Source organism: Eubalaena glacialis, chromosome 15 (genome assembly GCF_028564815.1).
Source record: "Eubalaena glacialis isolate mEubGla1 chromosome 15, mEubGla1.1.hap2.+ XY, whole genome shotgun sequence".
NCBI classification, from domain to species: Eukaryota; Metazoa; Chordata; class Mammalia; order Artiodactyla; family Balaenidae; genus Eubalaena; species Eubalaena glacialis.
The window spans coordinates 46,282,558-46,406,094 of NC_083730.1; the positions used below are offsets into that span (position 1 = coordinate 46,282,558).

The 123,537-nt window shown below is 36.3% G+C and overlaps 1 protein-coding gene and 1 pseudogene across 4 annotated transcripts; one reads left to right on the forward strand and one right to left on the reverse strand.

Annotated features, from left to right (window-relative positions):
* The first annotated feature begins 16,608 nt into the window (after positions 1 to 16,608).
* TRAPPC8 (trafficking protein particle complex subunit 8) lies at positions 16,609 to 104,757 on the forward strand. 4 transcript variants are annotated; one of them, XM_061169866.1, is made up of 29 exons: positions 16,609 to 17,108; positions 23,480 to 23,674; positions 33,172 to 33,261; positions 34,082 to 34,256; positions 36,344 to 36,497; positions 39,214 to 39,307; positions 39,942 to 40,198; positions 40,554 to 40,669; positions 41,395 to 41,545; positions 47,116 to 47,216; positions 50,534 to 50,639; positions 56,975 to 57,106; positions 60,628 to 60,852; positions 62,081 to 62,189; positions 63,623 to 63,817; positions 64,988 to 65,118; positions 68,022 to 68,096; positions 68,623 to 68,749; positions 70,663 to 70,817; positions 76,713 to 77,155; positions 78,503 to 78,650; positions 79,840 to 79,936; positions 87,944 to 88,012; positions 88,103 to 88,161; positions 90,869 to 91,042; positions 94,070 to 94,171; positions 96,580 to 96,725; positions 102,674 to 102,763; positions 103,726 to 104,757. In XM_061169866.1, the coding sequence occupies exons 1-29, from the start codon at positions 16,952 to 16,954 to the stop codon at positions 103,958 to 103,960; spliced, it is 4,308 nt and encodes a 1,435-aa protein (XP_061025849.1). In that variant the 5' UTR covers positions 16,609 to 16,951; the 3' UTR covers positions 103,961 to 104,757. The 4 variants fall into 4 exon arrangements, with proteins under 4 accessions (XP_061025849.1, XP_061025850.1, XP_061025852.1 ...); XM_061169867.1 differs by lacking the exon at positions 68,022 to 68,096; XM_061169869.1 differs by lacking the exons at positions 16,609 to 17,108; positions 23,480 to 23,674; positions 33,172 to 33,261; positions 36,344 to 36,497; positions 39,214 to 39,307 and having other exon boundaries at positions 34,199 to 34,256.
* LOC133075865 (small ubiquitin-related modifier 2-like) lies at positions 43,711 to 44,302 on the reverse strand (annotated as a pseudogene).
* Positions 104,758 to 123,537: the final 18,780 nt, after the last annotated feature.

Genomic DNA, 123,537 nt, shown 5'->3' on the forward strand with positions numbered 1-123,537 from the left:
TCTGATATGAGTATTGCTACTCCAGCTTTCTTCTGATTTCCATTTGCATGGAATACTTTCTTCCATCCCCTCACTTTCAGTCTGTATGTGTTCCTAGGTCTAATGTGGGTTTCCTGTAGACAGCATATATATGGGTCTTGTTTTTTATCCATTCAGCCAGTCTATGTCTTTTCGTTGGAGCTTTTAATCTGCTTACATTTAAGGTAATTATCAATATGTATGTTCCTATTACCCTTTTCTTAATTGCTTTGGGTATGTTTTTGTAGGTCTTTTTTCTTCTCTTCCTGTTTGTTCTCTTCTCTTGTGGTTTGATGACCATCTTTAGTGTTGTGTTTGTTTGGGTTGCTTTTTCTTTTTTGTGTGTGTATCTATTGTAGTTTTTGGGTTTCTTTTTCCCATGAGGTTTTGATATAGCAGTCTATATATGTACAAGGTTGTTTTAAGTTGCTGGTCTCTTCCTCGTCTAGAGGAGTTCCTTTAGCATTTGTTGCAAAGCTGATCTGGTGGTGCTGAATTCTCTTAGCTTTCACTTGTCTGTAAAGCTTTTCATTTCTCTGTCATTCTGAATGACAGCCTTGTTGGGTAGAGTATTCTTGGTTGTAGGTTCTTCCCTTTTATCACTTTAAATATATCATGCCACTCCCTTCTGGCCTGCAGAGTTTCTGCTAAGAAATCAGCTGATAACCTTATGGGGGTTCCCTTGTATGTTATTTGTCATTTTTCCCTTGTTGCTTTTAATAATTTTTCTTTGTCTTCAATTTTTTTCAGATTGATTAGTATGTGTCTTGGCATGCTCCTCCTTGTGTTTACCCTACCTGGGACTCTCTGTGCTTCCTGGACTTGGGTGACTGTTTCCTTTCCCATGTTAGGGAAGTTTCAACTGTTATCTCTTCAAATATTTTCAGGTCCTTTCTCTATTTCTTCTCCTTCTGGGGCCCCTATAGAGTGAATGTTGGTTTATTTAATGTTGTCCCAGAGGTCTCTTAGACTGTCTTCATTTCTTTTCATTCTGTTTTCTTTATTCTTTTCCATGGCAGTGATTTCCACCATTCTGTCTTCCAGGTCACTTACCTGTTCTTCTGCCTCAATTATTCTTCTATTGATTCCTTCTAGTGTATTTTTCATTTTAGTTATTGTTTTGTTCATATCTATTTGTTTGTTCTTTAGTTCTTCTAGGTCTTTGTTGAACATTTCTTGCATCTTCCCGATCCTTGCCTCCATTCTTTCTCCAATACCCTGGATCATCTTCATTATTATTATTCTGAATTCTTTTTCTGGAAGGTTGCCTATCTCCACTTCACTTAGTTGTTTTTCTGGCGTTTTATCTTGTTCCTTCATCTGGGACATAGCCCTCTGCCATTTTATTTTGTCTAACTTTCTGTGATTGTGGTTTTCATTCCACAGGCTGCAGGGTAGTAGTTCTTGCTTCTGCTGTCTGTCCTCTGGTGGATGAGGCTATCTAAGAGGCTTGTGCAAGCTTCCTGATGGGAGAGACTGGTGGTGGGTAGAGCTGGTACTTGTCCCTCTGGTGGGCAGGGCCATGCTCAGCAAAACTTTAATCCACTTGTCTGCTGATGGCTGAGGCTCTGTTCCCTCTCTGTTGTTTGGTCACCTGAGGCAACCCAGTCCTGGAGCCTACAGGCTGTTTGGTGGGGTTAATGGCGGCCTCTGGGGGGGCTCGTGCCAATGAGTACTTCCCCGAAGTGCTGCTGCCAGTGTCTTTGTTCCTGTAGTGAGCCACAGCTGCCCCCACCTCTGCAGGAGATCCTCCAATTCTAGCAGGTAGGTCTGGCCCAGTCTCTTATGGTGCCACTGATATTTTCCCCTGGGTCCTTGTGTGCCCAAGGCTTTGCATGTGCCCTCCAAGAGTGGAGTCTCTGCTTCCCCCAGTCCTGTGGAAGTCCTGCAGTCAAATCCCACTGGTCTTCAAAGCCAGACTCTCTGGGTACTCCTCCTGGTGCCAGACCCCCAGGCTGGGAAGCATGATGTGGGGCTCAGAACCTTCAATCCAGAGGGAGAACTTCTGTGGTATAATTGTTGTCCAGTTTGTGGGTCACCCACCTGGTGGGTATGGGATTTGATTCTATCGTGATTGCACCCCTCTGACTGTCTCACTGTGGCCTCTCTTTTGTCTTTTTGTGTAGAGTATCCTTTTTGGTAGGTTCCAGCATTTTTCCGTTGGTGGCTGCTCAGCAGTTAGTTGTGATTCCTGTGCTCTCGCAAGAAGGGGTGAGTGCACGTCCTCTACTCTGCTATCTTGAGCTAATCTCCCCATCTAAATATACTTATTTTATATCCAGTGACCTTACTAAATTCACTTATTTATCCTAGTGGTTGATCAAGACTCTCTAAGTGGCTATGCCTTTGTAATGATCTCTCTTCCTCTGTCTTCTAGATTTTTCTCTTATTGTTCTCTCTTCCCCACTCTGCTTCACAACTCTGGTGTAAGATTACATAGGAGATATTAGTGAACTAGACTTGTGTCCTGAATGGCAAGTACTGTTCAGAACCATGGAGAGCAGCGTTCATGGTTCAAACTTCTAATGGTCATGATATGATTATGGCAGGTCTTTGTTGGCCTTGTTCTAAAGCCTAGAGTTTACAGCAGTGTGTAATCTATAAAAAGTAGTCAATAAGTATTTATTGAATGAAATGAAATGAATTCTCCATAGTGAAATCAAATTTGTGCAGGACTATAAACATTTTCATAGCTCTTGATACTTTTCAAATTGCTTTTCAAAAGTGGGATGTCAATTTACAAAGCCACCAAGTAAAACTTCTACGATTTCTCTCTTTATAACTTTCACTCATTTATCTTATGTGGGTGATGAAATGAGTGCCTAATGTGTACTTGCTTGCTAAAAGCTCAAAATTTAAATAAGAGAACAGATGAGGAAACAAATGATTATTTTATGAGATACAGTCTATATTAAGGTATGCTATGAGAAACATAGAGGGACAGCTTATGGTTAGATCTGAAGGTCAGAGAATTCTATGTCATGAGAAGGTGAAATTTGAGCTTAATGTTGAAATAGTAAGAATTAATCACATGAAAAGAGAATGATGAAGAAGTGGTAGTAGGATTAAAGGGAAGTTTTCATTGCCTGCCCTTCCCATAACACTTTTTATAATACGTGACTGCTTGTCACTGACCATGGCTAATTAAAGCAAGGATGGACACCTAAAAAACAACCAACCATTTAATCTGTTTTAATAAACTGAACAGGGAAGCAGAGGGAATACTTTATTACATCATATAGAATTGGGATTTGGACAACTATATTAAGTATCGTGTAAAATGAGTAAAGAGAAAAAGGTGTGTTTCTGTGTGTGTGTAAGAAATAAAGGAAGGAGGAAGAGGAAAAGGAGGAGGAGCAGGAGGAGGAGGAGGAATGAAAAGAAATGAAAAGGAGAGGAAGAGGAAGACGGTGGAGGAGGAGGACAAGGAGGAGGAAGAGGATGAGAAAGAGAAGGAGGGAAAGAAGAAAAGGAAGAAGAGAAAGAAGAGGAAAGAGAGGGGCTTAGAAAAAGCATAGACTCCATAACAGAAAAGAGGCTGAGATGAAAAGGACATTAAGAACCCTGACTGAGGAAGGAGCTTTGGCTCTAGCATTTCTATTTCTGTTTGCATCAAGCCCTGTTATATTTCAGTTCCTGCCCTTGGATTTGATGAAAAGTCTATATTGTAACAATTTCCTTTGCATTGTATGTGAGTTATTTTGAGTGGGTCTCAGTTTTTCTGTAATTAAAGGCTTAGGGAACTTCTATTAAAATTCTATTATAATTAAAGAGAGTTGATAGATTTAAGAAAATTTAAGTTTTTTTTGTTTTGTTTTCTTCTGGCCTCACAGCATGTGGGATCTTAGTTCCCTGACCAGGGATTGAACCCACGACCCCTGCAGTGGAAGTACAGAATCTTAAGCACTGGACCACCAGGAAAGTCCCATCAAGTGTTTCAAATATTGTTAAAATTTTGCATTTGAGGAGCAAAAGACTGGGGGGAGGACAAGGACAATGTCAAGGTATATCCTAATATGTGCCAGGGATTTGTGCTATGGGGAGTCACTGAAAATTTTTATGGAAGTGAGTAACATGTTTACATATGCATTTTTGGAGAGTTCACTTTGGTGAATACAATTGGAACTGGGCAAGACTGGAAATTGAAAGAGCAATTAATTGGCCATTGAAAAATTGAGGTGAGGTATAATGAAGCGCTAAAGTGAGACAATAACTGAGGATGGAAAGAAGAAATGGAACTGATTTGAGAGATGTATAAGAACAAAAACATAGAAGGAAAGATTTATCATAAATATAACAAAAAGAAAACATGTTTCTCATAAAAAGGCTTTATTAGAAACCCTTTATATGAAAAACATATTTGCTTTTTGTTACACGTATGATAAATTTTTCCTCCTGTCTTTTTGTTTTCCTGAATTTTATTACTTTTTTTGATCAAATAATAGTTTTAGGGACTTCCCTGGTGGTCCAGTGGTTAAGACGCCACGCTTCCACTGCAGGGGGTCACGGGTTCCATCCCTGGCTAGGGAATTAAGATCCCACATGCCGCGCAGCATGGCCAAAAAAAAAAAAAAAAGTTTTAAGTTTTGAAGTAGTAAAATTTACCCATTTCTTCTTTTGTGATTTTAATATTCTTAACCTTAGAATTGAAGTCACATATTAATTGGGGAAGATCTGCCATCTTTATAGTACTGAGCTCATGAACAAAGTATATCTCTCTATCTACTTAAACATTCTTTTAAATTCCTGAGTTTTTCAATAAAGTTTTGTAGTTTTCTTCACAAAATACCTCCAAGTTTTAAAAATAATTATATGTATTACTATATATAAATATTTTGTCAGTAGTCTCAAATATTTGTTATTGAAAAACGTCTCTCTTAAAACATCTATTTTCAAATTTCTAATTGTGCTGATATGTAATAGCACAATTGATTTTTTTGTATATTGATCTTTTATCTAGCAAACTTGTAGAATTCTTTTTCTGTTATAAATAATTTTTCTATGATACTAAAATAAATTTTCTATGTAGAAGGTATTATTCTGCCAAATAATGAGAGATTTATTTATTTTTCTTTCTGATCCATAAACCATATATTTCTTTTTTTTTGCCTTATTATGCTAGCTAGGGCCTCCAGTATGATGCTGAATAGAAGGAGTAATAGACATTCTTAAGTAAAGGAGTTAATTCATCAAGAGAAGTTAGCACTACTAAATGTTAATGTACCTAATAAAGAACCTCAAATTACATGAAGCAAAAACTGATAAGAACTGAAATGAGAAATAAGACAAATCCACAATTATAACCAGATATTTCTATATTTCTCTCTCCATAATTAATAGTAGTACACCAAAACTCTTACTCAAAATTTTAGTCTAAAGATATAGAAGGATATATCCTTCTATGAGGATAAATATAAGGATATAAGACTAGATACAAGAATAGTATTGTAGGGGAGTTCCCTGGTGGCTTAATGGTTAGGATTCTGGGCTTTCACTGCTGTGGCCCGGGTTCAATCCCTGGTCAGAGAACTGAGATCCTGCAAGCCACGAGACGCAGACAAAAAAAAAAAAAAAAAAAAAAAAGAATAGTATTGTAGGTTGAATTGCATCCCTCAAAAAGATATGTTGAATTCCTAATCCCTATGCCTATGAATGTGACCTTATTTGAAAATAGGGTCTTTGCAGATGTAATCAAGTTAAGATGAGGTCATACTGGATTATAGTGGGCCCTAAGTCCAAGGATTGGTCCTTATAAGGAGAGAGAGGTTTGAAGATACAGAGACATAGGGAAGCAGGCCAAGTGACAGCAAGCAGAGACTGGAGCTGCCACAAGCCATGGAATGCCAAGAATTGTCAGTATCCACCACAGGCTGGAAGAGGGAAGAGGATTCTTCCTTAGAGCCTTCTAAGGGAGCATGGCCCTGCTGACATTTTGATTTTGGGCTTCTAGAATCCAAAACTATGAGAAAAGAAATTTCTCTTGTTTTAGGTTTCTCAGTCTGTGGCAATTTGTTAGAGCAGCCCTAAGAAACTAATACAGATAAACATAAAAATACAAGACAAAGATATAGAGGACTTGAAGAACACGATATTACATAATTAACATTTAGAGAACATCCTTCTAACAATTATAGAATCCATCTTTTTTTTCAAATGTGCAAAGAACATTTACCAAGATAGACCATATTCTGAACCTTAAATGAACTCTCAATAAATTTAAAATAATTCAATCATACCAAGTACCTTCTGATCACAATGGAATTAAATTATAAATCAATAATGAAAACATTTGAAAAATCCCAAATATTTGAGAAATAAATAACATACTCTTAAATAATCCATGGGTACAAAAAGAAATAGCAAAGGGAATTTGGAAAGTATTTTGAACCAAACGAAAATGAAAAACAAACATATCAAATTTTGTGGAATGCATCTAAAGTAGCGCTTATTTGTAATTTAACTGACCATTAACTGCGATCTTATCTGCTACTGCAGCATTTTTACAAGAACATTTAAGTTTTGTTTGTTTTGTTTTGTTTTTGTCATATATGGTGTTGAAATTTTCATTGGTCGAGATAACATTCTAATTTAGGAGTATGGATTTGAATGTGGTATCTTTTAAAAAAATTTTTTTTCTAATTGAATTATTCTTATTCATTGCTATTGACTTTATGAATTTAGAATTCTTTATTGAGTACTTTTATTAATTTTCACCATATTTTTCAGTAAATTTATCTGAGCTTTCTGAGTATATAATAATTTGCTTTTCTTTTCCAATATTTATACTTATTTTTATTTCATTAACCCAAATTTTCAAAACAATATTAAATATTAATAGTAATTAATAGTGCCTTGTTTCTAATTTTCACCAGAATGCTTCTGATGTTTATCAACTTCTCAAAGAGATCTGTGATTCTAAACATTAAGAACCGTTGCTTAGAATCATGAGTTATTAGCAATCATACAGTCTTTAGTCTACAGGTGATGATTCTTGAGATCAGAAAGGTTAAGTGACTAGTTCCAAGGTCTTAAAAGTGGGCAGTAGAAGAACCATGACTAGAATTTCTTTTCATTTATGGTTTTGTTTTTACCAAAACTTACAACAAAAATTGTAATAGTTTTCCTCATCTCTGATTTTTTAAAAATTGCAAAATATTGCATTTGTACCTTTTTTGGTAACAGCTTTATTGAGATATAATTCACATACCATACAATTCACCCATTTAAATGATACAGTTCAATGGCTTTTAGCACATACACTGAGTTATGCATCATCATCACAATCATTACTAGAATATTTTCACTACTTCAAAAAGAAACCTGGCACCCCTTAGCCATAACCTCCCAACTCTCCTACTCTTCCCATCTCCATCTTTACCACCAGGCCTAGGCAAGCACTAATCTATTTTCTATCTCTATAAATGTACATATTCTAAATGTTTTGTATAAATGGATTCATATGTGGTCCTTTGTGACTGGCTTGTTTCACTTAGCATGTTTACAAGGTTCATCTATGTTGTAGCATGTATCAGTACTTCATTTCTTTTTTAAAAATATTTATTTATTTATTTGGCTATGCCGGGTCTTAGTTGCAGCATGTGGGATCTTCGTTGCCACGTGTGGGATCTTTGTTGCAGCATGTGGGATCCTTTAGCTGCGGCATGCGGAATCTTTAGTTGCAGCATGTGAACTTTTAGTTGTGGCATGTGGGATCTAGTTCCCTGACCAGGGATTGAACCTGGGTCCCCTGCATTGGGAGTGCAGAGTCTTAGCTGCTGGACCACGAGGGAAGTCTCAGTACTTCATTTCTTATTATTGCTAAATAACATTCTATTGCATGGCTATACCACATTTTACTTATTCATTTATCAGTTAATGAACATTTGGATTGTTTCTACTTTTTGACTGTTACTAATATACTGTTATGAACATTCAGGTACAAGTTTTTGTGTTGACATATGTTTTTATTTCTCTTAGGAGTCAAATTGCTGGATCATATGGTAACTCTATCTTTAATAGTTTGGAAAACAGCTTGTCTTCCAAACCAGCTGCACCACTTTACTTTCCCACCAGCATTGTATGAAGGTTCAAATTTCTCCACATTTTTGTCACACTTGTTATTGTCTTTTGGATTATAGCTATCTTGTGGGTGTGAAGTGGTATTTTATTATGGTTTTGATTTTCATTTCCATGATGGTTAATAATGGTGAACTCCTTTTCATGTGTTTATTGCCTATTTGTATATCTTTTCTTGGAGAACTGTCTATATCCTTTGCTCATTTTTTAAAACTTTGAGAATACTTAAATATATATTGGTCATTCAGATTTCCTCTTTTGTGACTTTCTGTCACTTGTATCATATTGTGTTGTGTTCTGGCACTTATACAGTATCAATTGTATAGCTTGCCTTTTTTCTTATTAATTATAGGAGTTCTTTATGGTAGATATATATCTTTGCACATTTGTAGCTTGAAAAAAAGATCTTAAATTTAATGTAGTTCGATTATCAATCTTTTCTGTTACGGTTTGCACTTTTTGAATCTTGTTTAAGAAATCTGTCCCTATTTCCTTCATGAAAGGGAGGCAGTGTTAGTGTAGTTGTTTAAAATGGGTACTCAAGAGGCAGATTACCTGAGTACAAATCACAGCTGTTTTACTTTGTGGTACTGTGGCCTGGGACAATTTAGTTAATCTCTTTTGCATCAGTTTCCTCATCTATAAAATGGGAATGATATTAATAGTACCTAGGGCTTCCCTGGTGGCGCAGTGGTTGAGAATCTGCCTGCCAATGCAGGGGACACGGGTTCGAGCCCTGGTCTGGGAGGATCCCACATGCCGCGGAGCAACTGGGTCCATGAGCCACAACTACTGAGCCTGCGCGCCTGGAGCCTGTGCTCTGCAACAAGAGAGGCCGCGATAGTGAGAGGCACGCGCACCGCGATGAAGAGTGGCCCCCGCTCGCCGCATCTAGAGAAAGCCCTCGCACAGAAACAAAGACCCAACACAGCCAAAAATAAATAAATTAATTAATTAAAAAAAAAATAGTACCTACTCACAGGGTTGTTATGAGGACTAAATGAATCGGGATATATAAAATGCTTAAAACAGTACTGGGCACAAAATAAGCATCAAGTAAGTGTTATTACTGTCTGCATCTTTATTTTACCCGACCTGATTTTTTTTGTATGCCGTGACATAGAAAACGAATCGGGTTTTTGTTCCATAGAGATAACCAATTACTGAAGCACTGTTTATTGAATAATCTGTCCGTTCTACATCGCTTTGTTCATGTTTCAAGTTGGTCTGTCCCACAGCTCTCCATTCTATTCCATTGGCCTATTTGTCTACTCCTGTCTCTTGATAACCATATTATAACTTTAATATATCTTGCTTGCTGGTCGGGCAAATTCCTCTCCCTTTTTATTTAACTTCAAAATTATCTTTTTTTTAAAAAAAAATTTATTTATTTTATTTATTTATTTGGCTGCACCGGGTATTAATTGCGGTATGTGGGATCTTTAGTTGGGGCATGTGGGATCTTTAGTTGAGGCATGTGGGACCCAGTTCCCTGACCAGGGATCGAACCCAGGCCCCCTGCATTGGGAGTATGGAGTCTTAACCACTGGACCACCAGGGAAGTCCCCCAAATTATCTTAACTCTTCTTAGATCTTTGCTCTTAAGTATGAATTTTAGGATTACTTTGTCAAATTCCATAAAATCTCTGTGGGTATTTTGATTGGAATTGCACTGAACCTCTGGATTAATTTTAGTGGAACTGACAGCTTTATGGTGTCTCTCACTACCAATGAGAGCATAAATGAAAGCTCTCCAAAAATATGTTTCCTCATATAATTCACTTTCAGATAGGATTCTTGCAGATATATGTCTAGCTGACAAAACTTAAGTCAAATGATGATGTCTTAGCTATAAGAGAAGCTGAAAATATGAGTCCTGCCTCCTACTTTGGGGAGGAGAGTAGATGGACAGCTACATAAATATGAGGAAGGTGTGCTATATATTTATCCCACTATATAATTTCTTTTTTTAAATAAATTTATTTATTTACTTATTTGTTTATTTATTTATTTTTGGCTGCGTTGGGTCTTTGTTGCTGCACGTGGGCTTTCTCTGGTTGCGGCGAGCGGGGGCTACTCTTCCCTGTGGCGCGTGGGCTTCTCATTGCGGTGGCTTACTTTCTTGCAGAGCACAGGCTCTAGGCACTTGGGCTTCAGTAGTTGTGGCTCGCGGGCTCTAGAGCGCAGGCTCAGTAGTTGTGGTGCACGGGCTTAGTTGCTCCGAGGCATGTGGGAACTTCCTTTAACCTGTGCCCCCTGCATTGGCAGGCAGATTCTTAACCACTGTGCCACCAGAGAAGTCCCTCATTCTGATTTTAAAGGAAATGATTCTTACTTACATTTAACCATTAGGTATAATATTATGAATCTTTGCTACATAACCTTTATCTGTTTAGGAGTTTCCTTTTATTTTTATTAAGCTATAATTGACATAATAGTATACTACTTCCAGGTGTAAAAGGTAATGATTCAGTATTTGTGTATATTGTGAAATGGTCACCAAAAAGTTGCTAAGAGAGTAGGTCTGAAAAGTTCTCATCACAAGAAAAAACAATTTTTGTAACAATGTATGGTGACAGATGTTAACTAGATGTTGCACATTTTTGATTGGATAATTTATCTTTTTTATTATTGAGTTATAATAGTTCTTTACATGTACTAGATTTTTTCCCTTGTATTTCTGCACTTTTGGTATCCAAAACCAGTTTTTGGCAGTATTTAAATTTATCAGATTTTCATCAAATCATATTAGATATGTGATTTGCAAAAAAAAATCTCCCATTCTGTGGGCTGTCTTTTCACTTTCTTAACAGTGTCCTTTGAAGCACAGGTTTTAAAATTTGGTGGTGTTCAGTTTCTCTCTTTTTGTTGCTGTTGTTGTTGCTTCTGCTTTTGCTGTTGTATCTAAGAAACCATTGCCTAATTCCAGGTTATCAAGATGCATGCCTATCTTTTTTTCTAGGAGTTCTTTAGTTTTAGATCTTACATTTAGGTCTTTAAGTGTGAGTTAATTTTTGTGTATATGGTGTGAGGTAGGGGTCCAACTTCATTCATTTGCATGTAGATAACCAGTTGACCTAGCACCGTTTGTTGAAAAGACTATTTTATTTTCCTCTAATTGTCTTGGTACCCTTTAAAAAATTCAATTGCCCTTAAATGCGAGGGTTTATTCTGCCTGTATCACACTGTCTTGGTTACTGTAGCTTTGTAATAAGTTTGTAATTAGCTGGTTTGAGTCCTCCAACTTTGTTTTTTGTGTTTTTTTGTTTTTGTTTTTTTTAAAGATTGTTTTGGCTATTCTGGATCCCTTGAATTTTGACATATACTTTACTATCAGCTTGCCAGTTTCTACAAAGAAGCCAGTTGGTAATTTGATATCAATCTGTAGAACAGTTTGGGGAGTGTTGACATCTTATTAAGTCTTCCGATCCATGAACATGAGATGTCATTTCATGTGTTCAGGTCTTTAATTTCTTTCAAACTGCAAATATTTTTTTAAGTTGCATAGCAAGTTAGCTAAAAAAGTACATGACTTTTGGGGACTGCTTAGCAGCTGTAACTATTCCTTTTATTTTTATAGAGATAAAATCATTTTTAATGTGTTGACATTAAAAGCATTTATATAGAAGTATGTATTAAAACAATATCCATTGCATTAAATAATTTCTGAAATAAGGAGGGACAAATAAGTAAAAACTTTTCAGTTAATATATAAACCGAGGAAGTATAATGAAAAGTGCTTGAAACTAAAAGTCAGGAAACTGGGAAGCGTTTTCTAGCTCTGCACCTAACTAGGCATATAACCTTGGGGAAATTACTTTATCTCTCTAGGACTGCTCCTCACATTTAAAATGATATTGTAATTTTTCCTAAATGGAAAGTCATGGGTTTATGCAACCAATCTAAATATGGCATGCAAATTTGTATTTATTTTTAGCCTAAATCTTGAGGATTAATGTTTATAGAATTGTTTAGAGTTTAGATCTTCAACATTCTCACCCACCGTTCCCCCATCTACATTTTTCTTATCCAAATCCAGTTGTTTTTGGAAGTATTTACATATGATTTAAAACCAAGCATTAATATTATTCCCTATCTTAGAAGCATAAAGGAGAAAATATGTATAAAAGATTTTTACTTGCTGCAGATTAAATTAGAGGAGGATTTATATGGGGCTTAAATACCTATAATAAGTATAAAATAGAATTATGAGCAAAATTGTGGCTATGATTGATCCTTAAAATAACCAGGAAATGGATGCCATCTGTTTTAGTCAGAATTTTAATGATAATAAGTATACTCAAAACATCCAGTACAGGGGCTTCTCTGGTGGCGTAGCGGCTAAGAATCCTCCTGCCACTGCAGGGGACACGGGTTCGAGCCCTGGTCCGGGAAGATCCCACATGCCGCAGAGCAACTAAGCCCATGTGCCACAACTACTGAGCCTGCGAGCCACAACTACTGAGCCCACGTGCCACAACTACTGAGCCCACGTGCCACAACTACTGAAGCCTGAGCGCCTAGAGCCCATGCTCTGCAACAAGAGAAGCCACTGCAATGAGAAGCCCGCGCACCACAAGGAAGAGTAGCCCCCGCTCACTGCAACTAGAGAAAGCCCACCTGCAGCAGCAATGAAGACCCAATGCAGCCAAAAAAAAAAAAAAATCCAGTACAGTAAATAGAATAAAAAGTGTGGGCCAATATGTGGATTATATACTTAAACCTTTCTTTTTTTAGTGTTTTAAAGTAGCATAGCATAAAAATCTTTGAGCTTACAAAACTTTTTTAAAAAGTGAAGTATAGTTGATTTATAATAGTGTATTAGTTTTAGGTGTACAGCATACTGATTCAGGATTTTTGCAGATTATATTCCATTATAGGTTGTTACAAGATATTGGGTATAACTCCCTATACTATACAGTAAATCCTTGTTGCTTATCTGTTTTATGCATAGTAGTTTGTACCTGTTAGTCCCATACCCTAATTTGTCCCGCCCTCTCTCTGATAGTCATAAGTTTGTTTTCTATGTCTGTGAGTCTGTTTCTGTTTTGTATATACATTCACATTTTTTAGATTCCACAGAAGCTTAAGAAACTTTTAATGTACAAATTTTCTCAGCATCCCCTGACCTCCAATGCTCTGATGTACAGGTAGGTATCTCTTATGTGAGATCCATGTACTCAGGAATCAGAACTGGTTTTTTATTGGCTTTTGAAGCCAATACTCAATAGCACCATCTACTGTTAACATAGTGAAATTTAATAATAGTGGAAAGAATAATAGATTCTCATATACTCATACTCATACTGATTCCAGATTCTCATACTGGAATGAATATAAGAAATCTTCTAGTCCCAACTTCATAAGCTTACAGATAAAGAATGTGAGGTTCACAAAAGACAAGTAACTTGTTAAAAGTCACAGATTTCTTGCTAAAACTGTATTGCAAGCTATTGCAAGCTAAAATTTCTGTAGATGCTTTCAAAGCGAGGGAACACATAGAAAAACAATTTATCCTAGTGATCAAGTCTCTAGGATTAAGAACTGAGCTGGTTCTGCTCCAGTGCTATCTTTGGGCAAGTTAATTAATTGCTCTGTGCTTCAGGCGCTACATCTGAAAACTGGCAACACATGTGCTTCTCAGGGTTTGTGTGAGAAGCAGAATATATATGTAGTAGACAATATATGTAACGTGCCATGCTTGATATATGGTGAACAATAATGGTGATATTATTTTTATTCACAGGTGGTGGAGTGGTTTTGAATTCAGGCTTCTCTGACTTCAGTGTCCGTATTCTTGACCACACCAGACATCAGAAGAGACTAGCAGTATCACACATGCAAAATAAAATAACCCATGAATGTTTCATAACACAGTATTTCAAAATTGGCATAGCATACGTTTTACGGGATTCTTTGATTTTGGGGAGAGTAGGAAGCTGGGTCTCATCTTCAATACTTGGAAAAGAGGTCCTTAGTTGCTTGTGTTATTACTATTTTGTCCAGCAAGCTTCCTCTCTTTTAGTGATAGACCCTGTCTGCTTGGCCTTGAGGGTGGGCACATGGCCAAGGCCTGGCCAACCATAACACTTCATGTTTCCTGGACAGAGTAAATGGTTCAGAGGACAAGTGATGCAAAAAGGGTCAACGTCCAGAGGAGTCAGAGAAATGAGAGACGTGTGATATCTTAGACCTCAGGCAAATATTGATACATCCTGCAAGGTACCTCATTCCTAATAAAGCGGGGTGGAGACCGTTGACTGTCATCCCATATTCATTCTCCTCTTCATCTAGCAACAGAACCCTCAAGCCTACATTTTCCAGTCTCCTTTGGAGACACTGGGGCCAGTGGGATGTGAGTGAAATTGCTGAATGCCATTTCTACAATTTGATCTGAAACCATCAGTCATGTACGTTTCCATTCTCTTTTCCCCATTCATGTAGGCTGAAAAGCAAATGTGGCAGTGACTCAGCTTTAATCTTTAGGGGAAGACAATACCTTAGAAGATGAACATGTTAGACAGTTTAGGATAAACTAGGAGAGAAATAGTGTTTTACAGTGCAGTCACTCACTGGAAACAGTGTGTGCATGTGGTGTTAGATTGTAAAGTCAATGCATAAGACGAAAATCCATTTAGGCATAGTCATAAAAAGGAAGGACGTACTGATTCATGCTACGATATGGATGAACCTTGAACGTTATGCTAAGTGAAAGAAATCAGACACAGAAGGCCATATATTGTATGATTCCATTTACATGAAATGTCCAGAATAAGTAAATCCATAGAGACAGAAAGTAGATTAGTGATTGCCAGGGGCTAGAGGGGGTGTTGTGGTGGAGAGTGACTGCTAGGGGGCACCAGGCTTCTTTTTGAGGTGATGAAAATGTTCTGGAATTAGCAGTAATGATTGTGCAACTTCCTGAATACAGTAAAAACCACTGAACTGTACACTTTAAAGGAGTGAATTTTATGGTATGTGAATTATATCTCCAAAAATCCATTTAGGCTAAATTACCCTTTAAAGTCCTTCTCACAGAGCCTAATACAGCTAGTTTTACCTTCAATGTAAAAAACAAATTGCCTTTTTAAGTTTGAGTTGAGTACTAAAGTAGTATGCTTGCATTAAGGAGCCCTGTTACCAAAAAATATATCTTATAACTTGAGTCACACTCTGTTGTGTGAGATTCTTACATTATAAAGGGTAAGGGATATATTAGAGGTATTCAAAAGAGAATATGTATACCCCTGGGGATAAAAGAAGACTTTCCAAGAGGTCCTCAGGCACAGATAGTTTTAAGGAAACGAATTTCCAGATCCTCAACTCGCACGTGTTATCTTTTCTAGATTGATCTGTGGCTAAGTTGTCATGTCATTATGTCCTATTGTCTTTTCCTACCTCCCATTTTTCAATTTATAGGAGAAAGGCATACTCACCTGTAATAAATTCTTACCAGGGTAGAAACTTCAGGGTGCCAATCTGTCAATTTGAGATACTCTTGTTTGGGGAAGCCTCCTTTAAATCAAGGACCATAAAGCCATGATGTTGGCTTTATGGATGTTGCATTTTTCCTTGTCTTACATTTTTGGCATTCAATTCAGGAGTCCAATCAGCTGAATAAAATTATAGTAAAGTTCCTTTCATTCACTTCTACATATTTAGAGGCAAAATCTATAAAAATGAAAGCTAGGAAGAGAAGTTCAGGCCGCCATTCGGCACATAATTACTGGATTCGCACACCTCCATCACTATAAAGTAAATACTCTAGCAGAGTGTAAAAAGAAGGCGGCAGCGGATGAACGGGTCGGAGGTTGGCAGGCACACCCTTTCCCTGAGACCAACAAAAACCCAGTAGTTTCTCTTACACTCGGGCTAACTGCAGCGCCCACAACGGCACACATTTCTGCTCACTGGTTGAGTCCACATGCGTGGCAGTCCTTTCTAAAATCTTTCTCAAAGCATGGTTGTGTTTAAATGATACGTGGCCTGTTTAGGCCGGCTCCAGCAAAACATCCAAACACCCAGCGGGCAGCACGCTCCCTCCGCTGAGCGGGAGCCCCCAGTCGCTCCACCAGGAGCGTGGGAAGGGCGGGGCGAGCGGGCAGGAAGCAGCTCGAACAGCCACATGGTTTGCCCACCGTTTCCCAGGAGGGCCGAGTGGGCGTGGAAGACGAACGGGTGCCTCCACCACTGTGACAGCACCGACCACGAGCGTCGGCCTACCGACCCCTACGTCACACCTCGCTGGGCTTTGCCAAGTACGTGCGCGAGAACCAGGCCAAACGCCGTGTGCCTCCGCGCCTGGCTCCGTCCACCGAGCTCGTAGCCCCGCCCCAGCCCCGCCCAGTAGGGGGGGGGGCCCACCCGTCGCACTTCCGGCGCCAGCCTCCGGACCGGCCTCCGTCGCTTTTTACTTCCCTCTCCCTGGCTTTCTTCCCCCGCCCCCATCGTCTTTAACACTGTCACGTGAGGGGCGAGCGCGGGGCTGCTGGGATAAGTACGCCGGTGGGTCAGGGTTCGGCCTCAACATGGCGGTTCCTGTCGGGCGGCGACCAACGCTTTGCCGTCGGGAGGATTAACTGGCGATTGTTGGCGTCTCCACTTATCAGGGTGGAATGCAAGGACGCCGGGGCGAGCGCTGAGGAGCGGCGGTGACGGGGAGGGGTCGGTGGCGGATGCCCCGGGAGCCGAGGCGGCGGCGTCTGTTCTGTTGGTCTCAAGGCTTCAGTGTCGGGCCCCGCCCGGCCGAGCCGGGCCGGGCCAGGCCGGCGGGCGGCGGCAGTAGCTGCTGTAGCCGCAGGATCAGCCTCTGAGAGTGGGCTGGAGGGCGGGCGCCGCTGCTGCCTCTGCCGCGGTGATGGCCCAGTGTGTACAATCAGTGCAGGAGCTCATCCCGGACTCCTTCGTCCCCTGTGTCGCCGCGCTGTGTAGCGACGAAGCCGAGCGGCTCACTCGTCTCAGTCACCTTAGCTTCGCGGAGTTGCTTAAGCCCTTCTCTCGCCTCACTTCTGAGGGTATGTGGTCTTCCCTTTTCACTGAGCTCCCGCAAAGCTGGGGCCGGGAGAGGGAAGTTGGGGGCGGGCAGGGAAGAGAAGGGCGGTGTTTACATCCCGGAGCCGCTAGAGTGGCGTTGGGCTGGGGCCCCGCGGTGTCTCCGGTGGCCGCAGGAGGAGGGGCCGTGAGGTGGTCAAGACATCATGGTCCTAACCTCCAGTTTTTCTAGGCACTTCCCTGACAAGCCAGACTGTTAGGTAATTTAAAATGTGAGCCCCAGAGAAGGGCATTGAGACTGTTCTCAGCCGCCACAGGGAGGGAATTAGGAAGTTGCAAGGCAGGGCAGGGTAAGAAGATGCTCCCTGTTAGACCGATGAGGTCTTAGGGGGAAGACGACGAATCATTTTCTCCTGGGAGTTAAACCGGGCTTTCAAAGTTGTCTTGAGTATTATATTCTTTAGCAGTGAGGTGCATCCCCTTCAAGCGTTCTGTTCAGTTATTTTACTTTTTTCTTTTGAGAATTCAAACATTTCCTTAGGTATCCAGTATTTTACTTAACTTCTCAACAAAATAAAAAGAATTATAAAATTAATGAAACTTGCAGCAGCCTTTTTTTGCCTAATGGACGAGGAAGTAAGGACAAGTTGTAGTTAATTTAATCGAGATGGTTGGAGTTATGATTTATAGGGATGGAAAAGTCCTGAATTTTTTTTTTCAGTTGAAAGTTTAATCAACGGGAGAAATATCTTTTATAGAAGAGCTGCCTGTTTTCTCCAGCTTTAGATTCTTTATTAGGGAAAAGTAAGTGTAATAATAGTCAAGTGTGGTTTAACCAATATCTTTACCTGTACTTTGCAAACAGAACATAGCAAAGTATAGGTAAAGTTCTGTGTTAAGAACTTTAAAATAAAAAGGTTCTATAATAAAGCTGTGTCAAGCCAACCACCATGATTATTTGGTTATGACTTCTCCACACAAAAAAATGCTGTGCCATAAATTTATTTATTTACATGCCACACGTGTGTATTCTTTGGGAGAATATCTCCATTATAAGTTTTCTTTTGTATTTATTATTTTTTTAAAATAAATTTGTTTATTTTTGGCTGTGTTGGGTCTTCGTTGCTGTGCGCGGGCTTTCTCTAGCTGCGGCGAGCACGGGCTACTCTGTTGCGGTGCGCGGGCTTCTTTGCGGTGGCTTCTCTTGCAGAGCACGGGCTCTAGGCGTGCGGGCTTCAGTAGTTGTGGCTCGTGGGTTCAGTAGTTGTGGCTCACGGGCTCTAGAGCGCAGGCTCAGTAGTTGTGGCGCACGGACTTAGTTGCTCCGCGGCATGTGGGATCTTCCCGAACCAGGGCTTGAACCCGTGTCCCCTGCATTGGCAGGCGGATTCTTAACCACTGTGCCACCAGGGAAGCCCTCACTTTTGTATTTAAAGGAGAGAGAGAGAGAGAGAGAGCTTTCCAAAAAAACAAAGATTGGGAACTCTTGGATTTTTTTCAGCATGTACTCTAGCCATCCATCTCATCTCCTCCAGTATTGTCCTAAGTCAATAAAAACAGTAAAGCGCGCTACATTCTTAAATTCTTAAAAAACAAAACAGTGCGTTTGACTTTGAGCTGTGTGCTCTTTCCTGCTTTGTTAATAAAGAATAATAATGCTAACACCTATACCTACTTACGTAGCATTTCTCTTTGAGTTCTCCTTGAGTCCTATGAGGTAGATACCGTTTATACCATTTTAAATTTGAGGACGTTGAGGCCCAGAGATATTAACTTGTCCAGTCTTACAGGTGGGAAAGATTTAAAAACAGGCAATGTGATTCAAGACAAGGTGTTCTTAATCAAGTCATCTTATCTGCTGGTAATATTTAGAATCACTTATTCACACAAGGGAGCAGTGCTGTCCAGTAGAAACATAATGTGAGTCACATGTATAACTTTAGGTTATTTAGTAGTCACATTTAAAAAGGTGAAAAGAAATGGGTGAAAGCAGTTTAACTAATATCTTATTTAACCCAGTATTTCCAAAATGTTGCCATTTCAACATGTAATAAATATAAAAAAATCTTAATGAGTTATTTTCCATTTTTTTTTATTGCTAAGTCTTTGAAACTTGGTGTGCATTTTACACTTACATTACATCTCAGTTTGGACTGGATATGTTTCAAGTGCTCAGTAGACACATGTGGCTGGTGCCTCCTGTATTGGACAGTGCAGTGAATAGAGGCTGAAATCAGTACGCTGCTTTCCTTGTGTAGAATGCAAAAGATTTAGGGAAGGAGTATAATGAGTTGACTTTAATAGGTCGACAGTTGGTGGAAAAGAAGAGGGTGGGCATTCCCTGTCGAGGACAGGGATGAGGTTAGAATGGTATGGGCAAAGGTATAAATTATGATTGAGTGGTTGGGGAACAGTGGGAAAAGTCCCTATTGAGTACAGGATAGTAAGGGAAAAAATGCCTAGATAAGGAAGGATCTTGAATTCTAGGAAAGGAATTTTTGATTTCATATCTAATGGTAAATATGTGGCACGCACAGATTTAAGCAAGGGTATGGAGTTTTGGGGGAGTTGGTGTGGTTTATAAGCAATTGAGGTTGTTGTTTTTTTTTTAATACAGTAAAGTTTTTTGTGCTACGTAAAAAGATATCATTATTTTATTTTTCAAAATATGTTCTGTAGTACACCAGTTGTATGTTTCCTGGGAAAATTTTGTGGTCAAATAAGTTTGCTTAATATAGCACGTGTTTGGGAGAATTAGTGTCATTCAGCATATGGAGAGTTCTGGGAACACCTGCTGTAAAGAGAGCTTTTAAAAACTTAATCCAGTATTTCCCAAATTTATTTGAACATGGAGTTGATTTTTCAGACAACTATCTTGAGCAAACAGTAATCTATGGGCAGCACATACTGGGGAATGTTGCTTCATAGTACAGTATTCAAGAGACTATATTTATATGGTAGTCTATAAAAGTAAGGTAATGGTAGAGCTGAATTTCACCCTGAAATTGAGATGTTATATGATACATAACATCACCTTTTTTGACATTATAATCTTAACGAAGCCTTAATATAATTATTTAATTCTGAACCTTTGGATTTTTTAAATTTTATTTTATTTTTATTTTTTTAAAGATTTATTGATTGATTGATTGCTATGTTGGGTCTTCGTTTCTGTGCTAGGGCTTTCTGTAGTTGCGGCAAGCGGGGGCCACTCTTCATCGCGGTGCGCAGGCCTCTAACTATTGTGGCCTCTCTTGTTGCGGAGCACAGGCTCAGTAGTTGTGGCTCACGGGCCTAGTTGCTCCGCGGCATGTGGGATCTTCCCAGACCAGGGCGCGAACCCGTGTCCCCTGCATTAGCAGGCAGATTCTCAACCACTGCGCCACCAGGGAAGCCCTGAACCTTTGGATTTTTTGTGTGTGATTTAAGAGCATTTCTCAGTCATTCTTAGCTTTTGCCTTTCTCTTTATTAAGTTGGTTTTGTGCTACTCCAGTGTATTACTTATGTACTGTTGTGTAACAAATTACCCCAAAACTTAGCACCTTAAAACAAAAGCATTTATTATCTCTCAGTTTCTCAGGAATCTGGGAGTGGCTTAGCTGGACAGTTCTCTCTTGAGGTTACAGTGGAGCTGTTAGCAGGGGCTGTGGTCATCTAGGGCTGGAGGATCCGCTTCCAAGCTCACTCATATGGTTGTTGGCAAGTCTCACTTCCTCACTGGATGTTGGCCTGAGACCTCAGTTCTCTGCCATAGGTTCCCTGAGTGTCCCCATGACATAGCAGTTAGCTTATCCTGGAGGGAGTGATCAGAACCCAAGATGGAAGCTGGGTTCCTTTTTTTTAAAAAATATAAATTAATTAATTAATTTATTTATTTTTGGCTGCGTTGGGTCTTTGTTGCTGCACGCGGGCTTTCTTTAGTTGGGTCAAGCGGGGGCTACTCTTTGCGGTGCATGGGCTTCTCATTGCGGTGGCTTCTCGTGGAGCACGGGCTCTAGGCGCGTGGGCTTCAGTAGTTGTGGCACGCGGGCTCAGTAGTTGTGGTACATGGGCTCAGTAGTTGTGGCTTGCAGGCTCTAGAGTGCAGGCTCTGTAGTTGTGGCGCATGGGCTTAGTTGCTCCGCGGCATGTGGGATCCCCCCGGACCAGGGCTCGAACCCGTGTCCCATGCACTGGCAGGCGGATTCTTAACCACTGCCACCAGGGGAGCCCTGAACTCTTATAACCTTATCTCAGAAGTAGTATACCACTGTTTTTGCTGTGTTCCATTGGTCACACATACCAGTCCTGGGATGTGGGAGGGGACTCCACTAGAGTATGTACCAGGAAATACCGGGATCATTGGGTGCCATTTCAGAGTCTGGCTGCCACACGTAATAACTCATTTCTGGATTATTAGTAAGATTACCCAATAACTAATAACGTAATAACTGATTAACCCGTTCTGAATATAGGGCGCAACTAGAGTAGACTTGTTGTGTTAACACTTACGGATACTAGAGTCAATTTAAAATTTTGAAAGAGGTTTAATACACACATGGCTACTTATGTTATTTGACAATTATGGATCAACCCTTCAAGGAAACTACTTGTACAGTACGTTCTAAAAATGTCAGAAATGTACCATAGTATTTTTGTGTTTTTTGGTCTCTCTGTTTCATAGTTAGACCAGCTGAGAAGTTTCATTAGGGAGAGAGGCCTGCATGTGTTTATTTAAATAATTTAGAAGACAAACAATTACAGACGAATGCAGAGAATACAAGAAACATCCAGGTCCTCATTACCTAGAGCCAACGAATCTTGTCATATTTGCTTTGTATCTTCCTTTCCTTTAAAAAGAAACATTATAGAGTTGAATTCACCTTTTTACCCTTCCTCAGTCCCATTTCTTTCCTTCTTTCATCATAGGTAATCATTATAATGGAATTTGCGTGTATACTTTCTGTTCATATATTTAGTTTTGCAATACAAGTACACATATTCATGCCACATGTAGTATTTTAAAAAGATTTTTGTCTTATGTTTTTTAATTAAAGATTTAGAAGTCAACAGAACACACAGAACACTTTAGGAAGACAGTTTTTAACAGATGTAACTTTATTTAAAATGTAGGCGGACTTGAGCTTAAAAGTTTGGTATAAAGCATTTTTCATTGGGGAAAATAATGTCAGTTTTTAATGGGTAGGTACCCAAAGTCAGTTTTCCAAAAAGTGCCTCCTATTTGTATATGATCCATGATGTACTTGAAATAGAGTATGTTGTACATGCTGCCTCCATCTTAACTATACAGTCATGTGTCAGGCTTGTGCTGAGTGCTTTACACTTACTATGTCTTCTAAGAATCTCTCCCCTAAATCCTTCAAATAACCTTGTGAAGTATGTTACTTTCTTTATATGTTATAGATGAAGAAGTTGAGCATGGGAAAGTTTAAAAGTTGTTTAGGGTAACCCAGTTAATAAGTGGTGGGTTGGAATTTCAAATAAAGTCTGACTCCAAAAGTTGGGTCCTTAATCAGTACGGTGGACTGCTTCTAGTAGTACCATGGCAGCTAATCATCTTGTCTGATTATATTTATGAGAAAAAATACGCTCACATTTCCTTCTGTGCACCGTGGACACTGTCTTGGTACAGTCGCCTGAGAACCTGTTCCTTGGCCTTGAAGCCCTGAACCACTCGTTATAAATCCCATAGACTGAGCCAAGGCAGGGAGGAGGCAGGAGGTATTGGATTAGGAGAAGGGATCTGGGCATTGTTGTTTTTTTTTTTCTTTCTTTCTTTTTCATAGACTTTATTTTTTAGAGCAGTTTTAGGTTCACAGCAAGACTGAACAGAAAATACAGAGAGTTCTCATATACCTCCCGTTCCAACACACGCACAGCCTCCCCACACTGTCAACATCCCGCAGCAGAGCGGCATTGATTTTTATGATAGTAGAATAGGGGCTGAGAATGCAGGCATCGCTATCGGAGAAGCAGAGGAAGCCTGCATGCAGCATTTACTTCCCTTTCTTCCCTTTTACTGTTTTCAGTGTTGATACCATAGACCTCACACTGCCGTGGACCAGCCTTAGGGTGAGGTGAGAATTAGACATTTGGTATGGATGGTAGTTGGTCCCTGGCAACTCCAACATAAGAGGAAGGAAAGGACCTAGAGTAGAGTAGTTGTGAGCAGTAGCATTGCGGGAGAGGAAGGTTACACTGTTTAGCTAGCCCTTCTGGTGTATAATGGAATGTTGTAAGTCAGTTGTATTCTCGAAGACTGTTCCACTTGGAATTTCTGGTTTCCAAATTGAACATCCTCTATAAACCATTAACCCAGTTTATTGTTGTTGTAATAGTTGGCCTGTTACGCTTTGTATAGAAATAATTTCAAGTTTTTTTTTTCTTTTTAAGTTCATATGAGAGATCCCAATAATCAGCTTCACGTAATCAAAAACTTGAAGATAGCAGTAAGCAACATTATCACCCAACCACCTCAGCCTGGAGCCATTCGGAAGCTTTTGAATGATGTTGTTTCTGGCAGTCAGCCTGCAGAAGGATTAGTAGCTAATGTGATTACGGCAGGAGATTACGACCTCAACATCAGTGGTATGTAATAAGGTTTATTATTATTTTTTAAATGATGTTTTCTTTTACTAGAAAAGGTAATTCTATAACTTGGAAATCATTCAACACTTAAGTGCTTGCTGAGTGCTAGAGCCTGGAAATACAATGTTGAAAAAAAAGTCCTTGCTTTTAAGGAGGTTACAGTCAAGTAAGCAGGCAGACATTCAAATAACTATGAATTATGTGATTTCACTTTACTGTTTCATAATGAAAAATTTTTTTTGTAGTTCTAATTGTAAAGTTAATACAGGCTCCTTGAGGGCAGGAACTTTGGCTCTTTATTTTATTCCTAGTATCTAAAGTAATGCCTAGATCATAAGCATAATAAATATTTCTTGAATGAAAGAACTAACAGTAGATAAAAAACAACTATTCTTTTGTGACATTAAGTAATACTATGATTACATAAAAAGCATTAAGTTTATTATATTTTTTATCTTGCTTAGCGCTAAGTGGAGGAAATGTTTATAATATATAAATAAATATTTGATCTTAATCTGATTTGAATGGTAAATGTTTTCATAATAGGATTGGTAGGTAAAATTATGTAATACTATGTAAAGTGAGTTAGCAGTGGTTGGTGTGACTCTTTTCCAGTATGAAAAAGACTTAATGGGGAGACATGGGATAGATTTTTAGAGGGGAAAGATTAAAAGTACATCATCTGGGAGTTCCCTGGCGGTCCAGTGGTTAGGGCAGTGCGCTTCCACTGCAGGGGAGCACGGGTTCGATCTAAGATCCCACATGCTGCATAGTGCGGCCAAAAAAAAAAAAAAAAAGTACATCATCTAATTAGGATATTTTAGCAGCCTAATAAAATAACCTTCTTAAATCAGTATAACTTATAATCTATTACTTTAACACCTCCTAATTGCATATTTAAAGATTTCCCCAAACATACAAAGAGAAATTAAGTGGCATGTTTTAAATCCTGAAGTCAGTTGGTTGCACTTGTATAGTTAGAAATATTTGTAGATTTATTTTGTTTAAATATTTATAATTTTTCTTCTTTCTGTGTCACTTTAATTCCAGCAAGGCAAGTTAACTTGATAAGACTAAGTTTAGAAGATTATGGTTATCTTTGTAAATCAAAAGAATCCATTTTCAGGATACATATTTTAAGCAGTTCCTGGCATAACATGTTTTCAACATGAGGCAAAATTTGCAGATTTCTGGGAGAAAGCGGTGGAATTTGAACTATTTCTGTCGTCAATGGAAAATTCATGGTGAGATGTGAATGGCAATGAATCAAGGGCCAGAGTTATCCAGTAGTTAATTGGATAACTTGAATAAGTCAGTTATTCAGAATCAGTTTTATTCTCTGAAAACAAGAGGAATTGGCTAGATTACTTCTTAAGGCCTCTTCCAGACCTTTAATCCTGTGATTCTATTTTATAGGGACTTTAACATTTTTATTATACATGCAACAAATATTGATTTCCTACTGTATGCTTTGCATTGAGATATAGAGATGAATAAGATGCTATATATAACTTCATATATATAGTCATATATCTGGTCAATAATTATAATACATTCGAATTTATAGTATCTTAAAATGACAATATGTTATAATAGACATATGGCATATCCAATATGCCAAAGTGCTGAGGGGCACAGAGAGAAGGATTAACTATCATATTTTTTAAAAATTATCTTTTTCTGTACTGAAAATATTTTCCTAACCTCTGAAGCTTATATACCTTTTACTTTAAAAAAAAAAATTTAATTTATCAGAATGATATATACACAGAGACATAATGCTAAAAAGACTTAAGAGGAACAAGCAACAGTTGATCTGCTCTCTGCACCCCTGCCCCACCAACTCTTTCCTCTGGTATTCATTTCGTGTTTCTAAGTAATATTTTTATATGGCTATTTATGGCTTAATTAAAATTTTTATTTACTGATTTCTTATTATAATTGATGAAGATTTAGCTTAATTATTCCCCTTCCTCCATCTCCCTAATGCAGTTTTTATAATTTTTGATTAATACTCACTGTTTACAGTACTGTGACTGAGTATTCACTTCTTCACTGCTGAGCCGAGTGTTGGGCTTTCAGTTCATTCTTATACAGCTCTTTTTTTTTTTTTTTCAGTATTTAGTAATTGCCTTTTTAAAAGCAACTTGCCCAGAGTTCTTTGTATTTTTTACTAGTCTCTCAAACTTCTAATAGCCTCTCACTCAGTAAGATTTTCCCCTTGACAGATTAATTTATGAGATAATCCATTTATTAAGATCTCCTTCCTGAAGGCTTCTCTCTTTCTACTCCAGGCATTCTCAATGGGGAATGATACCATCCCTGAATGGGGTGAAAATTTGGTACTTGGGGAGCAAAAATATTAGATATTATAATGGTTTGTGGCTCTCCAAAGGACCACAGTCTGTAAATGGATACACAGTATATCTAAGTATCTAAGAATACTTTTAAGTATTCTTTGGGGAGAATGATCAATTAGAAAAATGTCTGAAAAGGCTCATGGGAGGAGCTAATGAAATAAAAGTTTCAAAACACTGTTCTACTCAGTTGTGGTCTGGTTGCTTTCCAAGGCCTGCTCCTCTGCTGCCTTTCTGGAGATTTCTTTCCCTTTTCTGTAGCCTCTCATTCATATCTTTTTCAGTGTATTTTGTTGATTTGGTGAAGGACATCTCCAGCGGCTTCCTGAGAAAAGTTGTGTGGAAGGTAAAATTTTTGAGGAATGAATGTCTGAAAAAGATATTAGTAAATTGTTGTTGGCTTCTTTTAAGTCTTTAAGTTTTTTCCTATCTTATGCTTTTTATTTCATTTGTATTATTTTTCAGTTTGTTTTGTTCTCTTTTTCATGTTGGAAACTTTCCTTAAATGTCTGGTGAGCCTTTGGCATTATTTTCTATTTCAAATTGAGACATTATAACCCTGATTGGGCATAAAAATGTTTGTCATCTTGTGGACCTCTTTATTGGGTGTAAGGCTGTGAATAGGCTTGAGAGTTGCCCAGTTTTTATTACTCACAGTTCTTTTTTTTTTTTGGCTGCACTGCGCAGCGTGCGGGATCCCAGTTCCGTGACCAGGGATTGAACCCGCTCCCCCTGCATTGGAAGCTCGAAGTCTTAACCACTGGACCATCAAGGAAGTCCCTTACTCACTATGAATTATTTGGGACCATTTAATTATCTTTAGAGAAAGATTCTCAAATCCGATGTCTGGTTGCCTGTATATTAGGGATCGGCGTATTTATTTTTTATAGTCTATTAAAGCGGTTTGGTATAGATAGTTTATAGGAACAATGTGGTCATGATTTGCTTGTGAGAAATTATATCTAATTATATTACTTACATTCTCAGGTCCCTGCCAACATCTCCACATAAGGAAAGATTCAGTGCCATTTGCCTTTAAAAGTGGGTGGAGGCATTACTATAGCTGAACTCCTTAGGCAGATTTTAAAAAAGAATTCCAAGTGGTTAGGACAAACTACAGAAGAAAACAGTTTCTTCAAGTTCTTTCCCTGCTACTAAAGGCACCTCCCTTTAGCTTTATTTTTATGTTGGTCTTGAAGACTGGGAATGTGATATGAAGGACTGAATTCATTTTAATAAAATTCTGTTATAACAGAATACTTCTCTTTGGAGATATGAGAGTGGTTTTATCCATTGTAAATAAGATTAATTCTCTGTTTGTCTAGAAATACGCTTCTAGTTTTTACTATTAATGTGAGTCATCATACTTTTCACCCATTCTATTTATGAAATACATGTTAGATATTTACCTCATAAGCCTGGCTTAACAGTGCCATGTTTTCTTCATCAGATTGGTCAATTAAGCTAGTGTTCCTTAGTACAGTAATTGGAAAGACACAATGATGGGATTGAAAGAATCTTCATTATATACAGTTATTTCCTGTGGTGGTCTGTTTCAGATTGTTTACACTCCACTCCTTGCATATTATCTTTTTTTCCATTCAGCTACTACTATTATTAGCATTTCTGTCTAATTTTTCTAAAACGGAGATAACTTTTATCTATCCTATCGTCTACTGTCTATTGTGTTTACTTTTTTTTTAAGGCAATTTAAAAAAAATTTTTTAAATTTTATTATTTGGCTGCGTTGGGTCTTAGTTACAGCACGTGGGATCTTCGTTGCAGCATGCAGGATCTTTTGTTGTGGTGTGCAGGCTCAGTAGTTGCGCTGCATGGGCTTAGTTGCCCCGCGACATGTGGGATCTTAGTTCCGCAACCAGGGATGGAACCCGCATCCCCTGCATTGGAAGGCGGATTCTTATCCACTGGACCACCAGGGAAGTCCCTATTGTGTTTACTCTTTTTTTTTTTAAATATAAATTTGCTTATTTATTTATATTTGGCTGTGTTGGGTCTTCATTGCTGCGTTCGGGCTTTCTCTAGTTGCAGCGAGTGGGGGTTACTCTTCGTTGTGGTGTGTGGGCTTCTTATTGCGGTGGCTTCTCTTGTTGCGGAGGACGGGTTCTAGGTGCGCGTAGTTGTGGTGCGCCGGCTCAGTAGTTGCGGCTCGCAGGCTCTAGAGCGCAGGCTTAGTAGTTGTGGCGCACGGGCTTAGTTGCTCCGCGGCATGTGGGATCTTCCTGGACCAGGGCTCGAACCCGTGTCCCCTGCATTGTCGGGTGGATTTTTAACCACTGTGCCATCAGGGAAGCCCGACATATAGCATTTTAGACTAACACTGTCTCATAGAAATATGTAAGCCATTTACATTATTTTCAGTGTTCTGTAGCTACAATAAAGAATGTAAAAAGAGGGCATTCCCTGGTGGTCCAGTGGTTAGGACTCTGCGCTTTCACTGCCGAGCACCCAGGTTCAATCCCTGGTAGGCGAACTAGATCCCACAAGCTGTGCATTGTGGCCGAAAAAAAAAACCAATGTAAAAAGAAACTGGTGAAATTAATTTTAATAATATATTTAATTTAATTCCAGTTTATATATATATATACACACACAAAATATTATCATTTCAAATGTAATCAATGGAAAATTTTATTCTTTTTTTTGTAGTGTCTTCGAAATCTTATGTGTATTTTACACCTACAGCACACCTCAGTCAGACAAGCTACATTTCAGGTGCCCATTAGCCACATTTGGCTAGTGGCTACCTACTTTATTGGACTCTGATGACAATGGTGAAATTGATCATATACAGAAATCCCAGTCTGTGAGTCTTCAGATGACAATATCCAGGACAATTTTTCTCAAGCTCAAGAATTGATGAGTGAACAATGTATTTCTAAGAACAAAAAGAAAATACAGTATTTTCATCCAGCTAATCACTAATTTAGCAGGAAAGACTTTACACAATATTTTGAGATGATAACCTAGACCTTCCCATTTTGTTAAAGGACATGTGACCGTATTCTTTCATCTTTTATGATGTTTGTGTAACAGAATTTACTTGATACAGTTTGTAAGTGGACAAATGCTGAAGGCAGGTATGTGTATGAAGGTAATCTGAAAGAATTAGATGATGTAGAAGTAAAAAATTTATTAGCTTGATCGTTCTGTTTGCTGTTTAGAAGTCTAAAGAATGAAAACGTTTTGCAGTGATGGAGCAAATAAAATGACCTTTCTCTTCTCAGCGAATATGAGCCATCACATTTTTCCAAAATATTGCACCTTGACTATGCAAGTGCAAGAAGAACCAGAAATAAAGATAAACTAGAAGTTGTTAGAGATGTGTTTGAATCTGGAATTGGTATTTACATGATGGATGTTTTCTAGGTTTGTGCATGATAGTTGATGAACAGTTAGTTGCATTCAAAAAACGTTGCCTAACTGAGGCATGTATCTTTAAAATGGGGGAATATATGGAATACAATTTGAGTTTGCTTTACTAAAATTTATTAAAAAGTTTGTTATGGTTTTACTCTCAATTCTGTAAATAATTTGTAAAATGAATTAAAAATACAATAAAATATCAAGGGTCAGTTAGATCCAGATAGTAAATGCAATGACTATTTTTCCTGATATACTGAGGGTTAAAAGGAATATAGTTTCAATAAAGGACAGCCTGTTTTAAGAAGTCTTCTCCTGTGGTGTGTGAGAAATTTAATAATTGGGCATAAGTAATCATGACTCTCATCTCTTTAGAATACTTTGATTTTTGCTGATTTTTCTGAAAACACTTGATTAGAAATATTCTCTTCAAGGATATTTCTCAAGGTTGTTGTTAAAATACAAGGTTAGTATTTCCTAGCTCTTCATATTATCTAAGATTATTTGATTTGCAAAATGCTCGTAAATTTTATGAGTTCTGCTTTTAGTTTGTTGGAGCTTTTGTAGTCTAAGATACTCTGAATTAAACCATATATTCTGATAATCACTGTGTTGTCAAGTATTTTTGACCTTGAGACTGTATTTTAAAGAATTAAGTAATTATACAGCATCTAATTATCTGATTTCTTTTCCTTACTTGAATATTTTCATTCTGAAATATACTAAGTTTTGGTACTACTGTTTATCTAAAGTTATAATCTTAAGTGACAACATTATGTGGAATTTGTAATATTTCTTAGTGTTTTTTTGTTTAGTCTGAATGGTGGTTTTCTGGTACTTTCAACTTTTGTGAATGATTACAAAGGGAAAATATGTGATTTACAGGTGACATTTATGTTTAGGGTAGTCAGTCTTTTTCACTGGCAGATTTGGGATTTCTAATGATAGTATTTGATTTCAGTAGAAGGAGGACCAGAGTTGCTCTAGGTCTAGCTCACTGCTGGCAGCCTTTGTTAGATATTGGAACACTAGTAACTCTGTGTGTGAAGCTACTGGCACCAAGAAGGGAACAAAGAAGAAACGGGGAGAGGGCTGCATTTTGTGAGTGTGAGTGGAGGATATAGAGCATTATGTTGTTTTTCAGCTCTTAGCTGCCTTCCTTACCCTTCTTACCAAGGGAAAAGTACATTCTGCACAGAGAAACTTGAACTGGTAGGATAACATGGTTGCTGTTTCAGTCCCAGCCAGAGAACATGTAGAGATGGAAAGGGGTATGAGCAAGATACCGACTTCATCCCAAAATAAGTCAGAGAATTTCTAAGGGAAGAGAATTGTCACTAAATGTTAGTCTTCTGTTAATATAAAAAAAAAAAATTAAACTATTTTTTTTTCTACTTTCTTCAAAAATGTCACTAGAAAAAGCAAAAAAGGATGCCCTAGACTTACTGACATGTAAGAAAAATAAAGGGGGACTTATAGCCCTTCAAGGAAACATGTGGCTGAGGGAAAAACTTACCTCATGAACCTGAATGTGACCTACCTGAAGGATAAAACCCACTTCTGCCATATACATTTAGAAGATTTTCCTTTGCTCCTTATATTCTTTGTTGAGTACCCAGTGTTTTCTTGCACCAGTATTTAGAAAGTATTATTTCCGTTTAAGAACTCCTACATGTGTGTACTTGCTTTTTTTCTTTTTAATTTTAGTTATGTAGACATTTATATTGTTCCAAAGTCAAAACTGTGAAACAAGGTACATTCACAGAGGTCTAGCTTCTGTTCAGGCCCTTCCCCTTTCTCATCTGTTCTCTTTTCCTTCTCTTACACATGATGGCATTTGTTGGTGGCATTTATCCTTCTGTTATTTCTCTTTGACAATATAAGCTAATACATGTGTGGCTTTCTGTATCTTCTTCCCTTTCACAAAAATGTATACTTTTCTGCTGTTGCCTTTTTTCACTTAATGTATCCTGGGAGCACTTCATAGTAATATATAGAGATTTTCCCTTTTCTCTTAAAGCTGCATAGTGCCTCCATTTAATGTCCCCCCCGATGGACATGTAGGTTTTCTAGTCTTTTATTCCAGATAATGTTGCAATGGATAGCTGTTTTGGAAGACCTAATTTGTTTATTCAGAACTCCCCAGCCCACCGTGAAACAAACCCCTTTTCATATGTCTGCATTTTATATGTCTACATATGTCTTCATATGTCTACATATGTCTACAACTTACTGTTATTTGTTAATTGGTTAATAATTTGTTAATGTTGCATCATTGAAGCAACAAACAGAAAAATAATCAAAGCTGATAAAGTCATTTCCCCCATCTGTGGAGATTCCTTCTTCTTTAACCAAAATTTTCATTATCTAATCTTTATATTTTCTTGGCATTGGTATTAAATGAAAATTAATACTAATTTTCAAGATAGAGACTAATTTTGATTCATTGGGGGGGAAGATATATTTACTGGTTGGTAAGAAAATTGCTTTCCTGTTTTAACAGACTAATCCTTGTCATTCATTCTCCTATTTTTGCCACTTTTCATATATATTGTACTATTTCTGGGAATGTTTTTCCTCTTTTATAGCAATGAACATGAGATTTTTGTAATAGCCCTCCTAAACAATATGTGGGTTATTCTCATAGACATTTCTTGCAATTAAAGTTTTTTTGTATATATGGCACCAGGTTGGATATGCTATTCGGTCAAAATGAATAGCTTTTTTTCTTCAACCTTCCCAGTCGTTTAATGTAGTATTATAATGTAAACAGAAAACATACTTGCTGTGTTTTCAGTGATTCTAAGAATAAGACAAAAAAGTACACAAGGTTTTATAGTCAGCATAAGTAAATAGGAATGGAGTATACTTTTAGTAAAACTGTGATTTAGATAATCTGCTTAAACCTAATGAAATGACTAAGTTTAACTAAATTCAAATTTTTATCATTAGAGTAGTTTTAATGTAAAATGCTTAGCATGGAGCAAGAGAGATTTGAAATTTTAAGAATCACATCATATACATGTATGCAAAAAGTGAAAACACACGTCTTTGTATTTGATTATAAGGTAAGTATGCGTTGAAATTCCATTTGAAGACGTTTAGTTGCTATCATACTCAAGTAATCAAATTATAAAGTAGGGTTTGTCAGCCTCACCACTGTTGACATTGTGAACAAATAATTCTTTGCTGGGGTCGGGGGTTGCTGTCTTGTTCTCCTCATTGTAGGCTGTACTGCATCATTCCATCATTCCTGACCTATTTCCCTAGATGCCAGTAGCACCCCCTCCCTATCCCTAGTTGTGACAGCTCAGAGTATCTCCTGACATTGCCAAATGTTTCCTGGGGGTCATGATCACTCTTGGTTGAGAACCACTGTTCGGAAATAATACCATTTATGAAAAGGAGCTACTTATGACAACATGACTAGTGGCAGGGATACAAAACTTTAGTTCTAAAATCTGATTATTCATGTAGGTAACATTGAAAGCATTAATAAGTAAGCTGTGGGATCATTGGGTAGGTTTGGGAATAGGTCAGTTTTATTTTTGCAAATATATATACTGCCGTGTATGAATATATTTGTGTGTAGGCTTATACACGTACATCACATGTGTATCTTAAAGCAAAAGTGAAAAATGCTTGTGTATTGCTAGAAATGATGTTTCATACCTTTTAGGAATATGGACTTGAAATTTTGTCTGTTGTAAACTGATTCTACTGAGGAATTTTAACTGGTTTATTTATTGTTAATTTTAGCTACTACTCCATGGTTTGAGTCTTACAGAGAGACCTTTCTTCAGTCGATGCCAGCATCAGATCATGAATTTCTGAACCACTATTTAGCATGTATCCTTTGACTTTTATGTTCTCTTAAAATCAAATGTTTTGGAAGTTATTAATCTCAGAAAGAGTTATATGAAGGCAAAATTGTTGAGAGGATATAGAGATGGAGAAATTATTTTTTATTGATGATGCTACAAGTTTTATTGCTGTCTTTGTTAAATGGCATCCTAGATACAGGACTGGTGTAACTAATTTTTGATTAAGAAATAAGAATACTAAGGGCTTGCTTATTTTTCTTTATCACCCAACTTGAACATTTCATGCTTAATATGTTTTTAAGCTATTTTAGAAAGAAAAAATGTAAACTGTCGGTGTTAACTGCTTTTGCTGATTGCCTCAAAATTAATTGCTTATGCAAAAGCTCATATTTAGAAACAGTTATCCATTTTTTTAGTAATCTATTTTATAGCCATTAACCTACTTTGACAGTTATGACTTTCATTTTCTTAATGCAGTTACAGTGAAAAGTTGAGATGGGATAGAATATGAGATCACAATGGGATGGAATGGAGAGAAGCAAGATTCAGCAGAATTTTTCATTATGTTGATAGTTGCACAATTTTCATATTGTCCATTTTCATTTTCATGGATTTCCTTATTACATATATAAATGATCTAAAAAACTACCATCAAAAAAGCTTTACTATTTAGAACCTTGAATTACTTAGAAATGTTGAAGAAATTATCAGTGTTTTATGCTTGTAGGAAAACCTGTAAAATCAGATTTTTTTTAGCTCAAAAAATATCTCCCTAAAGTTTATATTAATAGGATAATATTTATTATTAAGTGATAAGTGATAATTACCTTAATATGATTTACAAGGTATGTTGGTGGCATCGTCTAGTGAAGCTGAACCTATGGAACAGTTTTCAAAGTTGTCACAAGAACAGCATCGAATTCAGCACAACAATGATTATTCCTACCCCAAGTGGTTTATACCAAATACACTTAAATATTATGTACTTTTACATGATGTAAGTGCAGGAGATGAACAGAGGTAAGCTTTTCTATTTTTTAAATTTTAAATAATTTCCTGTTAAATGAGTTAATGTTAATTTGGACATGGCTTAAGTTTTTGATATATTTTTCATCCAAGAAAGTAAAAATTCATTAATAAAACGTTTAACTATATCTCTTATTTGGAGTTATATTCAACAGCTACATCATTTTATGTTCGATTTCGTATGCTTACCCAAAATTTTCTTTCAGTGTATATCTCTATTATTGTAATCTTTGTTCACAAGTGCTTGCCATTTTATACCTATAGATCTTCACTGTTATTTCTTACTTTGTATAATATTATTTCTCATTTTTTTCTCTTTTCTCTTTCCCAGTTTTCCTCTGACTTTTCACTTCCTGGCTTATAGGCACTGCTTTTTTCACTCTTCACTTTCTCATCACTTTATATTTTTAGCCTTGATGTTTTTCACAGTCTGAGAAACATCCAAGCACTTCTTTCTTATGTTCCCTTTAATGTTCATTATTAGTGATTTGCCATAGTCCTTTTATCTTTGGGATAAGAGAATAGATATCTTTAAAGATGAGTTCTTGAAAAATAAGATAATATTAAAACAATTTTACTTTTGTGGCTTTGCAGTTTATTTTGAATTTTGGTTCAAGGTGTGGATCAAATTAATCTTTTGTTTCAAACTGTTATTCTGATATCTCAATGCTGTTTAGGATATGCAATTAAATAATTATTTCTTGCCCTTGTTATGAGCACAAACCATCATTTTAAAATAAATTTTCCTCTGTAAGACCACAGAATTGTTCTGAGGGTTACTAATCTTTAGGATTTTTTTGACATCATAAACAACCTGTAGCCTATTGGATAAAGTGTACTATATAAATAGAAATAATTTGAACTGGCTATTAAAATTAGTTTCTATCATTTGAATGTGGTATATATCTTCCATATTGGATGGTTATAACTAGGATATTTAAGTGATAATTGCAGTATTAGATCAGTGGTTCTTATGCTTAGCAGTGTCATTGGTAAAGCAAGTAGATGTTTAGTTTATTGTACTTGAGTGTACATACATACACATACACTTATATCTGTTTATACAAATTTATAACTATCCAGCCTTAATTTTATAGTGTGTAATATGATTTAATTATTTGTTAGGCTTGTTATTTGTATAGTATTAGCTTCTGCATTTGAATGTGATACAGGATTATCCATGTGCTTTTTAGCACCAGATGGCTGATTGGTTAAAAAAAAAAGCTATTTAAGTTAGGTTAGCTCTATGTACCAAAATTTCGTTTTCCATCAGAATGTACTGTTTGATTATTAGGCTGACTTATCATTTGAATTATCTTGTCTCCCACCAACTAGCAAATCTAGTTAACTAAAAGTAAGGAAATCAAATGCTTTTTGTTGTATCTGAGATTAGCTCATGGATCCAGCTATTATAAATTTTGCAAGAAAAAGGGTGGATTTTTATATAATAAATATTTTGGCTGCTTTTCTTGCGTTTTCTCTTTTTTCTTCCTCTGAACTGTGTCCCTTTGGAGACAGCTAAGGGAAGGGTAAACTGTAGCAGTGAAAGATGATTTTTTTGGGGGGTGCTATACTTTTTTGTGTTAGCACTTACATTTTTTGATAAATGTCTGTTCTCTAAGACAGAATTTTGCAAAGTTGTATTTCCTGAAGGCTAGTTCACATAGTTGAAAGAGTTTCTGATCTATAAGTTTAAAGCCACTCTTTGGAAATTTACAGTACATATTAGCAAATGGAAGGCTCTGAGGTGGTCTGCTGCAAAAGAAACTGGTTGGCTTGCTTACTGTAGTTCCCCAAACTAGTTTGACCACCAAAACTTTCTGTTTGACTAACATAAGAGTATCTTGCAAAATTTTATTCCATGATGCATACTTTGGTAACTGTGCTTTAAGGTGATAACCAAGCTAGCTAAATTTCAGTTAGGATCATAAACTTTTAGTTTTTTAAATTATTCTACCTCTAACTTTTTGTTCTGTCTTTTTTGGGGACTATTTTTTCATGGTTTTTGTATTCTTTTAATATCTGTTATTGCCTAAGGTCTGCTCCCCATTGGCTACAAACTTTTCCATTTTTTATTTTAGAGCTGAATCAATTTATGAAGAAATGAAACAGAAATATGGAACTCAGGGTTGCTATTTACTTAAAATTAACTCTCGAACACCTAATCGAGCGTCAGATGAACAGATACCAGATCCTTGGAGTCAGTATCTCCAGAAAAATAGTATTCAAAACCAGGTATATGTAAAAAACAACAATGAAGCAAACCACAAAAGCTGTATTTCAGTTTTATGGCTAATGGTATCACTGTAGAATTTGTAGAATTACTAATAGTTATTTTGTGGAATCTGGCTAGTTTTGATCCATCAGTATGTGAGCTATTAAGTCAGTAGTTCAGAAGCTGTTTTTAACTAACTGCAGTAATCCCTTATGTGTATACCTTTCAGGTATATAATATCAGTGTTAATTGATTGTTTTCTTAAAAGATGAAAAGTGGGGACTTCTCTGGCAGTCCAGTGTTTAAAACTCCACGCTTCCACTGCAGGGGGCGTGGGTTTGATCCCTGCTCTGGGAACTAAGATCCCATCCTGCATGACGCACGGCGCAGCCGAAAAAAAAAAAAGAGATAAAAAACGATGAAAAGTGAATTATACATTAAGAATTGAATTAGATTGACTAAACATGTAGAGAATAGAATTTTTGGCTTGTACATTAATTCATTATGAATGCTTACAGTCAATTCTTTATTATCCACATGCTCTGGGGTTGCCTTCCTTCATTTTCAACATGCTGTTCTTATGGCCACCTTTTGGAGCTCATACTTTTTAGGTGGGTGGGCTTTTTTCCCTAACTTTCCTCTGATTTTCTTTTCTTTTGAATTTCCAGCAAGTTTTGTTTCTTCCTAATCAACTCTTCTAATATAGAGTTCTAGACTAATGTTAATTGTTGTCTGTTGGCTGATGCGTGTGGGTGTAAGGTTTCACATTCTGTCCAACTTTCAAGGTAGAATTTTATGCCACTTGGTAGTGGTCAAATGCCAAGTTCCTATGCTTAGTTCAGATAATCAAGAGTTGACTGTTTTTTGTTTAGAAAGAGGATTTCTTAAGTAAATGGAAAATATATTTATATTTTGTGCAGTTAAACTGCATTATGTACTTGATGTGATATTATTTTAAGAAATATGAATTAGAAAGTTCATGTAGTTTTTGATGTTCTAATATAAATATTGTTTAATAATCTGTTTATTTGCATTTTCTGTCTTATATATGGAATTTTTAATCCAGTTTTACTCACTTTAATATTGAGATGATTGTTGACCTTCTTTAAGATAATGCTGGGGAAAGGTGTCTGAGAGAAAAGAACCAGTTGGATGTGGAGAAACTTTAAATGGTGTTTCAGGGCCACACTCAGAATAGGAATAGTATTGAAATATTCAATTTAGAATCTAGCCATCTTAGGTTGGGAAAGGGAACATAATAAGTCAGATTGTCCAGTTGGAGAACTTTTAATAGAAGACAGAGCTATAGAAATTCTACAGCTTAGAATCCTGGAAGCCCAGGATTGAAGGATAGTTTAAAGGTTGTCAAATCCAACCCCTGTTCTAATGCTTTAATTTCCTTTAAACCTATAAATGACCTCAACTAGTAAAAGTACTCATTGTCTTCTCAGGTGACCTGTTCCATGTCTGAGCAGCTTGAGGATCAACCAGAATTTTTCTCCCTTTGCTTGTACTCAATCCTTTAGGGACCATATCAGTTTTCCATTAAGACAACTTTCAAATTATAGAAGATAGCTCTCATGTCTTTTTTTTTTTTTTTTTTTTTTTACTGGTTTATTGTAAAGGTTTATTATAAAGGTTATAATAAAGGATGTGAATGAACAGCGAGATGGAAAGATATGTAGGGTCAGGTCCATGGAGCTGGGCTGTGCCACATTCCTGGCATGTAAATGTGTTCACTAATCCAGAAGCTCTCCAAACCCTGTACATTTGGGATTCTTATGGAGGCTTCATTGTGTAGGCATGATTGATCTTTTTTTTTTTTTTTCTTTTTTTTTAACATCTTTATTGGAGTATAATTGCTTTACAATGGTGTGTTAGTTTCTGCTGTCTAACAAAGTGAATCAGTTATACATATACATATATCCCCATATCTCTTCCCTCTTGCATCTCCCTCCCTCCCACCCTCCCTATCCCACCCCTCTAGGTGGTCACCAAGCACCGAGCTGATCCCTGTGCTATCTCATGTCTTTTTAAATATTTTTCTAGGCTAAATATACTGTTTTTTTCAACTCTTTCTTAAATGTTGTTTTTAGACTGTTTCTTGTCCTGATCACGTTCCTCTTATTAAGTTCTAGTTTATATATTTTTCTCAAAGTCTGGCACTCAGAATAATACCTCATAGTATTAGTGGTCTCATGGAGTAGTCTGGGTATTTTTTAAGTTTTTTTTGTTGGCTGAAATCAGTGCCCTTTTTACAAGTAAACGTTGCATTGGATATTTTTCCAAAACACTTCTGTGTATGCAGAATGCACTCCAACCTATTAACGCTGCATCCGTGATCCAGGAGATTCCATACCATCCTTCTTTTTTTACCCCTGCTTGACTCTAGTAGTCCATCTGTCTTGCCATTATTCCTTACATAGATACATATACAGGTATTCATATAAGCATGTGCATATCACATATAAACAGAAAAACTGAGATAGAAGTAACTTGAATTCAGAAGAATTAGGATAGTAGGTTGCATGTGAAACAGAATTTAAGAATATAGTAGGTGTGGATTGAAGTGATAGAATATGATACATGGAAGAAGTTAAGAATTTGGAGGATTGGAAGAAAAGAGTTGCTGTAGCAAAAAAAAAATGAGATTTACCATAGTTGTTGATGAATTTGATGGTATCTTAAACATGATTAAATATAACCATTAATGCTGTTTAAATTTTATTTTGATAGGAATCATATGAAGATGGCCCTTGTACTATAACTTCAAATAAGAATTCTGATAGTAACTTGCTTTCATTGGATGGATTAGATAACGAAGTCAAAGGTCTTGATATACTTTCTCTAAGTTTCTCTTTTGATTGAAAATATGCACTGTTGTTAAATCTTTATACATAAAAGATGGGGGAATTTTCATGATGAAAAAAGATAATGGACAGGTTAGCTTTTCCTCTGAAGATTTTATTGAGTTATTTGAGTTTGATGTTTTTTGACATTTAAAAATTTGCTTTTTAAGAGTAATATATCAGGCTTCATAAAAAATTTTTTTGGTAGAAAGCAAGGGAAGATATTATGTGTAGCATTAATTATTCCCCCAATTCACATGATTTTGAGAGCTTTATTTTTGTATTTTAAATTACAGTTTAGATAGTGATAGCTTTAAAAATTTTTTGTTATAATTTTTCTTATTGGTTATGCTATTTAAAAATAATTCTTTATATTTTAACATTATTTTTCTTCGTTTCTTTACATGAATTAAAAAATTTCTATTACATGTAACAGGTATTAACCCAAGTCCTAAAATTTTAGGGGGAAAACTTGAATGTTATTGTTTTAGATTTCTTAAGACATACAGAAAGATAAACGGTTCCAACATTCTTCCTTTTCTTTAGTAATATGGTAGTAATATCACAATTTTCTGTTGTTTTCTGAGAGTAAAAGAAAGATCTGTTTTTCAGTAGATGGCTTACCAAACAACTTTAGAACTCACCCGCTTCAATTGGACCCATCTGGTGACTCTTCTAACAACATTGATGGCCCAGATCATGTAAAATCTGCTTCATCATTACATGAAACAAAGAAAGCAAATGCTGGAATTATTCATGGTGCATGTTTAACCCTTACTGATCATGATAGAATTCGACAGTTTATACAAGAGTTCACATTTCGGGGCCTCTTGCCACATATAGAGAAAACAATTCGGCAATTAAATGATCAGGTAAGCTTTAATTATTTGCACTAGTATTTTAAAAAATTTCAGTAAATAGTAAACTTGAGAATATAGTAGTATAAGTTATTTAAAGAATTTAAGTTTTTGTTTTAAAAATAGACCAATATTAGGGTTAATTAACATTACTATCAGTGATGAAATTCTGTTAAATCCTAGAAGAAGCTTATTTATTGTCACTAGGGATTTCGTCAGCATTTTGGACAGTTTTCTTTAAATCAATGTTGTTAAAATGCACATTTGCTCACTCTTAAAACTTTTTAGTTATTTAGAATTTTTTCTTTTGTATGTAAAAGAAAAATATTAAATTGTTATATTTGTCAATATGTTTAATCTTTTTTCTTAGCTAATATCAAGAAAAGGTTTGAGTCGATCTCTATTTTCTGCAACTAAAAAATGGTTTAGTGGCAGTAAAGTTCCAGAAAAGAGCATTAATGAGCTAAAAAATACATCTGGATTGCTGTGAGTAAAATATTATTGTTTTTAGTTTTCCTGTATTTAACTCTGATTAGTGTTTGACTATATGATGTTGTGCAAAAAATGACTGTCTCTTTAGTTTCTTAGTTTCATATTGGTCAAAGCTGGGGTAGATAAGAATAGTAAGTAAATTATATTAAATTAAAAAACTATGATTAATTGGATATCTAAAATAATCTAAAAATAAACAAGATAATAAGGAGGGTCACTTTATTTTAGGTCTGTTTTCCTATTTGTAAAAAGATGGAGTTAGATTAAGTATTCATTAATAACTCTATATTAAAGTATTGAGATCTAATAATTCTAAGACATGGCATATATTTAGAAATTTTGTTTAATACAAAATCCTGTTTTAGGGGAAAATAAAATCCATTTTAGATTTTCTTTTTTTTTCTGCTGTACATAAAGGTGAGTCACATGGAATTGATCATTTATTTACTTCATAATTTGACAATAGAGAAAATGCTTGCCTCCTGTTGAGAAGTTCTCAGTATAGGGATATAAATTATATAAATAAGGATGTAACTATCTATGTTTCCGAATATCTTTGAGAAATGACACTCTCTCCTTGGAGGTAGAATTCTTATCAAACAAGATCAGTTTTTCTCATGTTTTGGACAGTTGGGCACCTTTTTAGACATTTTATGATATTTAATGGTTTAAAGGTCATAAATTGTAAATTCCTTTCTTAACTTAATTTGTATTTACAGGTATCCACCAGAAGCTCCAGAGCTTCAAATCAGGAAAATGGCTGACTTATGTTTTTTGGTGCAGCATTATGATTTGGCTTACAGTTGCTATCATACTGCAAAGAAAGATTTTCTTAATGATCAAGCAATGCTTTATGCAGCTGGTGCCTTGGTTGGTATTCTGTAGTACTGTAATTTCTTACTTCTGCTACCATAAATGACTTAGAAATTTTTATTTATGAAATGGCAAGCAAAATACCTAGGGATAAGTTGTACTCAAATAGCATACAATGCTTTATAGGTTTTGAATTCATTTATGATAACTTGATGGATTTTTCTTAAACTAGTGCATTCAAACATGGTCATATGTGAGGGTTGGTTTCTTAGATTTGATTAGTACTTTCTATTTAATTTGAATTACAGTTTTCACTGTATTCACAGTATAAAAACTTTTTTTTTAGAAGATGCTTTTTCATCTCTTAAAATGATTTAAAATTGTTTGAAATGTTTTTTTCTGATCTAAGACTATATATTGCTTAAGAACATGTACTTTGGTGTGAGACAGACTTTCATACATTGGGGAAAAACTTGTTAAATCCACTTTTAGGACGAATAAACATTTTTCTGCAACAGTTTTTAAAATAGAAAATAAAATACAGAAATAATTTAATTATCTAAAAAAAAAAGAATTAATTATCTAAAAACTGAGATATAATTAAAGCCTTTAACCTGACAGACTATATATAAAGTTCCATGACAGTATGAACCATATCTGTTTCAGAATACCTCTGTATCCTCAGCACCCAGCAGTGTCTGCTCAAAAATTTATTGAAGAAACTGAATGAAAATACGTCATTTTCACGTGAAAAAATTTTCTACAGCTCTGAAACGGCGTGTTTTCTTAACTAGTTTATATTTTAACTAATATACATAATGATATACATAGGGGTCTATATTATACAAAAAAATCTAATATTTATTATATATATGGTATATTATAAAAATACATTATATTTGCTATATATGAACTATATATACTGCATATATATACATCAATAAAAGTGTACTAAGAAAAATCCTGTAAGAAAAATAGGCCCTAATTCTAAGTTATTTTCTAATTTCATTCTACAAGAAATTACAAATCAGTATACACACAAACCGACAATTTCTAAGGATACAGTGAGAACATTCAGAATGATCACCCCAAGTTACTGTACGATCTTCAATAATCAACCATTAAATCATTTCTTATAGTCTACAATAATGGATTAATACATTTCACAAAGACTTTCATCAAGAACTAGAGTGATCTACTTAACCTTCAGCTAGTTATGACAAATTTAACTACAGAAAAACCATATTTCTCCAAGAATTCCTATTATTGGTTTCACTGTGATATAGCTTTTAACTTTATAGTTAAAATAACTATCTTCTTAATTATCATCGAAAAAGCCAGGCAATATAGTCTGTTATCAATTAGCTACTATGTGACTGGTAAATAGGAAAGAGATATCAGTACAAATAAAATTCATCTTAGGCAAGTTATTGAACATCTCTAAGCCTTAGTTTTCTCATCTGTAAAATGGAAATCCTAATGGCATAGGGTTAGATAAGGTATAAGGTTTGTAAAGTGCCTAGCACACTATCTTATATATATAATAAGCTGTCAGTAAACATTGGCTATGTTAGTTTTTGTAATCAGTATAAAATCTAGGTGTTTCAGAAAGAATTTTCTATGTTTGTTGCCTTATAACCTTTTAATGTAATTGAAAAGTTGTCATAAATATATTTATAATCTGCTTTCTGTGCTTAGAAAAGAGTAAACTAGCACTGTTACTTTCTACATAGTCTATTTATTTAAACAAGAAGTTTATTTAAACAAGATGCTTAAGTTGAAGGAAAAACTATAGGATTCATTTCTTTTAGAGTAATTTATCCCTATTTAAAGACAGATTGCCCTACGTATAAATAGCTATGTACAAAAAAAGGTATAAAATTGTCCTTGGTTTTACAATGATAAATGAAAAACATTAAAATTCTCCAATTCTCCTTGCAACAGGTATGCAAGGATTTTTATGTTGTTTTTTTTTTTTTTGTTTAACAGTGAGAGCAAAATAACTTGCTGAGTATACTATCCCATCTCCATTTGATGTCGATCAAAACATACCATTGACCATTTAGTTAAAAAAAAATGCATTATGCTTGTGCACATACACCAGTTACTTTATGTACAGTAGAGGAATGGGGAAGGGGAAAATGAAAGAGTAGAGAAACTATATTGTAGTAGTCAGGATGTGGTGGAACCAAGTTGAGGTTTTCTAATTGAGAAAGTCTTCTTGGTCTGGAGGAACAGAATTCTGAAGTAAACTAGCAGGTTCCCTTTTTAGTAGATACCTCCTGTCTGCTGCTGAAACACATCAATTGTATCTTCAGCCTCCATTTCCAACTGTGCAGGTGTGTCTGTTTCATTGATTGGCTGTCCATCAAATCAGAATCTGATCTGCCTCATTGACAACCCCTGTTGTTCATAACAGGCTTTCATTAGTTTACTAAGTGGTGTATGCCTCTTAAACTGTACCTTAGAACCATCCTGCCCCACCACCCTCAAATTTATATGATCATTGTTCTTAGTCTTGACTCCTTCCGTCTGCTTTCGTTGGCCATGGCAAGCGCTGGAGTCTCCTCAGCTGCCTTTTCCCAAACCAGGTCTGCCCTGTACGGGCACACGAGCAGCGCAGAAGGAGGAGCGGCAGCCCTGGAGGAGGGAGAGGGCCCGCGCCCCTCGTGAGCTCCCTCCCCCACACCCTGCGTGCCTACATAATCTTTTTAAAAACACGCAAGCTATAAACAAAAGTGGAAAGAATGAAAATACATAAGAACTCTACTTCATTGATAATTATCGTGTAGATACTTGTTTAATAACTGCCATCTCTTTTGCATTTATTTTAATACTCTGTCTATAAAAATAAAATAGGTGATTTTAAAATGTAAAACTAGAGTAGCAAAATTACATTACTATTCTTTTTTATTTCTTAGTATTTTTAATTTTAAAAAGTCAGCTAACTTTTAAAAAGCTTCAGGAACTGAAAATATGTTACCTTTATGAATAAGAGTGTTTGAAAAATTATGTGAATTGTCCTTAGCTAGACAGTCTCTGGTCTTATAGTCATCTAATATGAGCTAATATAAAATCACAAACACTTAAATTTTATTTCATCATTTATAAGTTTATAATTTCAAAATTGTATACAGTGCATCTGCAAATTGAAAGTTTGGTAAAATCTTAGAAAAATATGACAAAAACCTTCTATGATTTTATGGTACCTAAGCTTTTTCATTTCTATCTGCGGTCTGATAAATACTGCATTTAAATCATTTAGATGGAGGCATATTAGTAGCAGCTATATGAGAGAAGGTAGTTTAACACTGGAAAATGAAGGCATAGCTGCTGTAGCATAATATATGCATACCTAAAAATCTTTGTAGTCTAGAATAGCTGCCCTAAAAATAATAGGCCTTAGAGAAAAATAGGGCTGGGAGAGTCTCATAAAACCTATGTATGTTTGTAACCAGAGCATAAAATGTTTGTGTGAGGCAGGTTAGCATTGCAGGAGGTTATCTCAAGGAATAAAATACGAAAAACAATATGTGAACACTGGGGTGGGGAAGAGGAACTTGTAACCAGTGTAATTGCCATGAAGGTGAGCATGGAAGGAAGCGCAGCTTGCCTTGAACCAAGAACTGTGCAAGGCTGGGAGCATAAGTCTCTAGAGAGGCCCCCTCCAGCCCCCCAACCACACACAGATACGAAGTGTAGGCATTCATTTTATATTTTCTTAAAATACAGATTAAAAAAGCTCCTGCTTGAGCAACAGCTAAGCTCAGAGCTTTTTCCTTTCCTGCTGAAGGTTGTAATTCTATATTTGCTATATTTGATCCCGTTGCCTAAGAAAAACTATTTTTGAATGAATAAAAATTTCATTTGAACTGATATCTCTTTCCTATTTACCAGTCACATAGTAGCTAATTGATAACAGACTGTATTTCCTGGCTTTTTCGATGATAATTAAGAAGATACTTAGTTATTTTAACTATAAAGTTAAAAGATATATTACAGTGAAACCAATAATAGGAATTCTTGGAGAAATATGGTTTTTCTGTAGTTAAATTTGTCATAACTAGCTGAAGGTTAAGTAGATCACTCCAGTTCTTGATGTAAGTCTTTGTGAAATGTATTAATCCATTATTGTAGACTATAAGAAATGATTTAATGGTTGATTATTGAAGATCGTGCAGTAACTTGGGGCGATCATTCTGAATGTTCTCACTGTATCCTTAGAAATTGTCAGTTTGTGTGTATACTGATTTGTAATTTCTTGTAGAATGAAATTAGAAAATAACTTAGAATTGGGGCCTATTTTTCTTACAGGATTTTTTCTTAGTACACTTTTATTGATGTATATATATGCAGTATATATAGTTCATATATAGCAAATATAATGTATTTTTATATAATATACCATATATATAATATATATTAGATTTTTTTGTATAATATAGACCCCTATGTATATCATTATGTATATTAGTTAAAATATAAACTAGTTAAGAAAACATGACGTTTCAGAGCTGTAGAAAATTTTTTCACGTGAAAATGACGTATTTTCATTCAGTTTCTTCAATAAATTTTTGAGCAGACACTGCTGGGTGCTGAGGATACAGAGGTATTCTGAAACAGATATGGTTCATACTGTCATGGAACTTTATATATAGTCTGTCAGGTTAAAGGCTTTAATCATATCTCAGTTTTTAGATAATTCTTTTTTTTTTAGATAATTAAATTATTTGTGTATTTTTTTTCTATTTTAAAAACTGTTGCAGAAAAATGTTTATTCGTCGTAAAAGTGGATTGGCATTAACAAGTATTTCCCCAATGTATGAAAGTTTCATTTATTTCTAATTAAAATTTTATTAAAACTTGGTCTGTATGAGACCACAAGTATGGACGTAATAGAATATTTTACTAAGAAGCCAAAACCTTCATTCTCATCTTCATTTCAAAATTCTTTAGCACTATTGTATATTATTTGAATTATTAACAATGGAATGGGTTTTTAAAATGAAATAAGAAGTCCTAGAAAATTGACAGTAGTATAGGTCTCAGAAATGGTGTCTGTGCCTTCTGTATGATATAGGATATAAACTATAGAGTGTGTAAGTAGCTGAAAAGATACATAGTGCAAGCTGTTGTGAGCTCTGTTTTCAAATTTTGAAGCCAGTACATTGGAAAGAGACGCACTTTATTTTGTTTCTCTCTATATGGTTCTGTCATTGGTCTGTTCTTTAGTCATTAAGGAATAGGGAATAACGAGGAGGAGGTGGTAGCAGAAATCTTAAGCGAGGCTCACTTGGTAGTTATATATACCATGACTGAAAGTGGAGTTATGTATATACCATGACTGAAAGTGGAGTTATATATATACCATGACTGAAATGGTTTACTAGGTCTTCTTGAAAAAACTCATTTAAATACTGAATGACAGACTTTGGAATTTGACTAGAGAATTTTGAAACTAAAAGCATATAAATATATTTTCCAAGTCTGCGTTAGGCTGTCAGATTTATATATGTGGATACATAAAAAAACTCAGCAAACTTCATTCCAATTTTTAGACTTCCTGGATGCTAAACTACAAGAATATTCTCCTTTTGAAATACTATAAATAATGTCTTTTCCTCTAGGAAATGGCAGCAGTGTCAGCGTTCCTTCAGCCAGGAGCACCCAGGCCATACCCTGCACATTATATGGATACAGCAATCCAGACATACAGGGATATCTGCAAGTAGGTGACTAGAATATTTATGTTCTATCCATTTAGAGGTAAATTTGACATTTATATGGTTATTAGATATAAATGGTTCTTTGTTTTTTATGCTTTAAACTTAAATAAGCTCCCCAATCAAGTTAATATAGTCATAGATAAGGTGAGATGATCTTTTAAAACTAGGGTTTTACTACATTTTCCTTTCCTTTCCAATTTTGTTTGGATATGTGGTTAGGAATTTGTTATATGTAATGTTGAGGTTATTTGTTCTATTGAGGGTGATTTATATTTTGGGGACATCTCTAACTTTAGCTACTGTTAAGCCAGGAGTTAGCTAGTTTGAACTTTCCTTGTTAAATAGGCAAACACAGAGAGTTAAATAATGGTTCAGGGAAGAAAATGAGAAATGTTTTGTACACATAGTGAGTTCTGTTGAAACTTTATGGGAGTTAGAACTCACCACCTGTAAAGGAGACTATGAACTGGTCCAGAGAAGGTGTCATGGTATGCTTGAGGAATAGACCTTGAAAGAAAGGTGGTTGGGAGTTGATAGCCATAAAGACGTTTCAGTAATTGTGATTGGCAGGAACAATGTTTTGGATACAGCATTACTGCTGAAAAGGAATAGAGCCCTGGCTAGGTTAGAGGGTTTGTATATATGGAAAGGTGTTTTGAGAGAAATCAGCGTGGGGGAGCATTAACTCTCATTTATTATTATTTTTAAGCTGTAGTTAAGATTTATGGAGTAGTAAATGGGGGAGTTACTGAATATTTGAGTAGAGCCTTGACATAATAAAAGTTATTTTTCAGAAAGATTAATACGACTTTTCTATGTAGAATGGATGGGTTAGAGTCAGAGACACAAAGGCAGTTTTGTGTCCTATAATGTTGAAGTAGAAGTAGTAGTCATAGCAATGTGTTTACAACACAACACTAGTAATAATGATTAACATTTATTTAGTGCTCAGCATTTACCACTATGCCAAGGTAGTTTACATGCTCATTTAATCTTTACAACAAGCCTATGAAATGGTGGATACTATTATTATTCCATTTGATAGACAAGGAGATTGAAACTTAAAGAGTTTAACTTGCCCAAGGGTATGCAGTTAATAAATGGTGGAGCCAGTATCAAATCCTGCCCTTTGTATAGAATACTTTGTATAATCTGTTTGAGAATATACTTGGAGTTTCTGGCAGGAGAAACAGCCTTCTGTGAAAGAAGAACCTTTGAAGGATTCTGAAAAAGAGAGATTCAAAAGGTAGAAGAACTATGAGAATGAGGCATTAAGGAAGCCAGAGCAGTAAAGTCCTTTCTCTGAAAAGATTTTCCTTGTCTTCATGAAGCACAGAGCTTTTGGAGAGATGCACGTGGAGTGATGCAAAAGAAAAGTGAAAATACCAATTGACCCAGATAGCCAAATAAGCCGTGGCAATCCAGTTTTGTCCTCCTGTTCATAGCAGACTATATGCTTTTTCTAAATACATACTTAACTGACATGCGTTTACCTTATAATCTTTTTTCTAAGTTACCATAATTGGTAAGGTTTATCAACAATTTAATAGATATTTTGGGATAAATTAGAAAACACTATATTAGTTATACATATCAATTTTAAGAAGCTCCCTGGTCTCAGAAATATTAAAATGTAAATAAATTTTCTTAAGTACAGGAAATACAATATTACTTTTGCAATGCTCTTATAATGCCAGGCTCCACTTTTTAACTGATGCAATCCTATTTATCTTTATACATTTCTTTTTTGAAGCTTTCCCTTCCCTCCTTTATCTCCCCAAATCATAATAAAAATCAATGGTATCCTGTTCATTATGTTTCATGTCAGTTTCTGCTTTTAGATAGGGATTGTGTCATAGAAACACTTGAATCTTTAGTAATTCCACTGCCTGACACAAATGACTTTTTAAAATCTTGCTTTAATAAACAAATTAATATAAAGTCCTAAACTTGGTAGCCTTGTGACTTCATAGCTGATCACAAGGGGAAATGGCTGAGGATAAAAATAAAACAATTGTGTTAAGATTTGTAAAGTTTACTTAAGAAGATTTAAGAACTGAGCATATTTGAGCATATTGTAGTATGTGAGTAGGTACTGGCAAGGAAGAGTTAGTCTTTTGTGTTCATTAAAACATTCTCAGATATTCATAAATACCAACCCTCTAAAAAAAATCATGATTTGTAGAAAGTTTATGGCAGATCATTACAGTAATTTTGAAAGTAGTGGATTGTATTTTTAAAATATCACTGTTCAGAATGACCTTCAAGTTAGTAATCTTTGGTTGTAATTTTAAGGTCAAGTGGTATATTTTTGTATAAGAATTAGAAAGTAAAATGAGAAAAACTTTGCTGCTACAGTTGACCCTTGAACAGGATAGGTTTGAACTGTGTGGGTCCATTTTTTTTTTGGCCATGATGTGCGGCATGCGGGATCTTAGTTCCCCAACCAGGGATTGAACCTGTTCCCCCTGCAGTGGAAACGTGGAGTTGTAACCACTGGACGGCCAGGGAAGTCCCACGGGTCCACTTATACATGAATTTTTTTCAAAAAATGTATACTACAGTACTGCACAGTCCAAGGTTGGTTGAATCCATGGATGTGGAACTGTGGATACTGAGGGCCAACTGCATATTTTTGACTGCACTGTTCAGTGGTCAACTGTATTTCTCAACAAAAGGATTCCATCTTGTAATTTCACAGTAAAAAATATTTTCATTTATTTTTATTATTTCCAAGAATAAATAATACAACTCTAGATTTTTGATGGTAGTTGTCCACAAGAAAAATCAACTGATTTTGTGTTTTTACAAAGAAGATTTTGCTCAGTAACAGTCAGGCAACACTGGCTCCATGCTATCTCCAAGTGAAACATCTCAATAGTACTAACCAGAGAGAAAATGCCTAATTATTCCTAAAAGTAGTCAGTAAAATGAAACACACATAACCAGAGTTTGCAGTAAGGAAGGAAAAAAGAAATCTGGGTGAAATGTTTATATTCCTTTATGTCTGAAAGCAAGTTTTGTTAACTAACTGCTGATTCAGAGATACGAGTTGGGTTCTAGCTTTTTTCATACAGGAAATGTGACTTTGTATTGTAGTCTTACTACAAAAGTATACAATGCTAAAAAGTTTTGATGAGTTATGAGAATTCTTTGAAGTTTTTTTTTTTAGGCTTTTTTGGTAAGTAGAGAACAAGGACATGGATTTATTTTTACTTAAAAACTAGAATTGGAAACTTTTGTTGAACACATGGTTACTATAATGTACTAAAATATTATTGTAGTGCTAATTATATTTTTCTTGCCTTTTTTTCTCTAGGAATATGGTATTGGCTGAAAGATGTGTATTGCTCAGTGCTGAAATCTTAAAAAGCCAAAGCAAATATTCAGAGGCTGCAGCTCTCCTAATACGGTTGACCAGTGAGGTACTAAAACTGTGTAGTATTTGTTCTAATTAGTATTGTTTCATGTTTTTTTAAAAGTGTTTCTTTTTTCTTGAGAGGGTATGCAAAACAAAATTAGAAGGGTATCTCTCTTTGGGAATTTATAACCTGGCTACTTTAGTAATTTGTTGAATTAATTTTAAATGCAATATTTTGTAAACTGAATTTATTTTATTTACAGATTTTAAGCCTGCATGATTATTAACCACAAATATGGACTGTATGTCTTCTATGAATTAGGTTTTGACTTATGGATAACAATATTTAAAGCAACATGCATATACATCATTCCTAATATAAAATTGATACTTTAAAAAGTAATTACTCAGGAATTTTTAATTTTGTTTTCATTCATATGAACTTGTTAAAAAATCATCTTACGCATTTTTTAAATCTATATTATGAATATTTCAAAAGGGAGAAAAAGAAATTCACTTAAATAGTTGCTGTTGAAGGTTTCCAACAGACATTAAGTTGCATTGACTATAGGCTTGTAAAGAATGGCAGTAATTCTTTGTAAGTATGGTTAAAGACATGGTTTTTAGATGAATGCTCAAGAACAGAAAAAACAAATTCAAACACCCTTGTGTTTATATTAATGTTCCCTAGGGTTTTAATCCTTGGACCATTGTACTTTTTTACTTCATACATGTTTTAGGTAATCTATTTACAGTTAACGATTTTCACTCTCAAATCTGTCTCCAGCCCTGACGTCTCCTTGAGCTTTAGATTTGAATGGCCAGCTGCCTTTTAGACTTAACCTACTTGAGTGTTTCCAGTGCACCTTTGAGTCAACATAGCAATAACTAAACTTCTACTTTCTTACCTTATAGATCTTGATCTTAAATTATAACCAGCCAGGTCCTTATTTGCTCAGGGCAGAAACTACTTGAGATGTTCCTATATTCTTCTATACTGTCAGTGACACAATTAGGGGATTTTTAATCAATCAATTAATTAAATAGGCTGCATCGGGTGTTAGTTGTGGCATGCAGGATCTTTGTTGTGGCATGTGGATCTTTTGTTGCGGTGCGCAAGCTTCTGTCTAGTTGTGGTGTACGGGCTCTAGAGTGCACAGGCTTGGTAGTGGCAGCACGTGGGCTTAGTTGCCCCACGGCATGTGAGATCTTAGTTCTCTGACGAGGGATTGAACCCATGTCCCCTGCATTGGAAGGCAGATTCTTAACCACTGGACCACCAGGGAAGTCCCAGGGGATTTTTTTTTTTTTTTTAAACTTCTTAAACATGTTTTTATATCTTCACATATTTTACTTCTCTCTCTTTCTCTTTTTAAAATCCCTCCTATTACTGTCCTGGTTCATGTCCTTAATGTCCTTCTCTTGGACTTTGGCCCTTTTCCTCTTTCTTCACCTTAATTTAGTAGTCCTGATATCAGTCATATCCTTCAGATATTTGTATGTAGTACCCAGGTTGTTCTAAGTGTCTCTGTCCTGTCCTCTCATACATGCTCTGAGACCTGACTTGTCATATTATATTGGAAATTATATTTAAGCTGTTAACTTCTTGAGGATAGGGAACTGGGTTGCTTTCTACATTTTTATCCCTAGTGCCTAACACTGGGCTTGACACATGGTATAAGATTTACAGATGTTTGTTGAACTGAACCATTAATTATTCTAAAAAGGTTTCTGTCAGTTATAACTAAGTAGGCTAAGGGATGATTTTAAAAATATTTAATAATTGATACTGCACGGACACTGACCAGTATGAACAGTTGTCAGAAACTATTTGTTAGAGCTGAATATAGGTTCTTGAGTGTGTTGATGTTAACTATTATAATAAATAATCTTAACTTGGGTTTGGATATGTTGCTGAGTTTTTCAGCCTAGGGGTTATCAGTGAATGTAAAAGGAATTTATGGTTTAGGAGCTTGGAGTAAAATTTCTTTAGAGCAAATTCTTCCATCTGCATTGTAACGTTATTATTTTCTTTCATTATTCTTTTTCTTTCCAACTCTTTGTTTTTACCTTTCTTTTTCAAACCTGGATGATTTATTTTGTCATGAAATTCTAGGAAATTTATCATTGTCATTTACTGCTTCGGGGTGACAGATGGGGGTGAATGCGATATATTTCCCCAGAAATTGTGATTTTCAATGGCCTTTTCTACTATACCTATCAGATATTTCTTTGAGATAACTTGAAAGTAAAGACTGCTAGGCATAATATGTCTAAGATTATTAAATTTTAACTAATAATTTGTATTTATTGTAATTTTGTTAACTAGAAAGGCTGTATGAAATGAAAAATGTACTCATCCTGAGGGTAGGGAACTGAGTTACATAGTCTTGACATTCATGAATTGTTTTTCCTAGATTTTTGTTAATACCATTATAGCAAAAGATAGCTGTGATGAAAAGAGTTGTGCTTTGACTTTATTTTTTGCACTGTAAGTTTATGGGCAAGTGGGTCTTATTCTTGTGTTATGCCCTGGCATTTTCAGCATGGCAGAGCAAACCCAGTTTAGTGATGAAACATGTCACATTTAGTAGCACATAGGTAGTGTGTCTAAATTTGGTGCTTAAAACATGGTGCTTTCCCCCTCCTTGTGTCTCTGTTTCTGTGTTGAACATTTATTCTGGTCATACAACCCTTTTTGTCTGTTACTCCATTTAAATACAATAAATCAGCTTATCAAGGATATAGTAATAGCACCAGTTTTTTATAAGTTTCTCCAGCTTGGGAGGAACTGTTCCTGTGGTAAGTTGTTCAGCTGCTAGCACCTTTCCTGTTAATTGCACAATTAGGCAAAGAAAAAAAAATCTTAGTGCCATGCCATCCTTGAGATTTGATTCAGTTCAGTTTGTGCAGCGGGTGCCTTTTTTCTATGGAAGTGTTTATGGAAACCTCTACCTCAAATGATTTTTTCCCTTATATTTATCTTCATATTTTAAGTTAGTGTTGCCTTTTCAGCTTCTGTTAAAATTATATCTTGGCTGTGGGCAAAGTTCACAGGCTGGAGTTCTTGTTGAAGTGGTATCATGGGGTTTTTTCCTTAGTTCTTATAGAGCATATATGATAGACTTGTCATAGCGTGGATGTGAACTAACACTAAAATAAAATTTTATTCTTCAGCTCATTCAAAGAAAGCCTCTGCTTTCTGGATAAAACTATCACTTTGTGAAATTCTTCCATTTTTCTTCCATCAACACAGATGGCAGTTGCTATTCTTTTCAGGGCCATTTTTTGGTTTCAAAGCAGTGTTTTTTTTCTACTTTAGGTGTCACTGTAAGACAGGACCTAAACGAAGAACAAAGGCTGCAGTGAGATATGAGTGCAGGGTGTTTAGCTCTGCAAATCGATTCTTTCTCAGCAAACAGTTTTACTGGATGCAGGAGGCAAATTTTGCTTCAGCTAAATTAATATATGCTGTGGACTTCCGGGTCTCTCTTGAATTGGTCAGTCAAATTAAAGTTCAGAATGCTGAGGGTTTACTGTGCTGGTTCTCAATTGAATTGTACATTAGAGTCATTTACACACCATCAAAGATATCTAGGGTATATTCCTTGTTTTATTCAGAATGTCCAGGATTGTAGCCCATCCGGGTTTTGCAGGTTAATGAAGCTTTGTAGGCAATTAAAAAAATGTTTTTATGCTGTGTGTGTGCATGTATGTGTGTGTGCGTGGGTGCATGTGCATGCTAAGAATAAACTTAAGAAATTTATAGGACTTAAACTGACTCTATTGAGAAACCTAAGTAAAATTCCAAAATAGAAGAAGTAATTAGAGGGAATCTACCTGTTCTAGATATTAAAATGTATTATAAGGCTTTAGAAATTAAAACTGTTTACAATGATAAGAATAGACAGAGTAATGGAATAGAATGAGAATTTAAATACTACATATAATTAGCTGTCATTTTGTCATATTAGTGGGAAATGTTAGGTTATTCACTGAATGGTATTGTGAAATCTAACTAGCTGATTCCTATCTTATTCATTACATGATAATATAATTATAGCTTGATTAAGTTATAATATGAAAAAATGAGCAACCTGGAAGAATATATGGGAGAGCATTTTTTAAAATCTAGGAATGATAACATTCTTTCTTAGTTTGATATAGTATTTTGAAGTCATAGAAGCAAAGATATAGTATGTTTGACTACTAAAGAAGAGACTCTTTCATGTCAAAACTGGGAAATACTATTTGCAAATGTATGACAGAGGCCTAATATTAATTAAGTGTACAAAGGGCTCTTACAAACCAGATAATCACAAAAACCCATTCACAAATGGGCACAAACAGGCAATTCGCAGAAAAAGTACAGACACTTAAACATATGGAAGATGAACAGCCTTACTATTAAAGAAATGTATGTTGAGGAACAAAGTGTTATTTTTCTTTTATGAAAGTGATAAAATTAAAAAAAATGATTTTTGGCTGAGTGGAAAATGAACTCTTATTCTCTTACGGAAATTTTTGCTGGTATGGCTTTTTTGGTACCAGTTTGGCTATATTAATTGGAATTTGAAGTATATGCATAGCTTTCATTAACTCAGCACTTCTGCGTCCAAAAACTTGTCTAATAAAAATATTTGTATAGTTACTGAAAAATCTTTTTGTAAAGATGTTTATTGAAGCATTTTTTGTAGGAATTAAAGTATGTGGCAGTATTAAATCAATCAATTGGAGACTATTAATAAATTATGGTACATTTATATAATGGAATACAATGTGGCTTTAAAAGAAATGAGAGATGTAGATGTTTTGGAAAGAAGTCCATGATATTAAGTTAAAACGCAAGATAATACTCTGTATAATACCATTTATGTATAAGGAAGTATGAGTATTAAAAAAACTGTTGTATTTAACATGTAAGTACAGGGAGGGAGAGAGAGAAATGACACAAACCAGCACCATGTTGGTAATGGTAGTTACCTCTGGCAAATTGGATGAGGAATGAGGTGGGAAAGAAAGATTCTCACTTTTTTTCTTCAAACATTTATTCTTTAAGGAAAAAAAGAGGCTGTATTTAATAATTTTTTAAGAAGAAAACATTTTCCTAAAAAAATAAAGAAGTAAGCTCCCTAGCTTCCCCAGGTAATTCCGATGCAAACCCTTGGTTAAGAACTGCTTGTTAATTGTATATTCCTAATTTTCCCACTCACTAGCTTTTGGATTTAGTTAGCTAAGAAAATCATCTGATCATTTAGTTTTTGTTATGAGGGGGTTGAAATAGATTAATAATATCTACCATTTACTGAATGCTTTCTGGAGTGTCTCCTCAGATCTTTTTCCGCTCTAATATAATTTTATGATTGCTACAGAGATAGTTACAGTAATCAATGGTCTATGAACACTTTTTGATGTAACTATAATTTGTTGAAATTATTGCATTTAAAGTCAATGTTTTCTGTTTTCAACTTTCCCTGGGGAAAATAATGGCAGCAGAACACATGGAAGGGCATGGTAAGTTCAGCTTGAGAATAGCTGAAAAACTAGAGAAAGTTTGGTGAAAATGTTGTTGATGCTTGATCAGCAACCTTCAGTACTTTCTCAGTTATTTGTAAAGTGATGATGGCTCTGTCATTTGAAAGGTTGTCCTTACGGGTGAGGCTATAAATGTAGTATGTGGTTTTTGTAGACTGTTGTAAGTCAGTTGAAGTGGAAACTAATTTGAGTTGTACCATTTACTAACTAATATGCTAACAGGAGGTGATAATCTTTGAAGGGGAAGCCTTCTGGACTTTTTAATGCAAATCAGTCATTTTGATCCTCTTGAACTAGAGCAAAAACTGAGAATTCCTTTTAAGTACAGTAAAACTTGATAGAGGACAGAGTAGTAGATTAGATTATATCATGATCTACACACATTCTATCTCTCCTTTTTTCTTGGATGGATGGAAGTATGCTATTGTATGTCACAGATCAGTTTCCAGAAGAAATTAGATTGGTGTGAATCTGTTTTTTTCTGTACTCCATTTTCTGGTTTATCTTTAAATCAGTATACCTGTATTAAATTCCCAGTTTATATTATTTTTTGCCATTTGAAAAGGGATTGCATTTCTTCACAGATTTATTACATGGGGCATATCATAACCAGACATTTGGCTCTATGAAAAGCAAAAGAAAATATTTCATGATAGAGACTTTTTTGAACTTTTTTTTAATTTGGCTTATTGGAAGAAAGAATCATCAAGACTGGATTGTCTCTTGATCTCTGCCCTCAGATACTCCTAAGTTAAATATTGCGTATGCTGTATATTATTTTAAGAAAGTAAATGTTTTTTCACTAATTACCTCTTTACTTTTAATTTTGTGAAATTAACCTTCTTTTTCTTTAACATTCAATAGGATTCTGATCTTCGAAGTGCACTTCTTTTGGAACAGGCGGCACATTGCTTTATAAACATGAAGAGTCCCATGGTTAGAAAATACGCGTTTCATATGATACTGGCAGGCCACCGGTTTAGTAAAGCAGGGCAGGTGAGCGCATTTGCTTTAAAAAGAAAATAATTTATTTATTTTAATTTTTATTTGTTATAATTTGTTTAGTTTATAGATATATGTTATTTGTCAATTTTTTGATTTCAAGTTCTAAAGATGGAATTAAATTTTGTTCTGAGGTAATGTGTTATATTGGTAAGGACATGAGATTTGGAGTTAGACAAATCTGAGTTTAAATCTTGATCTACTCACAACTTGACTTTTTAAAGTTATGTCTTTGAGCCTCCGTTTTTTTTTTAATTTATAAAATTTGGAATTTTGCCCCAATTTTTGTGAGGTTAAACTAAATCATATATGTGAAGGCCAGATATACTGCACTTAAGTAATTTTAATTCTTCTTAAAGGCGATTAAACCCTCCCTACTTCAACTCTGGTCTTCTGTTTTCTCTCAGAATGTCTCTTAATGGTATTTACTAAATATTTAATGGGTAGAAATCTTCTGTCTCTTGTCCCTGGGAGCAGTTGGGTTGGAAAAGATCTTTATTAATTTAGAGAGATTCTCCGGCCCCAGTTGTCCTTTTAAGCGTTAGCTGGATGGACCTTTCTAGAGGCAGTTACCACTTTCTAGAGTGGTAACAGCAGTTGAGATACGGTGGTTTACTGTAAATATAGATAGAAGTGTGGATTGAGTAATCATCTCTATATTCCAGGGACTTTGCTAGGAGCTGAGCTTACACCCGTAAAACTCACATGTCTTGTTTCTTAAGGAATTTTTTAATCTAGTCAGGGAGTGTGAGGATTTTTTTGAGTTAATAAGAATTTTTATGAACATACATTTTTCAAAGTCTGCGATAACCAGAACATGCCAGTGTTGTAAATTATATGTTATTTCAAAGATACAAAGAAATAAAGGTGTTCTAAAATTATTCTCAATTTCAGGTAAGAATGCCATGATTTTTAAAAACCAACTTTTCAAGATTTGGGTTCCTCCCTCTATTTTTGGAAACTGGCAAGTTAGAAAATATGTGACTTTGCTTTATATTAAATACAAAACTGTAAAAATATAAAATTAAAAGCCTTTATAATAATTTGATGTACTTTATGTATTAGAATTTCTCAGGCTCTGAAGTGGGGAAAAAAAATTAAAAAGCTCTGATTTTTCACAGCTCTTTTTCCATAGTAAGTATAAAATGCATCTGAAACATACTATTCCATTGTTTATCTTTGCTTAAAAGTGTTATTCAAAAATCTACAAAATGTGTTAAGCATGTGGTTTCCTTTCCTTAGAAGAATAATTATATGCCCCATTAGGAATGATTGTGTGTCTCTTATTAAAAATAAGTTATCCTTTTTCTACATCTTTGTCCGCTTTTGTGAATGGTTTCATTTGTGGTTATGATGTCATTGGATCTTGTATTTACCTTCTAAAAGTACAGGGCATATTGCTTCTAGGAAATGCATAGCAAGTTAAAAATGGCTACATTGTGGTAGGTTGACATACATTTGCTCTCTGGCCTAATAATCGTCTTTAACTGTAGTTATCTCGTGGAGTTAATGATTCCAAGGTAGGTTGCTGCTTTGTGACCACTCTCTGTATACCTTGAACCCAGAGAATCGCTTTCTCAAGTAGTAGAAACTTGAAAATATAACTGGTAATGAAGACCTATTGGAAAAGCAAATATATGTCCCATTGAAGTTTGTCAAGAACAGTATCTTCCTTGGAAGATAGGGCACGCATAGGGCACGTAATTCTGGCTGAGGCCAGGTTGTTTCTGAGAAGCACCAACTTTATAACATTTCCATTAAAAACAGGTGTGTGTATTGGGAGGGATGAGTGAGGAGCGTAGAGGAGATTATATATATAGTAATGTCATTTCTCAGTCCTCTCTGATTGTGAGTTCATGTTGAATTACTTGTCCCCAGAAATTTTTTATAATTCAATTTTTTCATTAAGAATATGAACACGTATAAGGTATTTAAAGTTAGAGAACTGACATTATAAGAGACTTTTACAGTTAAAAAAAAAAGTTAAGAAAGTGCTGGAGAAGGTGTTTGTGCCCAGAATACCCTGGAGAGTCTTTCTATTTTTTACTTCAAAAGGCAGACTGTAAATCCTTGTTACCTCTTAAATCTCTTTAGATGCTTTTTCAAGAGATCCTAAAAAATGCACTTGAACGTGACACTTTTAGACACGTTTGTTTCTCTGTATCTCTCAGTTTTTAAGATTCAGTAGCTGTGTTCCTTTACTAAATGCAGTACGGAGACTGGGTTTTTTGTTTTTTAAAGAAACATCACTTAAAAATTATTTTGAAATAATCTCAAACTTATAAAAAAGTTACAAGCACAGTTCAGAAGCTTTTGTTTACCTGAGCCATTTGAGAGTTGTGTACCTGGTGCCCCAGTACCCCCCAGTACTTTAGGACATATTTCCTGTTTCTTAGAAACAAAATTTTTTCTCCTGTATTACCATAAAACAACAATGAAAATCAAGAACTTAGTACTAATACAGTACTACTATCTAATCCTTAGACGCCATTCAGGTTTTGATAGTTGCCCCCTAAATGTCCTTTATAGTGAAGGATCCTGTTCAGAAGGATACTTTGACTTTTATGATATTGACACTTTTGATGATTATAGGCCAATTATTTTGTATAATGTCCCTCAGTTTAGGCTTATCTGATGTTTCTTCATCCTGAGATTCAAATCGGGTATCTGTGTAAGAATATCACAAAAGAGAGACTGTTCTTATTGCATGCTATCAAGTGGCAGATGATTTTGATTTGCTTTCTTTATCTCTTTTCAAGAAAACATTTCCTAAAAAAATGAACAATTCTGGTAAAACATGGTACAGAATTTGTAAATCTGCCCTGGAGAGGGGAGTGGTTACAAGAATTTAGTCTGAAGCAAAAGGTGAGGTGGAGAGAAGCCTTTTTCTTGGTACCAAATCCCATTTTTAGAATGGAGGTTGTCTGAGTTTAGAGGGTGGCAGTGATATGTAATTAAAGCCAAATATCTGCTCATGGGTGTGGCAGGATGCAGCGGTGGGCAGAAGAAAAGGATGCCAAACTCTATCACTACCAAACAAACAAGACCAATAAATATATTTACATACTTATACCATATACTCATACATGCAGTATTAGCACACACATTACTGTTCAGCCCAGTGCAGTGGTGTAGAGAGCTGACCATAACAGAATTTAGACTTTACAAGCTAGCTCTCAACTACAAGCTAACGACAAGTCTCTAAGTGATCCATGACTCCATGTGCTACTGCTCTGGAAACTCCCAGGTGGTTTTTCATGAAGTCATTATTAGCCCTGACTTCTTAGACTTCTTGCCCTTGGACAGAGCAGCTACTTGTTTGCTTCAGAACCTCTTGGTTTTTAGCAGTAATTGCAAAGGGGTTTTCATAAATGTTAGTTTCATTTTCCTCATCATCCCAGTGTCTGTTAGAGGAAGAACTAATTACCAGTTACTTGATTTCGTGTGTGTGTGTATTTTTTCCAGTCCAAGAGAAATTTGGGTTGTAATACTTTGTTTTGTATATTTTCTTACAGAAGAAACATGCTTTACGCTGCTATTGTCAAGCCATGCAAGTTTACAAAGGAAAAGGCTGGTCTCTTGCAGAGGATCACATTAACTTCACCATTGGACGTCAGTCCTATACTCTTAGGCAACTGGACAATGCTGTGTCTGCTTTTAGGCATATTTTAATCAATGAAAGTAAACAATCTGCTGCTCAACAAGGGGCCTTCCTCAGAGAATATCTTTATGTTTACAAGGTGAACACTTATTTTCAGGAGTGGATGTTAAAATTATATTTGTCATTATTCTCAGCAAAAAGCACATTCAGTACTAGCTAGTAGGAGTCTTATAAGTGGTTTTATTAGAATATGTGCAATTATCTGTCTTAATATGGCAGGCTAGGCTTTTTGGTCATAGATCTGAGTTGCGTTGCCCTTCCACAGTTCTCATAAAAGAGAATTTTAATATTCCAGTAAACATTTGTATCTGTACTTGGAATCTTAAAAAAAGAAAAGATGCCATGAGCTTTCTGGACTGTTTCTTCATTATGTATTTTTGAATTATAACTGGTTTTACAGTATATTGGGTTATCTCCCCATTTGGAAAGTACATTCCTCTCTTTTTCCTATGAAAGATAAGGAGATACGGATCTGTGGGAGGTAGATAGATTAATTTGATGTAATGCAGAAAAATTAATAGGAAGAAAAAATATTTCACTGAGACAGGAGGATAGTAACTTTAAAGCATTGTTTTGTGGAAAAATGGAAAGTTGTAATTTTTTCCTCAGGGTCCATGAATAGTAAATATTTTATCTGTCCTGCAAAATATAATTACCCTTTTATACTTTATTAATTTGAAATCATATGGGTAAGAATTTTGGCAGATAGGATGCTATAATGAATCCAGGTAAAAAACATACAAAAATAAAGATGTGGTACATATATACAATGGAATATTACTCAGCCATAAAAAGGAATGAAATTGGGTCATTTGTAGAGACGTGGATGGATCTAGAGACAGTCATACAGAGTGAAGTTAAGTCAGAAAGAGAAAAACAAATACTGTATATTAATGCATATATGTGGAACCTAGAAAAATGGTACAGATGAACCAGTTTGCAGGGCAGAAATAGAGACACAGATGTAGAGAACAAAAGTATGGACACCAAGTGGGGAAAGCGGCGGGGTGGGGGAGGGGTGGTGGTGTGATTAAAATAATAATAATAATAATATTTGGAGGTATAACATCCAGAGAGAACTAACTAGCAGAGTAACCTTAGGGAGATTCTCTTGGACCACAATCAATGATATCTAAAGTTCTTCCCAGTTATAAAATTTTATGACTCTAAAATATTAAGTAAAACTAGTAATTAATATTCTTGTTTAACATGTTTTTAATATCTTGTGTATTAAAAAATGAGGAAGCACATTTTGAAGATAACGAAGTTTTCTCAAAAATTGTTCTTTTCTTTGGTATTTTTCCTAGAATGTAAGTCAGCTATCACCAGATGGTCCTTTACCACAGCTTCCTTTACCATATATTAACAGTTCAGCAACACGGGTTTTCTTTGGCCACGACAGACGACCAGCAGATGGTTAGTAAAGTTTAATTTGGCTTTGTTACCTCTTGACTTTTTTTTTTTTTAAGTGTTTTCATCTTTTTCCATTTAAAAAATAATGTGTAGTTGTTAAAGAATATTTGAAAATAAACAGCAATACCATATCATCTATCATCCTGCTACCTGAGCTACTACTTCGGGGTTTTCCTTCCAGCTTTAAAAACTAAAAACAGTAACAACAAAATAGCTGTACTTATAATGACTTTTCTTATATAATATAAAGAATTCTCATGTTATTACATAATCTTGATAAACATTTTTAATGGCTGTAAAATATTCCATTCAGTGCATATAAAGTATTGTAACATTTGCTTGTTATATAGTTTCCATCTTTTTGCTTATATAAAATCTAAGTTGTAATAGACATTTTTGTGGATAAAACTTGTCTTAACATTTTATTATGGAAAATTTCAAATGTACACAGATGCAGTGAACAGTTGCCAATATTATGCTCTTCTTGTTGTAAGACTTTTTTAAAACATAGGATTATTTCCTTAGCATTGAGCCATAGAATGGCAGTCCTGGGCCAAAAGTATAAATATATCAAGGGTCTTTATGCATGTTAAAGTAAACTTTGTAATTTTAAGCCTTCTTAATTGGAGCTTAATATGTTTCTTTTTAAGAGCTAATTTAGTAATTTATTTAAAAATTTTTATCAGGATGCTTATAGCAGCATTGTTTTTAGTAGCAAGAAAAGTAAAACAGCAGGGAATGAATTGATAAATTTTGGTATATTCATATAATGGTTTCATGGATAATACCTACAACATAAAGCTGAGTGAAAAAAGTTGCAGAATGATGGCTGAAATGTAATTCCATTTATATAAATTTCAAAAATATAAACCAACTCTATGAATTGTTTATGTATACACTCATTTGGTAAGGTAAAAAAAATAAAAAATATGAGTGTGAATGCTATATTTCTGCTTCAGAGTAGCTCTGGGAAGAAGTGGTACCAGTGGAGGAGATGAAGGAGAGTGACAGGATTGGGGAGGGTGACATAGAGGACATCAACTCTATCTGTAACGTTTATTTTATGTTTAAATAAAATTTGGGATCATATAACAAAGTTGACATTTGTTAAATTTTGATATACAAGTATTTGTTATATTATTCTCCATGCTTTGTTCGTATGTTTGAAATACTTAATATAAAATTGTAGACGACTAGGAAGATGTGTTCTTTCAGAGTCAGAAGGAAAAAAGCATCAATATTATAAGTTAAGTTCCAATCAGGCTAGAATTAGTAAGAGGATATTTTTCTCTCAAATAATTGGAAATAGGCAAGAATGGTATATGTGTTTATTTGGATACCTTAGACTTTTATTTTAAATATATTTCATTTGAGGGCAGGTGTTAATAAATATGTGTATTTAATAGTGACACTTTTCTTTTTTCTTTTTTTTTAAGGTGAAAAGCAAGCAGCTACTCATGTAAGTCTTGATCAAGAATATGACTCTGAATCCTCTCAGCAATGGCGAGAACTTGAGGAACACGTTGTGGCTGTGGTCAACAGAGGAGTACTTCCATCCAACTTCCACCCCACAGAGTACTGTTTGAACAGTTATTCGGATAACTCAAGATTTCCGCTCACAGTTGTAGAAGGTGATATACTTGAATTTCTTTTTTAAAAATATTTATTTATTTAATTATTTATTTATATTTATTTATTTTGGCTGTGCTGGGTCTTAGTTGTGGCACACAGGATCTTTAGTTGCAACACACAGGATCTTTAGTTGCAGCATGCGGGATCTTCTTAGTTGTAGCATGCGGACTTCTTAGTTGTGGCATGCATGTGGGATCTAGTTCCCTGACCAGGGATCCAACCTGGACCCCCTGCATTGGGAACGTGGAGTCTTACCCACTGGACAACCAGGGAAGTCCCTTGAATTTCTGTTCATGGGTTTTTTTGGGTTTTTTCCCCCACATCTTTATTGGAGTATAAATGCTTTACAATGTTGTGTTAGTTTCTGCTGTACAACAACGTGAATCAGCTTTTACTTGTTTTGTTTACAGTGTATTCAGGATAATGTGGGGTTTTTTGTTTTTTTCTTTTAATTAAATTAATTAATTAATTAATTTGGGCTGTGTTGGGTCTTTGTTGCCGCGCGTGGGCTTTTTCTAATTGTGGCGAGCGGGAGCTACTCTTCATTGCTGTGCACGAGCTTCTCATTGTGGTGCACGGGCTTCTCATTGCGGTGGCTTCTCTTGTTGCGGAGCACGGGCTCTAGGCACACGGGCTTCAGTAGCTGTGGCACGTGGGCTCAGTAGTTGTGGGTCGCGGGCTCTAGAGCACAGGCTCAGTAGTTGTGGCGCACGGGCTTAGTTGCTCCGTGGCATGTGGGATCTTCCCGGACCAGGGCTCGAACCCGTGTCACCTGCATTGGCAGGCGGATTCTTAACCACTGCGCCACCAGGGAAGCCCTCAAGATAATGTTCTGCATGCCAAATATGACTAGAAGTTGGGGGTGCAAAAGTAAATTGAGTACTCATAATATAGTGAGCTGCATTTGTAAAACCATGCAGTGGGGGCTTTAATACAGGAATATGCAATGTACTTTTGGAATATAGAAGACAGAATGACATTCTTTGGTACAGAGAAATTGGGGAAATCTTCTTGAGAAGGTAATTTAAACTGGATCCTGAATAAATGGACATTTACAAGGTGATAGGCAGAAATGCAGAGCTGTGAAAGGAAGGTGTGTTCAGAGAATTGAAGCATAGGGTGATGTATGGGGTTTATTCACGTTATTAATTTAGGCCTTTCTTTTATAGAGCCAATAACAGTGGAAGTGGCTTTTAGAAACCCTTTGAAAGTTCCACTTTTGTTGACTGATTTGTCATTGCTCTGGAAGTTTCAACCTAAAGATGTCAGTGGAAAGGAAAATGGAGAAGTTAAAGAACTAGTAAGTTGTTAAAAGGTATTTGTAATAAGCATGTTTCAGTAACAGTCTAACAGATGCTGTAATAACATTTCAACTTCTGTTCAGTGAGCTGAAGTTACTCTTTTTTATGCTTATTTTCCCTAGTTACAAAAAGTATGATATATGCTTATTGAAAATTGAGAGTACAGAAGAAGATAAGGATAGAAGTAAAACTGTTCTGTCTTCTCAGCATTTATTTCTTCCAGTTTTATTGAGATATAACTGACATACAGCGTTGTATAAGTTTAAGGTGTACAGCATAATGATTTGACTTAACATACCTCAAGAAATGGTTATCATAGTAAGTTTACTAGCATCCATCATCTTATATAGATACAAAATTAAAGAAATAGAAGAAAATATTTTTCCTTGTGATGAGAATGCTTAGGATTTTCTCTTAACTTTCTTATATAACGTACAGCAGTGTTAGTTATATTTATTATGCTGTACATTACGTTTCTGGTATCTTATCTTACAACTGGAATTTTGTATCTTTTGACTTCTTTCATCCAGTTCCCCCTCTCCCCACTCCCTGCCTCTGATAACCACAAATCAGATCTCTTTTTCTATGAGTTTGTTCATTTGTTTTTTTGTTTTTGAGGTATAATTGACCTACAACGCTATGTTAGTTCCTGATACACAACATAGTGATTTGCTATTTCTGTACATTTTAAAATGATCACCATAATAAGTCTAGTTGTCATCTGTCACCATACAAAGATGTTACAGAGTTATTGACCATATTCCCCACATTGTACATTTCTTGTGACTCATTTACTTTGCAACTGGAAGTTTGTACCTCTTAATCTCCCTCACCTATTTCCTCCCACCCCACCCCCTGGCAGTTACCTGTTTGTTTTCTGTATCTATGACTGTTTCTGTTTTGTTATGTTTGTTCATTTGTTTTGCTTCTTAGATTTCACTGTCTTCTCAGTATTTAGAACTAACTACTTTAACACTTATTGTATGCCTTTCTAATCATTTGCATTTGTATGTTTTTTCCTCATACATGGGATTCTCATTATGTATGTTGCTTTTTTCATTCGTATTTATATGCATATTTTGGTATTAAATATATTAATATTTCATTTTTGTATAATATTCCATAACATGAATGGTCTGTAAGCTATTCTACTCTCTCTCCATTGGTAGTAGTTTTGGAAGTTTTCATTTGTTTACTATTATAATAATTCATTGGTGAAAATTTGGGTACATAGTTTTTTATCCTGATTACTTCTGTAGGAAAAATTCCTAGGGAATTTTAGGGAATAAATATTTTAATACTCTTGGTTTCCCAAAAGGTCATACCAGCAAGCTTTGCACCAGCAGTATATGGGGTTGGATATCTCATCTTTGCAAGATTAAGTATTCTTATTTATTTAAAAAAATTTCGATTTTATAGGTTAAGAAAAATGCTGTCTTACTATTTTATTTTCCATTTCATTGATTTCTAGTGAAGTTGAAGTTCTTGTTTTTGTATTTCTTCTTTTATGAATTGTCATAACTTTCATTTATATTTATCTTTTTTCTTATGTATGTCTGTAATAATTTCTTTATATATTTAAGATAGTTATTTTTGAGGCAGGAAATTTTGTTACCCAGCTGATTGTAACAGAAATAACTTGGGCAAGTACATTTTTTTACTTAGTTATTTATTAGTTTATTCACCAATATCTTTTATGTTACTTATACTTCTTTATACTACCTTGCTATGTGCTTTAATAATGTGGTAAAAATTATTTTTAAATTGGGAAGTATCCCAATATTTTGGTGCTGATTTATGAAGAGAGAACTTGAAAGAAGATGTCTGTTATACTAACTTTAAACTATTTGAACTATTTCTCTTGAAGCGTTTTCAGTTTTTTAAAGGTTGCGTTATTAAGTCTTAAGTCTTGCTGCTTAAATTCATTGAAGACATTTTGTAATTATTTGTACTTATTGTGAATAGTTTTGAAAGATTGAGGTTTCCCAGGCTCTATTCTGACTTGAATTTTAGCAACCTCAGTAATTTTTCTAATGTTTTTTGGATGCCTGGAATACAAATTAGAAGAGTATAAATTGTTCACTCTTGGAAAAGTTTTTTTAAAAGATCTATTAGTTTTTGATGTGTGTTAGTCTGTTCAAGATATTAGGTTTTAAAGGAGGTTTATTAAAGTTAAGTGAAAATTGTCATTGTGTATAATGAAGTTGCACTTTTTTCTGTAAATTTCAAACTTTTTGGGTTTCTTCATGAGCTTCTACTGGTGATGGACTAAGATGCTGAATTGGAATTTAGGGAAATGAAATTTTTATTTCTTGTGTCAGTTAGCTAATTTCATGGTAAAAGTTAAACAGGGTTTATGAGGATTAAGTTTACCCCCAGTGTGAGCCAACTTTAGCTCTGCTTTTGGAAGAGACAGGACTTTTTTGCTCTCCCACACTGCCCTTATTGTCCACCAATCTTACGTATCCTACTTAAGCTGTTATTACTTTTTCCATGTGTAATTAGCCAATTTGGAAAAAGAGGCTGGTCGGAGTAAAAGATGAAAAGATTTGCTCTTATTGCAAGATTAAATTAAATGGCCATTTTTTTGCGATGAGCAACTGAACTTGTATCTCTTGAGGTTTTATCTTCTTGGTGGCTGTGACTTTGAGTAGATCACTTATCCTCTGCAGTTGAATTGGACTGAATGAAATGAAAATAAAATAAATCAAGTGCCTACTACTGCATGACTTTACTGCCGGTGTGAAATCAAAGCACTTTGCATATTGCTTAGCACATGGTGAAAAGCTAATAAATGCTAACTATAACTATTGTTATTGTTCTTAAATATTGATACATAGAAATGTTAATAATCTGATACTTTATTCGTTAGAATGTATATTTTACATAATTTACTTTTCAGGTAAAAGGTGAACCTGAAATGATTGGAACTGAAGTTGTTTCAGAATTCTTAATTAATAGTGAAGAATCTAAAGTGGTAATTGTTTCATTATTTTTCTGTCAAGTCTTTAAAAGTAAGATGAAAATAAATTTTAAAAATCCATTTATTCAGTTTGTTTTATATTCCAGTTTTCTTAAAAACTAAAATTTGGAATATTAGGAAACTGGAATTGCACGGGGGGAAATTGATTGGGAAAGTAGGTTTGCAGTGGTCTTTAGTTTGTTAATTTCCTAAGAAGCCTGGTGAAAAAAGTTTTTGCTTTCTTCTTGGGATGAGTGTTGTAATTTCATATGATATTTGGTTGACCAGAATATTTTGGTTTTTATTAAAAGTACTGATGAGGATCCAGGCCCATAACTTCTGAATTTAGAAAATTTCTTTTGAAGAAAATGCTTTCTAGTAAGAGAAATCAATTGATAGTTAAGTTTAGGTCATGAGTTTTTATTGATATTAAATTATATTGATATTAAATATAAATTCTGCAACATTACAGAATTTAGGTATTGTACTATTTAAGAGACTATGAAAACAGATAATAAGAGTGACTTAAATATCTCCACAGGCAAGGCTAAAGCTCTTTCCCCATCACATAGGGGAGCTGCATATTCTGGGAGTTGTTTATAATCTTGGCACTATTCAGGGCTCCATGACAGTAGATGGCATTGGTGCTCTTCCTGGATGTCACACAGGTAAAGCTATAGAAACTAATAATTAAATCTCCATAGAATAAAATGAAAACTGAGGTATTTTAAAAAATAAGTTTAATGTACATTTAATAAGGCACTTAATCAAATGAAAGAATGAATAATTTGGATTATTTTTAACTCTGCCGTTGCTTCAAAAATAAACAACTTTATTCCCTTCTGACGTATTTTTGATAATTCTTTGGTTCTACCATATGTATTTTTCTTTTTTGTTATTGATCCAAATTTAGTAAATTCTAACTAAATATATTCTAACCATTGGTTGAGATGTCTGCTGCCAGTACAAAAATTGTCTGAATATATTCTATTTTTTGAATATGCAAACCAAAGACCAGTGTTTTCATATCATTGGATGTGAAACACCTTAAATTCTGTCATCTGTTTTGTAAAAAGAGTAGGATTTAGAGTTAAGCTGATATTCTTGGTGCCCCAGATGATAAGTTTTACAAAGTTTTGAAGAGTAAAACTACCAGATATATGTTTAACATGGTTTGCCTTTTTTTTGCCCTTTAATTTCATGGAACCCTTCTAATATTACCTTGTAATTGTTATTTGAGTTTAAGTTGACAAGATGCTAGAGAGAGAGTTTACTATAAAATCCATCACTTGTATCTCTTAATTTTAGTAGCTAAGTCTTATTATTTTTTTAACAAATTATGGTCATTGGCAGACTTGAATTTAGCATTTACAAAAGCTGATTATATTGGGAAATCTTTTGGGAACACTTGGAAGATTTGTTGGTCCTTTTAACCTTCACTTGGATATTTCTACTTTCCTGCATATCTAGGATAATTCAATAAAACATTTTTTAAAAAGTATACAGAAGTGGAATGAATCCATAAGAATTCAAAAATTATAAACAAAAAATTGATACTAAAGTTGAGTATGGTGTTTATGCATTTGTGTGTAATTCTATACTATATGTGTACTATATGTGTAATTCTTGGTTGAAAAGCACCAGACAAGATTCTTTTATAAATAATATTGCTAATTTTTGAATATTTTAAGTAAGTAAACTGAGTGTTAAAAACTTTTTGAAGCTTCTTTCCTTTCCCACTGTAGCTACCTAGGATTTTAATCGAGTACCACAAAGTTACGGTTGTCAATAAATTATAGCTAATTGCTTCATTTAAGGTACCAAATATATGCATTAATAAATATGTTATTTTATGACATTAGTGGGAGGAGAACCTGAATTAACTATTAAGTTGCATCTTATAGCAGAATTTTTCTGAAGTTTTAGTGTAGTTCTATTTACTATGTAAAATGCTAATAGGGATCTGGGTCAGATGAGGTATGGGAAATGCTGCGTTGTGTGTCTGGTCTGGGAGTATCACGGTGATCTTCAGCACATTAAAGTCTCTAAGTATTCCTGCAGGAAATATAATTGTACACCCTGGCTTTTTTCACACCTACATGCAATGTGTGGAAGCTTTTGAGGAAAATCTCACATGATTATTAAGTGAGTTTAATATTGAGAAAGCTACCTATACTATCTTTAATTTTCTTTGTGCAGTCTATTAAGAAGATGTAGTTATTTATAATCCAGAAATAATTCAAATTAATATATATATTGAATATGAGTAGCTGTTCTGTCAGATAGATCTTTTTGGTTAATAGCCATTATGGTTAAATATAGGTTTCAAAAACTTCCTATTTAGTAGTCCTTCTGCAAAGTAAGTAAATCCTAATAAAATGAGAAATTAAGCAGCATGCAATAGGTATTGTTAAGCATGGAAATAAAATATGCTTAACTCTTTGATTAACCATGCTAATTAGTAATTGTCTAGAATTTTTCTAGAAATAATCTGAAACATACAGTATTCATATATTCAAGCTAAATTGTTATCAGTTAACATACCAAATTATTTTAGGGCATTGATTGTTTTCTATTTCAGGAAAGCAGTCCTTGAGTATGTCAGTCCGAGGGAGACAGGATTTAGAAATTCAAGGTCCTCGACTTAACAACACAAAAGAGGAGAAAACATCTATTAAATATGGTCCTGATCGACGTCTAGATCCCATAATCACTGAGGAAATGCCACTGTTGGAGGTATTTCACTTTTTAAAATTTCATGCACTTAATTATTTATCTGTAAGGTGAGGATGATATTTTGGGTAGATTAATTTTAGACTTTGGTATTATTGATTTAGACTTTGGTATGATATTTTGGGTAGATTAATTTTAGCCTTTGGTTGCACTTTGAAATTCTTGGGGACTTCCCTGGCGGTCCAGTGGTTGAGACTCTGTGCTTCCGCAGTGGGGTTGTGGGGGGTGCGGGTTCGGTCCCTGGTCGGGGAGCTGGGATCCGGCGTGCTGGTGTGCTGTGTGGTGCGGCCAAAAAAAAGCTGATGCTGAACAGATGTAATTCGCAAAGATAAGGTAATCATGAAAATTAGCATTAAGTCACAGCCAGGTTGTAAGATATAATCCTCAAAGTACTAATGGAAGTTGAGAAAAACCTTCTGAAAGAACACTTTGGTTGTTATTAAAATCAATGGCTCTTTCTGGGTAGGACATAAAAATAACAGGAGTTAATTCTTGTAAAAAATTTAAGCAATATAGATAATTTTTATATGAATAAAACCAATATTCCCTTCACTTTCTTTGTATCCCACCCTGTCATACTTTCATGCCATCTTTTAGTTGCAAAAGATAGAAACTGATGCTGGGTAGCATAACCCGCCTCCCCCCACCAATATTATTTAGTTTGAAGGATTTTGGAATATCTCATGGAAACTAAAGTAACATAGAACAGTAGGTCTCAAGGAAGAATAAGGACTCAGCAGCTCCAGGGAATTCGTAAAGCCTTTAGAAAGCATTACTTTTGATATGACTTCAGTCTTACAACTTCTGGTCTTTGTGCCACTTCATTACAAATTTCAAGTTTCTAGGAAAGAACTATGGCCCACCTTGAATCAGGTGTTTACCTGAGAGGCAGGCCAGTGGCACAGCCATGAAGTATACGTGTGAACACTGGAAGGAGGGCCTTCCTCCTGCATCCTCAGTTTTCCCTAGTAGGGGGGTTAGAAGCTTAGTCATTCACCTTTGGAAAGTGCTAGTGATTCCAAACTGATGTTTCTCTTTTCAGACCTTTCATTGTACACTTATATTATATATTTTTAGTAATCATACTGCACATTTTATCCTGTGACTTGCTTTTTGTCTTTAACAACAAAACTTGGTCTGTGTTTTCAATCAGTAAAATTCTTTTTTAACAGCTAGATAAGGTATTCCTTTATTCAGATACATTATAATGTATTTTAATCATTTATGTATTGATGAGTGTGGTTCTAGTTTTTCATCATTACTGACAGTTCTGCAGTAAACATTATTTACATATTTTGTTCATGTTCTAGTTTAGGCTAGGCTTTTAGAAATGGAATTGTTGGGTCAATCATGCAATATACTATAAAATTACCTTCAGCAAGGCTGTAGGAATTGACTCTTTTCCTTCAGAATGAGAGTGCCCATTGCTTCATGTCTGTGCCGTAATGGATACTGTCAGGTTTTTTGTTTTTAACTTCTGCAAATCAAAATGGCATTTCTTTGATAACTGATAGGGTTAGTCAATCTTCATTTTTTTGGTCCGTATGATCTTTTTCTTCTGTAAGTTCATATGATACCCTTTAGTTGGGTGTTACTTCCTTTTTCTCATTGGATGATTTTATGGGTACTAATCCTGTAGTGGTGGGGTAGGTAACATGCTCATGAAAACTGTGATGTGTGTGTGTTGAGGGAAAGGTATTGTTGAGCTGCATGTATTCTGCCCAGATTTTACACTTAATTATGTTGCATTTAAAGAGTTGTGTAGGGCAAATAAAAGACTCATTAAAGACTGATGGCAGTGCCAGTTTCTGGTTGATAAATATTTGCACATACTTTAACTTTGATTTGGTGTCTTTCACCACTTAAAGATTTGGAACTTATATTAAATCATTCTTAACTGATAGTCCTTTACTTGGTTGCTTCTAAGTTTTATATTTACTTACAGAGACTTCCCTAGTCAAAACTTTCATAGTTTTATTGTTTAGTGTCTTTGCTTTGAAATCCAAGGGAATATACTCTCTGAATGTCAGGGGGTAGGGATCAAACTTTGTTTCTAGTCCCAATTACCATTAATTGAATATTGGCAACTTATTATGGCATCTAATATATTAAAATCCTGAAAGTATATTATGCAGATGATACCTATTCTCCTTGACATTTCTTCTGTGTTTGTGTCAGTTCCATACTCTTGCTTTATCATCTTTTTTTTAATTTGGCAAGCCGAGGCCTCCTCATAATAATTTTTTTCTTACACTTGTGCCACTTTTGTCCAAGTTTGCAAGTTCCCACAATAATACAATAATGAAAATTGGCATTTTTATTACAATTGCATTGCTATAGCTAGGAGTTTTGAGACTGAAGATGAAATGAGTTGGGATCCAAATGTTATTTTAGGGCTATTCAATACCATTGTAGTTTACAAGTCACTAACTAATAAACATTTTGCTTAGGATTGTATATGTAAGAATTTGCTAGAGCTTACTTGCAAAAGGGGAGATTCTGACCTCTCTGGTTAAAGTTTTGAGATAAATCAGTAGAGAATACCAAAATACTCAGTTTTTATAGATTCTCCTAGCTTATGGTTTTTATTATACCATATCAGTTAAATGTTCTTCAGTTATTAAGACTGTTAAATGTGCCAATGGTTTTTAAGTGCAATGCTTCTCAGGCACACATTGTTAAGGATAGAGCTTAGCTTTTCATAAGCCCATCTCTAATTATTTGATCTTGGAAAGTTTCTTCACTTATAAAATGAGGAAAGTTGAACCAGTTGACTTTAAGTTTGTTTGACTTTAAGTTCTGTTTAACTCAACAGTCTTTAAATTTACATTCATCTTGTTTTCGATATTGCTGGTTCTGTACTTAACTTTGCCTCTTGCATACCATAGTATTTTTGTTTTGTTTTGTTTTTTTAATTTTATTGTTATAGATGCAATTCTCCCTGAAAAGGGTGTTTTAGAGCAGAGGACCTCTTGTTCTACATAATACAGCAACTGGTGTTTGGTTAATTAAACAAAAAAGCTTGTAAAGTGAATAACCAAAAAAACCATAATAGATCCATACCCTAAACATTTTACCTTAATTGAAAACATACAAATATCCATTTATTTACTATTTTGGGGGTGTGGGTTTAGGTTAGAGGTCTTTTCTATGAGTTCTTTGTGTTGGTATGGGTTTCCTAATAGGAGTTTCATTTCATCTTTCATGCATTCTTCCACATCCATAAGTTGACATTTTAAGTTTCCAGTTTTGGTTTCTTCAGAGTGAGAAGCTAAGGAAAACTGTCAGGTAATCTAAGTACAGTATACGTCTAGATTTTATCTACAGATAAAAGTTGTACTTTAAGGTATAAAAGAGGGTGGGTTTAGTAGAAAGCCAAAAGCTACTAATGTTCAGTTCCATAAACATCACTTAGTATTTTCTACTGAAATACTAGAGAATTTGGTTAATCCAACAGACATGGTAGGATGGAGGTCAGTTAAGAGACCTTATATTATACTTGGATGAACAGTAGTATACATTAATATTAGTAAAAAAAAAATCACAGAATATTCCCATTCCTAATATCTTATGTCAGAAATATTTTATAGAGTTTGAAGTGTTTAAGGGAGTAGTGAAAGAAGTAATCAATCTACAACATCTGATGAAATAGTCTCTAACAGTATATATTTATCAAAACAAGATTGAGGATGAAAATTAGGGAAACTCATTGAGAAAAGATAAAGTGTCATGTGTTAACTCTCATGTGTATAGCATACTGAAAGCAGACAGTGAGCTATGAGCTGTATCTACTTAGAAATATTTTGTATTCAAGTTCTGTTGGAGAAAAAATGGTGTCATTCCAAAACATTTTCTTCACTTACTAATTTTTAACATTTTGTTAGGATAAATTTTAACATAGAAAAGCAGAAAGAAGAGCAGGCCCCTTCAGGTTCTCACTGCATAGGCAGTAAGTTGTGTATATGTAGTTTATTCAACCAGACTTGTCTATCACTTGTGTGCAATCACTTGCTGTTACAGATAAAACCACAATGAATAACCTTTGCGTATCAGTTTTATACATTATGTATATTCATATCACACATATCTCTTTAGGATAAATTAGTAGAAGTCACATTCCTGGTTCTTGGTCTTATTTTCCATTAAAATTTGAAGCTGTCCAAAACACCACCTGTTTAAAAGGACTTTTAGGGACTTCCCTGGTGGTCCAGTGGTTAAGAATCCGCCTTCCAGTGCAGGGGACGCGGGTTCAATCCCTGGTTGGGGAACTAAGATCCCACACGCCATGGGGCAGCTAAGCCCGCGCATCCCAACTACTGAGCCTGTGTGCCGCAGCCAAGAGCCCACATGCTGCAATGAAAAGATCCTGCGTGCCACAACTAAGACCCAATGTAGCTGCCCCCGCCCAAAAAATAAATAAAATAAAATAAAGGACTTTCAGCAACAGTGCATTTGAAGTAAAGGCTAGATACACTGGTTCTCCTTAGAGTCAACATAGTGTATTTAGTAAAACCTTTATTCTGAAGGTATATTACACAATATCCTACAAGTGGTGTATCCCTGGTCTTATTCCATCACCCTTCCCATTCTACCAGTGCTGTAGCCTTATGATGGTATCTGGGTATCGGTGTGTGTTTTAGTGTGTCTTTACAGTACTCTATTTCACTTGTTACTCATGCAGTTGTTTTGGATATAACAACTCAAAATTGATATTCCCTCACAAATTTTCGCTTATTTGACTAAGCTTATTTGATACTAGCTAATTAGTACATCGTCAGTGTCTTCAGTATAATGCTATACTTGGTTTATTTTTTCCCATCTTCTTAATCTGTGTTTTGGATTTCTCCCTTAATCCCTTATTTTCTCATGTCCATTTTTAAAGCTTCTGATTTCCCCAGATTTTATCTGATTCCTTAAGAATATGGCCATAATGAAGTCCTATTCAAACTTAGATTAAAAGACACAGATATTTCCACTGGACTTTCATAACTCCTTTGGGACAGCCAGCTGTAACTTTATTCCTCATACTGTTACCTTTATATTCTTCCTTCCTTAGATGCTGTCAGAGTACTTCTGACATTTATTCTTCTGGATCTTTTAAATGCAAATGACTTACTGGATGATTTCGTTAGCCCGTATTTCCATCTCTTATCTGAAATCCTGAGGCCAGGCATGTGTTGGAAGTCAATTTTTTTTTTTTTAAATTTTTAGAAATTGTGCATATACATGTGTGTTTTTATCTAAAGCATTATGTGACCCCTGTTGGGTTTATGGCAGCACCTGGTAATCAAGCACATTAACGTGGCTTGAGTGAACCACATGAATATCACACTAAATGGAAAAGGCTATAAAGAGCCTCCATTCGTCAGATCAGGTTTTGCTTCCACACAGGTTACTGAAAGCCTGAGGATGTTCAAAGATACCGGCTTTTTAAATTATACATATGGAATCATGCATCTATATGCTTTTCCCTTTTAAGACCTATTGTGCATCTTTTCATTTTAATGATGTATAAATAGATAGTTGAGCTACTTTTTAAGTTGACAATGTTAAGGGTTTTACAGCTGATAATTGTTCATGTAACCACGCTAAATTACTTATAGCTTCTCTTGTCCATAATCTACACAGTTGTGAAAGTTTTGCTGGTGGCCCTCTAGTTATTGACATTGTACCTTTAATTCGTAACTCTGAAATCTGCTACTGAGTAACACTGGTCTCTGTCTCATCCTCTTTTTTAAAATGGAGTTCTTAATACCACATATCCAGGGAGATATCAAAGAGAATTAATAAAATACTTGTAAACCTGTAGTAAAGAAATACAGCATCTTAAAGTGTTATTAATTAGAAGTTCAGAATTTTTAACAGACAATATAATAATATTTTTTCCCTCCAATGCAGGTGTTCTTTATACATTTTCCTACAGGGCTTCTCTGTGGAGAAATCCGAAAAGCATATGTAGAATTTGTCAATGTCAGCAAATGTCCTCTTACTGGATTGAAGGTTGTTTCTAAACGTCCAGAGTTCTTTACTTTTGGTGGTAACACAGCTGTTCTAACACCACTAAGTCCCTCAGCTTCTGAGAACTGTAGTGCTTACAAGACTGTTGTGACAGATTCTACCTCTGTGTGTACAGCACTCATATCATCAGCTTCTTCTGTAGACTTTGGCATTGGCATAGGAAGTCAGCCAGAGGTGATTCCTGTTCCCCTTCCTGACACAGTTCTTCTACCTGGAGCTTCAGTTCAGCTACCAATGTGGTTACGTGGGCCAGATGAAGAAGGTGTCCATGAAATTAACTTTTTGTTTTACTATGAAAGTGTTAAAAAGCAGCCTAAAATACGGTGAGTATTATAAAACTTTTTAGGTTTAACCTCTGCGTCTAATATATATAGATATATATACACCCATTCAAATAAACATTTTGATATTTGTTAACATATGTGATAGTTTACTAAGAAATTACTCCCTTCCAAATTATGCATGAAGTTTATATCTGAGGTTGTCCCTAATCTAACTGTAAGTTCTAAGCAGCCAAAAGTGGAAAAAATTAAGCTACATTAATATTTTTCATGCTTCTTTCTATAAACTTCATGATTCTTTGATACAGCTAAGTACTCTGGCCAGAGTTATCACATAATAATGAAATTCACAGGTATCATGTATTAAAACAGGGTGTCATTTGTATATGAAGACAACTTGCCTACAGTCATCCTTTTTAAAGAAAATTATTCTGTTTTACTTTTCCTTTTCCCTAGTGCCCTCCCCTGCCTCCCAAAATGTATGTATTTGCAGAGCACATGATTTAGGTGGTGTTATGGGCATTGCTGAAGAAATCAAACCTAACTGACTTACACAAGGATCTGTAGCCTGTAGCGCAGTAGAGTATTTTATGATAATGCCGTTGTCATTTTTACAAAATTAACCTGGAATAATTGTGCTACATTTTAAAATTTAATAAAATATCTTGTAAGGCTTACTATGAGAACAAAAAGATATAATATTTGTAAGGACAGGTACATTTTAGGTCCTCGGTAAATGTTAATTCCCCTTACGAAGATGATAGAGGGTTCTCTGGCCAAAGCAATCCATTAAGGCTTTGTAGAATGTAGTAGTGGTAAAATGAGCTTCCAAAGAAAGTAAAGATTTCAGAATTTGGATCAAAGGGGATAGGCAAGAGAGTAGTGGGTATTCCAGGAAGTAACTGTATATGTGAATGAAAATTTCCAAGTTGGGAAATATGAACTGCATATAATTAGTTTGGCTACAGTATAAAATGTATAAAAGGGGAATAAAGGTTGAATTGTAAAGCTCTATTGTGGAGAGCCTTAAATGCCAGGTGAAAGTTTGGCATTTACTTGGTAGGCATTCAGTCGTTAACTTTGGAACTACTATCAGACGAGGTATAATCAAGACATGACTATATGATGATTATTTTCATGTACTATACTGTGGCTGAGTTTGATGAGCAGGGAAAAAGGGAGACTAATAGTTTTCTTCCAAACTGAGAATAAAGAATTGAACTACTGTTAGGCTAACTAGATAATTTTACCTTATTGTATCTGTCTTGGTTTTTTTAGAGTATAAATTGTCCTGAGGGTGAATAGGTTTTAAAAAGCTTTATTTGGAATTAGAGAATCATAACACTGGGAGAGGGTCTTAGATTAAATTTGTAATTTTTACTTCTTTAGTCACAGAATATTAAGACACACGGCAGTCATTTGTACCAGTCGATCTTTGAATGTGCGAGCCACTGTCTGCAGAAGTAATTCTCTTGAAGATGAGGAAGGCAGAGGAGGCAATATGCTAGTCTTTGTGGATGTGGAAAATACCAATACCGTAAGCTGGTTTAAAACTAAATTTTGTCTTTAATTATATTTTAAGTGTATCCTTTGTTTTTCGTAATGATTTTTTTTTCCTTCACAGGACAGCATAAGCTAGGAATTTGGGAATGTTCATATAGAATAGAATGTTAAAAACATGTTAATTCTCAATTTGCTTTGTAATTTTATCCCTCAGTACTTCAAATAAAAGGATCTAGTGGTATTAATATAGTATATAATCATATGGTATATGGCCATATACCAGTAATTCAACCCAAAAAAGATCTCATAAAGTGCTTTCTAGTCTCACCATTGAGGATGTGTTTTGACGTGCTGAAATTTACAAAGTTCTGTTAGGATTTCACATTCAGTATTAACTTGATAACCCCTCACTTATACATATCCAACAGTACCATTTCCTTTATATAAAGCATTTCAAACATTTTATCATTCCTGTTTATGTACTGTAAATATCAAAATGAGTATTCTTGAAGAAGGAAATGTGGTCTTATTAAAGTAGAATCTTAGCTTCATATTGATTCAGTTTAGATACCTATTTGAAATGTTACTTATTATTTCTGTAATGTCTTTTTTCTTTTAGCTTCATAAATTTGTATGGGCACTTCATTTTAGGACATTTAAGGTCTATGTGCTGATACTTCGGTGATCTTCCCAAAAAATCAATATTTGTAAGAGTAAGAACATTTGAATAATTTCAAATTAGCTCCTATTCAGGAGAATAAAAAATATATGCAATTTAAATAATTTTATGTACATTGACTGTATATTGGGATTCCGTTCTTTGTTGCTATTTGCCTTAACAGGAATGTGAGAGAAAGATCAGAAGAAATAAAAGTCCTATGGTTTTGATTAAAAATTGGCAGCAAATAATTTTTGCTATATTAAATAACTCATTATAATAGATTCTAATAACTGAATGCCTTTCAATATTTAAAAATTTGCCACTGGGAGTATATTATAATTAAATCTATTTAGTGAATAAGATGATGACTTATGTGTTTTAAGAATGTTTATAGAGGGATTTAAATAATTTACATTTCTGAAATGTATTGTTAATTTATTTCAAAATAAAAATTTTGTCTTATGGTAATTGATACTGACTTTGGTAGCAGTGTCATTCTCATTAGAATATTCTACGTTAGTGCTCCTCAATCCTGAATGACTCTTTTATTTCTTTTTGATAGAGTGAAGCAGGTGTTAAGGAATTCCATATAGTACAAGTATCAAGTAGTAGCAAACACTGGAAGTTACAGAAATCTGTAAATCTCTCTGAAAACAAAGGTTTGTGCCTTTTTCCCTCTTCATAATAAATTCTGATATCTTCCTTGGTTGATTTTATTTTTTTCAGAACAGTACCAGAATATCATAAGATTATTGGTGCCTTTTTTTTTTTTTTTTTTACCATTTAAATATCTGTATATACTTTGCTATAATTATATCATATGTTACATCATATCAAAGTCCTTTTTTTTAACATCTTTATTGGAGTATAATTGCTTTACAACGGTGTGTTAGTTTCTGCTGTATAGCAAAGTGAATCAGCTATATGTATACATATATCACCATATCTCCTCCCTCTTGCGTCTCCCTCCCACCCTCGCTATCCCACCCCTCTAGGTGGACACAAAGCACTGAGCTGATCTCCCTGTGCTATGCGGCTTCTTCCCACTAGCTATCTGTTTTACATTTGGTAGTGTGTATATGTCCATGCCACTCTCTCACTTCATCCCAGCTTACCCTTCCCCATCCCCGTGTCCTCAAGTCCATTCTCTATGTCTGCGTCTTTAATCCTGTCCTGCCCCTAAGTTCTTCAGAACCATTTATTTTATTTTGTTTTTAGATTCCATATATATATGTATTAGCGTATGGTATTTGTTCTTCTCTTTCTGATTTACTTCACTCTGTATGACAGTCCCTAGGTCCATCCACCTCACTACAAATAACTCAATTTCGTTTGTTTTTATGCGTGAGTAATATTCCATTGTATATATTGCCACATCTTCCTTATCCATTCATCTGTTGATGGACACTTAGGTTGCTTCCATATCCTGGCTATTGTAAATAGAGCTGCAATGAACATTGTGGTACATGACTCTTTTTGAATTATGGTTTTCTCAGGGTATATGCCCAGTAGTGGGATTGCTGGGTCATATGGTAGTTCTATTTTTAGTTTTTTTAGGAACCTCCATACTGTTCTCCATAGTGGCTGTATCAATTAACATTCCCGCCAGCAGTGCAAGAGGGTTCCCTATTCTCCACGCCCTCTCCAGCATTTATTATTTGTAGATATTTTGATGATGGCCATGCTGACTGGTGTGAGGTGATACCTCATTGTAGTTTTGATTTGCATTTCTCTAATGATTAGTGATGTTGAGCATCCTTTCATGTGTTTGTTGGCAATCTGTATATCTTCTTTGGAGAAATGTCTATTTAGGTCTTGCCATTTTTGGATTGGGTGGTTTCTTTTTTTGATATTGAGCTGCATGAGCTGCTTGTATATTTTGGAGATTAATCCTTTGTCAGTTGGCTTTGTTTGCAAATATTTTCTCCCATTCTGAGGGTTGTCTTTTCATCTTGTTTATGGTTTCCTTTGCAGTGCAAAAGCTTTTAAGTTTCATTAGGTCCCATTTGTTTATTTGTGTTTTTATTTCCATTTCTCTAGGAGGTGGGTCAAAAAGGATCTTGCTGTGATTTATGTCATGGAGTGTTCTGCCTATGTTTTCCTCTAAGACTTTTATAGTGTCTGGCCTTACATTTAGGTCTTTAATCCATTTTGAGTTTATTTTTGTGTATGGTGTTAGGGAGTGTTCTAATTTCATTCTTTTCCATGTAGCTGTCCAGTTTTTCCAGCACCACTTATTGAAGAGGCTGTCTTTTCTCCATTGTGTATTCTTGCCTCCTTTATCAAAGATAACGTTACCATATGTGCGTGGGTTTATCTCTGGGCTTTCTGTCCTGTTCCATTAATCTATATTTCTGTTTTTGTGCCAGTACCATACTGTCTTGATTACTGTAGCTTTGTAGTATAGTTTGAAGTCTGGGAGCCTGATTCCTCCTGCTCTGTTTTTCTTTCTCAAGATTGCTTTGACTATTGGGAGTCTTTTGTGTTTCCATACAAATCGTGAAATTTTTTGTTCTAGTTCTGTGAAAAATGCCATTGGTAGTTTGATAGGGATTGCATTGAATCTGTAGATTGCTTTGGGTAGTATAGTCATTTTCACAATGTTGATTCTGCCAATCCAAGAACATGGTATATCTCTCCATCTGTTGTATCATCTTTAATTTCTTTCATCAGTGTCTTATAGTTTTCTGCATACAGGTCTTTTGTCTCCTTAGGTAGGTTTATTCCAAGGTATTTTATTCTTTTTGTTGCAGTGATAAATGGGAGTGTTTCCTTAATTTCTCTTTCAGATTTTTCATCATTAGTGTATAGGAATGCAAGAGATTTCTGTGCATTAATTTTGTATCCTGCTACTTTACCAAATTCATTGATTAGCTCTAGTAGTTTTCTGGTAGCATCTTCAGGATCCTGTATGTATAGTATCGTGTCATCTGCAAGCAGTGACAGTTTTACTTCTTTTCTGATTTGGATTCCTTTTATTTCTTTTTCTTCTCTGATTGCTATAGCTAAAACTTCCAAAACTATGTTGAATAATAGTGGTGAGAGCAGGCAACCTTGTCTTGTTCCTGATCTTAGTGGAAATGGTTTCGGTTTTTCACCATTGAGAACGATGTTTGCTGTGGGTTTGTCATATATGGCCTTTATTATGTTGAGGTAATTTCCCTCTATGCCTACTTTCTGGAGGGTTTTTATCATAAATGGATGTTGAATTTTGTCAGAAGCTTTTTCTGCATCTGTTGAAATGATCATATGTTTTCCTTCCTTCAGTTTGTTAATATGGTTTATCACATTGATTGATTTGTGTATATTGAAGAATCCTTGCATTCCTCGGATAAACCCCACTTGATCATGGTGTATGATGTTTTTAATGTGCTGTTGGATTCTGTTTGCTAGTATTTTGTTGAGGATTTTTGCATCTATGTTCATCAGTAATTTTGGCCTGTACTTTTCTTTATTTGTGACATCTTTGCCTGGTTTTGGTATCAGAGTGATGGTGGACTCATAGAATGAGTTTGGGAGTGTTCCTCCCTCTGCTATAGTTTGGAAGAGTTTGAGAAGGATAGGTTTTAGCTCTTCTCTAAATGTTTGATAGAATTTGCCTGTGAAGCCATCTGGTCCTGGGCTTTTGTTTGTTGGAAGATTTTTAATCACAGTTTCAATTTCAGTGCTTGTGATTGGCCTGTTTATATTTTTTATTTCTTCCTGGTTCAGTCTCGGAAGGTTGTGCTTTTCTAAGAAGTTGTCCATTTCTTCCAGGTTGTCCATATTTTTGGCATAGAGTTGCTTGTAGTAATCTCCCATGATCCTTTGTATTTCTGCAGTGTCAGTTGTTACTTCTCCTTTTTCATTTCTAATTCTCCCTTTTTTTCTTGATGAGTCTGGCTAATGGTTTATCAATTTTGTTTATCTTCTCAAAGAACCAGCTTTTAGTTTTATTGATCTTTGCTATTGTTTCCTTCATTTCTTTTTCATTTATTTCTGATCTGATCTTAATGATTTCTTTCCTTCTGCTAACTTTGGGGTTTTTTTGTTCTTCTTTCTGTAATTGCTTTAGGTATAAGGTTAAGTTATTTATTTGAGATGTTTCTTGTTTCTTGAGGTAGGATTGTATTGCTATAAACTTCCCTCTTAGAACTGCTTTTGCTGCATCCCATAGGTTTTGGGTCGTCGTGTTTTCATTGTCATTTGTTTCTAGGTATTTTTTGATTTCCTCTTTGATTTCTTCAATGTTCTCTTGGTTGTTTAGTAGTGTATTGTTTACCCTCTATGTTTTTGTATTTTTTACAGATTTTTTTCCTGTAACTGGTATCTGGCCTCATAGCGTTGTGGTTGGAAAAGATACTCGATACATATAATTTCAGTTTTCTTACATTTACCAAGGCTTGATTTGTGACCCAAGATATGATCTGTCCTGGAGAATGTTCCAGGTGCACTTGAGAAGAATGTGTAATCTGCTGTTTGTGGATGGACTGCCCTATAAATATCAATTAAGTCCATCTTGTTTAATGTATAATTTAAAGCTTCTGCCTCCTTATTTATTTTCATTTTGGATTATCTGTCCATTGGTGAAAGCGGGGTATTAAAGTCCCCTACTATGATTCTGTTACTGTCAGTTTCCCCTTTTATGGCTGTTAGCATTTGCCTTATGTATTGAGGTGCTCCTATGTTGGGTGCATAAATATTTACAATTGTTATATCTTCTTCTTGGATTGATCCCTTGATCATTATGTAGTGTCCTTCTTTGTCTCTTGTAATAGTCTTTATTTTAAAGTCTATTTTGTCTGATACGAGATTTGCTACTCCAGCTTTCTTTTGATTTCCATTTGCATGGAACATCTTTTTCCATCCCCTCACTTTCAGTCTGTATGTGTCCCTGGGTCTGTAGTGGGTCTCTTGTAAACACCATATGTATGGGTCTTGTTTTTTATCCATTCAGCCAGTTTGTGTCTTTTGGTTGGAGCATTTAATCCATTTACATTTAGGGTAGTTATCGATATGTATGTTCCTATTACCATTTTCTTCATTGTTTTGGGTTTGTTATTGTAGGTCTTATCCTTCTCTTGTGTTTCCTGCCTAGAGAAGTTCCTTTAGCATTTGTTGTAGAGCTGGTTTGGTGGTGCTGAATTCTCTTAGCTTTTGCTTATCTGCAAAGGTTTTAATTTCTCCATCAAATCTGAATGAGATCCTTGCTGGGTAGAGTAATCTAGGTTGTAAGTTTTTCCCTTTCATCACTTTAAATATGTCCTGCTACTCCCTTCTGGCTTGCAGAGTTTCTGCTGAAAGATCAGCTGTTAACCTTATGGGGATTCCCTTGTATGTTAATTGTTGCTTTTCCCTTGCTGCTTTTAATATTTTTTCTTTGTATTTAATTTTTGATAGTTTGATTAATGTGTGTCTTGGCGTGTTTCTCCTTGGATTTATCCTGTGTGGGACTCTGCGCTTCCTGGACTTGATTGACTATTTTCTTCCCTATATTAGGGAAGTTTTCAATTGTAATCTCATCAAATATTTTCTCAGTCCCTTTTTTAGTCTCCTCTTCTTCTGGGACCCCTATAATTTGAATGTTGGTGCGTTTAATGTTGTCCCAGAGGTCTCTGAGATTGTCCTCAATTCTTTTCATTCTTTTTTCTTTATTCTGCTCTGTGGTAGTTATTTCCACTATTTTATCTTCCAGGTCACTTATCTGTTCTTCTGTCTAAGTTATTCTGCTGTTGATTCTTTCTAGAGAATTTTTGATTTCATTTATTGTGTTGTTCATCCTGGTTTGTTTGCTCTTTAGTTCTTCTAGGTCCTTGTTAAACTTTTCTTGTATTTTCCCCATTCTATTTCCAAGATTTTGTATCATCTTTACTATCATTACTCTGAATTCTTTTTCAGGTAGACTGCCTATTTCCTCTTCATTTGTTTGGTCTGGTGGGTTTTTACCTTGCTTTTTCATCTGCTGTGTATTTCTCTGTCTTCTCATTTTGCTTAACTTGCTGTGTTTGGGGTATACGTTTTGCAGGCTGCAGCTTTATAGTTCCCATTGTTTTTGGTGTCTGCTCCCAGTGGATAAGGTTGGTTCAGTGGGTTGTGTAGGCTTCCTGGTGGAGGGGACTGGCACCTGTGTTCTTGTGGATGAGGCTGGATGTTGTCTTTCTGGTGGGCAGGATCATGTCCGGTAGTGTGTTTTGGGGTGTTGGTGAACTTATTATGATTTTAGGCAGCCTCTCTGCTGTTGGGTGGATTTGTGTTCCTGTCTTGCTAGTTGTTTGGCATACAGTGTCCAGCACTGTAGCTTGCTGGTCGTTGAGTGGAGCTGGGTCTTTTTTTTTTTTTTTTTTTGGAGCTGGGTCTTAGCGTTCAGATGGAGATCTCTGGGAGAGCTTTTGCCGTTTGATATTACGTGGGGCCGGGAGGTCTCTGGTGGACCAGTGTCCTGAACTTGGCTCTCCCACTTCAGAGGCTCAGGCCTGACACCTGGCCAGAGCACCAAGACCCTGTCAGCCACACGGCTCAGAAGAAAAGGGAGAGAAAGAAAAGAAAAGAAAGAAAGAAAAAATGAATAAATAAAATAAAAGTTATTAAAATAGAAAAAAATTATTTAAAAAAAAAAAGAAAGTAATTAAAAAAGAGAGAGAAAGAAAGAAGAGAGCAACCAAATAAAAAAGCAAATCCCCCATTGATAAGAAGTGCTAAAAACTGTACTAAAAAAAAAAGAAAAAGGACAGTCAGAACCCTAGGACAAATGGCAAAAGCAAAGCTATACAGACAAAATCACACAAAGAAGCATACACATACAGACACAAAAAGAGAAAAAGGAAAGATAAAAACATATATATATATAAAATTAAAAAAGGAAGAGAGCAACCAAATCAATAAACAAATCTACCAATGATAATAAGCTCTAAAAACTAAACTACGATAAACAAAACCAGAAACAAATTAGACACAGAAAGCAAACACAGTTGCTCCCAAAGTCCATCGCCTTAATTTCGGATGAGTCATTGTCTATTCAGGTATTCCACAGATGCAGGGTACATTAAGTTGATGTGGAGATTTAATCCGCTGCCCCTGAGGCTGCTGGGAGAGATTTCCCTTTCTCTTCTTTGTTCGCACAGCTCCTGGGGTTCAGCTTTGGATTTGGCCCCGCCTCTGCGTGTAGGTCACCTGAGGGCGTCTGTTTGCCAGATAGGACGGGGTTAAAGTAGCAGCTGATTAGGGGGCTCTGGCTCACTCAGGCCGGGGGGAGGGACGGGTATGGAATGTGGGGTGAGCCTGCAGCGGCAGAGGACGGCGTGACATTGCAACAGCCTGAGGCACACCATGTGTTCTCCCAGGGAAGTTGTCCCTGGATCACGGGACCCTGGCGGTGGCGGGCTGCACAGGCTTCTAGCAGGGGTGGTGTGGATAGTGACCTGTGCTTGCACACAGGCTTCTTGGTGGCTGCAGCAGCAGCCTTAGTGTTTTATGCCCCTCTCAGGGGTCCGTGCTGATAGCCACGGCTCGCGCCCGTCTTTGGAGCTTGTTTAGGCGGTTGATGACTTTCTTATAATTAACTTTTGTAAGCATTAAATTGTGCTTTCATTACTTTACATGACTGTAAGTGAAATTACCGTGTTAATCGATTCTTTCCCATCTTTTTATTCCACATCTTTTCTATTTGTATATTTTTTTTCTTTTTTAAAAAATTCAATTGTAAAATCAGTGCCTGAATACATGGTCACTGTCAAAATTTCAAACAGTACAGAAACATATAGACTATAATTGAAAGTTTCTCTTTGTTTCCTTTACTATTGGAAAACTGGTTTTTCTGTGTATAACCAAACTTGTGTGTTGACTGGCTTTTCTGTATATTTGCATACACATATAACTTTAAACAAAAGAATATGCACACTTGTGATACATACCGTCAAATTGTTTTCCAAAATATTTCCATCATTTTATCATTCTGCTAGTAGTATGAAAGTGCTTAGTGCTTGTAAGAGTAGATTGAAGCTGGCAAAATATTTACTGTTTCTGGAAAGAATTGTACAATGTATTTTAAAAGATTAAAAAAAATGTTTAAACTCTTACCTAGCTTCATAGTAATTCTTATTTTTGGAATTTATACAGAGGAATTAATTCAAAATATAAGAAGATCCATATATTCAGAGCAGTTTATTGTAAGATTATGTTTAATAGGGAAAAATCAAATGGAGCTTTAATGTGAATTAAGCTACAACTCAGATTATTTTGTGGTCATTAAAATATGTAAGCTTTTAAAATGTGTTGCAATAGTGGGAAAATGCATCATAGCAAAGTATGTGCATATAGTAATATTGGTATAAATCATCCATATGAAAAAAATATTGATAGGAAATGAAGAAATGATAGAGTGGTGGAATTGTGGACTCCCTGGCTCCCAAGTTCTAATTTTTCAAATTTTCTGTTTATCTATAATGTCATACATATCTGAATATATATGTGCATATGAACATGCATTTCAAGAAAATTTAATCTTACCCTTTTAAAGAGCTGAATGAGATTTGCCTTATTGAGAGGAAAGCAAAGATGTTTTTCATTAAACACTATTTATAATTATGAAATATTTTCCAGTGTGACTGAAGAAGTCTGAGTAATGAATTAGGTTTTACCATGTTATAAACTGAGAAAAGTATTTGAAATTTTCTCTTTTCTTTTCCTAGATGCCAAACTTGCCAATAGGGAGAAGGGAAAGTTTTGCTTCAAGGCAATACGATGTAAGGAGGAAGAAGGTAAATTCATTTTACTGTCACACTTTGTTAAATGGTCATTTTATATTTCATGCCAATGATATGATTAGTTTGTTCTCCCCTGTTTTTTAGTTGCTACACAGTCCTCAGAAAAATATACCTTTGCAGATATCATCTTTGGAAATGAACAGGTATGCAAATAAGCACAATAACGTTTGATTTTAAAAGTCACAGTCTGGAGTATCTTGACTGGTTTGGTAAAACTGTTGCTTTAGTAATCCCCAAATTCTTTGGTGGATGAACATGTCAGCTTTGTTGGGTTTTGCAACTTGTCTTCATGCCCCAAAGCAAACAAAAATGCTATATGGAATATAGCATTTTAATTAGTTATTTAAATTTAACTTTCTTTTAGAGTGTAAGATACTCATGAAATAAGTTTAGTCCTTGGGATTAAAGAAAGAAACAGGATTATATGAAGGAACCTGTTTATTTGGGAACGTGGTCACAGTGGAACATACAGATGATAACCCTGTGAATTTGGGAATATCATATGGTTCTGTGACCCAAATAATAAGCTGTTTTGTAATTTTAAATGTATTATTGACTAGGGCAGTGATACTCCCAATAATTATATGTTAGAACCACCTTGAGAGTGGTTTTCAAACTTTGAAATAATGTGCATGTAAGTCACCTGGGGATCTTGTTAAAATGCAAATTCTCAGTCAGTGGGACTGGATGAGACCTGGGGTTCTGAATTGCTAAAGCTCTGAGGTGATCTTGAGGTTATCAGTCTGCACCTTCTATTTTTTTTTAATTTATTTATTTTATTTTTGGCTGCGTTGGGTCTACGTTGCTGCGCACGGGCTTTCTCTAGTTGCGGCGAGTGGGGGCTACTCTTTGTTGTGGTGCACGGGGCTTCTCATTGCAGTGGCTTCTCTTGTTGCGGAGCACGGGCTCTAGGCGCGTGGGCTCTAGAGCGCAGGCTCAGTAGTTGTGGCGCGTAGGCTTAGCTGCTCCGCAGCAGGTGGGATCTTCCTGGACCAGGGCTCCAACCCATATCCCCTGCATTGGCAGGCGGATTCTTAACCACTGCGCCACCAGGGAAGCCCTGCACACTATTTTTTATCTAGAGAATTTTTATAAAATTGAAAGCTTTGCCGTCCCACCTCTAAAGCTCTGGCTCATACTTTGGGTAGAGTTTGGGAATACACATTTTCATCCAGCTCTGCAGATAATCAGAAGAGGTGATTTGGGGACCTGCTTTGAAAAATACTGGACCAGATTCCCTGTCGTTTTGTGCTGTTACTGGTATTATTTCTTTGTGTTCTTCTCCTTGATAATTCCAAACATACTTAGACTTTTGTATTGCGCTTATCATTTGCCTTCATCTGACCCACTCTTTGTACTATCTTTTGGCCATTTGAGGAAGCAGCTATTTAGAAATATCCCAGAGCACCAAAAGTCCAATAATTCCAGAATGAGTATGACTTTTGGACACTGTGCTTCCTTGCTTCCTGAATGGTTGAATTTTAGCTTTTAGGACTTCAGTTGTTTGCTTTGTTCGTGTCTTTTTTTTTTTTTTTTTTTAATAAATTTATTTATTTATTTTTGGCTGCGTTGGGTCTGTTGCTGGGCGCGGGCTTTCTCTAGTTGTGGTGAGCGGGGGCTACTCTTCGTTGTGGTGAGTGGGCTTCTCATTGCGGTGGCTTCTCTTGTTGCAGAGCACGGGCTCTAGGCACGTGGGCTTCAGTAGTTGTGGCACGTGGGCTCAGTAGTTGTGGCTTGCGGGCTCTAGAGTGCAGGCTCTGTAGTTGTGGCTCACGGGCTTAGTTGCGCCGCAGCATGTGGGATCTTCCCGGACCAGGGATCGAACCCGTGTCCCCTGCATTGGCAGGCAGATTCTTAACCACTGTGCCACCAGGGAAGTCCTGTTCATGTCTTTTTAAAAAACTTCCCTAGAAACATCATCAGGACCCTTAAATTATATTAAGGTTGTAATTTTTATTGTATTTGTTGTTAATAATTTTGTATAGGAGCACTGCAGATGGCATAAACAAAGACATTTTCCCTTTTGATGAATCTGAGTAAATAGAACTTACCAGGCACTACACGTTAATGAGATAACTATGTGGACAATGGTTTACCAGAAAAAGTTCATGTCTAAGGGGGAAAATATATATTTATTAATATTTAATAATTAACTTGAAGCTTAACAGCTATGTAATATAGTTTATAATGCAAGAAATTGTTAAGTGTAGAGATTTTATTATGAAACACAGTAGTCCATTAATTAAGGGAAATTCTGTAGTTCTGAGTCTGTTTAAAAATCTTTTTTCCTGTTCTCTCCCTTCAAGTATAAAAGCCAGGTTAATGCCAGTGGCTTCATTCGTTCTGTTTCTTTGGATATCACTTAGTCTTCCAAGTATTTGAATGGGAAATATTTGTTATTTTTCATAGTTAAAAATATCATAATTTCCTTTTAACAATTTACCTTTTTAAAAATTGAAGTATAGTTAATTTACAATGTTGTATTGGTTTCAAGTGTACAGTAAAATGATTCAGTTGTACATATATATGTTGTTTGTCAGATTCTCAACAATTCACTTTTTATTCATTTTCTTAGAGATACCCATTTGCCCTCCCTGGATACTTAGAAGGTCAAAGCCAATGTCATGGAAGTGTAAATTTATGAATTTAAGCTTCGAACTTTAAGATTCAGGGTAATTTGTGCCAAATATTTTAGGTATTCAAGTCTTAGGGTGGCCTCCTTGTATTCAACCAAATTGATAAGAAATTACTGAATAAGCCTTTTGGGTATATGTAAGTTGTAGAAATATAAATTTTAGCAGGGTGTATCTAATTGAAAACACATACAGACAAACGATTTTCTTTTAACAGATAGTAAGTTCAGCAAGCCCATGTGCAGATTTCTTTTATCGAAGTTTATCCTCTGAATTGAAGAAACCACAAGCCCAGTCTTCTCGGCATACAGAAAAGCAGTCAATAGAGGACACTATGAGATTAATTCAGAAGTGCAATGAGGTGGATTTGAATATTGTTGTATTGTGGAAGGTATGTGTTGTTAAATTATTTCAGCAAGCCTCACTTATGCTTAATTCTTAAGCTGAAGAGTAAATGTAAGCTGCTCTTTATATTTTCTCCGCTTAAATTTTCCAATTTGAATATTGAAGTAGTTTTATAAGTTTTTCAACAGTTCCAAAATAACTTTTTTTTTTGCCTAAAGGGAAGAATTCATTCAAATTAGATGACTTTCTTCTGTGTTACTTATTACTTGTAAGAGGTACTGAGAATATTGTAGATATGATAAGCTCCATGAAAGCAAAAATGCTGTTATTAAACTCTTTATTGTGAGCATTTTCAAACTCTGAAAAAGGAAAAGTAGCACTATGAACCTCTAAGTACCCATTACTTAGGCTCCAACAGCCACTAATTTGCTGCTGTTCATTTTCACGTATTCCTTTACTTTGCTTTTATTTTTACCTTCCTTTATTTTTTAGCTGTAGTATATATTTTTTAATGACATATTTCATCTGCTTTTATGTGTACTTCTAGCAGATGAGGACTTTCTTGTTTAATGTAACCCCACCATATTATTATCTCTATGCTTTTATATATACTTCAAGCAGATGAGGACTTTTCTTGTTTAGTATAACCCCACCATATTATTATCTCTATGCTTTTATATATACGTCAAGCAGATGAGGACTTTCTTGTTTAATGTAACCCCACCATATTACTATCTCACCCAAATTAACAGTAATTCTTTACAATTATCTAATTGTTGGTCTGTGTTGAAATTTTTCAGATTATTTGAAAATATTTTAATTAAAACAAAAAATCAGATTCAACTAAGATTTGCACATACACATGGCAGACCAGAATGAGGTTGTTTAGGCATTGGTCTTCCCTAAAGTTAACTATAATGCAGAAGAGGTTTATTTTTCACAGTACACCCTTTTGTATCTTAAGTATGTATCTTTTTTTTCCACTGTAGAAATGATTCTACAGTGAAATTTAGGATCTTGCCCAGGGATATTCACCTGTACTATGTGAGGAGGTTTGATTTTGTATTGTCTGATATAAGGCCTAAGATGGAGACACGCTCATGGTAGATGATTAGAACATGTTATTTTAAATTGATTCAGATGTTCTAAAGTGTTCTTTTTACTAAACTGCACACTTTTAAGTAAACTTTCTTGAAACCAAGCTGGCTTTACATGAATTCCAATAAAACTGCTTAAGCAAATTGATACTTTTGTTGACTGTAGAAGGTGAAGGTGTTTAATGTTAAAAAGATAAGTTACACGTTATTAGTTTGAAATCAAATGTACTTGAAGCTTAGAATCAAGAGAATCCTATTTTCAGGCTCAGTAGCATTACCCCTTAATGTAAACCAAGCATCCATTAAATGTATAGTAGACCTTTGGCATTTGTAGCTGTCACTCCACAGATTCCTGCCATGTAACAATTTGTAATATTCATGAGACAAGATTTTGAGTAATGTGTGCTGTATTCTGTACTCATCGTTGAGCCCACAATAACCTTGGTGGGGGCGGGGTGGCCAGGGGTTATCTTTCAAAAAATCACCCTGAATAAAAACCAGTTACTAGTATTGCTGATCATCATTGAAGAAGAAGAAAACTACCCAAGATGATGATACTCCTTAGTTAGAAAATGGAAGTTTGAATAGATTACAGGACGGGATATTAAGTTTGGTAGGGGCTAGTAGCTATGATAAGTTTATTATTCAACTCATTTGAGGAAGTGACTAGTAGATTTTCTTTAGTGAAGGCTCTAGATAGTGCACAAAGGACCCCCTTGAATGAAAGAAAACTTGACAAGTCATTTAAATTGTGGAGTTGATGCATAGGGAACATAGTACTCTAAAAAAATATGATTCAGGAGAAAACTAAGACCTTGGACAACATTTTTGTAAAAAAAATTAGTTGGTAAGGGGGTATAGTATAACTTGTAACCAATCTTAACCAAAAATAAAGGTTTGTTTTGAAAAACTAAGACTTTGTGCAGGAAAGAGAATGCATTATAGGATTATGCATGGCTATGGGTGACTTTTGTTTGGTCCCTGAGATCATTGGAAAAGATGTGTCTGTCTCAGGACGTTATCTATCAGTTGTCATCCTCTCTTGATTAAAGGTCACCCCATCAAGTATTTAACTCCTCCTGCATTTCTGGGTTGTGCATGGATGGGTGCTGAGCAGGTCCTGGGCCTGCCTCTGCCTTGGTGCAGCACTTCTCCAAGTGTGATCCATGGATGACAAATTGTCACTCATGATAAGTAGAGAAATTGAAAATAAACACTTAGGAATGTTTATAGCATTCTGAGTAATTTTGAATCTGTTGAATCTAATAGTAAAAAAAATTGGGCTTATCAAAAAAAATAATTAAGCATCTGTATTTGCATAGTGTGACAGTACCAGTATATCAGAGCCATTTACAGATTTTATTTTCTTCAACACAGAAGAAGTTCAAGAAGAAAAGTTACATACTGGAGTAAGTGTTTTAATATAGATGAGATCAGTTCATTGTATAGGAAGAAAAAAAAGCCTTTTTTTTTTTCTTTTCTTTTAAGCATATGTATCAATACTTAAATTTAAGATCTCCAAGGACATGGCATTTCCACTTCTAGGATTTATGATTGTACTCACTGATTTTGCTCCACTATGTGATAAACCCTGGTGCATTTCAGAAGCAAGACTATAAGAAAAAGGCTGTTTGTTGCCTGTATATTGGCAGTCCAGTAAAGAAAAAAACTTGTGTTATGGTATAGCACTGTTCTTTTGGACTAGTTTCTTAAGCGCGCTAGAGAAAATTGGAAAAGATTTCAAGATGTGTCTCTCACGTATCCAGGCCAACTGTTTTATATTGAGGCAGAGCAGATTTTGACAGATACTTAATTGATTGAATGAATGAACAAAAGTAGAAATGCTGACACAGCCATGAGTGTTGGTAATTGATAGATATTAGCCATAATACCTCTGCTTTCCATCAGATATTGCATTGGTTACTTTTGAGGTTACTGCCAAGCAGGCTAACATTTTTGTGCTTTGTACTTCTTAGGCATACGTAGTGGAAGACAGTAAGCAGCTTATTTTGGAAGGTCAGCACCATGTTGTTCTTCGCACTATAGGAAAAGAAGCTTTTTCATATCCTCAGAAACGGGTAATGACAGAGTTTGCTTTGGGGCCTTCCTGTGAACTTGTGGGGTTTTTTGTTTGGTTGTTTTTTGTGTTTTTGAAGGTGTCTGGTTTGTGCAAGCTTTTATATTGGAATTTGAGTTGGGGCTTGGTGGCAGAAAGCTGATTAAAATTAGAAATGAACATAAATTGATTTTAAAATTCACTAGCACTTCATAAGAGTATTAAGATGCATTTGTGATCTTGGGGTTTCCTAAGATATAGTCTTTATTGAATCTAGAACTCACAGTTAGCTTGAGAGGAAGGGAACCATATTCTCTATATTATCTTGTTTGTTGTTTAACAGGCCCATACCATTGCAGAACTCCATGGGGCCTATCATACAGTGTAAAGGATGGCCTCTGGAGTTGTGCAGCAGCTGGTAATACTGTTTATTTTCTTACTTTTCCTAAAATACTGTTTAACCTTACCAAAAGTTCTCATAGTATGTGTAAATATTTAAACCCAAATCTGTTTCTTATTTTAAGAAAATTGTTTTTCTCAAACTGATTTGATTAGTTAAAAAAGTCCCAAGTTTTAGCTGCAAATTATCATATTTTGATAGTTTTGGACATCTCAAACAAGGCAAGATTTTTCACTTAGAAAATGAAACAAAGTGATTTCTATAAAATTCACTCAAGTTATAGTCCCATTTTACTAAAACACTGTGTAGGGCATATCCTTCTTATCCTCTGTATTTCACCTTTGAAATACTTTATATTCTCTTTATATGATTAACTGAGTTGGGAGATGCAGCATGTTCATCATACTGAGAATAATATATTTGGAGCCCAGAGACTTGCAGATTGATGACCTAGTGCAGGTTACTCGCATAACTTGATAACCTTTTAGTTTACGTATAAAACAGGGGTCATAGTACTTTATACCTTGCCTCTCTTGTGACGGGACTGTCTGTCATAAGGTTGAATCAAACCCTTATTATAAAACTACTGTACAAATTGTCCAGCACTCATTGCGAAAATACTTGTTGTTGCTTTTAAGCTAGAAGAGAGGGAAGCTCTTCTAAATATTCCCTCAGTAAATTAGCTTCAGGTTTTTGGTGTCCTTTTCTGACCATTGTTCATGTGTGTTCCTCCTGGTAAGTGGTATGTAGAGATTCATTTAGTATAATTTAGAAGTCTCAAATAACAGCTTGTTTTTCTTAGATGATTAGATTATAATAAACAGTAGTACATTTTTTGAACTTTTTATTAAAGTGTAACGTAAATGCAGAATAGTGACTAAGTCACTGACTTTTCACAAATTGAAGAACGCTCCAATAGAAGGAGGACCCAGGTCAAGAAAGAGAACGTGACCCGCCCTGCAGAAGTTCTGCTCCTGCTCGCTTCCCTCCTCCAGAGTCAGCCTCTAGTCACTTTTCTCTCACTCATAAGTCAAAAGCAGTTTTAATTCTTGCTTTTGCAGCTGTATAAATCAAGGGTCAGCAAACTTTTTCTGAGAAAAGCCAGATGGTAAATATTTTAGACTTTGCTGGCTCAGAGTCTTTGTCAGAATTACTCATCTGTTGTTTGGTGTCCAAAAGCAACCATAGCCAGTGTATAAACAAATAGATGTGGCTCTGTTTCCATAAAACTTTCTTTACATAAAGAGGAGGCAGGCTGAATTTGGCCCATGGGCTGTAGTTTGCCAGTCCTTGGTGTAGATCAGAATCCAGCTAGGCTAGCAGGAAATTAAAAAATCAAAATTTTCTGGACAGTGAAGAAAAATGGAGAAAAAAATTACCAAGAAAGCAATAATAATACTAGAAGTGGGACATGATTCTCTATTTTCATTTAGACGATAATAATATTTATTGAAATGTTTACTGTGTGCCTCACACTAGCTATATTGAGACTTTTACGTGTATGTTAATCTTCAGTTAATATAGTTGAGGCACTATAATCTGTAAAAACTCAGCAAGCTACTTTCAAAAATGACTCTTTAAGGCAATTTTAGTTTTTCAACTATTAAAACAGATGCTATACAATTGAATATCTATAGCCTAAGTACTAAGCAATTTTATTAGATGAGAACCATAGCAATTTTTGAAATTATTATTATTGTGAACCCCTTTTTTACATATGGGGAAATTGTCTTAAAGTATTAAATAACTTACCCAGGATCACAGAGCTAATATGTGAGGTTGCTGGATTTCAAGTCTAACCCCAACACATAATAAATATAGAATGAATAAATGATTACAGATCCTAGTTTTTTTATCCTAGGTTGTATGTATAGCATATGATTTCAACTATTAGTTAGTTTTTACAGCAGAAAAAGTATTGTTCATGCTTTACTTTATCTCTACTGGTTTTAACTTCTTTAGTTTGTATGTGCTATACTTTATTTTAACAAGGCAGTGTTTTTATTGTCATATATTTTTTCTTTTCTCAGGAGCCACCAGAAATGGAACTATTAAAATTTTTCAGGCCAGAAAACACTACAGTTTCCTCAAGACCATCAGTAGAGCAGCTTTCTAATCTCATTAAAACGAGTCTTCACTATCCAGAATCATTTAGTCATCCTTTTCATCAAAAAAGGTTTGAGATGTATTTTTGTTAACATTTTTCTACAATATACACACCTGTGCGTGCATGCACACACAGACATACACACATTTATTAATAGCATTAACCCAGATATTGAAGAAACAATTTAGAATAATATTGAGTCTGTAGAAATTACCCTTAAGTAATTTACCCTCTACTATGATTACTATATGTTGCTGCTGTAATTAAAAGATGGATATTTCCTCAGCCAGTTAGTTGTCAAAAGTTTTCTTTTGATGAGCAGGTTTATCATTAAGTCAAAAAGAAGGAAAAAATACCGTCATTTTGTTTTTGTTTTAAGTACAGAAATTAAGCCTAAGACATGACTACAGTATAGACTCATCAAACAGTTTAAATTTAGACAGCATCATTTACTTAAGATTTATTAAGTATTAAACTTTTGGGGGACTGATGTATTTATAACTTTGGTAAATAGCCTGATTATATAAACTTAAGGTTCTAAAATAAAAAGTCCTAAGTCCGATGACACTTCAAAAAGTGGCTGGTTTACAGATATAAAAGAAGATGGAGAGAAGTCTGTTAGAGACAGTCTGTAAATTATAACTGAAGGTATAAATTTTGGTGAAGTCACCTTGGATAGAGGGTAGGGATGGGGTGGGGTAGAACAAAAGAGAATGGTGACCTATAGAACAGTGGTGTTCGAGAGATGAGCTAAGGAAAAAGTCCACGAAGAAGACTGGTTGAGAAGTAGCAATCAAAGAATTAAGGAAGAAAAGACCAATGAGGAGAAAGTGGCATCACAAAGGTGGAGTGAGAACAGTTCAAGGAGGGAGAGTGGTTAACAGTTTTAAATGCTGCAGGAAAGTCGTTCATTGGCTCTGACAGTAAAGAAATGGCTCATGCTTTTGAGAAGAATGTTATTATATAGTGGGGGTGGAGGCATGATATAGGAGGTTGAGGAGAAATGGGAGGGAAGTAAGTAAAGATACTCACATAGACCACCCTTTCAAGAAGCTGGACTATGAACGGGGATCAGGGAATAGCCATGCAATATTATTGTTTTACTAGGTAAGCTATGGATGTATTTATGGTCTTGAAGGAAATGATGGGATACAGGAAGGGCAACAGAATCCTTAATAGATGGAAAGATACACCAAAGAGCTTCGGACCTCCTTACTATGGAAATGGGGAAAGATGAAAGTAGGGAGAAATTTTAACACGTTTACACATTATTGGAATGCCTCCATTTTTCGGCAGTTTATAGAAGCACGGTTAAGTACTCAAAGTAATCTAGGAAATAAGAGAATAAAGGGTAGAGAATTTTTAAAAGTGAAATTTGAGGATAACTACTGAGAGTAATGAGCTGGCTAAGGACACACAGAAAGAGTGCTGGGCAAAATTAAGATGTTGACTTAGCATCAGAAATATTTAAAAAGTAACTTAAATGCTGCTAACCATTTTTAAACCCTTTTATTGTGAGATATAGCACACAGAAAAGTGCTCAAAAATGAAAACGTGTGGCCATAGTGATTATTTTTCACAAAGCTAATACCCAAATAATCACCTCTAGGGAAGAAATCAGAATATTGCTAGCAATCTCAGAAGCCCCCTGTGTACTCCCTTCCAGTCACTCCCCCGTCCATCCCCAGTATTAGCAGTCATTTCTTTGCTCCTCTTTATAATTTTCCAACCAAGTGTTACATATCTGTATTTTGATTGTTGTGGTTTTTTTAAAAAATATAATTAATTAATTTATTTATTGGCTGCGTTGGGTCTTCGTTGCTGTGTGTGGGCTTTCTCTAGTTGCGGCGAGCGAGGGCTACTCTTCGTTGCGGTGCGCGGGCTTCTCATTGCCGTGGCTTCTCTTGTTGTGGAGCACGGGCTCTAGGTGCACGGGCTCAGTAGTTGTGGGTCACGGGCTCTAGAGTGCAGGCTTGGTAGTTGTGGTGCACGGGCTTAGTTGCTCCGCGGCATGTGGGATCTTCCCGGACCAGGGCTCGAACCCATGTCCCCCGCGTTGGCAGGCGGATTCTCAACCACTGCACCACCAGGGAAGTCCTTTGGGTTTTTTTGAACTTTATTTATGAATGGAATTATACAGAGTATATTCTTGTTACGTCCAGTTTCTTTCACTTATTATTATGTTATTCATCAACCATTGACGAAGCTGTGGAATTGTCATTGCCAAATGAATATGTTTGAACATATTAGAATTAGTTTATCTACTCTATTGTTGATGGACTTTTGGACTATTTTCATATTTCAGCTTTCTGCTCTTGAATATTCTTGTATATATCTCCTGGTGCACGTGTGTTTGCTCCCCTCTTTTTTCCCACATTTATCTAGGAATTTTTTCCAAGTAGTCTTACTGATTCGTATATCCCACTAGTAGTGTGTGGGAGTTCCCTCTGCTCGTAACCTTCACCAGCACTTTCTGTTGTCAGACTTCTAAAGATTTTAGCCATTTAAGTTATTTTTAAATACTTTTGGTCTTAATTGCTCAGTACTCATTCTGTATGCCTTTGACTGACAGAGGCACACTGGGGTCACCTGGGGAAATTTAAGAAATACAGATGCTTTGGTCCTACTCCCAGAGATTCTGATTTGATTGGCTGAAGGTTGGGGGCTGGACATCTAGATTACCTGAAGTTCTCCAGGTGATTCTAATGTACAGCCAAAGCTGAGAAAAAATTTCTTGTTTTATCCCTAGTGAACCTGTCTTCCCACTCTTCCATAGACAGTTTTGATTCCATAATGTTTCATTTTAACCCACCGTTCTACTTTGTCCCTGTTTATCAAACCTGTCCTGCTTCACGTACTTCCTGAATATCTTAGATGCCATGGTGCTGCTTAGTGGTTGAAACCCTGGCTATGCCTTAGAGGCTGGGATATGTAGGACTTCTCCATGTGCTTCTATTAGGGTAAAAAGCATCATAGACTCTAGGCAGTTCAGGGAAGTATGTGAAACAGGACAGGTTTGATCAAACTAAAAGGAGACCAGTGGGCTAAAATAAAGCATCATAGAATTAAAACTGTGCATGGAAGTATGTGAAAACAAGGCAGGTTTGAGAAGGATAAGATACGGCAGGTTCTTCCAACTTTGGCTGCACATTAGAATCACCTGAAGAATTTTTGAAACTCCTGATACTTAGGCCTGTTAAATCACAATCTCTGGGAGTAGGACCTATGTGTCTATATATTTTAAATAAATCCTCAGGTGATACCAGAGTGAATCTGTATCAGTTACTATTGCTAAATAATGCTTCGTAAGAACCCACTCCAGAATTGAGTAGTTTACAAGGCATTTATTCCCACGCTCATGGGTCTGCAGGCCAATGACGATTTGGCTGAAGCTCTGCTTCAGACTGTGGGTTGGTTGGGTTCATGTTTGTGCCACATATATTTGGGCTCAGTCCAAATGGGCAGCAGCTAGCTGGGTTATGTTCTTCTCATGGCATACCTCTGGAGTACAGAAAGTGAGCCACATTGCAGTAGCACATTTAAGGCTTCTGTTTGCATCAGAGTCATTAATATTCCATTGCCAAATAGCCTCTCCTTAACAATCAACAAGGATGATCCACCGTTGCATAGTGGGAGGTGAGGGGAGTGAATAAGAATAGTGCTAAACAATAATTACCATTACCACAGTAACCAGGATTGAGAATCACTGAAGTAGAGGGTCAAGTGATTGGGCATCCTTGTGAAACTAAATATCAGAAGTGTAATTGAGTGAGAGAGCTGGAGATAGTGGTCAGAGAGTGGAGAATCTGAGTAGTATTTCAGAGGCATTTATTTTAGGTGACTAAAACAAATTCACAGTATGGTCATGGAAGTTAGATGGCTGAGTTTTGAATAGTACTGGTGGTTATGGAGGTGACAGATCAAGGGTTTGAGAAGGAGTTGAATGAGTTGTCTACCTTGACAGTGAAGTTCTCCAAAAAGATGACAAAATTCAGGATTGAAAAGAAGAAAGCAAACTCATCCAGAAGCTTTTAATAAATGAAGCCAGTAAGATGATATGGAAGAAAAATCTTGAGCAATGTTTCCTGTCTAGATGGTAGGCCTCTGCTTGACAGATGTACTAGATGAATTTGGGGTGGGGGGAAGGGGGTGAAGCAGATATTTCAAAAGACTCATCCCGTCCCCCTCCCCCAAAGAATCTCTGCTGTACTGAGTTACTGTCACTGGTTTTAGTTTGTCAGTATGGGGACAGAAAAAAAGAATAAAAACCTTGGAGTAGTTTATGACCAAAAAAATGAGGTGTTTTTATAGGAGAGGTAGGAGGAAGAACTCAAGAAGTGGTATTAACTATATTAATGAGACATTCTGGCTAGAGATATGGAAGATGTTAGAAGAAGAACAGCATGTGTTATTGAGAGGCCTGCAGAGGAAGCTGTGTAGTCATCCAAATTTCAGTTAAAGTAAGATGTAGACATATAAAGAGAGGAGATTGAGGATCTAGAGGAGTGTTGTTAACGTAATACAGAAATGTGGGAGGGATGGGACAGGGAGGAGGTTTGGTCATGGCAGTGGAACACAGGGCAGCAGAGGAATGAGAATATGAGAAACAGCAGGTGACCAGAGATAACAAAGGTATGAATCAAAGAAATTGACAGGAATTTGTGAAGAATAGTAGAAAATTGGGAATGGGGGCTAGTGAGGCAGTAGCCCCCATTCCCACTTATTAACACTTAGCATGATGCCTGAGGTTTGCTGGGGAGATGGGGGTGCTAGTCACTGAAGCAGTGAATGGAGGAAGAAGAGGAATGAAGGAAATGATTCTGGGGCTGGGAAACATCCAGATGTTCTGATTTCTTCTTTTACTAGAAGCATTTAGATAAAGCATGGAGAATTTGAGGCCCAAATGATAACAGAATAGCGAAGTTTCTGAGCTTTTGCTTTGGGTTACAAATTATGCGATTGGAATTTAACTCAGTGGGGTGCTCTAGACTGGAAACCTATTCGGTAGTCTCTGCTGTCCTCTTCTCCTTGTTAGAAGTTTGTGGAGGAGGTGAGGGCGTAGCACCGGTGCGATCTAAGAATAAGTCTTTGAAATTATCTTAGTTTTTGTTTAGGGAAATCTGTTATTTGCAGTATGGTTCAGAAAGTATTTCTTAGTAAGAGGATATAAAATTTCTGAAAGCATAAAATATATTATCTGAGCAGAATTTTAAAGTTAATTTTGTGGGAGCTTATAGGATTCCTTTTTTCTTTTTTACTATCCCTTTGTTCTTTGTGTTAATAGAGTAAACTATTTTCAGTAATAGTATGTAACCATTTGTGCATAGTTATGTTCATTTATTATGTTCTTGATTTTAAATCTGCACCAGTCTGTTCATTAGGTCCTCTTCTATCACTTCATGTCCTTTCTCCTATGCTTTAGTGATTTACTAATTATAAAGTGAGATCAGAAATTAGGTTAACTGAGCGGATGTGTCTACTTGAAAGGGCTCTCCTCATAACTTGCTGTACAGAGATAATTCTCATATTCTCCCGAACGTGATGGCTTTTATGCAAATTTGATAGAAGAGCAAATGTCAGTTCTCAAAATTAAGTAATTTTCACCAAGCATAGAGAACAGGATTAGTTGTTGGCATTTTCATGATTTTCTTTTCTCCATTGATCTTTCTTAGTTGCGATTATTCTGTTTTGCATTTTGGGAAATAACCACCTAGAAACATTTTGATTATTTTTTAAGATTAGCTTTAATATATATAAATAAAATGGTTTTGTGGATGTATATATTCTGGTATTTAGTATTCAGGCATTGTATTAATATGTTTTACTTCTTGTTTATGCAAATAATTTGGCTTGAGTGATTTTAGAATTCAGTTTTTTTTCCTTACTTGAATCTAATTGTTTTTGAGACGCTTATGCTATTAGGTACTCTTAAGTTTTATTTTCAAGAAAGTGTTTTTTTGTTGTTGTTTTTTTTTTAATATCCCGCTAACCTTTTTTATTTATTTATTTTTCCACAGCCTTTGTTTAGTACCAGTGACCCTTTTACTTGCCAATTGTTCAAAGGCCGACGTCGATGTAATAGTTGATCTTAGGCATAAAACAACAAGGTAAAGATTTATTTAGGGCAAGTTTATTTTGTAGTTAAAGGTTGATTTGAAAGCAATTTAATATTTTGAAATTATGCAAATAATTACCTAACATAGATAAAGTTTACTCAGGCATGCCTTTATTTTTTTATTTGGTATTAAGAAGTGTTAGAGAAGACTTAACGAAGATTGTCTTAGAATTTCAATAGTGGCAAATGGAAAGCAATTTCCAAAAGCAACAAATTATTTTGACCAGAGGCAACAATTTTTATAAAAGTTTGTTGGTGATAAAGAACTCTAAAATTGAAAATCAGCAAGTTCAGAATAGAAGTTTCTTTTGTCTTGTCTTCTGATTTATAAAATAATGCTTAACAACAACAACAACAAAAATGCTGGTCCATACTGGCGCTCCAAGAGCTAGATGCTTTTCAGAATTCAGAAATTTTTGGGTTTTTAGAAAAGCAGTGTGAAGCGTATACTGATTATTACTGTATAACACTCCAAACAGGATCTGGGTTAGCTCTGTGAAATCCGAACATTTTGTGTATGATTATGTGTATCATAAATTAATTTGCTAATGCCTTATTGGTAGACCCTTGGTTGCTTTCCATTTTTCAGTATTATAAACAATTTCAATATTATAAGCATTCTTATATGCACATTTATTTTTATGTATGGATAACCAAGTGGTTAAAAGCTCAGGTTTGAAATCAGGTTCCATTATTTACTAGCTGCTGTTGTGAGTGTTAAGTGAGATAATTCATTCTTAGCATTGTGCCTGGAACATAGTAAGTGTTAATAAATTTTAGCTATTATAGAAATTGTAATATTAGCTATTGCTGTTATTGTTATTAATACAGTTGGTGTCATAAAATAATTTCTAGAAATAGAATTGCTAGATGAAAGGGATGTGTTATTGGGACTTCGGGAAAAAATTTATGAAGAAAAAAATTCTCCAACTTACTACTTGCCTCCTCCCTTAGCCCAGAAGCATTGGAAATCCATGGATCATTTACATGGCTTGGACAAACACAATATAAACTTCATCTTAAAAGCCAGGAGCTTCACAGTTTGCAGCTGAAAGCATGCTTTGTCCATACAGGTGTTTATAACCTTGGAACTCCTAGGGTATTTGCCAAGTTATCAGACCAAGTTACAGTGTTTGAAACAAGTCAGCAGAGCTCCATGCCTGCCCTGATCATCATCAATAATGTGTGACAACTTACAAATTTGTACTGAAATCCACAGGAATCAGTTTTATTTTACTGAATGGTTTTTACAGCAGTATTTGAAATACTTAACTTGTTCGGGAGGTTGGTGTTAGATCACTGTAAAATACTTTTGATTTGTCAATTTGTTGATGATGCAAAGCACGTTGGACTGAGAGTACTTAAATTCTTTTTTTGTATTTCTTTAATCCCTGGTAATAATTTACATGCTCATAATACAGAATTTCAGCATATCCATGCACCTTATTAAGCCCCACTTAAAACCAGTGTCTAAGTCTGCTGTTACAACTTATCAATGGTATATGAACATTAGGAGATGATTTTGAGGAAGAAAAGGCCTTGTTGGCAATATTCCTGTTAAGCCATTAGTCTATAAATTCCAGCTTTACTGTGAAGTTCCACAGAGTGTTAAATACAGATTTTCCTGTCTTGCTTCACACAGTTCTCTAAAATCAGTTTTGAACGTTGGTTATAGGGTCTTCATACTTCAGTATCTGGTTGTTCCTATGGCTTATACATAACTTTGTAAAAAGAAAAACTTTTTTTTCTGATGCTTTGATTATAGTTTTGGAAAGAGTTTGACTTTTCCCCCCCTCATTCATCTCAGCATAGAGTGCACTATTTCACAATATGAGATTTTTGTCATTTAAATTATCATATTCTTTATTATGTAACTTTAACAATTGAGATGATCTGTTTAAAATATAAATCTACTCAAGTTAATTAAAAATAAGCTTTTCAAAAATGTATTATATTTATAACAAATGTACTGTAAATAGAATAAAGACATGCTATTCACTGTATAGATTTATTAGATGCCTTTTTAAAAAAATTCTGAGAACTTAACATATTATTGAAAATGACTGTCAGCCGAGACTTCCCTGGTGGTCCAGTGGCTGGGGCTCCGTGCTCCCAGCGCAGGGGGCCTGGGTTCGATCCCAGGTCAGGAAGCTGAATCTCACGTGCGACAACTAGGAGTTCACCTGCTGCAACTAAAGTTCCCGCATGCCGCAACTAGAAGGTCCCACATGCCGCAGCTGGGGATCCCACACACTGCAGCTAAGGATCCCGCACGCCACAACTAGGACCCAGTACAGTCAAATAAATAGATGGGTAGATGGATATTTAAAAAAAAAAGAATGCCAACCATATTATTATAGCAGCTACCAGGTCAATTTCCTGAGAAAGCGTTATCTTTGTTTCCAAAAGTGAAGGACAATCTTTGTTCCTGTAGTCCTTGGTGGCCGTGTTATACATGAACAAATGAATTTTGTCTTTAAATGTTTCATGTCTGATACCCAGTTACAATTTTGGATAACCTTTTTATATCCTGGGAGAAAGGAAGATCAATGCTTATTGACCCTACTGTAAATAACCACATTGCAGACACTTATGCTGGTTATGGCAGACTAGGTAATTTAGCCCTCCTGCTAGAGAAAAGTAAAAAGTCAGAACAAAATAGAAGAAAATGTTTTACTAAAAACAAAGTGTTATCAATATAGTCTGTTATTAGAGGACCAAAATCCAGTAGAAGAAAGTCTAGAGAGATGACATTTGGACCTACTTTGCCTTGGTAGGTTTGCCCACTTAGGAAGAAGCAGCTGAGAGGCAGAGCCTATGTTTGACTTATTTTGAGACAAGAAGTATAGGTTAGGAGAAATAATTGAAACTGAAGCAAAGAGAAGAAAAGGATGGAAAATAGGCCAAAAAAAGGTAAGAAACCTGGATTCAGTGAGAAAGTCTTACATATTTATTTGGAGTCCTAGAAAGGGGAGAGGATAGGGCAGAAGCAGTATAGAATCTGAGAATTTTCCAAGATGGACAACAAGTTACAGATTCAAGTAGTTCAGTAAATTCCAAACAACATAAATGTAAAGGAACCTATATACAGATGCATCATAGCGGAACTGCTAGAAATCAAAGACAAAGGTAGAAACAGTCTTGAGTACAGAAGGCAAAACTTCCTTGAGTGGTAGCAGTAATTCAACTGATAGCAGACTTCTCAACAAAAATAATGGAAGCCAGAAGATAGTTTCTTTCAACCCTTGAAGATACCCCACTAACTGCTAAGCCCAAATTCTAAATGGCGAGGATACCTTTCAAGAATGGAAGTGAAACAAAGACGCTTTCAGACAAATAAAACCAGAGAGTTTACTTCATGTGACTCTAGGATAATCTGCCTAAATCTAAATCTTTCCACTCATTCTCCAAATAAGTATACAAATCAACAAGAGCAAGTGAAACCACACCTAGCTCGTGTGTTTAGCATAACTAGACAAAATATGAACTTCAAATTATCTGCACATGGAAAATTTAGCCTTAAATTCCAGCTGGCTATCTCAAGCATCTATGTCAAGCCTTTGTACCGAGTGGATGCAGGTGGGGAAGACCGGAATCCGGAAAGACCCTATGGAAAGGAAATAAGAGAACAGGGCTTAAGGGTGAGCTGAAATCACTAAACAAAGAAAGTCATCCTGACTGTAAAACTACAAGACATCTGGTAGATCAGAGCCCTGGTGACAGGCAAGGCACTTGAGGCTTTGCAGTGGGGTCTTGTAGGAGCAGGGTCCATTTATCACACAGCTAAAGAAATGCCTCCTAATAGGAATTACCTTATAAGTTGGCTACTTAGAGTGTCGAGTATTTTGAGGCTTGTGCACCCCGAATCAAGTGAAATTGTTCCATTAAAGCTTCATACCCTTAGGCCTGAGTTCCAGAAGACTCCATTAAAATGCAACTGCCTGTAGGTACCCTAATAACTCACCCTCATTGACCTTTAAAATGTTAAGATTTGTCAGGCAGCCTGTAAGAGTGAGGCAAGACTTGAAATGGAATGGGACACACAAATGTGTCTAGAAGGGAGGTGAGGAGAGCTGGTGGGAGGAGCAGGAAATGGGGAGAGAGGAAGGAGGAAGGGATAGGATGCTGAAGGAAAACTTGGCCCGTTTCATAATCTTGCTTAGGGTCAACCCTATTTGGTAGTATTCCATTGTTCCTCAGGATTATCGGGCTGTAGTTTTTCACCTCAGGAGAAAAGTTTGCATGTCATGTGTCGTCTGTCCCCACACCCTGTGTTTTTTTTTTTTGTAATTTATTTATTTTTGGCTGCGTTGGGTGTTCGTTGCTGCGCGGGGGCTTTTTCTAGTTGCGGCGAGCGGGGGCTACTCTTCGTTGCTGCCCACGGGCTTTCTCTAGTTGCGGCGAGCGGGGCTACTCTTCGTTGCGGTGCGCGGGCTTCTCATTGCGGTGCCTTCTCTTGTTGGGGAGCACGGGCTTTAGAGCACAGGCTCAGTAGTTGTGGCGCATGGGCTTAGTTGCTCCACGGCATGTGGGATCTTCGCGGACCAGGGCTCAAACCCGTGTCCTCTGCATAGGCAGCAGCTTCTTAACCGCTGCGCCACCAGGGAAGTCCCACTCCCTGTGTTTTTGTTTTGATTATTAAGCTGTGATAGATGTCAGCTTTCCTAAAACTTGGAACGGTTTTCAGTTTCTCACCTACTTAAGTAGTTATGCTGTACTTGGTGGCAGGAGAGGACGCGTCTGGTAACGGGGATGTTTGTGAAAAGGCAAAAACGAGTGTTCTTTTTTACATGTGAACGAATGGTATGTCTTAGTTGAATTAACATTCCACCAGGATGTAGTATATAAAACAACGTGAAATCTTTTGAAGACCATTAGTAATCTGTTGCTTAGAAAGTCTGCTCTAAAAATAGCTTTTTGCACTAGAGAAGAGGCATTTGGCCGCAAGAGGGAACAATAGGGAATTTTAATGCAAAGCGCAGAGGAAGGGGAGGAGAGTGCTTGGAAGGGAGGCTCCTGTCCTTGAAGGAGAAGGGCTGTGGGCAAGAGGGTAGCTGCGGGAGCCCCACCCCTGTGCCACCTGCGGCTCCAAGGTCTGTTCCAGTCTGCATCCCAGCAACCCTCCAGGGGGAACTGCACGAAAGTGAGGCGAGATCAATAAACCCCATTTTCCAGGTTCAAAAAGACTGAGGATTCAAAGCCTGGGCGCAGAGCAACTCTTGTTGAGAGCAGGGGTTGCTGGTCTGCGCCTGCCACGTCTCACGTGGGCATCTCGTCTGCTCCTCCACGCCTTCCGCCCTGCGTTTCCCGCGTTTCCCGGTGTGTAGGGCAAGGTCACATTTGGGGGCACGTATTTCTTTCCTGGAAGTTTAGGGCCATGGTTTGCAAAAAATGTTCAGCAAAGAGAGCAAATTTGAGAGTGAGAGGGAGGTGTAGTCATTGCTGAGGTGACACCGTACACCTCAGATGGGACTGGAACCCACCATCCTCCAACTGAATCCGCACAACTTATCTGAGGACTTAATGAAGCTCAGGTTCTTTATGTCTCAGCGCAGAAGGAATTCAGCAAGCAGCAGAGTGATATGTGAGAAGTAAACTTATTGAGACGCATTCCACAGGCAGAACGCGGCTCCTCTCAGAAGGCAAGAGCGACCCCAGAATATGGGGTGGATAGTTTTTATGGGCTAGGTAATTTCATAGGCTGACAAGAGGGAGGATTATTCCAACTATTTTGGGGAGGAGAAGGGGATTTCCAGGAATAGGGCCACTGCCCACTTTTTGGCCTTTTATGTTCAGCCTGGGAACTGCCCTGGCGCCTGTGGGGGTGTCATTTAGCATATGCTAATGTATTAGAGTGAGCGCATAATGAGGCTCAAGGTCCAGCGGAGGTTGGCTCTTCCACCATCCCGGGCCTAATCAGTTCTAACCGGTTTTTGTCTATCCAGTTTTTCTCAAGGGCTGTGTATTGTACCCTGCCCCCTTCCCTCCTGTCTCAGAAGCATGTTCATAACATGCAGGAGGGCCAGTTATTAATGTTCAGGACTTCTGTGAACCGACTGTTAAACACAGACACTACTGAAAAATCAAATTATATAAACTTACAGCTAAATACGGTGTATTCAAAATGAAGGTAGAACTGAAAATTCCTCACTTGCTAAATATTTTACTGTTACTTATACTGTTGTTTGTGTCTGTTGTGTGTGTGGAGGGGTGCAGGGGTGAATACTACCTAATGGGGAGCCCCTGCGCATCTCCTCCCAACTCCGCGTTCAATCCCATCTCTTCCCAACTCCATGTTATCTGGCTCTGGGAGCTTGAAATTGGCCAGAGTGGGAACTTTGGCCTCTGGAAAATCAAATGCTGAACATCCGGGCTTGCTGTATTGATTTTTGCTGTTTACTCTCAAACTAAGAAAGTCATGCAGAAAATGTTAATGCAGATTAAACTTTAAAGCGTTGCCTGTCTGTAGCTGTCACATTATGAATAGCACAAATAATTGAGAAGATATTCCTCTGGTGTCCAAAAACTGTTACCCAGGTCAGCAAAGTTGCTCATGTCATTGGTGAACAGGAGCAGATGTGCCTTCTCACTTTCCTCTTCCTCCTTAGCATAAACAAAAAATATCAACCAGCATCATACTGGAATTATTCTCATTTGTGAATCGGAGCCCACGTTGGTTATCCAAGAGCTCGGCAAAACTCAACAGAAGTCCTTTGTGAGAATCAGTAGGCTATGTGGAATTTGCAGTAAAGAGTATTGCATATTTTATTTTTGTTTGTAAATTATGTGCTACAAAGACTTTATATCAGTTAAAAAAATGTTTTTTTTCCTGGAGAGGATTTGGTAAACATTTATCAGCACACCTCAGGGTATGAGCATAGACCATGAAAAATTTAGTGTCCTGACATCCACGTTGCTCTTAGCCGAGAGGTAAGGTGTCTTGCTGAATCTTCCAGCCATTAGGACCCCATAAAGCAGTGGTTCTCGAAATGTATGGGCATGATCATTGGGGTAGCTACCAAAAATGCAGTTCCAGAGGCTACCTCCCCAGCAATTTGGTCTACCTGCCTCGATCAGTTTTGTTGGTCTGGTTTGAGTGTGGAATCTTATTTTTGTTGTTGGGTTTTGTTTCGTTTGTTGTTTTTAAATCGTGGGGTTTTTAACAAGCCCTGACTCTGAAGAGGAGACCTGGACACCACACTTTGGGAAACATTGCCCCGGGGAGCCTGAGAAGCACTGTGTCCAGCAGCAGACTTTTATAAAGTTTGTTTCTATCAAGTTTTCAGGCACATCATGGAAACGTTACTAGTCTTTAAAAGTTCTGGGTGGCTGGGCCAGTGTTTTGAATATATGCCCCTAAGACATGGCAAATTGCTCAAAGATTAATTTTCTGCTTAAGTACAGTTGAAATAAAAATTGGGTTTACAATAACTCATTTGCTCAATTAGTTAAACACTAAAGGCTGGGATTGACACTCAATCCCAGCTTGCCTGTCAGTTTTATTTCTTGGCCATTGATCATAACTGCTAACACTTACTGGCATTTGGTGTTGTCCGTTTTGCCATTCACAATGGTTAGTCTCTTTTGGACAGATATTTGTAGTCTCTACTAGGTACAGGTAGATGAGAGCTGTAGATAGGATAACCGCTGAAGTTTTCACCCAAAATGAGGCATTTTGAGAGTGAAAGGGGGCACTTTAACAATTATGGTGTGTTCCAGACACGCTGGAGTGTGAGTTCATACTGGCCTCAGCTCTCCTCTCAGGCTCTCTGCTGGCTGGTATGTTACAATGAATTCTGCTACACATACAAATACTGCATATTCACGAAAGTCATATGGCTTATCCTTAGATGCTTGGGGGAGTCCTAGTTCCCTGTTTTTTTGGCAGAAATGTTCACTCAATTCAGATGTGATGATGAGTGGCAAGATTCAGCTAACCTTCAGATTAGAATCCGGTGGCAGAGTCCTCTGGTTACCTAGTGCCTGGAACCAGGACTGAATTTTAGCCCTGGGCTAAGAATGCCACTGCAATGGGTATGGGCTACCGGCCTAACTAGATTCCTAAACCCTTTTCATTCAAGTGTGAAGGAGCTTGTACAATATTTTTAGCCAATACACGTATCTTGAACACCACTTATATATCCTTTATGTTGCTTTGCAAACTTGTTAGTGCTAATATCTGCCGAGATAGCTCACATTTGAAAGGCTTTTGGTAGCCACTTCTGGATTATGGACTGACCAGAGTTTTTCAAAGGCTAAATAACCACCCCTGGGTTAGGTACTTGAAATGTTTTTTAACTACTTCTAGGTGGTTAAAACTAACTTAACTTACATATATATCACACTGTTTTTGGTGAAATATTTTAAAGTAAATTATACTCAATATAACATTTGATTCCTAAGGCACAATGTTCCAAGACAGAATTTCCTCATATCGATAAGAAGTGTAGTAATAATGACTTGAATCTTAAATTTAAACACAATATTATAAAATAGTATTTGCCTATTTCACTGAATAGGATGTTAATAGGTATTAGGTGAAAAAGGAGTTCCCTGACTAAACAAATTAGGGAAATATGGAATTAAATGAAATTAAAGAGGTTTCTTTATTGCTCATGTGCATTCATGGGGGGTTTCCCAAACATATTGATAGGGACCAGCCAGCTCTTCCCAGACAAAGCCTTTTTCATAACTGGTGACATGCTTATAGACTAGAGGTTGGTAAACTTCTTCTGCAAAGTGGCAGATAGTAGTTTAGGCCTTACGGGTCATACAGTCTCTGTTGAAGCTACTTAACTCTTCCAGCTGTAGCACAAAAGCCGCCAAACCCAATATGTGGGTGTGGCTATTTTTGTAAATACCTATTTCTGTAAATAAAGTTATATTAGCTTTAGCACTGAATGACATTGTCAGCATATCTTGGAAACCTGGATAAGACTAGACAATAGAGGAGAAAGGAGAGAGGACCAATTGTAGGGAGAAGGGATGCCTCATTCCTTTCTAAGGCAGGTTTCTTGTTAAAACCTAGCAAGTGATTCTTGAAACCAACTGTATCCACTAGAGGGCACCAGAAGTGCAATTTTGCATCAGTGCCATCCTTACTATTTACCTGTAAAATATTGCAATTAGCATTTTATGAGGTAACACTTAGTGGGGTTGGGTTTCACATTACACATTTTTTTCTTCTGCTACAGAGAATTAGAATCAGACAAGTTAATGATAATCTACCAACCTAAAGTTACGATATTAACTCAGGAAATACCTCATAATTAAAACTGTTGCTGCTGGGCTTCCCTGATGGTGCAGTGGTTAAGAATCTGCCTGCCAGATGTAGAGAATGGACTTGAGGACACAGGGAGGGGGAAGGGTAAGCTGGGATGGAGTGAGAGAGTGGCATGGACATGTATACACTACCAAATGTAAAATAGATAGCTAGTGGGAAGCAGCCGCATAGCACAGGGAGATCAGCTCGGTGCTTTGTGACCACCTAGAGGGCTGGGATAGGGAGGGTGGGAGGGAGACGCAAGAGGGAGAGGATATGGGGATATATGTATATGTATAGCTGATTCACTTTGTTATACAGCAGAAACTGACACACCATTGTAAAGCAATTATACTCCAATAAAGATGTCAAAAAAAAAAAAAAAAAAAACAACGAATCCGCCTGCCAATGCACGCAACAGGTTCGAGACCTGGTCCAGGACGATCCCACATGCCGCAACTAAGACCCGGTCCAGGAAGATCCCACATGAGCAACTAAGCCTGCGTGCACAACTACTGAAGCCCATGCGCCTAGAGCCCATGTTCTGCAACAAAAGAAGCCACAGCAATAAGCCCGCGCACCACAACAAAGAGTAGCCCCCGCTCGCCACAACTAGAGAAAAGCCCGCATGCAGCAACGAAGACCCAATGCAGCCAAAAATAAATTAAATAAATAAATAAATAAATTTATTTTTTAAAAAAACAAAACTGTTGCTGACTTTTCAGTAGTCTTTACTTCGTCCAGAGAATCAAGATAGATGGATTTTCCCAAAACTTAATCTTTTCAGACACTGTAAAGTTTTACTGATCAGAAAGTCATTTAATTTGTCATAGTGCAATCTAAGATGGAGGCTAAAATGGAACATTGTTAAATCAATGAAACTTCTGATAAAATATGTGGGTAAGAATTCTTCCATCCCTGCTTGGTGGACACACCTCTTAACCTTTTTCTTTCCTTATATCACAGGATTCTTTTATATACGGTGAGATAATGGGTTTTAAAGTTCCTAGAACGTGGTTGGTATCCAATGCATGCTGGGTAAGTCGTGAGTTGGGGAGCTACCGATGTACCTGGAGGGTTCCTCCCAGCAGGATATGACGTTATAGGGCAAGATGACTCAAACCAGAAGAACGCTCACGCATTGTGGAGAGCAGGAAAACTTACCAGCTTGATTCAGTCATTTGGGCAGTTTTTTAAAGTATCCCACAGTTACCCAAAAGTCACAATCTGGGGCTGTTAAGAAGAAGTTGGCTTGCATAATCTTTCAAATTCTGTAACAGAAGTTACAATATTATAAACTAAAACATTGATTTCAAAATCAGTACCAAGATAGAGATGTCAAGTGTAATACTTAAATATTTTAGATATTTAAAGGGAGGTTGTAATATTTCCTAAGCAAAAAAGTAAGGGGCCATGATTCGGAGCATATGAATCGACTTGTGGATAATGGACCGTAATCTCTGCAGACAAGACTGCCTTGGAAGATCTAGTACCAATGGCTCCTAAGCCTACATGAGTTTGAATCCACAGCTTTGCTCCTTACCAAATGCGAGACCTTGGGAAAGTCAAGGTAACTTAACTACCTTAGTTTTCTCATCCGTATAGTGTGACAACAATAGTTCCCATATGACTAGGTCATTGTGGTGATCAAATGACTAAATTCCATGAATTTCTTAGTTCAGTGACTGGTAGTGAACACTCAATAATATGTTATTTTTATTTATTTATTTTTTTACATTTATTTATTTATTTATTTATTTATTTTTTTGGCTGTGTTGGGTCTTCGTTTCTGTGCAGGGGCTTTCTCTAGTTGCGGCGAGTGGGGGCCCCTCTTCATCGCGGTGCGCGGGCCTCTCACTATCGCGGCCTCTCTTGTTGCGGAACACAGGCTCCAGACGCGCAGGCTCGGTAGTTGTGGCTCACGGGCCCAGTTGCTCCGCGGCATGTGGGATCTTCCCAGACCAGGGCTCGAACTCGTGTCCCCTGCATTGGCAGGTGGATTCTCAACCACTGCGCCACCAGGGAAGCCCTGTTATTTTTAAACATGATTTACTTAAATCCCATTTAAGAATGCTCTTTGTAAGCTCCTCTAATAGATGCCATTTCAAATGGCTGTATGAACCATAAACCCATAATTCTATCTATAGCAACCACCGCACTATTTTAAGTTTCCAATTTTGTTCAAGATTATAGACTTTATTTTGATTGCAGGCTTAGGCCTCATGCACATCAACTATGAGATTTGCTCCCTTCATATCATCCCTTAATACTTAGAACGGTGTGGGACACATGCTAGAAATTCTTATTGAGTTGAATATAAGAATTGATTAAATTACCTTTTGTCTATTACAAGCACAATGAATCTTGTGATTCTCAGTGCCAACGGGCAGCAGCTCTTCAATGCCTTTAATATAACATGTGTAATGCTTTATAAATGAGAAATATTCATAATCCTGGCATTTAGTTTGATAAAAATGAGCTTTTAAAACTGAATTTACATACTTGCATTCATTTTCAAAATGAATTCATTTTCCTGTTAAAAGAATGGAAGAAAACAGCAAGAATAACTGAGCCTTTTATTCATGACAAAAAGTTTAAGTGTTTTAAGGAAGTGGAAACATTGGGTTTGCTTCTGTATTGTGCCTTTTTGCTAACATTTTCACTAAAAGTGATTTCAAGTATAGAAGTTCTAATGGGTCATTCATTCAACAGTTATGAATAGGGTTTTGCCTTGGCACTGTTCTAGGTGCTAGAAAGACGATCCTGGGCATTGGCTGCAGTAATAGCTAATGTTAATTTAAAGATACGAATTTGAGGTGGGGGGGAATTCCCTGGAGTCCAGTGGTTAGGGTTCCACGCTTCCACTGCAGGGAGCACGGGTTCAAACCCTGGTCGGGGAACTAAGATCCTGCATGCCGCACGGTGGGACCAAAAAAAAAAAAAAAAAGTATTTTTAACTTAAGTGTGGCACCCTTCAAACAACAACTATATGAATAGTACATTTGTGAAGAATCAGAATTTCATATTTGAAAGTTACAGGAAAGTGTTTTGCTATGTGAATTTACTAGACCAAGCAATGAAATCTTTTGATTACATTTTTCAAGCTACTACCTTTAAATTTTTTGTTCACTTTATTTACATACTGTAAATTCATTCCTTTCAGTATACACTTCTGAGTTTTGACAAACACATGTAATCATGTGACTACCATCATGATTCAGAGACAGAACAGTTCATAACCCCCAAAATTCCCTTGTGCCACCCCTTTAGTTTAGTTTCCTAGGGCTGCTGTAATAAAGAACCACAAATTGGCTGAATCACACAATAGAAATTAATTTTCATATTGTTTTGGAGGCCAGAAGTCCAAGATCAAGGTGTTGGCAGAGTTGGTTCCTTCTGAGAGCTGTGAGAATCTGTTCCATGCCTCTCCCCTCCCTTCGGATAGTTTGCTGGCAGTCTTTGGTATTCTTTGCTGTGTGGAATCATCATCCTATCTCTGCCTTCATCTTCGCATGGGTTCTCTCTGTGTGCATGTCCGTGTGCCAATTTCTCGTTTTTATAAGGACACCAGTCATTTCAAATGAAGGGCCCACCCTACTCCAGTACGACTTCATCTTAGCTAATTACATCTGCAGTGACCCCATTTCCAAATAAGGTCACATTTTGAGGTACTGGGGAGTTACGACTTCATATGAACTGGGGGTGGGGGGGGACACAATTCAACTCATACCAGTAGCCAACCACCGACCGTCATCCCTGGCAGCCACTGACCTGTTTTCAGGTCCATAATTGTTCCTTTTTCAGAAGGTCATATAAGTAGCATTATACAGTATAGACTCTTGTCTCTGGCTTCTTTCACTTAGTATACTGCATTTGAGATTCATACACATTGTTGAATTAATACCAGTTTTTGGAGGTCACAGATAAGCTTGCTATTAACAGTCACATTCGTGGTTTTATGTGAACATAGTTTTGATTTATTTTTTAGTGAATTCCTAGGAGTGGGATTACTGTGTCACATACTGTGCAGGTAGTGTATGTTTGACTTGACAAGAAACTCCCAAATTGTTTTCTAAAGTGGCTCTACCAGTTGGCATTCTCACCAGCAATGAATGAGAGTTCTTGTTGCTCTGCATTCTTGCCAGCAATTAATATTGTCAGCTTATTTATTTATTTTTAAATTTTAGCCATTCTAATAGGTATGGTAATTCTTAGCTTTTTTTTTTTTTTTTTTTTTTTTTTTTTGGCTGTGCCGTGTGGCTTGCAGGGATCTTAGTTCCCCGACCAGGGATCAAACCCATGCCCACTGCAGTGGAAGCGCAGAGTCTTAACCACTGGACCGCCAGGGTTAGTGGTTTTAATTAGCATTTCTTTGTGGTTTTAATTAACATTTCTCTAATAGTCATCACTTAAAAATTCTTTTGTTAATATGATGGGTACCTACTGTTTGTACTGTAATTGTTATGCTGTATAAATCCTGTCATCTCTTGATATTTGAGGACTCTCTTTGTATGTTTTTGCTTATAAAGAGTATCATTTTGTTTTTATTAGAGGTTTAAACCTTGTTGTAATATATCAAGGAGCATGTGACTTAATTCTGCCATCATGCCTTTACTCTTAGCCTCAGTTTGATGCTGCTTTCTTATTTCTTGGTTTCTTGCATTGAAATATAGTATTTTACCTTAAAACAAGTAAAAAATCCAACAATTTTATTTTGTCAAAAAAAATATGGTTTCCCGAAGCATCACGAGTGTTACTACCTATTAAAAAAAACTAGGTTACAATATGCTTTCTAAAATTTGAATGGTTTATAACTTCTAAGCCCACAGGAGTTGGTTGTGTGCTATTTAAATACAGATTTTGAAAACTGCGTGATGTTTAGATTATATTTATGGAAGGTTACAGAAGAACCAAATCATGGTGGTTGCCTCTAAACTGGAAAGTTGATAATAGTGGGACAGGAGTGGGAGGGAAACTTGCTTTCCACTCCATATTCTTTGTCGCCATTTATATTTCAAACTAGGCAAATATCTTTATTTTAAAAATTGAAATAACTAAAAACAAATAACTTAAAAGCTAACTTCCAACTTTTAATTAAGCAGTTCTGAGTAGGGAATCATGAATTTACATATATAACAACAAAAAAGTTAACTTTTTAGGTTTCCTCAGGAATTTGTCATTGGTATGAGTGTAATGATAGAATTTAGAATTATCTTCTGAAGGAATGCGTAGTATCAATATTTACCAGTTGTTGCTGTTAATTGCTGTAGTTTTCACATAACTAGATTCATAATAATCTAGTTTTTTTGCCTCTAACTGATGTCTTTGGATCAATTCCCCTTGTTGACGAGGGAGTGGCATGTTCTCACAGAGATTCTCAAGAAGTACTTTACATCGCTCATGGGCAAAACACGTCCCATTTCCTCACACAATGCTCAGTTGTTTCACTCTCTGAATTACCAATAACCCAAACTCTCTGTGTAACGGAAGCTCGAAGGTTTGTGGCATTGGAGAGTTGTTATCTTGAAGCCAGCCCTATAGCAAGTGAAAACTGAAAACCAGACATCTAGGTAGAAGTCCTTTGACGACCCTTATCCTTGGGCATCATTTCCCACTGACCTACTTTCACACAGTTTCCATCTCACCGTCTGGCTCCCAAACCTGTCTCCCTTTTGCACTGCCTCCTGAAATTCAGTCTTCCTGTCTTGTGTAGCTGTTACCTGGAAAGAGCAGGACTTCATAGGATGCAGCAGAAAACAATTCTCTTCTTTTCCCTCCCTCCCCCTGCCCCCAACACATGTACCCAAACCCACCTAGACACATTGAATGAAATGTTGGTAACTCTTTTAGTCAATGTGCTCCTGTCACTTTAAATCTTAAGAACAGCCTCGATTTCAATAATTAAATTTTCTAAGCACTTTAACAACCAGCATTCTGAATGTCATAATGTTAAAGCTCTAGCTTTCTGCTGGGAAGCCTTAAATTAGGGAGGAGGGTGGCCAAATCTCCCTTCTTCTATCGTGGGCACCGCCTCTTCTGTCTCAGTATACCTACCTCCCAGAATTTGTCCTCCCTCCCTGGTGCTGTGGGAATCTGGCATTGATATCCTCTGAGCACTCTGGTCTTGGTAGCTGTTTAAAACTCATTCTCAACGTCTTGTCCTTGTGATCTTGTATCTCTCTGCCTTGTGCTCTTGTTACAGAGGGGTTTGGTTCATTGTGTTTGTTTTTTTATCTGATGGGTGTATCAGTATCTTCGGTTGCATATTCTGTCTGCTCTGTGTCAACATTATTCTGATAATTTTTCTTGTCCTTCCTTTTTCCTTGTAGTATTTTTTATATATATTCTAGTCCGATTTCTAAACCTATCTTTAAAAGAAATGAGTTCCTCGACCTATTGTTCCCATTTGCAAGAGGCCCATGGAGAGAGGGTTGTGTATGTTTGATATTGCTGTGTCCCAGTAATTTCCTTATGATTGAGGGTTTTATATATAGATAGATAGATAGATAATTTTATTATATATATATTTATATAGATAGATATAGAGATAGATAATTTTAGCCTTTGCTATTTTTTAGCCAACTAGGATTAATAGCTGTAGAAATTGTTGCAGAGTTGCACTCTGCCTCACTGCAAGATTTTTCTTAGAAAAATGGCTGGTCAGTGTAATTTCTAGTTCAGCCCTGCCTTCTCTGCTCTTCTTCAGATTCAAACTCAGACAGGAGAGACTGTCATCTTGACTTTTATGTTAGAACACCCTTCTGGTTTTCCTCAGACAAATCTGATGCTCCGTTTGTGTCTCCTTTTTAAGCTCGTTTTCCTTTCTTCAACCACTTCAACAGTTAGGCCTAATTATTTCTTAAAGAGTGAGCTGGTTTGGGCACAGAGTGAGGTTTCCATTAAAAGGGGGACTTGATTCTACTCCTATGTTTTATGTCCACACTTCCTGGGATTTGGGGTTAATAAGCATAGAAAATCATAGGGAAAGTGACCTCTCTCCTGAATTTTCAGGGTGCATAATTAAGCATTTAAAAATTAACAGTGCTCAAGGACTAGATGAATTAATAAGAAAGACAACAGAGAAATAGCTGTATAATAGAAAAACACTCCAGAGAAATGAGATAAAATGAATTTTTAAAATATTCTTATATAATAAATGCTATTCTTTAGAAAGTTATTTTGTTATGAAAAACAGAATTATAGACTCAAGGAAAGTTAATTAAAATCTAGGAAATGTCTGTTAGTCTAAAATGAATTGCAGTTTGGGGAGATTCAAAACTCCTTGTTAAGGATCCTAGATCACCCATGACATGCATGCCACGTGTCCCTATAATTGATGAATCTTGTCATTTAATTGAGGTACAACTATTCACTTAGCCAAAGCTAACTGAATTTTTGAATAAATAAACAGACTCAAACCACCAGCAGACAAAATATTTATGGAAGTTATCAACTTAATTTTTAAAAAGGATCTAAAAATGCAAAATAAAATGTATTTGATTTTACAACCAAAAAAAAACCAAAACTCCTTGTTAAGTTGAATATTTAAAAAATTGGGACCATCTGCCTAGCAGTTAAATTTTTTATGATGCATATTTCATGTTGAATCAGTCAGAAAGTGTATAACTGCAATTCAGGTATGATTTAAAAATAAATGATTATTGCTAATGTAATAATCAACCTAATACTGGGCTTCCCTGGTGGCGCAGTGGTTGAGAATCTGCCTGCCAATGTAGGGGACACGGGTTCGAGCCCTGGTCTGGGAAGATCCCACATGCCGCGGAGCTACTACGCCCGTGAGCCACAACTACTGAGCCTGCGTGTCTGGAGCCTGTGCTCCGCAACAAGATAGGCCGCGATAATGAGAGGCCCGCGCACCGCGAGGAAGAGTGGCCCCCACTTGCCGCAACTAGAGAAAGCCCTCGCACAGAAACGAAGACCCAACACAGCCATAAATAAATAAATAAAAATTAAAAAAATATATATATAATAATAAAAAAAATAATAATTAACCTAATACAATTAATGTAATGTAGTAATTCCTATATTCCTGTATACAGGAACTTGGAAGGGGCTACTTTACATAAACATTCATCTGCCTATTATAATTATTTTAAAATGTAAATTTAGGTCTACCATATAGGAATTTGGAATTGGATACTTTTCACAAACACACATTTGTCAGTTATAATTAATTTAAAATGTAAGCTTAGATCCACCATTTTGAACATGATGATCAATCACAAATTTCCATCTCTAGCCAAAATTTCTCTCTGAGCCGTAGCCCTGGACATTTGGCCTCAGCATGTTCTGAGCTCCCCAACCCTCCCAAACCCTGATGCGCCTGCCAACTTCCTTGTCTTGGATGTGGCACTACCATCAGCCACATCAAAGCCAGGACACGTAGACTTGTCCCTAACTTTTTCCTCGCCCCCATTCTCCACATCCAATGAACCGCCATGTCCTCTTGATACTGTCTCCTACCAGGTGAATTTGTCTTCCTTTCTCCTTTTCCCTTGCTGCCCCCAGACTCCAGGCTGCTGTGATGGCTAGTCTGGTTTACTACAAAAGTGACCTAATGTGTCTAACCCTTGTGCTACCCCACCTCCAATCCAGTTTCCACATTGCAGCCAGAGTCTCCTTCTAAAGTGCAAAGGTGACCAAGTTATTTCCCTGTTTGACCCCCTTCATTTTCCAAAAAGAAAATCTAAACTCCCAGCAAGCTCTTCATTGTGAGTTTTATTTTAGCTGCATCTCCCTCCCGCCTCAACCTTGCACTCTGTGCTCAGCTTTCAAAAGGACTTTGAGCTTCTCTAACGCATCATGCTTTCTCTCACTTCCAGGTCTTTATATAAACTCCTCCCTCTACCTGGAATGTACCCACCCACTCATGCCTTCAGGACAAGCCTAGCTGTCCTTCAGGATTCCAGTTAGATCTCTTCCCCAAAGGTCCCCTAAATCCCAGAAGTAGTTCCCATAGCTCCCAGTGCGCTGCCTACCGCACTGTGTTATACAAGCTATGGCGGTGCTGGTCATCTCCCCTCCTTTCACATAGTAGAGCCCCACGTCTTTAGCTGGCACATGGCTGGTCAGAATAAGGAACTCTCTGGTAGAGTTGATGTAGCTATGTTTCTAAACTCCAGCCTCTGGTATGTAATTGGAAGTATTATGTGGGACTTCTGGGGAGTGTCCCAAAAGGGAGGGGGTATACCTTCCTTCTCTCTTTTCATCCTTGCTAAAGGCCAGGAAACACAGGCTGGGATGGCTGAAGCTAGAACAGCCATCCTCAGCCACAAGGTGGAAGCCACGTGTTGAGAATGGAGAAACCAATTAGTGGAAGCCCGTGGTCCTAGTGATTGTGGAGTCTACATAGTAGCCTGTCTACCTGAACTTTGGTGAAAAAGAAATGAACCTTAATTTTATTTAAGCCAGTGCTCTTTTTACTGAACATAACCCTAAATAAAACATAATAAAACTGTGTAGCCATTGTCAGTAAGATGTGTTGTTACCTTTAACTGTTAAGATCCTCGAGGGCACGCATCATGTTCGCCATTGCACCTCTGCATCTTAGCATGGTGCTGGCCGGCAACTATATCCTCAGAAGTATTTGTCCAATGAGTGGATCACTCTGATAGATTTATGGAGGCAGGCTGGTTTGGTGTGCCATATTTTATTTTTTTAATTTTTATTTCTTTATTTATATAATTTTGCTTTTTTTTTTGGCTGCTTTGGGTCTTCATTGCTGCGCACAGGCTTTCTCTAGTTGCGGTGAGCGGGGGCTACTCTTCATTGCGGTGTGTGGGCTTCTCATTGGGTGGCTTCTCTTGTTGTGGAGCACAGACTCTAGGTGCGCAGGCTTCAGTAGTTGCAGCACGCGGGCTCAGTAGTTGTGGCAAGCAGACCTTAGAGCGCATGGGCTCAGTAGTTTTGGCTCACGGGCTTAGTTGCTCCGCGGCATGTGGGATCTTCCTGCACGAGGGCTCGAACCCACGTCCTCTGCATTGGCAGGTGGATTCTTAACCACTGCGCCACCAGGGAAGTCCCCCATATTTTATTATTTAAACCCAACTTTTAATACAGCGGTTAATTTGGTTGAGGTTAGCATTGCTATTGTAAACCAATTATTCCCCCTAATTCTCCATTTCCCAGACTCATCCTTTTAAAGTCTAGTCTTTGACCAGATTCCCCTCACCATTCCCAAGGAAGTTTATCCTACTGTAAGTCTGATTTTGGAGAGACAGCAGTGAGTGCTAGCTTGCAGTGAGCGGCAGCTTGAAGCAAGATCTTAGTTCCCTGACTGGGGATCAAACCTTGGTCTCGGTGGTGAGAGCGCCAAGTCCTAACCACTAGACCACGAGGGTCAGTGGCTAGAGTCTGGGTCCCAGTTCTCATATGCCTTGAAAAAAAATGGTCAAGGAGACAGAAGGTAGAAAGGAAAGTAAGGCGTTGTTTTAGAAAAACAGAGTACATGCAGACAGACGCACGGGGGAGCTCAGAGAGAGAGTCGTGCCTTTGGGAAGTTTAAATTATTTATAAGTGGCCAATCTTCCAGGTCTTTGTTTTCCTCTGGCCAATCGTCTTGCTTTGTTCTTTGACTCAGGACCCTCTCTTATGTGTGCGTGCATCCTTTAGCCAAGATGGATTTCAGTGCGAGGACCTTTGGGAAGTTAGCAGAACTTATTATGGTCTGGCGTCCCCTCCCTTTTTGATCCCCGAGGAGCCTTTCTGCTCATGTGCAGTCGAGGTCTCTCTGACCCCAAGGATGAAAAAATATGTGACCTCTTGATTTTTTACGCAGGCAGTGGTTAGCCCCCCTCTGTCTCTGCCATTACTGTTTTCTTAAAGTGTCCACAGGAGACAAAGTCCAGCTATTTACCCTGTTCCTGTTGTTATTTCTATCTTGAAGTATAAACAGGAGGCTGGCTGTAAATGTCTAACCTGGAGCCCATCTATCTCCTGCCTCAAGTTCATCCTGGTTATGCTTGTCTGGACAGCTGCTGCTCTGGCTTCTGGGCCACCTCTAGCCATTGGGAAGGTAACAGGCTTCTCTTCAGCTGCAGCTTCTCCCAGGCCGCTTTGCCCCAAGTGTGGCCAACCTGGGCCCTTTATTAAGTCCCCAAAGGACAGCTGTTACTAAGCTGTAGCACTGAAACAAGAATTCACTGAAGGCTTACTGTTAACAACACAAACTAGAGTCTGTTTTCAAATGGAGTGAAATTGCCTAAATGGCCAAATATCCTAATTTAAACAAAAGTTTAAAGTCCAGTCTTCATCAATCCATTTTTCTCAAAGGGCTTTCACTGACTGATTATGGGACAACATAAGTTCAAAAGGCTGTTTATAGAATATTTATGCCAACAAAAAATTAATCAATAGTTGATCTAAGAAAGAAATGGAAGATTTTATTCGAGCCAACCTGAGGATTACAACCCAAGAGATAGTCTTTCAGAAAGTTCTGAGGGCTGTTCTGCCCATTAGAGATCAAAGCATAGTTATATACGTTT

Excerpts from the sequence above, each read along its gene's own strand:
- TRAPPC8 (XM_061169866.1), top strand. The coding sequence starts at position 16,952 with ATGGCCCAGTGTGTACAATCAGTGCAGGAGCTCATCCCGGACTCCTTC. Across the intron at positions 33,262-34,081 it reads TCTGAACCACTATTTAGCAT|GTATGTTGGTGGCATCGTCT; the intron begins GTATCCTTTGAC and ends ATGATTTACAAG. Across the intron at positions 68,097-68,622 it reads ATAGTGAAGAATCTAAAGTG|GCAAGGCTAAAGCTCTTTCC; the intron begins GTAATTGTTTCA and ends ATATCTCCACAG.